The sequence below is a fragment of the Panthera pardus genome, unplaced genomic scaffold (assembly GCF_024362965.1).
Source record: "Panthera pardus isolate Hobbes unplaced genomic scaffold, ASM2436296v1 HiC_scaffold_24, whole genome shotgun sequence".
Taxonomy (NCBI): Eukaryota; Metazoa; Chordata; class Mammalia; order Carnivora; family Felidae; genus Panthera; species Panthera pardus.
Window position 1 is genome coordinate 120,357,462 of NW_026526810.1, and position 144,179 is coordinate 120,501,640.

Consider the following 144,179-nt stretch of genomic DNA (forward strand, 5'->3'; position numbering starts at 1 on the left):
TGGGACTCAAACTCACAAACTGTGAGATCATGACCTGGGCTGAAGTCGGATGCTCAACCGGCTGAGCCACCCAGGCGCCCCAGATGTCTCCTTTTCTACATTTAAATTTCATTTATCATTTTACACAAATGTGCGTGCCTAGATTGTTCTGATATTTTTGGCGGCTGGGAATTCCTAGTAGTGATAGCATCGAGTATCTCGAGCCAAATGCTGTGGATCCCGTGCATTGCCAAGTATCACTCGTAGTTTTTAGCCTTTCATGCCTACTCTGCTTTCAGGAGCAATCAACTTTAATGTGGCTGCTCACAGGACCACCTTTAAGTTTATTTACAATTTTGTATTTCATTTGTAGTGTGCATTAAATGTTACCGGAAGTACTTCTCTTTCCAAAGAAGTGATTATAACTCTTGATGCAATTTTGTAAAATAAACCTACAGGAAATACAAAGTTTGCCTTGAGTCTTAGTCAAGTTTATTTTAATTTCTCTTTAAGTGTACACCATTTGGCCTCATAAAGGAAAGAGACCATATGTTTGCCAAGATTCCTGAATCCACAACTTATGTATGTGGAAAAAATCTCTTAGGAGTCGGATGAACCCCATCATTTATTAAGCTTATATCTACCAAATGGTTATCATTTCTCTCTGAATCTTTTTTCTATCAAGTGTAAAATGAAGATACTCCATTTATCTCTCATAGAATTCTTATATTGACCAATTGTGAATGTAGATTTCAAAGCCCTATGTAAATTACCAAGAACTTTACAAACATAAAGAAAGTATGTATTAAATAATACATGCCCTAAATGTCTCTTCTTTACCAGAGCAATTTGATAGGAGACATATATATATATATAAGATATATAGTTTCTTTTTTTCTTTTTTCTTTTTTTTTTTTTTTTTAATTTACATCCAAGTTAGTTGTGCAATTATGATTTCAGGAGTAGAATCCAGTGATTCATCCACTACATATAACACCCAGTACTCATCTGAACAAGTGTCCTCCTTAATGCCCCTTGCCCATTTAGCCCATCCCCCCACTCAATACCCCTCCAGCAACCCTCAGTTTGTTCTCTGTATTGAAGAGTCTCTTATGGTTTGTCTCCCTCCCTGTTTTCATATTATTTTTGCTTCCCTTCTCTATGTTCATCTGTTTTGTATCTTAAATTCCACATATGACTGAAGTCATGTTATTTGCCTTTCTCTGACTCATTTCACTTAGCATATTACAGTCTAGTTCTATCCACCCTGTTGAAAATGGCAATATTTCGTTCTTTTAGACTGCCAACTAATAGTCCAGTGTGTGTGTGTGTGTGTGTACACACCCTACATCTTTATCCATTCATCAGCTGATGGTCACTTGGGCTCTTTCCATACTTTGGCTATTGTCGATAGCACTGCTGGAAACATTGGGCTGCCCTTCAACACAGGACACCTGTATCCCTTGGATAAACACCTAGTAGTGCAATTGCTGGGTCGCAGGGTAGTTGTATTATTAATTTTTTGAGGTACTTCCATACTGTTTTCCAAGGTTCCTCTTTCTCCTCATCCTTGCCAACATCTGTTGTTGCCTGAGTTGTTAATTTTAGCCATTCTGATAGGTGTGAGGTTGTATCTCATTGTGGTTTTGATTTGTATTTCCCTGACGATGAGTGATGTTGAACATTTTTTCATGTGTCTGCTATCCATCTGGGTGTCTTCTTTGGAAAAGCATCTGTTCATATCTTTTGCCAATTTCTTCACTTATTTGTTTTTTGGGTGTTGAGTTTGGTAAGTTTTTTATGGATTTTGGGTTCTAACCCTTTATCTGAAATGTCATTTACAAATATCTTCTCCCATTGTGTCAGGTTGCCTTTTAGTTTTGCTGACTTTTTCCTTTTCAGTGCAGAAGCTTTTTATCTTAATGAGGTCCCAATAGTTTATGTTTGCTTTTGTTTTCCTTGCCTCTGGAGACGTGTTGAGTAAGAAGTTGCTGTGGCCAAGGTCAAAGAGGTTGCTACCTGTGTTCTCCTCTAGGATTTTGATGATTTCCTGTCTTATGTTTAGGTCTTTTATCCATTTTGAGTTTATTTTTGTGTATGGTGTAAAAGAGTGGTCCAGATTCATTCTTCTGAATGTTGCTGTTCAGTTTTCCTAACACTATTTGCTGAAGAGACTGTGTTTATTCCATTGGATACTCTTTCCTGCATTGTCAAAGATTAGTTGGCCAAACATATGCGAGTCCATTTCTGGGTTATCAATTCTGTCCCATTGACCTATGTATCTGTTTTCGTGTCAGTACCACACTGTCTTGATGATGACAGCTTTGTAATACATCTTGAGGTATGGAATTGTGATGCCTCCAGCCTTGGTTTTATAAGGTAAATAGTTTATTTTCACAGTTTGGCCTCTCTCATCCAAACTTATAAGGCAAAGAGTTAAACCTACCTCTCTCTGTCTCTATTTTTTAATGCAGTGTGACTTTTGATGTTTATTTATTCTTTGAGAGAGAGAGAATGAGACTGGGGGAGGAGCAGAGAGAGGGGAATGTGGAGCTCCACCTCACAAACCATGAGATCATGAACCGTGAGATCATGACCTCAGCTGGAGTGGGATGCTTAACCTACCGAGCCACCCAGGCGCCCCAAATCTCTATATTTTTAACTTTAATGAAAACTGAGTTAGCTGCTTGGACAATCTACAGGAGCTTGTCAAATAAAAGGGAGTAGGTATCCATATAGCATATAACTCAAGGTTACAAAAACAAAGCCACTTAATAGATATTTCTTCTGCCTCAGTTTTAGCCAGATCTCTGGTCCAGAACTTGAACCCTATAATGAAGTCTGATAAGGAATATGGTTTATTGGTGACATGGATAGTAAAACTCTCAGCTTGTGAGGCATTTGTGAATCAGTAAAATAGCATATTTCAGATAATGTGCTCAAGTCAAAGAGCAAAAACACCCTTTTTAACACAACCTTGGGCAACTGTAAAATACAATCTGCAATAACAGTTAAACATAATAGTTCTTCGGGGACTTATATACGAATATATAAAAGTGAATGGGTCACCAGCGTTCCAAATGTGGTTTGCCTTTGGAAAAGCAAAGCTCCAAACTAGCTTTCTCCAAGCTTCTTCACCTTGCTGGAGAAAGGTGCGGCCCGTTCATGCAGAGGCACTGAAACACTGGTTCTGTTCTGTTTCTCAAATCAAGGCATTGCATGGTATCCCCGCAAGGGGACCCACCCTCTTGAATATTGATTAGGGGTCGCAAAGGTCTAAGTGACAGAGGGGCTTTAGTGAGAATGATGAAGTTCCGTCTTTCTGGAATGAGTTTTATAATTTACTGTCACATGTGAATTGCAGGTCCATGATTATCTCAAAAAACTGTATCTTTCCTTTATTTTTAACTGGAACAAAATTACTACACAGCTTTCATGACCTCAGTAACTGGAGGTGTATATTCCTTTAGAAAACAGCAACCATAACAACAACAGTAAGTAATCACCCGCAGATCCTAATTGTGGATTATTAATTGGGATATACAATATATCAAATTATTTTCTACCATGTTCCCTTTAACATAACTGTTGTAATCTTCTTTTTTTTTTTGTTTTTTGTTTTTTGTTTTAACGTTTATTTATTTTTGAGAGACAGGGAAAAATAGAGTGTGAGCAGGGAAAGGGCAGAGAAAGCAGGAGACAGAATCCGAAGCAGGCTCCAGGCTCTGAACTGTCAGCACAGAGCCCGACGTGGGGCTTGAACTCATGAACCGTGAGATCACCTGAGCTGAAGTCAGACTCTTACTGAACTGAGCCACCCAGGCACCCTTCTGTTGTAATCTTCTTATTCCGAGAGTAACAAAAGCAAGGACTCATACCATGGCTCCTTTCCCTTATCTGAAAGGGAAACTTCTAGTCTTTGTAAAGATGGCTAAGTGATAAAGGGAAGAAGGGGTGTCAAGTTTATTTGGCATCCACCCAGAAAATAGAGCGCTAACCTGCAAGCTGGTTGTTTCATTAAATCAATAATTATATCTGAATCGTTGCATCATTGAACTTACCACCTGGCAATATACAGTTTTCTTATTTCTCATGTAAACTTATATTCCTAGGACTGCAATCTGTGTGAACGAATGGCTCACATTAAGTCAGTAGTCAAATGACAATGTCTTAGACTCACTATGACACCAGCTGATATAAGCACCACAGCCTGCATGCCCCAGTTCTGCCTGGAGAGATGTTTCTAGGTTCCTCAGTGATGAGATATGAATCCACTCATGTTGTCTCTCTCTCTCTCTCTCTCTCTGTTGTGTGGGGGTTTGCTTGTTTTTGTTTTTTTATTGACAAGATCCCTCCCGGCCTTGTTGTCATTACAGAGCAGTTTTGACATATCATTAGGGGTTGTCACTAATTCTTTGTTCCACAAAAACAAAACTCTAATGTATCTTCCTAGGGGCCAGTGCATCAGACAAGTTCTCTTTTCTTTAGCTGAAGATTGAAACTTCTTTTTATAGAAACTCAGTATGAGTCCCCCGGACAGGGCCACCACCCCATCATTATACAAATGCTGTGTCACCGATTAACCTCAGCTGAATCATTCTGCTTTTCCAGGGTCTTCCCTCCTTTCCTCCTATTCTACCTTCACTCTGTTTTTGTCTTTTGAGATCCAACTCCTTATATTTAAACTGAGTAAGTAGCTTTGAAAAGCCAATCAAATCAACACAAATATTCTAAGCTTCCATGTCACGGCAAGGATAAGTTCTTAGGAGATAAACAAGAAATCACGTATCACTTGAGACTACTGAGAAATCGACCTTTTTAAAAGTTTCTATAGTGCATTTGTTAACAACAGCTCTTTACTGGCCTTGGATGATTTCCATTAATGAGTGTGAATCATGCCCTATTAACAGTGACCCACATGTACAATATGTTTTTCTCCAGAGAAATGTAATGTACAATTTCATAGAGGAGATTCATCACAGTGGCAATTTTCCTTATGGGGATACAGTCTGAAAAGAGACATGTGAATTTTATTTCCCCAAAACTTTATATCACTGAATGCTAAAAGACACATCACATACTACAAATTAATAATAATAATAATAATAAAAGAAGGAAAAGAAAAGAAAAGAAGAAAAGAAAAGAAAAGAAAAAATTCATCTAAGAGAATTGTATTTAGCTGTTTTTTTTTCTCTTTTCTTTTTTTTTTTTTTTTTTTTTTTAATTTGTAAACGGAAAACACTGGTGAGAATGTTACATGGAAACCCAGGTAAAGGTTTCTGGAAGGCATTTGGCTAATATTTTTAAGAGAGTATGACTTCTTGAGAGCTGTAATATCTCTAACCCTAAAAAACATCAAGATTGTTAAAAAATAATCATATGCAAAATGTACCCCACATAGACCCACTAACTATCAGAATGAGACAGGGGATTCAAACAATAAGGAAAAGTTAGGGGGGGAAACCCATATTTTCATCATATAACAAAGAGCCTCATAAACTTTCAGGAACCATGCACTAATAAACCTGTCTCCATAATTTATCAATTAGGAGTCATAAATGATAATTTTAGCAGTTTATGCAAAAGGATTAAAGTGACAATTTGCAAAGAATTAGTAAAATAGGATCTTATGGGTTCATCAATCTGTGTGTTTCCACAAGATAAGGAAATTGGGAAAAAAACAGGGATGAAAACCTTAGGGAAAATAAATATACAAGCTGGATTTAGGCATACATGAAAAATAGGACAATCTAAGTTAAGTGTTGTGATATACCTTGTGATTCTGGTTTACAGCATTTATTTTTAAGAAAGTATTTCTTTACATATCTGTATATCTCAGCTGTTGTTAACCATCATGGCAGGATCTGAGTTTCATTCATCCTTGGGTTTCTTGTTCCTGGCATTGTTCTGAATAATTAGAGATACTCCCAAGAGTTACCACACTGATTCCAAGCTACCTCCTTTTGAACAGGGGTGTCTGCTTTTTGTTACCCACTGTAACCTTAGTCTTGTTTGTAGCATGAAGAACACCATAGACATTACATAAATATTTATGGAATGCGTAAAAAAGTGAATGAATCCTGGCCTTCAGGGAAGTGGGTCATAAATGTCTGCAATAAAATAATAAGATGTGAAACATGAAGGCTCATAAAATTAATTGAGGAACTTGAGATGCATACATTACGGGCTGCTCTACAGCGAAGTAGGCACTGCCTTTAAAAAAAAAAGTAAGGAGGAAAACCACAAAGGAAAACTATCCCTTGGTGTCCACCTGGCCCCCACTTTATCACTGTCTTCTGTTATGCTGTGAACCAAGGAATGAGCGAAAGATAACTGAGTTCCTATTCTGATCATGTTCCTCTCTCTCTGTAGACATCTACACCAGAGTTACATTGTGTCTAGCATGTTTTGAGCAATCTGAGAATGACACATTTCCTTTTGAGTGAAAATAAAAAATGGTGACAGCACTAGGGTTTGGAAGTTTGGAGATGGATTCCCGCAAGCGAGGGGGAAAAAAGTAGACATCAATCTCCCTTGTGCTGAAAACAAAACAAAGTTTTTGACATGATTGGCTGAATTAACAAGTCAACAAAACCCATGAAGTACACCTCACAACACTGAATATTTCTTTTGTTCCTTGTTTTCATATTGAGTATATCATACAGCTTACATCAACTTTTAATGTCACAACTTATAAGTGCTCATCCAGTAGGCAGTCTATGGGTTGGAAATAGAGAATGTGAACCCAAATATTAATGCTCAGTTATATTATCCCCTCCCCCCTTTTCTCTTCCTGATCCATCCCATTTTTTTCTTGTCTCCATGGATCCAAGTGAAGCACATACACTTAGCAGCTGAGATAATTTTATTTATTGATCCATTGACTTTAGGCACTTGGACTAAAGCTCCATTAGTAGCTGCAAATGGGTACTCCTCTGAGCCCAGAATTCTAAAGAAAAGACACTTTAGACCAACATGTAAATTGCCTGGAGGGAGGCAAGAGACTGCTGCATCCATTATTCCCATTATTGGCCAATTTGTCAGTAACCCAGAAAGCAGAGCTGCTCCATTTCAAGTCAAAGGAGACGCAAGATCGTCCCCAAGGCGAGAGGAGAGGAGACGAATTGGAAGAAATTGATTTGTGACGCAATGCCAAATGACAATGTTACGGAGCAAAGGGAGCCCTACAGTTCTCCAAAGGTGGGAGAGGGGAGAGAGAAGAAAAAAAAGTGTTTGCTTGTCCATAAATAATGCAAATATGGAAGTCTTTTCTTTCATCGCGTGTGTGTGCGCGCGTACGTTCTTCAATCCCCCACAGTATTGCTGTAGAACTAGTCTCAATAAAAAAAAAATCAACTGAAGATTTTTGGTTCAAAGACTAAGTGAGTGTGTGAGGTGCATTTAGTTTTGATCTTTGACAACAACACCTACCAACAGAATATCAGAGAGAATGAATGAAGACATCCTGCTGAGGTAGGAACACACACACACACACACACACACACACACACACACACCAGGAATAACCCAGTTGCTGCTACATTAAAACCCAAATCTCTCCTCATTACAAAGGAGCTCGTGTCTACAAGCTAGTCCACTTGTTCACTCCCTGTTTTATCTGGCACTGGTCCCTGAACAAAAATCAATCTCCAATTCCTTTTAATGTTTAGCACTAAATCCAGAAAGCAAAACAAAACATGGGAGTTTCGCATTTATTATGGAACCTTTTTTATCTGGCTGGAGGGCAGCCTTCTAATCAAGGGAATGAATAAACAGTCATTTACTTTCAGGGAGTAGAGGAGACAGCTCAATCTTCTTGAAGGCCAAGCAAACCAAATGGGCCTCCAATTTGTAAATCAAAACATTAGCAGCTGTTAATCTAGCCTGGCAATTATTAAGATGTGAAGAAGTTTGCATTACTGTGTTATTGATGGAAGTTTTAGGTGGGAGCAAACTACTTACTTTTCTTTCTTTGCGGAAGAAAAATATCTAGCAACTGAGATTACAAGACCCTTTGGGGGGCAGACACCTAGGAAGCTTTTAAAAATGTGTGTTTTCTTGTTTCTCAAATACTAAAAAGAAAAAAAGAAACAAGTCAGCACCCAAAACAACAAAAAGATCTACAAGGTCGCCTCATCGTTTGTTCAGATATATGGCGTCGTATGAGGATGGGCAAGACGTATGGGACTGGTTGAGGATGTCCCATCCAAGCTGAATAATGTCAACATTGCATTTTACTTTCCAGGCAGATGGAAAGACACACACACACACACACACACACACCATCCTGGGTATGTCCAGAGCAAACTCTTTTCTGTGTTTTCACAGAATATGACGGCTATTTCTTTGTCAATAGCAACTGCATTTGTGTGCACTTCTTCACCTACAACTCAAATTTGCCAAAGTCGAAAGCACTCTTTGTCTCATATAGGGTAGCAAATGTGAACCTTATACTTCTTGTGGTAGAAATGCAAGGATAGAGGATGTTTGGATGCAACAAGCTGGACACCCCGCGTTTGATTGGGAGGCTCTTTCTGATGGGGCTTTTACTTATGCTGTCATTTTACAAGCCTAACTCAAAATAGTTCCACATTAATTTTTACTCCGTTACTTTTCCTCGGGATTTTTTAACTCAGTGAAACTGAGGGCAGGTGAGCGACTAGGGGTGGAATGAAGATGCCTGCTTTGTGCATCAGCTGGTAATTAAAAAAAAATCTGAGATGTAATGCTTTAGAAAGGTAGTAAAAGAATACAGAAGCAAATATTTCTACAATGTCCGTGGTAAAGACCATAAAAACAAATCTTCCACGCCAGAAGCCAGAATGAAGGAAAAATTGGTAGATTTGATAAATTGAGGAAAAAAGTATTCCAGAAACCCGGGTAAAAGAGAGACTCTGAGGATGTTTGCACTAAGGTGGCATCGATATCCTTCACAGAATGAGAGCTCCTGAACATTGTTTCTAAAAAAAAAAAAAAAAAAGAAAAGAAAAAGATGGACGTCTCTGCTCTTGTGTGTTCAGTAGAATCACTATCTATTGTCCCTACATACTGTGGGGGCCCTGCTGAAATCATGGAGCCAAACCTAATCCTACAAGGAAATCTGGCAAAGGTGAATACCATCAACGCTACAGTTTGCCACTGACCCGGGTGTAACTGCTGGAGTACAACGTCTACATGTAGCAAAAAACCAAGAGGTATGCTTTAAATATCTTACAACTTGGGGAGCCCAGGTGGCTCAGTTGGCCAAGCATCTGATTTCAGCTCAGGTCACGACCTCATGGCTCATGAGTTAGAGCCCCGCTGATGGGCTCTGTGCTGACAGCTCGGAAGCTGGAGCCTGCTTCCAATTCTGTGTCTCCCTCTTTCTCTGCCCCTCCCCTACTCATGCTCTCTCTTTGGCTTTCTCAAAAGTAAATAAACATTAAGAAAATTAAAAATAAATACATAGACAAATCAATACCTTGTAGCTTTACTTGTCAATTGTACTTCAATAAAGCTGAAATATAAAAACAATCCTGAGAGATGTATACATGATATGAAAATACGATGCGTTTTCTGTAATCCTCCTTCTCTAGCCATTTTGTCCATTTTTTCCTGTTCTCGTTTTTAGATTGTACAAAGACCACAAATTTCTCCCATAGCACACTACAAAGTTGCTTCTCTCAAAACAAATACAAACTTACAATGTATACACCAGACCCAACTTATTTTTTCTGTAGTTAGAGGAGCTCCTTTGTAGAATGGGGTAGGTGTGGAGGAGGGAGGAGCAGGCAGCAGTTAGAAACACAGGGAATAGAAGTCAGCGGCTCATGGAATGTCTTTGCTTGTGGGCTTATCAAGTCTCTGAAGAAATGCCAGGGAAAAGGGGGCGGGTCTCCACCACTTATGGGATCTTGAGTATTGTCGTGCTCTAGCATGGGCAGATCACCTTTAGTCCCTTTCCCTCTCTTTATATTTCCTTATTCTAAGAAATTTTACACGATCTTTCAAAAGGATTTAAGCATTAAAAATAACGCAAGTTTCAGGGGTCCCCGGGGGACCCCCTGGGGAGGCTCAGCTGGTTGAGTGTCCAACTCTTGATTTCGGCTCAGGTCATGATCCCCGGGTCTTGGGATTAAGCCCTGCATCTTGCTCTACGTTGAGTGTGGAGCCTGCTTAGGATTCTCTCTTGTTCTCCCCCTGCTTCCCTCCCCTGCTCACACACTCTGTGGCTAAAATTAAAAATTAAAAAAAAGAAATGACACAGGTTGCAAAAGCAAACTTATGCCTTGTTTTGTATTCCAGCAAACTTTTTTTGCTGGAATGGTTTGTATGGTTTTTTACTCAACCATACAACTTCTCTTTAAGATAAGAAAGAAGAGTTGCTTATTTGCTTAAATAGGACCATAGCAGGAGAGAAAATACAGAAAGAGAAAATGTACAAAAACAAACGAACAAACAAACAACAACAACAAAACAACCAACCAAACAAACAAACAAACAAAAAAACCGGTATCATGCAATGTACCAAAAAGTATTTGGTCACATGTATTTTTAGTTCTTATAAGTATAGCCAGATCACACTTCAAAAATGTTAGCACCGATGAGAGTTGACATTTAGCTACTTTTTTATTATGTCACCTTGTTATTTCATAAGCTCAGTAACATCAGTTCCATGAATACACAGCTGTGCATTGCCTCTCATAGTGGGTTATGATACAGGTGTGCACTGTTTTGTCTTTCCATTATGAATTAGCTGTTTGCAAAACAGTGAAATATGGAAAGTGCACCTGCAGAGTCACTCTTCCCTACTTCCGGTGCATTTTCACCATGTTTTCCCAACGCCTACCTGTTCTTCTTCCCTCCTCGGTGACGCCAGAATTTCCCAGACCCTTTTGTTTAATGAAGGAAAAGGTTATGCATGGATTTATGCTAAAATGTTAGAGGAGTTAATATTTATTTCCCTTCCGTGCATTCCTAGAAAGGATGAAGCTTAGTCAAAAGTAACTAATGTTTACTGAATGGCAGGTTTCAGGCCCAGCGGCACTTGATAACAGCATTCTGCAGTCAGTATTCTTGATCCTCCACACTGGGATCCGACCGCATATTTTTGAAGGCACTATCAATTAGAAAGGTGTCTTGAAAAATCAAGTTACTGGCAAAGGAGAAAGCTATGCCTATTTAGCGATGATTCCCAGCAAGAGTCTCTCCAAGCTGATAAGTAGTTTTGGCTTCTTGCAAGCCTTCTTACAGTCCATTAGGCAGAATTAGTGTCCCTTGAGATACAACACTCACTGATGATCACATTGTTGATACAATTAAGATCCCCACAACTGGGGGCTTTAAATACCTATTGTTGTGTTTTTTGCCATTTCCTGAAATTATTCTTTTTTTTTTTTTGATATTTTTCTAAGCATAAGGTTCACGAAAAGGTGAATGTTAATCGCAACATTTGAGAAAAATCCCTTAGCTCATTAAGTGTGATGAGTATATGAAAAAGAGGCTTAAACCACTGCTAGAAACGTTTCTTGTGACTTTCTAGTTAATTATGATAACTTCCGGAAGAGAAAAAAAGGTAACTTTGAACTTCGTGCCTTTTGTAAGTAACCTCAAGCTAGGAAATCTGCTCTTATAGATTTAAACGTACTGCATTTTCCTGACTTTCATAACTATTAAATCATAACTTTGATTTTGCATTATCTTTCTCACAGTTTACTATTAACATAACCAACAGTCTGATTAAGTTCATACCTCATCGAAGTCAATGGGGACTTTTAATGCTTAAGTACCTAAGGACTCAATTTGTGATTAATTACAATCTTTTTTAAATAAATTAAAAGAAAAAGACACGGATTCTATTTTTATATAATCTTTCTTTATTTAAAAACCAATTCACAACATATATAACCTAGTACAGCATCAACTTAATTTTCATAAATTTTATGCCAAAGAAAATGTAAGTCAAAATGCTAATTATTTTCAAAGACTGACAAATCATTCTCAACTATATTTGCATTTTAAATATCAAATGTTCTATTCATTTTACTCAATACTTTTCCTTTTAAAAGGGATAAGATATTTAATGATGTTCTTGAAATAAATTCATATGGTAAGGATGCATCTGATTAATGATTTTCAAAATAAAAATGATGAAATTAGGGGTTTTTCAACCTCATAAAGGCTTAATTTATTTATAAATTGTTTCCTATGTTCTCTAGAGAAGCTGTGCTCAATATATAGCATGAAACTAATGTCTATACAATTCCAGTTCAGCTATAATCTTTGTTTCAAATAAGTTTGGGAAGTATATGCAAGTGAGACTGAAAGCTCTTGGTAATTGATTTGATTCTACCCTGCACATCATCTGATAGTAAAGGTTACCTGCATATTCGTTTGTCCTTAGGCAGAAACTAGTTGAAAAAAATTTTACACACACACACACACACACACACACACACACACACAGAGTAAAACCTTGGTTTGTGAGCATAATTCATTCTGGAAACTCGCTTGTAATCCAAAGCACTTGTAAATCAAAGCAAATTTCAAGAACCATTGGCTCACTTGTGATTATGTGACATTCAGCATCACATACTACTGGTGTTGCAAGACATTGCTCATTTATCAAGTCAAAATTTACTAGAAATGTGTGCTCGTCTTGCAGAACACGCACAGAACAAGTTACTTGCAATCCAAACTTTTCGTATATATATATATATATATATATATGTTTTAATACATATATGTATATATATTTACACCTTGTTTTCAGCTTTTCCACAACTGTTTGTCATGGTGCAGACAGTTGCAACAAGTGCTCTACGGTCCCAGCCTTTGCACCAGCTTTGGCTGCTTGGAGGGAAAAAACAAATACAGTAACACAATGAAGGATAATGCCTTACGCATTTCAGCCTCTTGTTTTAGCTTGTGTTGGCTCGCTTCTTGCCAAGATCAACATACAGGAACTTTTAAGTTGCTGGTCAAGTGCCGACAGGGAACAAATGGTCATCCTAAGTTCCAACATGTATCGGTGTTTGTTCACATAAAAGCAAGCTTCTCCTTCTGTCTTTTTTGTGTTGGTTTTAAACCGGGGCCGAACAAAAACAAATACGCTGGAAAGTGTGGCAAAGAGGTTTCTCACACCTTCGACACAGCAGTAGGCATAGGGCAAGTGCTCTACGAACACTCACAGGTGCTGTCTTTCCATTTGATGATATACTATGGGCCTGTATCCTCATATGATATTTCTCATGCAGATATTAAATGCTCCCACAGCTAATCATTCATGATGCCTAGAAACAGTTCTTCATCCCCAAGACACATCTCTCCCTCCCTGTCTCACTCTTCGCAATCTGGCGTTTGATCTACTGACCCACTTCTCTGCGGCCATGTGTGGAACACACCTGCCTGTGGTTCTTCAGGAAGTATTTTGTTTTACCTAAAGCCAGCTCCAAGAGAACTGTCGCGGTGATCTCTTAGGCGAGATTAATTGTACGGCTTGCCAGCCTCTTGGCCAAGTTTATTGCTACTAATAAATCACAGTCGGGCCACCCACTCTCTGTGACTTCTCTCTCTTTTGATAGCGTCCAGCTACTCTCTGTCACCCTCACTGGCACGACGCTCAGGATTTAATAGGTCTTGCTCCTGCCTGTTCCGTTTTGAGGACTGCTACTAATTTCGATGTACAATTTCATGCTTGTGTAGAATTAATGGGAAGATCCCGAAGAGTTAGCCCAGGCTGTCAAATCAGTGAACTTTGAATAGCTGTTATATGAAGGAAATTAAACAATCAACAAATTAAGGGGGGGGGGAGTCATTTATTACCTGTATCTTCTTCACACATATGAGAATTTTAAAGCAGGATTATTTCATTGTGAAGATATTCTCTTATTAAAATTTCTAGTGTAGGAGCACCTGGGAGGCTCAGTCTGTAAACGTCCAACTTTGGCTCAGGTCATGATCTCACGGTTCATGAGTTCGAGCCCGCTTCAGGCTCCATGCTGACAAAGCCTGGAGCCTGCTTCAGATCCTGTGTCTCCCTCTCTCTCTGCCCCATCCTTACTCGTGCTTTCTCTCTCTCTCTCTCTCTCTTTCTCTCTTTCAAAGATAATGCACATTAAAAAATAAAATAAAATTCCTAGTTTATCTTGATATTGACAAGCAGGGTATCCTATATTTCTTGAGGTTTTCTTTTTTTAAGTATTGTTAACATTTACAAACTTTAGACTGTCACATGGTTGCTCAACTTTAGAGCTGCCGGGGTTTAGGGTTTTTGGTAAACTATACAACTCTTTTTTCCCCCACTTTTCTTTTCAACAGGTGTGTAAGCCCATGTTTCCTTACTTGTTCTCGACATATTCTTAGAGAAGTAAGTTTTGTCAACCTAAAGTTACAAATATAAAGGTAGTTTCAGATACAATGTCACATAACTCAAAATAAAGACTTCATCTTTTGAATAAGGTATTTTGATTCGCCAAGCCCCTATCCCTTTGTTTGACAAAGATGAATCAAAAGCCAAATACTTTGGTTTGACATTTATTAATCCGAACTCTTACTTGCCTCGCCAAATGCATCTTTGCTCATAAAAGCAATCTAATCCTGCTCAAGTTCAACTAGCAATAATATACTCAGGTAAGATAGCTACTCATCTCTCCTTCTCTCCCTATATCTAACCATAGAGGATTTTGATGAATCTGGTTGTCTCATTCCCCATTTCCAGTGACTGCGAGCCAATGATCCCCTAGTGCAAAATGAAACTGGACAAAACCTGCTGGCGGCTTCTGGGGAGATTTTGTACCTTTATGAGAGAGAGAGTGAGCTAGAGAGAGAGATTTAGAGACAGCGTGTACAAGCAAGTGCCAGTATGCCCTAGAAAACCAGGGGATGGGGGGCAGAAAGAGAAAGAAATGTGAGACGTAACTATCTCTACTTTCTTCTTATTCCTTCATCCTCTTGTATCTTCTTTCCTTGGCTATTGTTCTGGCAGCTTCAAAACTCTCCAGACATCTTCCAACCATGTATGGAAGCCAGGCAAATGGGGGAAGGCTGGCCTGGACATCATCTACCCAGTGAATTAGGCAATCCGAGGAAGCTACCACTCTTGCACACCTTGTAATGCAGTTTGTGTTTATCTGCTCTGTTTTCTTTTTAGTGAGACCAAAAATATCATTGTTGATGCAAAACCAAAATCTTTAGAGACCAATCCAAAATGGAGACACTCAGTGTCTGCATATTAAAGCCCTGTGTGGGAAACTTTTAAATGTTTATGAAGCAGAATGTAGGGGAGGTCCAGGGATGAGAAACTAACTTTCCTTACAACATGTGGAGCCTATTTTCCCAGAAATCTATCTCTGATACAGGATAACTATTCAAACTCCATTGGTCTAAACTACAGACCCAGTTACCACCTGTGTGTCGCCTCAGCATGTGAGTCATGCCTTGATTATGGAACTCATCACATGTTTCTGTAAAGGGAACATTTGTTTGTCTTCCTAGCTGGTCTGTAAGCTACTTGATATTTTTATAACTGAAGTAGCTTTCTTTTGGTATGCACTCAGAAAGTTTTGAATGAAGCAGGAAAGCCATAGAAATGTAAAGCCTTTTTACAGGCTTTTCCCTTCTCAATTTTAACTATGCATAAGGGACAGAAGCTAATTCACAGAATTAATTTTATATATATATATATATATACACACACACACACACACACACACACACACACATGTTATATATATATATGTATGTATATATGTATATATATAATGTACATATATAATATATATATTAATATATATATTATATATTGTATATATATAATACATATATATACATTATATATATAATATATATACATTATATATATAATATATATATACATTATATATGTATATATATAATATACATATATATGTGTATATATATATACACATATATATACATATATATGTGTATATATATATACACATATATACATATATATAATATATATGTGTATATATATACACATATATATTATATATAATGTATATAATACATATACATTATATATGTACATTACATATATGTATACATATATACATTATATATACACATATATAATGTATACATATATACATTATATATACACACTATATATACACACATTATATATATACACACATTATATCTATATATATAGATATATATACACACATTAATGTTGATGCTGAAACCCTACATTATTGTCTCAGGATTTAGTAAGCAGGGTTGGAAATCAGAATTCTTTTGATGAAACCTCACAGGTATTTCTGTTGACCAGTTTTGAGAACTTCTTAACAATGCGAAATACTGAAGCAGTAACAAATTTTACCAGAAATTCTAGATGGTTGCCACTAATATATTAACTGAAAAATAGGAGGATGGTCAACAATGAATGCCATTCTCTCTAGTGTCTCAGATGACATCTAATGCAAACAACGACACACTCAGCAACTTCGGTGGCATTACAACAAGCCTTCGGGACCCTTCTTACTCTCTTTATTATCTTGTTAGCTTTCGTATCATTTTCTCTCAGCAGGCACTTACCTCACTGTCAGCCTAATGGATTTCCAATTGGGAAAGTGCAATATTCAGCGCTACCAAAAGCAGGTCATTTCAGGGGTAGGCCTGTTGGAAGGTTTCGCTTATAATCCTTGAATCGTTGAAATAGCAATGAGAGTGACTTAAAGCCCAAGTGACAGTTATACCTTCAGTTACTAAGACTGTGTCTACTCAGGGCAAAGTGAACTGAATCTCCATCAGAAAGGAAAATAAGGGCCATTCTCAGCCAGCGAGTTCATTATCATGATATTTTTCTGTGATGCTTCTAAATTGTCTTTGTGGATGGACCTGAATTCATCAGTTCTTTATTCAGCTCTATTTCGCTGTAGTTGTTTAAGATCATTTCTAGAATAAGGGTCTCAGTGAAGATCCTCAAAATATATTCAAATGAATGGAAAGTTGTGGTTACAATACGCTATGAAAATAGCCTCTCCTGAGCAACTTAAATGAAGGTCGACCAAGAAAGGCAGCAGCCTGGCGCATGAAAAAGGACATGGTCCTTGGGATTAGATTCCTGGCTCTGCAAAGCAAGTAATTTAATTTTCCTGAGCCTCCGTTTTCTAATCTAAAAAGCAGAAGCAATATTTATCTTAGATGATCATTTTGATGACAAAGAGAAAACACCTATTACAAAGTGTTCGGTATGTGGTAAGCAAGCACACTGTACAAGTCAGCTCACTTCCTTGTAATTATTAGTATTTACTCTGTTTGCAAATGATTTGGCAGAAGTTCCTGGTGGATATATGACTGTATTACTGTATGTTGCATGGCCAGATTAACGTGGAAACCTAACTCTAAGGTGGCAAAAATAATTAGCATAGTATAAATATAGCAAAAGAATAACAACCACACTAGGTAATTTTATCTGTTCCTGAAGAATTTATCAAGAGCTCAACCATCATTCAGGGACTCTATGCATGATTTGAATTCTCATCACTTTCTGAGTTAAATCTACTTAATGAATTTATTATTCTATTTTTCTTAAAATTGTGAGTATGCTTAGTCAGAAGGGTTCTTTTTTGAACTGTGAAGCATAAAAATACCTGAAGATAGAGCTCTTGACTTCACAGTTTATGAACTAATAACAAAAGCACTAAGTAAGATTTTTATATCACTAGTAATTAAAAACAGTAATAGGGGAAATAAGGTTAGACACAGTTAAACATGATTGAAGACTTCATGGGATGTCTTCCATAATTGAGGAAATTACAAAACAAAAAGTGAATGTTATTGATAAATTAATTATGGATTAGATTCTTAGTGGGAAATAATCACCTAAGGGATACTTTGAGGATCTTGAAGGGCGAGTAGAGTTTATACAGCCATATATGATGTATGATTACATTTTAGGCAGAGAGACAAGTGTGGAGAAAAATAAATCCTGGAGTCACAAAACTCCTTGATACTTTCATTGAAACTTACAGGCAAGAACAAGGTTAGCAAGGCTGATTCAGGCTGGATCATAAGAGACCAATCAAGGAAAAGATTAATAGAAATTATATAGTGGTTTAAGGTACATTTTGACTTTTAAAGTGACAACAGGTGTATATACTGATGTGCACAAAAGGAAGGATACACAGATTAAAAGTGTCGAAATTAAAAGTGGGGGGGGGGATGTGTGAATAGCTGATGGGGATTAAGCACCCAGGGTGATGAGCACCCCGTGTTGGAGGGAAGTGTCGAATCACGAAATTATGCACCTGAAATTAATAGCACACTGTATGTTAATTAACTGGAATTTAAGTAAAAACTTTTTAGAAAGTGTATACATTGAACTGCATAAAAATTTAAAACACCAAAAGTCAACAGAGACTTGGAAAAATATTTAACACATATACTAGACACATGTCAGAATAAATAGCTTTTAGGAATCAATAGAACAATCAATTTTTAAAAAATGCTTTGGACAACAAATAACCAATGTTGTTAAAAGAAAAATTCATCAAATGAAACATAAGAATTACAAATAATCACATGAGAAATTTAAACTACAGAATAAATAAATAATGTAAATTAAAACAGTATAATTGTTTTATCTTTGAAGCTGTTAAAAATTTAATGATAGGGGCACCTGGGTGGCGCAGTCGGTTAAGCGTCCGACTTCAGCCAGGTCACGATCTCACGGTCCGTGAGTTCGAGCCCCGCGTCAGGCTCTGGGCTGATGGCTCAGAGCCTGGAGCCTGTTTCCGATTCTGTGTCTCCCTCTCTCTCTGTCCCTCCCCCGTTCATGCTCTGTCTCTCTCTGTCCCAAAAATAAATAAACGTTGAAAAAAAAAATTTAAAAAATAAAAAAAATAAATAAATAAAAAAAATTTAATGATAATATGATATATATCAATGAAAGTTCCAAGAAAAGGCAATCGGGGCACCTGGGTGGCTCAGTTCGTTGAGCACCAACTCTTGATTTTGGCTCTCAGGTCATGATCCCAGGGTTATGGAATCGAGCCCTGCATTGGGCTCCACACCGAACAAGGAGATGGCTTGAGGTTCTTTCTTCTTTCTTTTCTTTCTTTCTTTCTTTCTTTCTTTCTTTCTTTCTTTCTTTTCTTTCTTCTTTTCCTTCCTTCCTTCCTTCCTTCCTTCCTTCCTTCCTTCCTTCCCTCTTTCTCCCCCTCTCCCCCTCTCTCATTCTTTCTTTCTCTCTCTAAAATAAAAAAAATAATGGGGCATGCCTAAGTGGCTCAGTGGGTTAAGGGTCCAACTCTTGATTTTAGCTCAGGTCATGATCACACAGTTGTGAGATTGAGCCCCACATCTGGGCTCTGTGCTGACAGCCTGGAGCCTGCTTGGGATTCCTTCTCTCCCTTTCTTTCTGCTCCCCAATTCACTCTCTCTCTCTCTCTCTCTCTCTCTCTCTCGTGCTTTTGCTTCCACTCTCACTTTTTCTCTCAAAATAAATAAATACACATAAAAAAAGACAAGGCAATGTCACAATGTCACACTTATTTGGTAATCAAGATAAATTTCTCCTTTACCAAAAAAAAAGAGAAATGCTTAATATGTATTGTTTCCTTATATCGCCATAGTCTAAATAGTACTAAATGCAGGAATTTGTTTTTAGCAAATTACTACAATTGTGTCCAAGGATTTTATCCTTAGAGATGTTTGTTATACTGTTATTTAAAAAAAAAAAATTAACACTTATTTATTTTTGAGACAGAGAGAGAGCATGAACAGGGGAGGGTCAGAGAAGGAGGGAGACAACAGAATCTGAAACAGTCTCCAGGCTCTGAGCTGTCAGCACAGAGCCCGACGGGGGGCTCGAACCCACAAACCACAAGAGTATGACCTGAGCCCAAGTCAGACGCTTAACCGACTGAGCCACCCAGGCGCCCTCGTTATACTGTTATTAATGAAAACTTTGAATTATTGAAAATGCATTTGAGGCAGGGCCATCAAATACAGCAGGCACTTGAGTACAGAGAGCAGCAATCCATGTCACCGATGATACAAATAGATAGTTCTAGAATTTTTCATTGTGGTGGGTCTTATTCGAGATACTATTTACATGAATTATTATATATATACCCACACATAAAAAAAAGAACAACATTTATACATTAAAATTGATGCTGATGAAAATGTTCTTAATATGAAACTATATTAATAACATCAAATGACAAAAACAGCTTACACAACAATATATACATTCTTCAAAAATAAAGACAAATATATATAAATAAAGCACACATATACTTCCAGTACAAAAGTCTCCAAGTAGATACAGATTACTTTTTTAAAGTCATATGGATGATAGATTTATTGTTATTTTATGTTCTTCTCCATTTTCCAAATGCACGTTGTATTCATGTATGATTATTAAATTATGGAAACTAGGTAACGGACAGAATAAAATAATCAACATATTGAACATTTGTTTTCCATATTTTCACTAGCGATAATACATATTGAATTAGGACAATACCAATTGCAATAAAAGTAAGGACGTGAGTGGGAGAGAATTTTAGAAAACATTCTTTTTAGAACTTACAGGAGAATCTAGATTGGGAAATCTGCAGATACATAATTCTTACAATAGAAGATTTTGAGGTCTTTCCTAAAACTTTTAGGACATTCATTAGACTCTAAAGTTCTATAGGAAGATGTCCATTTCTAAAGGGTTTTTAAAATTTTTGTACGCTAATATGCTGCCGGGTTAGCTTGGGTGAATATGCCAGGCGTATTCACGTGTTTAGAAGCGATGAGAGTAGAATTTGTCCATTCTGTGTTGCCTGGACGGTTACTACTCCAAGTTCACTGCCTCGGTTTACGGACAACAGGGGCTCTTGTTCAACCCAAGCACAGCGCAAATTCTAATACCTTTGATGTAGTGATGTCACTGAGCTGGAGACACTCGCCGAATAAGATTTCCTCAAGGGGATCTCAATTAGTCTTCTCAGAAAGCCCTAATAAAAGTCAAAGAGAAATTCTCTAATTGTAAATTTAAATCCTCCTGACAGGCCCTTCACAGAGGAGAAGCTTGTTTCTCATGTTTGAGGATCATCACAATCTCTCCCGACCTTCAAGTTCCTGCTTCAAAATGTACAATTGTCTCTTGGAGTTATTTATATTTGGATGGACATTCTTGCAAAGTGATTACCTAAGGACCTTATTTCTCTCCAGTCCTCACCCTCAGAAACACACACATATAGTACATGTCCCAGACAGCTTGAATTTTCTTAATTATAACTTTTATGTTTCGGGGGGGGGGATATTGCAGAGCAAATGCCCCTTTTTCAAATGTTTGAAAATATTGCAATGAGGCCCCGTCTTTGATATTTCTCTTATGCAAATACAATGAGGTGTTTTTTGTTTGTTTGTTTCTTTGTTTGCTTTATGATAGTAAAGCTTGAGCTGGAGCCCAAATTCATTTTGCCACAGAGGAAGTTACCTTGATACAACAGTTGTGTCCAAGTAAACTATCAGGCAAGGCTTCCTAGAGATATAGGACAGAAACATTCAACACAATGAATTACAATGTTTCCATTGTATGGTTTACTAAATACATTTGAAACACATGCCATAAGAATCTAAAGACAGAGAGAGAGAGAGAGAGAGAGAGAGAGAGAGAGAGAGAGATGCAGTAAGTTAGTACACACATGGCAGAAGGATCGTACAAATCCTGGGGTATTTACTGTTCCGATGTCTTCTCTCTCATAGTGCTGAGGGTTCTTGGGGTCAGTGACACCAATGACACGTTCTGAGGGTTGCAAGGGTAAGTCTGCCTGATCGTATCTGTAGCTCACCAGTTAGCTGGCTGAGCAGCACTGGATCTTATGTGCTTCTTGGGGAGAGGACACGTGGCACCAGAAAGGTTGTCGCCAGTGGGAAGCTTAATTAAGACTTCCCTGATTATTGCGTGTCTCATGTGCCTTATGTATATTTAGTCTATCATAAATATTCAATGCCTGAGATACCTCGTGTATATTTAATGCCTGATGAACATTCACTGGCTTTTACATTTAGAGCCTCGTGTGTATCATCTTCAGTGTCTGGTGTATATCAGGACTCATTTTGTCTTCTCATCCCTTTCTATGTTCATGCATATGTACTACTCAACAGCCAGCCCCTCTTAGGAGTTTTATCAGACCCATCATCTGTTTCCTTTACCCTCAGGAGGAGTTTTGAATGTTCTCAATCAATACAACATTGCACGTGACAGATTAAAAATATTTGTAGCACGAAGCCAAAATATAAGACAAAGCATCTTCTTTTTCCTAAAAGTACCCTTAGAATATAAGAGAGTGATCTTATATTGTAGTTTTATAGCACAATTCTTTCTTAATTGCTTTCTTTTACTTTAAAAAAAAATAATGTTTATTTTTATTTTTGAGAGAGAGAGAGGGAGAGAGGGAGGGAAGGAGGGGCAGAGAGAGAGGGAGACAGAATTCGAAGCAGGCTCCAGGCTCTGAGCTGTCAGCACACAGCCTGATGTGGGGCTTGAACCCACAAAAGGTGAGATCATGACCTGAGCCAAAGTCGGATGCTTAACTGACTGAGCCACACAGGTGCCCTTATTGCCTGCTTTCTTTTGGACAACAGCATGTCATTTGCCAGGGGTGGGTGGGGGTGGGTGGTGAAGGCCAGAAAATATATGAAGTGTCATTAGTGTGGTAGGTTTACATGGTTCATCTGAAGAATTCATACATCTATATGTACCTGCACACACATACCTATATACATATGGAGGCAGAATTTTCGCGGCTGCTTTCATATTTAGTAACAATTCTTGTGTGAGTGACTTTAACTTCATCACACTTTTTTTTTACAAACTTTGCAAAGAATTATGGTAAAGGCTTACATCATGCAGATCACATAGATACAACTGCAGGGTGAATGGCAGAAATGTCCAAATGCCCTACAAATGATGATGTGTATGCTTGGGTATGTGTTCTCAGTAACAATGTCATACACAGTTTTACAAGGGCCATATCGCAAAAACAAACAGACAAAAAACAAAAAAATAAGTAAATGAATAAATGAATAAACTTTTAAAAGAGAGTGTGTGCTTAGAGCTACAGAAGTAATGAAGTCACACAGTGATCTTGGCACTGACGAAGATATTGATGTTCAGGATTCACATCAAGAAGTTGAAAAAATTGTTCCATGATCTGAAATAGAAAGAGGATTTAAATTATGTCAAATAATAGGTTACTTTATATATGTTACTAAAACATAGAGTGAATATTAGAAGTGCACATGCAATGATCTCATCTGTGTCCTTAAATATTTACATATTCAAGTTGATCAAAAATATTTGTGTATCCCAATAATGCAAATATGGAGGGCTTTGTAGGCAGACTCACCTTAAAATCTAATATCAGAGCTATTCTCAGTGTGATATATAATTATAGAACCCAAGAATAATATGAAAAACTGTGAAACATATTTCAAAAAGTGTCACCGCCCGTTAGCAACTGTCAATAGTTTGTGGTATTCTCTAGACATTTCTTTAAACATACTTACATTTAGGGGCGCCTAGGTGGCTCAGTCAGTTAAGCGTCCAACTTCGGCTCAGGTCATGATCTAACACCGTGAGTTTGAGCTCTCGCGTCAGGATCTGTGCTGACAGCTCAGAGCCTGGAGCCTGCTTCGGATTCTGCATCTCCTCTCTGCCCCTCCTCTGCTCGTGCTCTGTCTCTCTTCTCTCTCTCTCAAAAAAAAAAAAAAAAAAATTAATAAGTAAATAAACAATAAATTTTAAAAAATGAAAAAACACACACTTACATTTATAGAATTAGTATCAAATGTATATATACATCTATACTTATATCTGTACGTATATGTACTTATGTAGTAATTTTTTACCATCTAACACAACTAGCAATCAAGTTCATTTTGTGCCAAGACAAGGCCTGTCCCCACCATGAAAATCCTGAAAAAGTGCTTTGAATTCTGCATTAGTATCGCAAAAGAAATTGCAAAACTCCACTTCACACTTTATTTGAGCTCCTTAAAGCAGTGCTGCCTTCCTAGGTTTATTGCTGACAATATGATTTGATTAATGATTTTTCTAGACAACTATCACAGGTACTCTGGTATTATAGGCAAATGAAACATATTAAAATTTTGCTGAAAGTGGGAAACTAAGTGGCAATATTTTTATTTTGAAAATATTACGTTAAATGTCTTCAGGAGATTCCAGTAAAAAAAAAAAAAAAAGCTAGGGATAATACATGTTCTGTTTCTAATCAGTTTAGATATATTTTAAAAAGTGGCAGAATATAGCCTGCAAACTCAAGTAGTTATAATACTCTTCTGAAAATTTAAAAAAAAATTACTGGGGCGCCTGGGTGGCTCACTCGGTTAAGCGTCCGACTTCGGCTCAGGTCATGATCTCACAGTCCGTGAGTTTGAGCCCCGTGTCAGGCTCTGTGCTGACAGCTCGGAGCCTGGAGCCTGCTTCCGATTCTGTGTCTCCCTCTCTCTCTGCCACTCCCCTTCTCATGCTCTGTCTCTGTCTCAAAAATAAATAAAAACATTAAAAAAATATATCTTTACCAATTAATTTTAATGTGCACAAACTGCTTACCAAGTAATAATAATCTCTCTCTGAACACCCTTTTTTATTAGTAATTAGATCAATCTTCAAATACCATTGTTCCCTTTTCAAACTGTCAGCCTCAAGCTATACATTCACATTTGTCTCCAAAGTGTGTAAAAGGTACCTAAGATTCCCAGTTTCTTCCACACAGATAGCAGTATGTGCCAGTATATTTGGGGAAATATAGATACAACAAGCATCAATCATTCAAGAATAAATGCTATTATTTTCAAACTGACAGTGCACATGATTTGGGTATAAAATAGAAAGCATATAGTAAAAATCAATATCCTCCGTTTTCCATTCAGGAGTCCAGGATCATCAGTGTATTCCAGGTCAAAGATTACTCTCTCTGGCTTCTGGCTATGAAACAATTCTGAAAATTATTAAACCCCATACATTCTGGCTGAAGTGCCATCTCTGGGCCAAAAAGGCCCAGAGATGAAAAAAAAAAAAAAAAAGATAAAATTAGTCCTCAGATGGATGGGGCAGAGAAGGCAGAGGAATCTGTTTAAAATACCTCACTGCCATGTGACTATGCCCATATGCTGGGCACTGACACTGTTTATCAAGGATAGTCCTCAAAGATATTCAGAAGAACCCACTTTGTGGATACTAAATCAGCCTCTCAAGTCTGCAGGATTGAGTTCAAAATTGCTCAAGGACTCTGTCAAAGGTCTGCAATGGAGAATGGCATTTTCTTGTAAATATGGAACGCATAAATCATCTGTGATACTTTGTAAGGAGCTCCTCTAACAACGGTTACGGTAATTCCAAAGTGATTTTTCCAGTGACAAGTCCAGGACCCAGGAAGCAGGTTGAAACACGCAGTTTGTCTCAGGAAGTCAAGCGTGAGGCTTGCCAATTTGGTTTGATCACAGAAATGACAGCAAACATTGACTTCCAAATACAAGGACACGTGTTCATCTGTCCAACTCCCTCTAATGCCGTCCCCCACCCCTATCAAGGTGTAGAATATTCCTTTGTGAATAGAAAGTAAGAAGTGTGAATTCACACCAATTGATGATGTGAAATAATGAGTAACCCCTCCTTACCTCTATCTCTCGCTGAAAACAAATGTTCAAACCAGTAATTTGTGGACCAGGAGTAAGTGGGAACGTATGGTGAACTGAACTTATGATCAATTCAGTTCCCAAATTACATGGCCACTTGAGAATCATGAAATTTGAGACAGTGTAGAATTATGCAAAACAATGGTACCCAGATCCTATAAGTAGAGAATCACATGAGTCTCTTCATGTAGCATCTTTAAAACAGAACCCGCCCAAAGGAGGTGCTCAATCAGCATTAGCTGTTACCTTAGTGTTGTTTATGTAATGAATGTTGTTTGCATTGTTTATGTTGACTAGTCTTGTTTATGTTGAATGACCTGGCTTTTAACACTTGGAAGTGTGTAATCCAGGGAAGATGAGTTTCATTCTGCTCTCCAGTCTCTATGATCTCAACAAACTCTAAAACAAGAATCCTTGGGAAATATAATTAGGTAGAAATAATAAATCAACATACTGATGATCTGAGCCAACCCAACCTTATATGGATTATCTGTCACCGAATCCTTTCAATCTCTGCAGCAATATGGACACACGAAGTCCAAGATAGACTGGTATTGAGGCAGGGACTATGGCTACGTACGCCGTGTCTGTTCATTGCTGAGAAAACAGGCTATCTTATACACTGGTCTTTTTAAGGACATTAGCGCTGGGCTGGAGTATTACAAGTCAAGGTAACTGAAGGTCATAACTTATATCAACCCCCAAAGAGCAAAGGCCCAGGTGATTAACTGATGCTGTTACTGTTACTGTTACTGACAGCTGTTACTGCTGGCACTGTTGCTACACAGGGCAGTTACATTCTGTCTTGTTCTTAGTATTAGAAATTCATCAGACTATGACTAATAGTTACTGATTTTATAATTTTTAACTGAGCACTTTCCACAGTATTAGCTATATGTTAGTTGCTATCATGTTGGGGGAAATCTAGATAGAGCGGTTCCCCCATCAAACCACTTATAACCTTGTTGAAGAATCCATGTTTGAGAGACTGACCTGATAACTTCTTTCAGTAATGTAAATTAAAATATAATTGTCTATGGGCCAAAGAACACACATCGACTTGTGTTTTTTTAACATTTTTTGTTGGCAGAAATGTAATTATTATTTTTTTTATTTTTTTTTTATGTTTATTCACTTTTGAAAGACAGAGAGCACAAGCAGGGGTGGGACAGAGAGGGGACACAGAATCTGAAGTAGGCTCCAGGCTCTGAGCTGTCAGCACAGAGCCCAACGCGGGGCTCGAACTCACGAACTGCAAGATCATGACCTGAGCCGAAGTCGGATGCTCAACCGACTGAGCCACTTAGGCGCCCCAGAAATTTAATTCTTTAAGAATATAGTATCAAAGGTTTTTGAATTTAGGCAATTGGTAGAATGATTGAATAAAGACCCACTTTTTTTTTCAAGTACATAGAATCACTAGATGAAATATTTTTAAAATCTTAAATATATAAGCAAGCTTCAGAGAAAAGGAGACAGCTTTGGTTACAAAAATAAACAGGGCATCTCATAGTCACAGCAGTAAATGTGCAATATAGAGTACATGGGACTCAAGGGGCATCTCAATCTCAAATAGGCTCACACAGCTATTGTTGTTTGTGTATGCATTCAATTTTAAGGTGCCTCTTTCAGGTTTTATAGCTTAATTTTATTTTGAGATTATGTAAAACATTTTTACAGTTCAAAAGTCAAAATTATTTAAAAAGTTATGTTCAGGGAAGACACCTCCTCCTATAACCACCCTACTTCAACAGTCAACTACTTTCAACCATTTCACCAGTCTCTGGTTTATACTCACGCCCGTATGTACACACACATACACACACACACTTATGTGTGACCCCATATATGCATATCTTAAGGCAGTATCTGTTCCATTTTCTGGAGTGTTTTCTCATGGCTTGCTGTTGAGATTTCTCAAAGACCTGTTTAATGTCTGTGAAGAGAATCCTATTTTTTTTTTCTTGGTACATCTGTTGACATGGTAGATTATACATTTCCTAATACTGAAATATTTTTGCAAGATTAGGAAAAATATTTTGTCATTATATATTATTTTAATGTGCTGTTAGATTCTGTTTTCTAAGAAATTATTTAATATGTCACATTGATATTCATAAGTATGTTGGGTCTCTGGTTTCCTTTTTCTTTCTTTCTTTTTTTTAATTTTTCTTCTGGTTTAGACTTCAAAACAAGACTTACTTTACCTTAAATGTTAAAGTATTTAAAATGAGAATTTTCTTTCTTTTCCTATCTTCTGGAGCTATCTTAAATTATACTGGATTACCCATTTTTAGAAAGTTTGTTAAAATTGCTCTGTAAATCCATCTAGACTTGGTGCATTTTTATGGAGGTAGAATTCTGTGATAACTTTATCTCTTTCTTTAATAGACCTCTTCCCTAGAATATTATCGATTTCATGTAGACTTACAAACATATTTACATGCAATTTTATTTTACCTGAAATATCTCATTTTTTTAACTTTATTTAGTATACATTTTATATTTATATTTATTGAATTTCTTTGTGTTCTCTGTTCCTTATTCTTTCTTTTGGATATATTTTATATTTAAGAAAGTTTTAGAGCTTTTCTAGTAGTAAATTTTTAATAATATATTTTATAATGTGTTATGTCTCTGTTACCTTCCCTAGACTTCTATAATGTGGTTTTACCATTTTAAATAAACTCTCCCCCAACACCACCTATGACCTATACATCAACCAATGAGCTTCTTCTTGTATTTTCTCTTTTCTCTTTGGCCACTCTGTTTTAGCCATGTTACTTTATGTTTCTCTGTCAGAATATTTAACAATTACATGCTGCTTTCCAACCCTGTCCCCACTTTTGCTTCAATCTTATATCTACCATCAAATATATTAAATTGTCACAAAAAGTCCTCAAACATTAATGAAGAATGAAACTAAAATAAAGACAATATTGAACAAACAAAAATCAAGATTTATTCACTCATTGATGCTGAATGAATCAAGCACTAAAGAAGATTCTGAAAAAGAAGAAATGTGATAGAGAACAAAGGAGTATGATACTGAACTGGTAATGTGTGGATACATCGAAATAAGCCTCAACACTACAATAATGTGAAAATAACAACAATGACTAATTCTCCTGGGATTTAAGAGAAGATGGTGCTAAAATATTAGATAACAGTAGCATGGATAAGGGGAAAGGATAATTAGAAATAAACTATACTGGGTACCTGGGTGGCTCAGTCAGTTGAGCATCTAACTCTTGATTTCAGCTCAGGTCATGACCCTGGGGTTGTGAAATCCAGCCCCGTGTTGGGCTCCATGCTCAGCAGAGCCTACCTGGGATTCTCTCTCCCCCCTCTTTCCCTCCCCCGACTCATGGTCTCTCTCTTTTTCTAAAATAAAATTTAAAAAATTAAATGAAAACAATGTTTTAAAAGACATAAACTATACCAATTGCCTTATATTGTCTGTGAAGGTAAAAATAATGATTAATTTTAGGAAGTGATGCCTTTTGTAGTTGTAAAATACATATCTGGTCATGTGGACAACTACGATAAATCTAGACAAAAAATGTCATCCTAGAAAAAAATAAATCTGAAGGTATGTTAAGTAGGTATCTATCTAGAAATTTCTGAATTATTACAGAAAGCCCTTAGAAGGGATTATATTTACCTTATATGATTTTTAATATACTTATTGTTGATGTAACTGAAAACCCATCTTTGGTGGCTAAAAAATAATAAAAATGACTCAAAATTATGGAATCTTATATCACTGACAAAAATATTACAAATATATAATTTCATACACCCATATCAATTTTAAAAGAGGAGATGGGCTGTTTCTCATATTCATATTTTAAGAGTTCAAATTTTAGATAAATAATTTTTTAAATTATAGTTATTATTTTATAGAGTTCATACTTGAACTCAATTTGTTAAATCCATAACACATGCACCCACATAATTTAAAAACTAATCAAGATTAAAAATAGCTTTTCAAAAGTTCCATTTAATAACTGCCAAATATCTTATTGATTTGAGAGAAGAAAACTACAGGTCAGTATATTTAGTAAGGGATTCTAACATTACCCAGAGGACTACAGAAGCTTTAACATTGGAAATACAGCTGTCCTCCCCACACACTGTGTTAAAGATGGAAAACAGAATGACAGATACCTTCACTGCTTGGGTAAACACTTGTAACTTACACTTGGTTAGATTCCTGAGTCTGTCAGGGAGTAGATATGATTACTACAAAGGGGCATTTTCAGAGTAATAACACCGATATTGGAAAATGTATGTCTAGATACAGACAGAAAAGAACAAGGTATCTAAAGATCCATTTTAGGTAGAAGTTTAAACTCAGTGTTGTTATAATAGTGGGCAAAGGCCACTGAATGAAGAAATAATGTATTGTCTTTTAAAATCTGGTGAAATGTTTAAGTTACCTGATTCAAACCAAAGCACACAGAAAGTCAGAGGGAGTTTGGAAGATGGGAGGGAGGAAGGAAGAACAGAAAGAATGAAAAGAATTTATAAGAACAGTAATCACTTTATGGTTTCTATTGATGGTCTTGCAAATTCTCCCAATAAAAACATAGAATGTTAATCAACGTATTTAGAGCCACCCTATGAATATCCTGCAGAGACAGAGGCAGAAGCTCCTTAGATGGACGCTGGGGGCTCTGTGTATTCCTGGTTCCCTTTGCCCCCTTGTTTTCATGGCGCCATCTCGAAATCTAACACGGTGATTTGAGAGCCACAAGAAGAGGGCAGTTTAAGGAGACAACCTGATTTCCTGCCCATTCCACTCTTGCTGGTGATGGAAAGCAACAATGCTCTGCAGAGGCTCTAGGGAGAGGAACTACCCAAACACTAAAGCCCCTGACACCTCTGAAGGGACATGCTCCAGTAAGGATGCATTCCCAGGAAAGCAGCTAACATTGGTGATTCTCACTCTAAGTGACATTTACTTATTACATGTGTTGAGTTTTCCATGGAGAACTCAAGAAATCTCAAACGGAATGAAGGAGGTTGCTTCACTACAGTGACTTTTAGAGCCTGACAAAGAGCTATTAAACTTGCTCAGAAAATACACGAAACTGAGCCCCAAATGAGAAAGTGGTGCCTCCTGAGACATGGCCAAAATGAACATTAAAATAAGTCATCTTTACTCAGATATGGATAGTCTCTCCCTCACCCCTTTATCTTGCCTCCTTCTCACTTGGGAAAAAAAAATATGTTGATGATTGCTCCTGACTGTATTCTCCCCCAAAAGTGGGGAGACTCCATTCTATAACCTTTCTCCACTCCAAAGCCATTCATTTATCTTTTCTATGAAGTCTTTTCCTTTGGTATTCCATCTGGGCTGTTATTTAACCTTTCCTTTGTCACCCATTTGATTTCAAGAGTGATCTAGGACCCCCTCACAATTTCACACATATAGCAGTGTTTTGTTACATTGACTTTTTTTTTTAATGGTTTACATTTCATAAGACATTGCTATTACATTATTTGGGGAGTATTAGACACCACGTGAAGACTTCCACATCTATTCTCCCTATGCCTTGTGCCAGAACTAAGAGCCAACCACTGATGATGGGCCGCTATTCATTTGACAAACATTTTACAACTAAAGACAAAACAATCTTGTGCCAGATAAAGGCTGAGGGAGGTTGGGTTTTTTTTTTTTTTTTTTTTGGTTTGGTTTGTTTTCTTTTGTTTTTAATATTTATTTATTGTTGAGAGAGAAAGAGACAGAGTGTGAATGGGGGAGGCCCAGAGAGTGAGGGAGACAGAATCTAAAGCAGGCTCCAGGCTCTGAGCTGTCAGCACAGAGCTTCACAAAGGGCTGGAATTCACAAAATGTGAGATCATGACCTGAGGGGAAGTTGGATGCTTAACTGACTGAGCCATTCAGGAGCCCCTGAGTGAGGTGTTTTTAATGCAAGAATATAAACCCTTGTTCTTATGCTCTAACATAGAGATCATCTCATGGGGAGGAGACGTCCAAAACTGCAGTATAAGACAGGCTATGATAAACATATTTTGAGCCTAACTGGCTAAAAGTTTATAGGCATTTATAAAAAAGAGAAATACTTGCTTGGGTATTCAGAGTAAATATACCCCAGAAGTTGGTATATACAAGCAGGTTCAATAAGAAGGAATAGACACTTCCTATATTATTTGAACAGTGAGTGGGTAAAATGGGACAAATATTTATTGAAGCAGGCACTATGCTAGGCACATGATACACTTTCTGATAAATGTTATTATCAATCTTATGAGCTAAAGTTAGCAGAACTAACTTTACATACATGAAGACGAGGCAAAGGGGATAAAAAACATACAAACTGTGAAGTCCTAGTAACTGATGGAATCATTATTTGAAGTTAGGTCCATATTATTTATTATCTTTTCACTTCACCATATCATGGTACAGTAAAACCTTAGTTTGTGAACATAATTCATTCCAGAAACATATCTGTAACCCAAAGCACTAGTGTATCAAAGCGAATTTCAAGAACCATTGGCTCAGTTGTGATCATGTGACATTTGGCGTCACATACAACGGGTATTGCAAGACATCACTCCTTTATCAAGTTAAAATTTATTAGAAATGTTTGTTCGTCTTGCAGAATACTCACAGAACAAAGTTACTTACAATCCAAGGTTTTACTGTATTTGTTTTTTTTTCTCATCTAAACCTTTTATTTATTTATTTATTTATTTATTTATTTATTTATTTATTTATTTCAATATATGAAGTTTATTGTCAAATTGGTTTCCATACAACACCCAGTACTCATCCCAACAGGTGCCCTCCTCAATACCCATCACCCACCGTCCCCTCCCTCCCACCCCCCATCAACCCTCAGTTTGTTCTCAGTTTTTAAGAGTCTCTTATGCTTTGGCTCTCTCCCACTCTAACCTCTTTTTTTTTTTTCCCCTTCCCCTCCCCCATGGGTTTCTGTTAAGTTTCTCAGGATCCACATAAGAGTGAAACCATATGGTATCTGTCTTTCTCTGTACGGCTTATTTCACTTAGCATAACACTCTCCAGTTCCATCCATGTTGCTACAAAGGGCCATATTTCATTCTTTCTCATTGCCATGTAGTACTCCATTGTGTACATAAACCACAATTTCTTTATCCATTCATCAGTTGATGGTCATTTAGGCTCTTTCCATAATTTGGCTATTGTTGAGAGTGCTGCTATAAACATAGGGGTACAAGTGCCCCTATGCCTCAGTACTCCTGTATCCCTTGGGTAAATTCCTAGCAGTGCTATTGCTGGGTCATAGGGTAGGTCTATTTTTAATTTTTTGAGGAACCCTCACACTGTTTTCCAGAGTGGCTGCACCAGTTTGCATTCCCACCAACAGTGCAAGAAGGTTCCCGTTTCTCCACATCCTCTCCAGCATCTATTTATAGTCTCCTGATTTGTTCATTTTGGCCACTCTGACTGGCGTGAGGTGATATCTGAGTGTGGTTTTGATTTGTAGTTCCCTGATAAGGAGCAACGTTGAGCATCTTTTCATGTGCCTGTTGGCCATCCAGATGTCTTCTTTAGAGAAGTGCCTATTCATGTTTTCTGCCCATTTCTTCACTGGGTTATTTGTTTTTCAGGCGTGGAGTTTGGTGAGCTCTTTATAGATTTTGGATACTAGCCCTTTGTCCGATATGTCATTTGCAAATATCTTTTCCCATTCCGTTGGTTGCCTTTTAGTTTTGTTGGTTGTTTCCTTTGCTGTGCAGAAGCTTTTTATCTTCATAAGGTCCCAGTAGTTCATTTTTGCTTTTAATTCCCTTGTCTTTGGGGATGTGTCAAGTAAGAGATAGCTACAGGTGAGGTCAGAGAGGTCTTTTCCTGCTTTCTCCTCTAGGGTTTTGATGGTTTCCTGTCTCACATTCAGGTCCTTTATACATTTTGAGTTTATTTTTGTGAATGGTGTGAGAAAGTGGTCTAGTTTCAATCTTCTGCATGTTGCTGTCCAGTTCTCCCAGCACCATTTGTTAAAGAGACTGTCTTTTTTCCATTGGATATTCTTTCCTGCTTTGTCAAAGATTAGTTGGCCATACGTTTGTGAGTCTAGTTCTGGGGTTTCTATTCTATTCCATTGGTCTATGTGTCTGTTTTTGTGCCAATACCATGCTGTCTTGATGATTACAGCTTTGTAGTAGAGGCTAAAGTCTGGGATTGTGATGCCTCCTGCTTTGGTCTTCTTCAAAATTACTTTGGCTATTCGGGGCCTTTTGTGGTTCCATATGAATTTTAGGATTGCTTGTTCTAGTTTCGAGAAGAATGCTGGTGCAATTTTGATTGGGATTGCATTGAATGTGTAGATAGCTTTGGGTAGTATTGACATTTTGACAATATTTATTCTTCCAATCCATGAGCAGGGAATGTCTTTCCATTTCTTTAAATCTTCTTCAATTATCTTCATAAGCTTTCTATAGTTTTCAGCATACAGATCTTTTGCATCTTTGGTTAGATTTATTCCTAGGTATTTTATGCTTCTTGGTGCAATTGTGAATGGGATCAGTTTCTTTGTCTTTCTGTTGCTTCATTATTAGTGTATAAGAATGCAACTGATTTCTGTACATTGATTTTGTATCCTGCAACTTTGCTAAATTCATGGATCAGTTCTAGCAGACTTCTGGTGGAGTCTATCAGATTTTCCATGTATAATATCATGTCATCTGCAAAAAGTGAAAGCTTAACTTCAGCTTTGCCAATTTTTATGCCTTTGATTTCCTTTTGTTGTCTGATTGCTGATGCTAGAACTTCCAACACTATGTTAAACAACAGCGGTGAGAGTGGACATCCCTGTTGTGTTCCTGATCTCAGGGAAAAAGCTCTCAGTTTTTCCCCATTGAGGATGATGTTAGCTGTGGGCTTTTCATAAATGGCTTTTATGATCTTTAAGTATGTTCCTTCTATCTCGACTTTCTCGAGGGTTTTTATTAAGAAACTTTGCTGAATTTTGTCAAAGGCCTTTTCTGCATCGATTGACAGGATCATATGGTTCTTATCTATTCTTTTATTAATGTGATGTATCACATTGATTGATTTGCGAATGTTGAACCAGCCCTGCATCCCAGGAATAAAACCCACTTGATCATGGTGAATAATTCTTTTTATATGCTGTTGAATTCGATTTGCTAGTATCTTATTGAGAATTTTTGCATCCATATTCATCAAGGATATTGGCCTGTAGTTCTCTTTTTTTACTGGGTCTCTGTCTGGTTTAGGAATCAAAGTAATTCTGGCTTCATAGAATGAGTCTGGAAGTTTTCCTTCCCTTTCTATTTTTTGGAATAGCTTGAGAAGGATAGGTATTATCTCTGCTTTAAACATCTGGTAGAACTCCCCTGGGAAGCCATTTGGTCCTGGACTCTTATTTGTTGGGAGATTTTTGATGACTGATTCAATTTCTTCACTGTTTATGGGTCTGTTCAAGCTTTCTATTTTCTCCTGATTGAGTTTTGGAAGAGTGTGGGTGTTTAGGAATTTGTCCATTTCTTCCAGGTTGTCCAGTTTGTTGGCATATAATTTTTCATAGTATTCCCTGATAATTGTATCTCTGAGGGATTGGTTGTAATAATTCCATTTTCATTCATGATTTTATCTATTTGGGTCATCTCCCTTTTCTTTTTGAGAAGCCTGGCTAAGGTTTATCAATTTTGTTTATTTTTTCAAAAAACCAATTCTTGGTTTCGTTGATCTGCTCTACAGTTTTTTTAGATTCTATATTGTTTATTTCTGCTCTGATCTTTATTATTTCTCTTCTTCTGCTGGGTTTAGGCTGTCTTCGCTGTTCTGCTTCTATTTCCTTTAGGTGTGCGGTTAGATTTTGTATTTGGGATTTTTCTTGTTTCTTGAGATAGGCCTGGATTGCAATGTATTTTCCTCTCAGGACTGCCTTCGCTGCATCCCAAAGCGTTTGGATTGTTGTATTTTCATTTTCGTTTGTTTCCATATATTTTTAAATTTCTTCTCTAATTGCCTGGTTGACCCACTCATTCGTTACTAGGGTGTTCTTTAACCTCCATGCTTTTGGAGGTTTTCCAGACTTTTTCCTGTGGTTGATTTCAAGCTTCATAGCATTGTGGTCTGAAAGTATGCATGGTATGATTTCAATTCTTGTATACTTATGAAGGGCTGTTTTGTGACCCAGTATGTGATCTATCTTGGAGAATGTTCCATGTGCACTCGAGAAGAAAGTATATTCTGTTGCTTTGGGATGCAGAGTTCTAAATATATCTGTCAAGTCCATCTGATCCAATGTATCATTCAGGGCCCTTGTTTCTTTATTGACCGTGTGTCTAGATTATCTATCCATTTCTGTAAGTGGAGTGTTAAAGTCCCCTGCAATTACCACATTCTTATCAATAAGGTCGCTTATGTTTGTGAGTAATTGTTTTATATATTTGGGGGCTCCTGTATTCGGTGCATAGACATTTATAATTGTTAGCTCTTCCTGATGGCTAGACCCTGTGATTATTATATAATGCCCTTCTTCATCTCTTGTTACAGCCTTTAATTGAAAGTCTAGTTTGTCTGATATAAGTATGGCTACTCCAGCTTTCTTTTGACTTCCAGTGGCATGATAAATAGTTTTCCATCCCCCCACTCTCAATCTGAAGGTGTCCTCAGGTCTAAAATGAGTCTCTTGCAGACAGCAAATAGATGGGTCTTGTTTTTTTATCCATTCTGATACCCTATGTCTTTTGGTTGGCGCATTTAGTCCATTCACATTCAGTGTTATTATAGAAAGATACGGGTTTAGAGTCATTGTGATGTCCGTAGGTTTCATACTTGTAGCGATGTCTCTGGTACTTTGTCTCACAGGATCTGCCTTAGGATCTCTTGTAGGGCTGGCTTAGTGGTGACAAATTCCTTCAGTTTTTGTTTGTTTGGGAAGACCTTTATCTCTCCTTCTATTCTAAATGACAGACTTGCTGGATAAAGGACTCTGGGCTGCATATTTTTTCTGTTCATCACATTGAAGATCTCCTTCCATTCCTTTATGGCCTGCCAAGTTTCAGTAGAGAAATCAGTCACGAGTCTTATAGGTCTCCCTTTATATGTTAGAGCCCGTTTATCTCTAGCTGCTTTCAGAATTTTCTCTTTATCCTTGTATTTTGCCAGTTTCACTATGATATGTCGTGCAGAAGATCGATTCAAGTTACGTCTGAAGGGAGTTCTCTGTGCCTCTTGGATTTCAATGCCTTTTTCCTTCCCCAGATCTGGGAAGTTCTCAGCTATTATTTCTTCAAGTACACCTTCAGCACCTTTCCCTCTTTCTCCCTCCTCTGGAATACCAATTATGCGTAGATTATTTCTCTTCAGTGCATCACTTAGTTCTCTAATTTTCCCCTCATACTCCTGGATTTTTTTATCTCTCTTTTTCTCAGCTTCTTCTTTTTCCATAATTTTATCTTCTAGTTCACCTATTCTCTGCTCTGCCTCTTCAATCCGAGCCGTAGTTGTCTCCATTTTATTTTGCAGCTCGTTGATCGCATTTTTTAGCTCCTCCTGGCTGTTCCTTAGTCCCCTGATCTCTGTAGCAAGAGATTCTCTGCTGTCCTTTATACTGTTTTCAAGCCCAGCGATTAATTTTATGACTATTATTCTAAATTCACTTTCTGTTATATTGTTTAAATCATTTTTGATCAGTTCCTTAGCTGTTGTTATTTCCTGGATGTTTTTTTTTGAGGGGAATTCTTCCGTTTCGTCATTTTGGATAGTCCTGGAGTGGTGCGGAACTGCAGGGCACTTTCCCTGTACTGTCTTGAATAACCTGCGTTGGTAGGCGGGGCCGCAGTCAGACCTGATGTCTGTCCCCAGCCCACCACTGGGGCCACAGTCAGACTGGTGTGTGCCTTCTCTTCCCTTCTCCTAGTGGTGGGATTTACTGTGGGGTGGTGTGGCCCGTCTGGGCTACTTGCACACTGCCAGGCTTGTGGTAATGGGGGTCTAGCGTATTAGCTGGGGTGGATCGGCAAGGTGCACGGGGGCGGGAGGGGCAAGCTCAGCTTGCTTTTCCTTTGGAGATCTGCTTCAGGAGGGGCCCTGCGACACCGGGAGGGAGTCAGACCCACCAGAGGGATGGATCCGCAGAAGCACAGCGTTGGGTGGTTGCATGTTGCAAGCAATTTCCCTGGCAGGAACTGGTTTCCTTTGGGATTTGGGCTGGGGGATGGGTGAGGAAGATGGCACTGGTGAACGCCTTTGTTCTCCGCAGAGCTGAGCTCTGTCATCCGGGGCTCAACAACTCTCCCTCCCGTTGTCCTCCAGCCCTCCCGTTCTCCGAGCAGAGCTATTAGCTTATAACCTTCCAGATGTCAAGTCCTGCTTGCTGTCGGAACACACAAAGCCCCTCTGCTTTTGCCAGCCAGACTCAGGGGCTCTGCTTGGCCGGCAGGCTGCCCCTCCGCCCTGGCTCCCTCCTGCCAGTCTGTGGAGCGCGCACCGCCTCGCCGCCCTTCCTACCCTCTTCCGTGGGCCTCTCATCTGCACTTGGCTCCAGAGACTCCGTTCTGCTAGTCTTCTGGCGGTTTTCTGGGTTATTCAGGCAGGTGTAGGTGGAATCTAAGTGTTCAGCAGGACACGCGGTGAGCCCAGCGTCCTCCTACGCCGCCATCTTCCCAGGATCCCTCATCTAAGCCTTTTAAACTGAAGGGACATTGTGTCAGAAAAAGACCCAGGGTGTAAAATAAACTTCTTAAAAGGCAACAGGAGAGCAGATTGTATTTTGAAAAGACAATATAATTTTTGTTTGTTCGTTTGTTTTTTACATTCCATATTAAGAGACTTTATTGAGGGGCGCACCTGGGTGGCTCAGTCGGTTAAGTGTCTGATTTTGGCTCAGGTCATGATCTCCCAGTTTGTGAGTTCGAGCCCTGCATCGGGCTCTGTGCCGACTGCTCAGAGCCTGGAGCCTGCTTCAGATTCTGCCTCCCTCTCTCTGCCCCTCCCCCACTGATGCTCGCTCTCTCTTTCTCAAGAATAAACATTAAAATTAATATATATACATATACATATAAAGTATATATATATATGTGTGTGTGTGTGTGTGTGTATAGATAGATAGATAGATAGATAGATAGATAGATATACACACTTTATTGAGCAAGACTTCTATAACTGTCTGAATTAGGAACACTTCCCTAGATTCTTAAGGGCAAGTGCACAGCTGCTCCAGGAGAGTGAAGGATTCTGACAGCAACTCTTTTGGTCTTGTCTGTTGTTTTTTTTTTTTTTTTTCCCTGAAGTGTACATTTCCTGTTTTCACAAAAAGGCCGACATTTCCCCCTTTTATCCATTTATTTGTCATTGGTTCTATTTAAGATTAATTTGCCTTGAGAGCAAAGAAATCTTAGGTTCTGTAAGAAAGAACTCATCTACAAAAGTAGCAGGGAATTCCTATAGCTCTTTATTTTCACAAAGAAACCAGCAAAAGCAAAGCTCTTCCCACATCAGTTTCATGGAGAAATAAACAACAACAACAAAAAAATAGAAGCTATCACGTGAACTATTCAATGGAATGTTGGTAACTTGCTTTCTGTGTTTTTGTCTTAAGAATGACAAATTTAAACTAATGAAGTTCAAGTTTTCACACCTATTTTTTTAATTTGTAAAGTATCAGTAGAAAGAGAATTTTTTCTCTTGCTTCCTAGCAATGTATCAGCCCCAGAATGAATGGATTTCTGCCCAGACACAAGTGGGTCATTCAGCTGGTCAACAAGGATGCCTCTTGTGAGAGCAGATTTTTTATGAGGACAGCTGTCTAGCAGGAAGTATATTGCCATGTGGTCTTTTTGAATTTAGCAAAAGCCTGTCAAATACTCCTAGTAATGACCCACTTAATTTTATAGTCAGCACTTTTGCATAGAAGTGTATTAATAATAAATCTGACTCTGGAATTGAGGTTACTATAAGTTGGTTACAGACAAGACCAAAGTGTAAATATATATTACATAATAAATGACACCATTTATGTATTCAAGTGATATGACTTCTGGTGACCCTGCAGAAACAAGTCACCTTGACGGTAACTTCATTTCCTAGAATTGTGGAATCCCAGCCTCAAAAATGCTCCTGCTACTGCTTTGCAACCACCCCATAGAATAAATTTTTTCTGCTATTAAAGGGAGATGTATTGATACAGTAATCTTGGCTACTGTGAAACCTTAGGAAACATTATAAGAATCAGCTTTTCCTAACTTATTTAGCTCTACTCTCACTTTCTTTAAGGTGTAAGCATTGACCTTGAAAAAAATACAGAGCATTTTAATGTGGTCACTCACAATAAGCAATGACCATCTGGGGGAAAAGGCCCATCTCTTGCTTGCAGTTATGTCTAGTTCTTTGTTCGGGGAATCTAACATGATGAATTTTAGAATATGGGTATTAGCCCCTCATATTATTCTAGTGGTCCCAATATCGACAGCAAATAATAGCACAACACAGAATTGAATTGATTGGGGCTCCATGATGGTAACTGAATCTCTTATCTCGAAGGAGATAAATTTATAAACTTTAAGAAACCAGATTCTTAATTTGACGTTTATTGCCATTCACGAATTACCACTCAAGTTACTCAGCTGAGATGACGTGCCTGGGCATGGCTCCATCCCAGTAGAGTCACAGAACCACATTCACACCTTGCGACACAACAGATAATTGGCCTCAGGCCTTCATCATTGGACATTTTTAAAATTCTATTCATCGTAAAGATGAGCTTTTAACAATGCTACAGACTTGCGATAATATGTGCTCTGACTCTTGTATCTTGATGTCAGTTCTCATATTCTAAAACATGCTCACAAGGAGCCCGCACTAGTAAAAACACGTATCAGTTTGTGTTGCTTATCAGCCAAACATTGCCTATTTACAACCCCCTCTTTCTGCTATCCCCACTTTTACCTGATCAAGTCCTTGAATGCATAGAACCCTTTATTTCCTTCATTATTCCAAACAATGGTAAACCCTAATGCCTGAACAATCCTGAGGGAACTGGAAGGGAATTGTGGCTCTTAGCTATAGAAGAATCTAAGCTTTATGCCAAGGACCCATTATAAGGACATTAGTGCTTTGACCAGACACGGGTTTTGTGGACCAACTTGAGTATACTGCTCATAGGGTGACTACTCATCCTTATTTGCCTGAAATTTTGTCAGTTTTAGTACTGAAAGTACCCTGCCCTGGGAAACCTCTCAGTCTGAGGCAAACAGAGATGGTTGTTCACTCTAGTTCTGAATGTGATCTATTCAGCCAATTTCAAAGGCATTTCACTGGGCTTCTAGTGTGAACAGGATATAAAGCCATCAGATTTTGCCAGGATTGCTGGTTCCATGAAATGTCCCTTGGTTTCAGTGAGGGCCCTTTCTAGTTCAAATGGGTCTCGCTTATGTCTTCCAGAATAGGGTTAAATGGACAAGGTGTTTTGCTAACAGAAGTGTCTATTAACCAGTGAGATATGGAGATACAACTATCTGATATATCAAAGCAATATAATATTTGTTTTGGAATAAAATTATGTGATTGTAATGATGACAAATAACACTTTAAAATGTACAAAAAAAAGATTTCTACAGTAGCAATTATAACATGAAGCTTAGTATTATTTTGACATATAAATAATGAGTTGCTAATTCAGATTGCATAGTTGGATGGTTGCAACTGGCTGGTCTGATTATACTCATGGTCCTTGATACTCCACCTTTCTTGATCTCATCACATATCTTCTATCAATCAGCTTAAAAAGGTTTTGTTTAATTTTGACTATCTCTTTTTAAGTCTTTGAATGAACCACGACATGAGGGATACTCTCACTGATTTTCTATCCCCTCACGTAGCCCAGAGAACTCTAGCATTTGTCCCATTTATCTACCACATAATTTATTCTGACTCTAAGAGGGTCGCTTTTATTCTTTTATTATTTTCTTGGGTTTTGTTTTGTTTTGTTTTGTTTTGTTTGTTTTTAACCTTGGGAAGATATATTACCTTGAATTTTTCGAATAAAAACATCTATAGGCGCCCCGGTGGCTCAGTTGGTTAAGTGGCCAACTTCAGCACAGGTCATGACCTTACAGTTCAAGCCCTGCGTCGGGCTCTGTGCTGACAGCTCAGAGCCTGGGTGCTTCTTCAGATTCTGTGTCTCATTCTCTCTCTGCCCCTCCACTGCTCTCACTCTGTTGTCTCTCTCTGTCCCTCAAAACTGAATAAATGTTAAAAAAAAAAAAGAATACATAAAAGCATCTAATTGGTCTCAGTGTTTTTATTTTTTTTCCTTGTTTTATTTACAAAAATTGTTTTATGTTTATTCATTTTTGTTTTTTTTAGTATGAAATTTATTGTCAAATTGGTTTGCATACAACACCCAGTGCTCATCCCAACAGGTGCCCTCCTCAATGCCCATCACCCACTTTCCCCTCCCTCCCACCCCCCATCAACCCTCAGTTTATTCTCAGTTTTTAAGAGTCTCTCATGGTTTGCCTCCTTCCCTCTCTCTTTTTTTTCCCTTCCCCTCCCCCAAGGTCTTCTTTTAAGTTTCTCAGGATCCACATAAGAGAGAAAACATATGGTATCTGTCTTTCTCTGTAGGACTTATTTCACTTAGCATAACAATCTCCAGTTCCATCCACATTGCTACAAAAGACCATATTTCATTCTTTCTCATTGCCAAGTAGTATTCTGTTGTATATATAAACCACAACTTCTTTATCCATTCATCAGTTGATGGACATTTAGGCTCTTTTCATAATTTGGCTATTGTTGAAAGTGCTGCTATAAACATTGAAGAAGATACAAAGAAATAGAAAAACATTCCTTGCTCATGGATTGGAAGAATAAGTATTGTTAAAATGTCAATACCATCCAAAGCAATCTACACATTCAATGCAATCCCAATCAAAATTGCACCAGCATTCTTCTCGAAGCTAGAACAAGCAATCCGAAAATTTGTATGGAACCACAAAAGACCCCGAATAGCCAGAGTAATAGTGAAGAAGACCAAAGTAGCAGGCAGCACAATCCCAGACTTTAGCCTCTACTACAAAGCTGTCATCATCAAGACAGCATGGTATTGGCACAAAAACAGACACACGGACCAATGGAATAGAATAGAGACTCCAGAATTGAACCCACAGAAGTATGGCCAACTAATCTTTGACAAAGCAGGAAAGAATGTCCAATGGAAAAAAGACAGTCTCTTTAACAAATGGGCCTGGGAGAACCGGACAGCAATATGCAGAAGAATAAAACTAGACCACTTTCTTACACCATTCACAAAAATAAACACAAAATAGATGAAGGACCTGAATGTGAGACAGGAAACCATCAAAACCCTAGAGGAGAAAGCAGGAAAAAACCTCTCTGACCTCAGCTGCAGCAATTTCTTACTTGACACATCCCCAGAGGCAAGGGAATTAAAAGAAAAAATGAACTATTGGGACCTCATCAAGATAAAATGCTTCTGCACTGCAAAGGAAACAATCAACAAAACTAAAAGGCAACCGACGGAATGGGAAAAGAGATTTGTAAATGACATATTGGACAAAGGGCTAGTATCCAAAATCTATAAAGAGCTCACCAAACTCCACACCCGAAAAACAAATAACCCAGTGAAGAAATGGGCAGAAAACATAATAGATACTTCTCTAAAGAAGGTCTCAGTGTTTTTAGTGACTTGTTTTGTTTGTTTGTTTGTTTTGGTTTTGGTTTTTAAACCATGGTTTTTCCTGTTCTAACTTCTCCTTATACCCATATATAGAATTATAACTTTGAAATACGAGATGCTCAAGAAATTTTTACAAATTAATTGATCACTACTTTGCTAAAGCAATATAAATTATTAAACATAACTAAGTGATATAAAATAACAGATCGGAATAAGTTTTGTCTATTTGAGAGGTAGCATAATGTAATGCAATGAAAGGTAGGAAAAATAATTAGGAAATATAATAACAGAAAAAACAGATTCTGGTGTAAGATTATTTAGATTTAAACCATAACTCTGCTACTCACCAGTTCTATGAACTTTGGCAAAATGTTGAAACCACTGTGCCTTAATTTCTCATCTGGCAAAATAGAGTATGTTAAGGTAGCATAGTACCTACCTCCTAGAGCTTTTGAGAGTGTTAAGTTAATATATTGTAATGTTCTTAGAATAGTGTAGCATAAGCAAAACTATATGTTAGTTATTCCATTTATCATTTTGATTTAGACCTCCATTTCTCCAGGTTTGTACATACATAAGAGGGAAGATGTATGCCAAGAGTACTCATCCTCCTACATTTTAAATCTTTCGCCTATAGTTTAAGGAAATATAGTAAACAAAACTCCTTATAAGAAAACCTTCAAGGGGCACCTGGGTGGCTCAGTCAGTTAAGGGTCTGACTCTTGATTTCTGCTCAGGTCATGATCTCATGGTTTATGAGTTCAAGCCCTGCATGGGGTCCTGCACTGATAGTGCAGAGCCTACTTGGGACACACACACACTCTCTCTCTCTCTCTCTCTGTCTCTTTTCTGCCCCCCCCCCGCCCCCGCCGCATGTTCTTTCTCTCTCTCACTCAAAAATAAATAAATAAACTTAAAAATAGAAAACTTTTAAAAGGTATGTTAATATCTTAAGGATTAATTATTTAGGAACTGCTTTCCAGTTATCAGATATTAAAGTAATGTATCTTATTCTTCATGACCCAAGCATGGCTCTTTAATACCATAACAGAAGGAGAATTATAACCAATTGCCATTGGCTGAGCTCAACTTGGTAAGCAGTCATTCAAGAAAACAGACCGATCCTAAAATAAAAGTAAGTGGTCAGCAAGGGTGTGTATGTGTGTGTGTGTGTGTATGTGTGTGTGTGTTTAATATTCTTCTATTATTAAGACTGAAGCTTTGTGTATTGTGTATCGTTTGCACTTTTATTTTGTACTTGCTTGTCATACCTAAGTATACCAACAAAGTTTTAGTTTTCATTTAATTTTAATTAATCCCAGGGTTTTCATCTGCAAAACAGAGATAATGCCTACTTTACAAAACTAATGAAAGTATTGAAAGAGGTAATGAGTATGGAACAACTTGAAAAGAGACTGGCTTAGGAATGCCTGATATTGACAGCTCTCCTCCCCCTACCTCCCACTAAACGTTCAGTCCTTTTGGTTTGCTGACTCTGAAATTGACTCCAGTATTTTGAAATCCACTGGGATGTCCGGGACCTTATTAAAATTGTTCCATCTTTTGCCCTTACAAACATGAAAGTTTGGTTTCAGACAACACTCAACTTCAAATTCTTCCAGGGTTACCTTGGAAAAAAGACTTCACTCTAAACTTTACTCAAAATTTGCTTCCACTTTCTGTCTGTACCACTCTTTACTGTCCATTTTCTTTACTTTCTAATTTTTTCCTGAAAATCACACTGACTCCATCCAGATATATAAAAAAAAAAATTGGAATCTAGACGTGAGAATTGTGCAAAAGCACACCCAGCATTTGGACAGGGGTCATTCCGTTAACATTCAGTAGCATCTAAATATGGGAATCTTTAATTTTACACTGAATTAATTAAATACTAAGGTATGCATGTGCATACACACATGCATAAATTCACACTTTCTATTATGTTATCTATGCCATAAAATTAATATAAAATGCAGCTTTCATTCCTACAAGGCTCAACTTTCTACTCACACATGAATTTGTAGAAGGGAAAGCAAACACAAGAACTAATAGCTATCTAGAAATTCATCTTATAAAACTCTTAATCATAAAACAAGACATTTGTGTATTTTGGTAGACATATTAGAACTAAAGCATCTTTTTGTAAAAGAAAACAGACTGAGTGTCCCTGGGAGTTCATCTGTACTGCTAGCCATCCCTATCCACTAACAGGATTTTTGTGAAGTTAAACAGTACCTTTATACAGACACACACACTTCAAGTTAAGTGAAATATTCTGTCATCTAGAAGACAAACTGTGAATTGAGACACTTGGGCTTCGTTCAAAATTTATGTTTTGAGTGCTTGATCATTTCCAATTAGTTGAGTTAATTGTCCCACAGCAGCACTTCTGCTGGACAGCCTGGTTTCCCTCAAGTCTAACTCGAAAGATATACCCTACATAAATTTAAATCTTACGTTAAAAGACATACCCTGCTAAATGTTGTTTGTATAAACAGCATTCCAAATCCACGTTGTTCTGACCATAGTTTGGTATGTGCTAAGAACATGGTGGGAAGTTATATTGACCCTGCTCTGGTACACTGTGTTCAATTTCAATCTAGAGGCTGGGTGAAACACTATCTTTTGCCATGTGCCAACACTCACATTCAGTCAGAGTTCCGCTGCCAGGGTTCCCTGTGGGAACAAAGATAAACCAATATAGACAGAGGAGGAGGAGGAGTGGGGGTGGAAGGGGAAGAGGAGGAGGACAACGATGACGAGCGTGAGGAGGAAGAAGAAGAGGAAGAGGATGAAAGGAGAGAAGGAAGAGGGCAAAATACAACACATCAAAACGAAACAAAATGAACAAAACAGAACAGAACCTGGTGTAGTGGGTGGTGATCTTAAAAGTCCTGTGAGTGACATTTTTCATTAAAAGTAACTGTGCTTCTCCCCTTTTTGGCTTGTCCCACTCATGTTTCCTTTGAACTAGATTTCGGGGGTTACAACACCATGAAACCATTTCTCAGGGGTCATTGGAGAATCTGAGTCCTATAATTAAGAGTATTCATACTCTTAAATATATTGAGAAAGTTCACTTTCCATTTTATTCTTTATGTATTATTTAAAATCATTGAGGAGGGATAAAAGGATAAAGGACGTTTAGTTTCTGTGGAAAAAAAAAACTATTTTATTTTAGCTATAACCTTCATGGGAAAAAGAAAAAAAATGGGTAGAAGTTGCAATTATATTTTTGCATCATTGAATACCTTGCACTGTCTTCAGGAATAACTAGAAATTCTTAAAATCACTATATGTGAATGCTCTCACTCTCCACAAGACTATGAACAAACTAGAGAAGAACGAACTTCAGTTGAATATAACCATGAACAAGGCACTGAACAAAGTGTCACACACATATGAAATTCATTACTAATTAGCTCTCTATCTCTGAACTGAAAATTAAGCTATGTGTTCTCTTTATTTACTTTCAAATGTGGGATTCCAGTCATTCGATATTCATAACATAAATGATGAGCTGTGGATTTTCCAGCATGGTTTAATTCGGAGCTTAGCACCTGAGAGAACAAATCCATTACCTGATTACATCCTCAGGGTACTTATAATCTATTTGGAAAAATGATATAAGTAAAGAAAGCACAAGTAGAGAACAATTGAGTATCTGCTGGGAAATATTGGTTAAAAGGACTTTATGGATTCAGTAATGGGGGAGATCAAAGTGATATTAATAAAGTGAAAAAGAAGGAAAGAGTTGTCCTGGGAATGAGCTGAGATCTGAGCAGAGCCTGACCAAAAGCACAAGGTGATAGGTTGATCCTGTTAACTAGAGAAGCCAGCAGAGTGGTTATTTAGATAGAGCAAGCACAAATTATAAGAAATTCTTCCTCTGAGAAGACCCCCCCCCCTCCCCAAAGTAGGAAGGATATATTTGTAGAGGCTAATAAGCTACTTTCCTTTATGGTCTGCATAAGCAGATGTGGGCTAACAGATTTTTCCAAACAGAACCTAAATACAGTAACACATTGGTTTGTGAGCATAATTTGTTCCAGAAACATGCTTGTAATCCAAAGCACTTGTATATCAAAGTGAATTTCCCCACAAGAAATAATGGAAATTCAGATGATCCACTCCACAACCCCAAAATATTCATATAACAATGATTACAATACTGTAACATAATACAAAATAATAAAGAAAATACAAAATATAAAGAAAAAGAAACAGATTAACCAGCACTTACCTTTGAAAATCTTCATGGCTGGTGTGGGGGAGACGAGAGAGGAGGGTTATTGTGTAGGGAGACTTTCACTATCACTAACGAGTCACAGCAATCTTTTGGGTCAATGAAATCTTTTTCTTTCTGTGCAACTTTAACAAGGAACCTATCCAGTGACACTTGTTTTTGCCTCCTTTTGAGGATTTCACGGAAAGGTGATATTGCATTGTTGTTAAACAGATTCATCGCCCGCACTGGTAAAGTCTTATTCAGATGGTGCTTTTCTACACAACTTTGCACTATTTTCCACATGCTCCACATCTCTTTAATCTCATTTAAGTGAAGGGTTCCTCCTGCTTCTCCTCCTCCTCTGCACAGCAGATGCAAATGTAGACTTCTTATAAAATCTTGCAATTTCGGTCACTCACATACCTCATTTGTACTTCTTGATGATTTCCTTCTTAACTTCCACCATAACCATCTCCTTCTCCTTACCGCCTTTCTTTTCAACCTTTTTCTGCATTGGGGCCATTGCATAAGCTCACATGAATGGTGACTACAGTACAGTATTAATAAACTCTTGTCATATGCTATATTTAATGTGACTGGCCATAAGGCAGCAGAGGAAAGGGTCTCTATCCACAGGCAGCCTGACCTAGAATGAAGCAGAGCATTCCTAGCTTACTCTTGCATGGAAAAGCAAAGGACTGTCCGGAGGTGCTTTGAAGTGACAAAAAATACACTAGTGCCCGTTGTGGGCACCTTCCAATGTTCTGAAAAATCACTGATTTCTGCCTAACACCACAGCCTGAGACTGAGCATCTGAGCATGGCAGACGATCACCCACAAGCTCATGGAGAAAAAGAGAGAGGAACCATTCGCTCCGTTGGGATCATGTGCCATTCAGCATCAGATACTACCCGAATTGCAAGACATCACTCACTTATCAAGTTAAAATTGATTAGAAATGCTCATCTTGCAGAACACTCGCGGAACAAGTTACTCACAATCCAAGGTTTTACTATAATTAAGAGTTTTAGTGGAGAAAATAAACCTGCTTGCCAGTCCTGGAACACTAAGACAGAAAGACAGAGTGATGATAATCACATGTGCATGATCCCAGAGTCCATAACAAAATTTCACTGTTACTAAATTCTAAAAAAAAAAAAAAAAGCCTTGAGAAAGCGAATTAAGTACATGAATTAGCATGACATCCTCATACAGTCAGAATTCTAAACCAGAATCCACTGATTTAGCAGTGGATTAACAGTGACTTAACAGTGTAACAGATTTAAAAATAAACGATTGGCAAAGTTTGGTGTTTTTTCCCACTAGTACTAACAAATTAATCAGAGCACTCCTAACACTTCTCTTTGATAGGCCGCGTGTCTCATCTCTGTGGCTGAGAATCATTCCGCTGTGCTTTACTGCCACGTGTCACCTGTTTGTGCAACTCTAAAGTTCATAAGGTGACAGGAGTGAGAAGAATTTCATCACTGTGATGTTCCTTTGCCAGTCAGAGGCAGTCCGCACTCTACACACAACCACACATTTAAAGCCTTTTAGCCCTAAATAACTAAGAAAGAGATATGTGGAAAATCCAGATAAAGTTCCGTTTTCAAAGGTCAGTAGCTTCCCAGCAATACATTTTGACAGAAGCTATTTCTTCCAACCAATTAAGAAAAAAGGTTTGGGGGGGGGGTGTAATATAAAAAGAAAATCCAACACTGTGCATTAAGAGAAGAAACTGTGATTCACTGGTAAGCCGAAGGGATGGGGGGCAAAAGAATTCATTGAGTGGGATTCACAGTGCCAGCAAAATAAGCTTTGTTAGGCTCTCCCCGCAGAAGATTTATAGTCTACAAGATTCTTTTCATCTGAAGGAAGGCAGCTAAGTTTGGAGCAGAGTCTTTGAAAGCTTGCAGCTCAGGGTCACCTGGGTGCTCAGTCAGTTGAGCATCAGACTCCTGGTTATAGCTCAGGTCATGATCTCACAGTTTTGTGAGTTCAAGCCCCGCATCAGGCTCTGTGCCGTTAGCACAGAGCCTGCTCGGGATTCTCTCTCCCCCTCTCTCTGCCCCTCCCCCACTCATGCTGTCTCTCTCTCAAAAATAAACTAAAAACAAACAAACAAACAAACAAAAAAACAACACCAAGTGTAAGAAATAAAAATAAAAAGTGTAGTCCATGGACCACCAGCAACAGCATCATCTGGGAGCTTGTTTGAAATGCAGACTGCCAACACCTCTCCAGCGCCTCTGAATTTATATTCATAATACTCTCCAGATCATTTGTAAAGCTTAAACATAAGTATCCTAGAAGACTGGGAGGGTTAAGAAGTGTGATTCTAGGGCCGACGTCTAACGAGAACAGAAATCCTTAAGACAGAGAAAGAAGAGTTCTGGAAATTATGTAGAATGGGCAGGATGTCCACGAGAACATGCTGGAATGTTCCACACGGGTTCTCAGAAGCTACTTGCACTAAGTGAGAAGGAAAGGTAGGCAAGCCCAAATGGTTCACTGAGAAACCAAATAAAGCACATAATAGTTCAACCTATCAGCAACCAGACGTCCAGAAAAGATAATAATAATACCAGGGTTGGCAGCTGCAGAGAATATCTTATGTTAAAAAACGAACAAATAGGGGCGTCTTGGTGGTTCAGTCGGTTGAGCGTCTGCCTTTGGCTCAGGTCATGATCTCACAGCTCGTGAGTTCAAGCCCCGTGTGGGGTTCTGCGCTGATAGCTTGGAGCCTGGAGCCTGCTGCGGATTCTGTGTCTCCCTCTCTCTCTGCCCCTAACCCACTCGCATCCTGTCTCTGTCTCTCTCAAAAATAAATAAACATTAAAAAAATAATAAAAAAACAAACAAAAACAAACAAAAGAAAGCGAGAAGACATAAAGTGTTTTAGATAAAATTTGGGATCTTCTGTAACAGTGTTATTCAACAAATCACTTTCAGTCTGTATTACACGCTGGGCATTACGTTAGTTGTACTTGGGCAAAATTTTTGTTTGTTTTTCATTTTGGGGGGGGTTGTTTGTTTTAGGTCAAGGAAGCAATCACAATTAAAATCATGACATGAAATGCAAACAAAGGGCCTGATATCACTATCCAGGCTTCTAGGCATATGGCAAAGAGGGTTTGCAAATTCCTAGGGCTAGACATTTTTGAAAGAACAAGGCCATAAGTGGTAATTGTGTGTGTGTGTGTGGGTGTCCATATTTATGAACTTGTATTCAGTTTGACCATATCATTTGGGTCTTATCAACATATTTCTTATTATTTCCAAATCTTCAGTTCAGAAATCAACCCCAAACCCCAAGCTTTGGGAATGGCCAAGAATGGCCCAGCAGCCATATTTCTCAACTTGTCTTTGTACACATTTGATTAGACCAAGGATGGGATATTTACTCATACTGCTCCTATAGGATTCTCTCTCCCAGATATTTGACCCTGGGAATTAGAGGTAGCTACACAGGGGGCCGGAATCTGGACACTGCTGGGTGGCCATCATCCTCCATGTGCTTGGAGAAGAGACAATCCACAGAGAGCAAAGGTAAAACTGAGGGCACAGAGGAGCAGACCTTGGAGATCGTGTGGCCTTTCCAATTTTGCTTCAAATTCTTTCTTGAATTTTGGCTTTACTGCACGTCTTTAGGTTCCATAAAAAAAGCATACCTCATGACGAATTCTTCCTCTTCAGCTATTTCCATTAATTCCTTAAATTAATTTTCACCAGCTTTGGTTGTACTTGCACCAAAAAGACTCTTAACCAAAATGCCCAGTGGCTATGCTGACATAACTTAAAATTAAGACAGCCGGATCACTGGTAGAAAAGTCACCAGTTAGGAAAAACTGCTACCTACACCCAGCAATGTTCAAGCAGCATTTTTCTTTGAAAATTTATGTTATTGACTTTGACTGAATAGATCACGTTGTAAAATCTTACAACCAGCGTTAGCACTCGGTAGTGCCTTTATGACTACAATTTAACTCATTTGCAATTGGTCAAGAACAATGAAACTAAGCTCCTTGAATAAATGCTATTCTTGGCTTGTGAAGTCCAATGTTTCAGAAACAGAGTGTGGAACAATCTGTGGGACTTGTAAAAAGTTCAGACTCTCAAGCCTCATTTTTTTTTCATATTGATTAAAAATCAGGACATTTCTATTTTTTTTTTTTTTTAATTTTTTTTTTTCAACGTTTTTTATTTATTTTTGGGACAGAGAGAGACAGAGCATGAACGGGGGAGGGGCAGAGAGAGAGGGAGACACAGAATCGGAAACAGGCTCCAGGCTCCGAGCCATCAGCCCAGAGCCCGACGCGGGGCTCGAACTCACGGACTGCGAGATCGTGACCTGGCCGAAGTCAGACGCTCAACCGACTGCGCCACCCAGGCGCCCCAGGACATTTCTATTTTTAACATATCCCTTGGATGATTCGCATTCAGACGATCCAGAGAATTCACTTCTACAAACATATTTTAGGTTGTGGTTCTTAATTCAGAATTGCTCATAACAACAATCTGAGAAGCTTTTTGAAAATATGTATCACCTCAGACTTACCAAATCAGAATCTTGGCTCACATGTATTTGCACAGGATCCCCGGGTGATACTGAGGCACACTTGTAGGTAAGAGTGGCAAATTTGGGGCACTCAACAGTGAATGATTCATCTGTGCAGTGGAGATGGCCTCCTTCCTTCCATTTAGATCTGCTCTGAGGCACCAAGAGTATTTTCTTTCAATGGCCACGTCCAATGTTTAAAGTTGTTCAAGTTCAAGCTACTCAGACTAGAGCTACATTGAATTAATTTAAAATCAACATTTAAAATACTGCCCTTCCTTTATCCTCAGATCTGAAGTACATTTTTCTAATTGGGAAGCTGGCCTACCACTGTAATTTAAATGCTAAGTAACTGGAAATAGAATTGACTTTATATAGACTCGGTTTATTTACTTCACTTTTGTAGTTACCAATCTTCTAAGGAAGGCCAACAATCTAGACTTCTCCAAAGTAAAAAAGAAAAAAAAAAATGAAATTTCTTCTGTCCTACTTCCTGCCACCTCTGTTTTTGAACTTCTTATCTCTGAAGATGCGAGGTCCTTTACATCAGACACCAACATTTGAGCAGGAAATCAGAGTGCATGCCACTTTTGAACTGAATAATTTAGGCTTTTAAAAGTTTTCCTGTGGAACATCAATGTGAATTTTAGGGAGTATAAAAAACAAGCACATTTCTGCAAATATGTAAAGTATATTACCACTTGGTACAGAAATGGATATGCCTTTTGGGGCTTTCTATTGCCACTCAACGCATTGGTTTTTGTTTGTTTGTTTGTTTGTTTTGTTTTGTTTTTCATGAGATGAGTTCTCAACATTTATCTAGGAGTGACCTTTGAGGGAATTCCTGCTACAGAACTAAAAGTATCAGGGCCTGAGGATACATACACACTCGCATGTATGATGTGTGAATGCTAGATGTACATGCAGGCCTCTAAATTTGTGGTTTTATTCCATAATTTTTTATTAGGACAAAAATCAAACAAACAGATGAACAAATGAAACTAGAAATACTTTGGCTATCTATGAAGAGAGAAGTGATTTGAATATTCTAATACATTCAGTTCATAAAAGAACATGTAGCTTTTAAAAAGAAAGACATGTTCACGGTCATCGACCTAAGAAGGCTCAATCTGTGATATTAAGTATAAAAAGTAGGCTACAGAGGAATGCATGTAGTAAGCTTGGTAACCAAAATAACATCAAAACAGACACCTGTTTATAAGTCTGGATGTGTTCGCATACACACAGGAGATGTGAGCAAAGATACACACATTTCAATGCTACTTGAAGGAGTGGAACTGGAAGGGAGTGATCGGTCTATATGCATAGGGTACTTCTCTAGGGTTCGATTGTTGCACGGGAGTACTTTATTTTGTACTTTCAAAACATGTGACACAGGGAAAAAAAATAACATTGTAGACCAAGAGAGCAAAATGGGAAAGGAAGATGAAAAAACATTCCTGATGAAAATAAATAAAAATGGCTAGCAAGAATAAAAGATTCTGCAGGGCCGATAATTAAGATTGCAAATTCAAGCAATTAAATTCTATTTTTTGCCTCTTAAATTGGAACACATTAAAGAAAAGATCATTCTCAAAGCTGATTAAAGCACTGTGTGAAGAGCACTTTTACACAAGGCTAGTCTGTAATTTTGAACAATCTTTCTGGAAATCAGCTAGAAACAGGTATCAAGCACATAAAGATGTTACTAGCTTTAACTCAGTGGATCCCCTTTTAGGGAATTATATTAAGTAAACAAGATCAAGCTTGCATGATCAGGGCAATCAGATCAGGGCAAGCATGTAAAATGGTAAATATAGTAAAATGGTCTTTACTATAGTTTCCTTATCACACCATCCATGGCATGAAAAACATCCATAAATGTTTTCTTCTCTCTTTCTCTCTCTCTCTCTCTCTGTCTCCATCTTCCTCACCACTAGAGCTTCTAAAATTCCTTCCTCTCTCTTATCCACATGATCCCCTGGCAGCTCTTCTGGCCCATCTTTCCTGAGGCCAAGGGACAGACCATCCCAGCCGAAAGTCCCCTGGAGAGCCAGCCTTTGTTGTCTGACCCTTTTTTCTGCAGAGAATCAACTCCGGCAGGAGTTTTCTGTCGAGTAAAAGGACTAGCCCTCCACTGGAGAGAAGAATTCAAAATGTAAATATGTGAACAGTGGTCAAGAGCTCTATTGACAAAAGTTTTTAATTTTTCTATTTTTTCTATATTTTACCAATTTTCTAAAATGATTGTGTGTTAACTGTATAACCTACATAAAACTGGCTTCATTGTTAAATATTTGCAATCCCCTTCAGAGGCCTGCTGCTTCCTGTAACTTGTAAAAAGTACTTATTATAAGATTAATTATTTGTAATTGGCACTCACAACTTAGCTCTTACAGATAGACTGAGATAATTGGAGTGAAGCCTCAGAAAGACTTGCTAAGATAAAAATGTTATGATTTAAATAGTTGCATAGGCAGTTTCTCCAGGCTGCTCATAAAACTGTGGTCCCTCATTCTTTTTGGATCAAGTACCCCCTGAAGAATGGGACTAATGGTAAGATCCTCTCTCCCTAGAAATTAAATATTTGCCCTCTGTATTGGTTTCCTGGGGCTGTATGACAAAGGAGCACAAACAGAGTGACTTTAAACAGCATACATGTATGGTCTCAGGGTTCTGGAGGCCGGAAGTCTGAAATCAAGATGTCAGCAGGACCAAGCTCCCTCTGAAACCTGTAGGGCAATCCTGCTTTGCCTCTTCCTTTGCAGTGCGCTGGCAATCGTAGGGCATCCTGGTCTTGAAGCCGCATCATCTTCCGTCACCCATGACCATATGGCATTCTCCTCGGGTCTTCGCATGATCTACCTCTGTATATGTCTCCCTGTGTCCACACTTCTTCTTTTCGTAAAAACAGGGTCCTACTGAATCAGAGCCCACCCTAATATCCCCATTTGAAACTGACTGCCTCTTTTACGAACCTGCCAAGAACAAGCTCACATTCTGAGGTACTATCGGGTAGGAGGGCTTCTATATCTTTTTTTGCGGGGACACAATTCACTTGTAATCTCTACCCAACGCATTGTATCATCCAGCCCCAGGGCACAGACACAGGGCTCCAGCATCTTGTCCCTGGATGGCAGCTTAAGAATCTAGTTCTGAAGACTGTCGGAACTCTATTATCCCTCACTCCGTTAGATAATGAGGTTTCCAAACACAAATCCGATGAATGCAAAGGACAGAAAAACATTTCCATCAAGAATAGTAGGAAGCTATAAGTGTTTTCTGAACAATTTGCTTCCACCTCAATGTCAGAAGTAGAACAATTGAGACTTTCAGAAAGCATTGCTGATACATACTGACTTCTTCCCTAATGTACACATAGGTTAAAATGCATCTCAAAAGAAATTATAAATGGGTATGATGCTGACTTCCCATTGGGATACTAATGCTTCTGAAGTTTACCTGCCTGAAGGAATAAAGACTAGTTAAAACCTCTGAGAAATAGAAGGGATTTTATTTGTATTTTTACATTATTATCAGAATTTAATTATATATATGATGTTCTCAGCACTTAATGTAGTATTTTTTACTTAATAGCATACAAAAATTGCTGTCCTTGCTCAGACCTGACATTTTAAATTGCAACTAGCAATCTATTTCAGTAGTTAATCTGAAATCTGACACCAGAGGCATTGGGTTTCTTTCTCTTTTTTTTCTTTTTTTTTAGTTTATTTATTTGTATTGAGAGAGACAGCATGAGTGGGGTAGGGGGAGGGAGAGAGGGAGACTGAGAACCCCAAGCAGGCTCTGCACTGTCAGTGCGGAGCCTGATGAAGGGTTCGAACTCACAAAACCGTGAGATCGTGACCAGAGCCAAAACCAAGAGTAGGACGCTTAACCGAGCCACCCAGGTGCCCTGGCATTGGTTTTTTAGCTACTGTTCAATGATCGTCACATCATCTGTTATCTCTCCTTGTTTTCGACTTTCTGATTTACAAAACGGGGAAAATAACAGCTGCCTCATGGGACTGATATATTTGGCCTAAGAATTACTGTCTTCAAACCCTAGCTCCAAAGCTTACAAGCTGTACTCCCCAGATATTTATCCAATGTGTATTTCAATTTCTCCATCCACAAACAACAACAAACACAAACACAAAACACAAAGACTCATACACACACATAAAACAAGAATGACAATATTATTTCGTGGAGATACTTGTTATGCAAATTAAATGGAGTAGATCACATGGAAGGGAACCCATATGTAACTTACTGTGTCAGGATTCTCCAGAGAAAGAGATCTAATAGGATGTGAATATGTATAAGAGGATATTTATTATACAGAACCAGCTTAAGCAATTGTGGAAGCTTGTGAGTGCAAATCTCCAGGCCTTTGGGAACAGGCTTGATAACCAGACTCTCCGGCCATACTTGTTGGCTAAGCTGTTCCTTTTCATGGTACTTTCCTGTTGCCTCACCCTCCATCACATGGCATATGCCAGCAACCTGTGGCTTCTCTCCTCGTTCCAGGGCTACAAGGCCCCTTTTCTCGTTCTCTGAATTCTCAGAGCAATAAAAAGTGTCCCAAACTTTCATCTCCTCCCACGCCCGGGATGTCTGGGGTTGGAATTGTACCATGGGGCGACACAAAGGCAGCCAGCACCTGTGAGTTTGGTGATGCTTACACTGACCCTGTGAGATCAGCTCGAGGTAAGTCTGGGTCTTGAGCAGGACTGTCCGATCATTGTCACCCATACCTGGAACGCGTGGCAGGTGTCACAGTCAGCAACATCTCCCTCTTCAGTGGGCAGGGGCTTGGGAGCCTGTGTGTGCCCCACATCTGCCCCTGTTGTATTGTGTGAACCCACAAGCATATTCAACTTTTAAACTCATACATACAAAAAAATCACCAAAAAAGTGTGGGCCGGCAGGCTGGAGACCCAGGAGAGCTGATGTTGCTGAGGAAGTTCAAAGGCAGTCTGCAGGCAATCCGCTCTTACTTGGGGAGGCCCACCTTTTGGCTGCATTCAAAAAGACGCGCCACATTATGGAGGGCATCGTGCTTACTCAAAATTCCCTGATTTTAAAGAATTTTTATTAACATTTATTTATTTTCGAGAGATAGAGGGCAAGTCGGGAGGGGCAGAGATGGGGAAGACCAGAATCCAGGCTCTGAGCTGTCAGCACAGAGCCCGACACGGGGCTCAAACCCACGAACCGTGAGAACATGACCTGAGCTGAAGTCGTATGCTTAACTGACTGAGCCATGCAGGCGCCCTGAAAATTCACCGATTTTAAATGTTACTGTCGTCCAAACCACCCTCCGTGTTGACATATAACATTAACTGTCACATGTACTAAATAAATATTGGACTTTCAAGTCACTGTTTTCTAAGTAGGTTAATTTTCTTGCCATGGCCAAAAGGGGAGGGTGTCAGAGTGCTATCAGAATTTTATTAGAAAAGTCAGGAGGAAAGCAAAGGCTGGGTGTAGAGAACAAAGATAAGACGCAGGACACCAAGATTGGAATTAAAACAAAACAAAACACAAAGGAGTGCCTGGATTTGGGATTTTAGAACGGGAAGAGAAGCAGAAGACAGGAAAGTTTGCTTACCAGGAAGAATCTGATAGGCACATTTACAGACACCGGAGAAGGTGACACTTACATCTATTGTTTGGCTTTGTATCCCCTTAACGCTCAGAGACTGAGTTTGTTTTCACCAGTACTTTAATACCAGTTTCACTGTGGGACATTCGCAGGAGAAGGTCTCTCAGTAAGCCAGTAAAGAAACAGCACACTCCACACCAATGATCACGCTGTTGTTCCAGGCAAGGGGAGAGGAAAGGAATAGTGTCCAAATTTACTTGAGGTGTACCTTTATCAAAGCTGGAGCTGAGGGGGTACCTGGGTGGCTCAGTCAGTTGAGCACTCGACTTCGGGTCAGGTCATGATGTCGCAGTAGGTGGCTTTGAGCCCAGTGTCGGGCTCTGTGCTGACAGCTCAGAGCCTGGAGTCTGCTGCAGAGTCTGTGTCTCCCCCTCTCTCTCTCTCTGCCCCTCCCCTGCTCACGCTCACTCTCTCTCTCTCAAAAATAAATAAGCATTAAATTTTTTTTTTTAAAAAGCTGGAGCTCAGGAGAGATGGCTTAGTTAAGCAAGAGCTGACATCCAACTGGCAGAGCAAAGTAAAAGCCCCTGGTAGCTAGAGCACGTTGCTAAGCAACAATGGTGCCAGGTGATGACAGGCATGATGTTCTCATTCCTGAGGATGCTGAAGGGTTTGCACCACTGCCAGTAATAGTCTCCTTTACCTTGGCAGGAGCTAAGGCCCTGAGGTCTTCGGAAAGCTATTCACGTCAGTAAAGGGTAGCCGTGCCCAGACCAAACAATCTCTAAGGGTCCTCAGAAATTCTCAATATTTATAGCCTACATATCCCCTCATCACAGTCTTTTCTTCATATGTGTTTACTGAGACGCTCCAGTGGGGGCCCTCAGCAGCTGAACTACTGAGGTGCTTATCAATGACAACACAGGAGATGACTATAGCCCAACACGGTTGACCTCAGTCTTAATCAAAACGCCTTGACTCTTAATTTTGGTTTTATTATATTTATATGATATCATTATATTTACAACGATTTTATTTTTGTCATGAACAAGTGGATCTGAAATTGTATCAAGGCAATATACAACACTGTAGCAAGGCACTGCCATGGAGGCTAAGTTATTGGCTAGTCGCCATTTCTGTCCTCCTTGGATCCCGTATGTGGTAAGACTCCTGGTCAAAGCCAATATGGACCTTTTAAGATTAGGGTAACATGGGCAATGTCACGGAATCAGAGAACAATGGAGGAAGTTCTTGGGTTAATGCAGCTGTTTTGTCACCAAACCGTAGCTTCACTCATCAACTGTAAGTAACCAGCTAACGTAGTTACGAGAAAAGAAAAGAAAAAAACAAACTAGTCTCAAATCGCGCATCCTACCATTTGGACCGAATTTGACACAGTGCTGTGCAATTAGCAGACATTGTTGACTGTGGATGGAGTGCGGAACTGACGATTTGATACTAGAGCTGACGGTGGCGGCAGGGACGTTTTCCAAAGAACTTCAGTAGCACAGGCCCATTGCCTGAACTTTTCTCAATTCTGCAATTTGCATAAAGTAGGCACCAGTGTAGCCAATCAAAAATCTTTTGAATCCTGGAGGTGAACCTCTCATAGTCTTTTAATTAGCAGGTCTTTGCACAGCCCTTTCCATGAACACATTTTCAAACTTCCCCCTTCATCAAAACGGTGTTGTAAATTAATGGTTGGCAATTTTCCCTCATGTCTCAAATTAAAATACGTATCAGAAAGAATCTGTACTGGGATGGCTAGCTAGAATTTGTAGCAAACTGTCCTGCCAACATTTTGAAACACTTACCACTGGGAGTGTTTTCAGGCTGTGAAGATTTTTATGGGTGTGGCAACAAAAATATAATAGCCCTACTCACTTAAAGTTAGGATAAAGTACGTTATTTGGAGCTTGTTTCTAGCTAAGAACACTATTCTTCGGGGAGTTATGTGGATGCTTGAGTGAGTATATGTGTGCATGTGTTATGTACATATTGATGCTGACTTTTCAGAAAATATTATAATTATAATAACCACTCATTGAACTTCTAACATGTGATATGCTTATATTTCATGGAACATATGTATAAGCCAAACTGCAAGCTGCTTTTAAAATGCGTGTTCTCTTTGAGATGCCTGGGTGGCTCAGTCAGTTAAGTGTTTGACTCCTGATTTTGGCTCAGGTCCTGATCTCACGGTTCGTGAGTTCAAGCAGTCAGCACTGTCAGCACGGAGCCTGCTTGGGATGCTCTCCCTTCCTCTCTCTCTGCCTGTCTCTCCCTCTCTCTCTTTGTCTCTCTAAATAAATAGATAGATAGATAGATAAATAAATAAATAAATAAATAAATAAATAAATGTTAACTTTTTTTTTAATGTGTGCTCTCTTTAAATTTAATACTCATTCGACATCCATAAGGTACACTTTTTACTGATTATGAATGAGGAAGCTGAATCCCCAAACAGTAACTTTTCCAGGATCTTCTAGGATCTATCCAGTGCCGGGGCCCGTGTTCATTCCACTAGATCAGGGGTAGGACAAATTCAGGCCTAATTTGCCTTGCTGCCTGTTTTTGTAAACGATATTTTATTGGAGCACAGCCGTGTTTATTCATTTACATATGGTCTCTGACCGCTTTCACACTCTAACTGTAGAGTCTGAGAGTCACAACATAGATCATGTGGCTGATAAAGCCTGAAATATTTACTACCTGGCCCTGCACAGAAAATTTTGCTAGCTCCTGCATTCGACTATTCTGTCTGCTTCATGTTTGGGCTATTTTCCACAAATAAGGATATGACTAGACTTTTCCTTTAAGATAATTAGGAGGAACCAAAAGTAAATAAGTAAGGTACAAGCATTTGTTCCTATTATAGTTGCTCAAACACCTGATAAGCAAGGTTTATCCCTCCCCACTTCTTTGGATTTTTAGTTGTAAATCAAATAAAACAACTTTGAGGAGTTTAAGTCAAAAGAAGTTTTAGAGCAGGTAATAGCTCCTGAATCAAAGGAGAAACTGGAGAAAAAAGCTTCAAAGGGACCAAACATGGTGAGCCTTGCCGAAGCCCTGAACACAGGCACCTGTGTTTGGACCCTGCCCTTAGGCCACCATCCCTGAGTGAGTACCCAGCACAGCACCCAGATGCACAGTGCTGCTGCTCTCCACCCTCCACGCAGCAGGAGAAAAGTTCTCTACCGAAGCCTCCAGATTCGAGGCCCAGGCCGACCATCTGGGTGTTTGTACTTAGACAACATGACACTTCGATGACCAAAAGTGCAGGGAAGGAGTATGTCCATCACTGCCATCTGCATCAGTGTCTACAGGGAGGGACATAGCACGCCATACAATGTCTCCTCAAATCAGAAGGATGTCTAAATGCTGAGCTGGGAATTCTGTAAAGGTGCATCGTATCAACCTTTGATTCCTCATCTCTTTCTTAGTCATCTACTAACTAAAATACAAATACTCCCACCATTTACTCTTCAGCCTATAGGCACAAATAATGAAAACTAAATATCATACCCAACTGTTTTTTTAATATTTATTTTTGTAATTTGTTTATATTTATTTATTTTGAGAGAGAGAGAGAGAGAGAGAACGCGCACGCATGTGCACGAGTGGGAGAAGGGCAGAGAGAGAAGGAGACACAGAATCCGAAGCAGGTTCCAGGCTCTGAGCTGTCAGCACAGAGCCCGACGCGGGGCTCGAACTCACGAACTGCAAGATCATGACCCAAGCTGAAGTCTGACGCTTAACTGACTGAGCCACCCAGGTGCCCCTACTATTGATTTATTTTGAGAGAGAGAGAGAGAGAGAGAGAGAGAACACCTATGTGTGTGTGAATCAGGGGAGGGACAGAGAGGAGACAGAATTCCAAGCGATGCAGAGCCTCGTCAACACAGAGCCTGACACAGGGCTCAATTTCACGAACCGTGAGATCATGAACCTGAGTCGAAATCAAGAGTCAGACTTAACTGACTGAACCACCCTGGTGCCCCTCATCCCCATTTTTTGATAGTCGTGGGGGTAGAATCTCAGTACTCCACACCCCCACCAATTCCAGATTCCTTGCCTGTCGTGGTAATTGGAGATATTCCCAAGAGTATCACAGTATATTCATGAACAAGCACAGTACTTTTTCCGGGCAAGCGGTTACAAATTTGCTTTAGCTCCCTTTTGCGCTGATGTACCATAATCCCTTAGTATCACCTTCTGTCACTAGGTTGCTCCAGGACATGCTCCCGTCACTTTATTCCTTTTGCCAGAACCACCTGTAAGTGATCACTTGGCACTCCTGTGGCCACCATCCTCATGGCTGGCATCTGCTACCGTGAGGCCATGTGCCATCAACTCTGAGAAAGCGGCCACCTGTCTTGCTAGACTCCCAGCTTTACCCATATAGCGCCCTCTGGCTGTGGCTGAGGGATATTTTGCCCCCACCTAATCTCCCTTGACTCCATTTAATTGGAGACGGATTTGTGGCCACTGCTTACCCTCCCTCCCCTAAGTCCCTTTAAATAAGTAGAGAAACAATGTTCTTCCTCTGTAGACTTTTAAATAGCACATTTCTAGGGGCGCCTGGGTGGCTCAGTCAGTAAGCGTTCGGCTTGGGTCATGATCTCGCGGTTCGTGAGTTCGAGCCCCGCATCAGGCTTTGTGCTGACAGCTCAGAGCCTGGAGCCTGTTTCGGATTCTGTGTCTCCCTCTCTCTCTGCTCCTCCCCCACTCACACTCTCTCTCTCTCTCTCTCTCTAAAATAAATAAACATTAAAAAAAATTAAATAGCACATTTCTAAATATTGAGGTTAAAACTCTTAGTTTGCATAGACAACTTACTTTTTCTCCATGTATCTTGTACATTATATTCAGTGGCTAAATTGAGTTCGCTTCAGGCAACAGTGAGAACATAATACTTAGAAGCATTATCCTACTCTGATCCTCAAGCTCTGTGGTTGACTCCAACTTGTATTGGATTCTTTTTCTTAAAGAGAATTCTTTTCAGAATTTCCTATCTTGAAATTTCCCCCTTATCAGTTAAGCTTCAAGTCCTGGGGAGTGTGTGAATATGCATAAAACCCAGTCATTTGCACTCTTCAAATTCCTTTCCCGGAGGCTCCTTTGCCTCTAATATAAATTACTTAATTCAAATACACACCTGGTATGGAGAAAACTCTGAATCACATAGCAAACCTCTGTTCCCCCAATCAGGAAATTATTTTCAAACTCTCATATTTGTATTTCACTTCACTGAAGCGTGAATTCTTTCCATTGAGATTGAAACTTTAAACATAAACAGAGGATTCGTAATTTTTTTCACATCTTTTATCTCTCCTTTTCACTTATTCAGAAATAAAGATATAAAGATTGCAAATAGCTAATTCTTAGAGAGACTTTATGCCAGGAATTATTTTAAATAGTCTGCATAAATTATCATTTTTGCCCTCACCACACCCTATAAGCTTATGAGCTAAATACTATTATCACCATCCCCATTTTACAGATGGAAAAGTAAAGGCATATAGAGTGTTTGGGTGACCCCATAAGAAACAGGTATATATTCCATCTCTGGCCCTGGTTCCTGACAATTGCTTTCACCTTCTGGCACTCAGCTCCTGAAACCTAGGTATGTCTCAAGTGATAATGCTTTTTGTATGCTAATGAGGTGACTAGTGAGGTGACTTTTGTCCATCTGGAGGTCCCTGAGTTGTATCCTTTTATAATAAATAGTTAATCTAGTAAGTAAATCGTTTCCCTGAGTTTGGTGAACTATTTTGAGTTCTATGAGCCATTCTAGAAAATTATAGAAGCCAAGGAGAGGGTTGTGGGAACTTCCAATTTGTGTCCAAGAGGATCCGTGACTTGTCATTGGCTTCTGAGGCTGAGAGTAAGGGGTTGAAGAAAACTAAATAATTACTTGGTATGGGAAAAATCCCCATACATTTAGTAAGTACTGAGAGCAGAGTATGCAGATACTGTGCCGAGTGTGACAAATAAGGGAGGTGATTCATTTTCAGAAATACCAAATAAAAGCTATGCTGTCTAGTGAACAGCAGGTTTACCTGTCGGAAATATGTACGAACCTCCCCCACGATGGTGTCCCAGACCCTCGACACTAAACTTCCTGGCTCTTCTTCCCCTCCTCCGTTTTGCGGGCTTAGTTTGCAGGCTTTGCAATGAGCATGTGCGGAAGAACAAAGGGAGGAGGGGCTGAGAGTCTCTGCCTCACCTTAGGGAAGATACACTTTTTCCAATCAGACTCTTTTTTGCCTTAGGTGGGCATAGGTGCCTCTGGATAAGGCTGCAATCTCTGTAGGTATTCCGCCAATGAGGAACCAGGGGAGGGACCTGCCTGCTGGGAAATAAATTGCTTGCTGTAACTGCCCCAGATGTGCCTGTCCATCAGACCCTAACTCTTGCAAGGACGTTGATTAAAGCCTCGCCTCGCTGTGCTCTGAATCTCAGTGTCCCTCCTTCGATGGGTCAGTGGGCTCCTTCCTCACAAGGGAAAAACGACGTGAGAGTTTTTCTTTTGGTATGGCCGTATTCAGAGACACCCTCTTAGTATGTAACAGAAATCAAACCCATGTGGTTGGACTTTGGAGTTTGTCCTTCTAAACACTGTGTTTTCTATCTTTAATAATAAGTATTTTTCAAAAAAAAAAAGGTAAAAATTGGCTTTCAATTACTTGGCTTAGCTCTCTAGTAGTTATTTGTTTTTCTACAGTGTTAGTGATGAGGATGCCATTTTTTCATATAATAAATTTCATTTTTTCAGTATCTAATCAGTATAAGATATTTCATAGTACTTGATAAATCCTTTGATTTATATTATTATTTTTGTACACTTATATTTGCAGGGTTATTTGTTTCTTCATTATGTATAAACAGATATATTATGAAATAAATTTCAGCTCAACCAAATCTCATTGCATACCTTACTAACTATTAAATTCTCAAGGTTCAGCACAATTCCTGGAACATTGTTTTGTGCCCAATAAATATTTGGTGAATAAATATATTAATTCATTCATTTGCATCAGGCACTGTTCCATATGCTAACGTCAAAAAGGTAAAATGAAATGTTCTTCTTGACCATATGACATAAACATATACAAAGATAATAATGCGATGCAGTAAATGCTAAGGTGGGTAAATCCAGAATACTAGTGAACATGGAAAATTGATTCATATTTATGCTTCCATGACATTTATAGAGGCAGAGATTTAAAAGCCATATCACAGGGCTTTAGTTTTTGTATGTGCACATACATATTCCTTTTTTCTTTCATGTTTCAAGATGACCCTGGTAATGGTAACACTGTAATGTCGAGAGTAACTAGGGAGAGGTCGCTTGGTGCTGATATGCTTTACAAATTGAAACATAAGCGGTCAGTGTGTTGTCTGTTTAATATCTGTAGCCAAAGTCTTGGGTTCTTTTGATCTTTGTAGCAATGACTAATTATCCTTTAATAGCCAAAGAAAGCTCTATTCCAAAGGGAATGTTTTACATCTATTTCTGCTTAGTTCACACTTCAGGTTTATCTCTCCCTGCCATCGATACTTGGCTGCCTGACTGAATGTGGGGTATTTTCTCCAGCCCACCCTGGCTTCAGTTAAAGGCATATCCTTGTTCCTCTCTTGGCCAAGAAACCCTCTGATACACTACATTTGGTTAGTGTATCCCATCAGTCAAGATACGTTCTGTTAATCCCTTTCCGATGGGGATAATTTACCAAGTACTTAGTGCATGTTGTGGGAAATAAAAGAGAAAAGAAGTCTTGTTCCTTATTCTCAGATATTCGAAATATGGCTAAAAAGACAAAATTCCTATGCAGGAAAGAACTGAAAAACAATACAAGTAAGGAATAAGAGGTAAAATGTGTGTAACCGGCAATGAGTGTTATAAGGAAATCTTTTCATTGTGTCATAATCAAACTGTTGAAAATAAAGACAAAGGCGAGAACCTTGAAAACAACCAGAGAAAAAAGACATTACCTAAGGGGACAATGATTTGAATGCCTGTGGATTTCTCCTCGGAAGCCATGAATCAGTGAGATTATCAAGTGCTGAAATAAAATAAAAGAACTGTCAACCTAGAATCCAATATTCCACACAAATACCCTCCAGAAACAAAAGGGAAGAAAAGGAAACTAAGATAATTCATTGCCAAGAGATCCGCTCTAAAAGCACTGCTACAGGACGTTCTTCAAAAGAAGGGTGGTGATTCCAGAATGAAAATTGAAACCTCAGAAATGAAAGAAGGAGCAAAAGAAATGGTAAATATCTGGTTAAATCTAATAGACTATTCTTCTTCCTTTGAGTTTCATAGAGTATATTTAATAGTTGAAAGCAAAAATTAAAACATTCATTCATGGAGTTTTTAATGTACATTTAATGTACATTGTAATAGATAAGACAAGTATGCCATAAACAGGAGACGGTAAAAGGGCCAATGCCGTGGTAAGGGTTTTACGTCCCACTTGGAATAATAAAGTATTGACTCTAAGTAGAACATGGAAAGCACATTTTTTAATGTTATAATCTTTAGAGCAACCACAAACATAACTATTCAATGAGATGCAGTAAAAATGTACTAGAAGATTAAAACGAAATGAAAAAAAAAAAAGAAACCTTCCAAGGCATGAAAATAAAAAACATAGAGTACAGACAGAAAACAAATAATAAAATGGTATACCTAAGTCCAAAATATCAAAAGTCACATTAAGTGTAATTCTAATTTTTTTATATTAATGTTTATTTATTTTTGACAGAGAGAGAGAGAGAGACAGAGCACGAGCGGGGGAGGGGCAGAGAGAGAGAGAGGGAGACGCAGAATCTGAAGCAGGCTCCACGCTCTGAGTTGTCAGCACAGTGCCCAACAAGGGGCTCGAACTCACAGACCACAAGATCATGACTTGAGTCAAAGCCGGACGCTCAACCGACTGAGCCACCCAGGCTCCCCTAATGTTTATTTATCAGAGAGAGGAGAGAGCGAGAGCGCACGCTTGTGTGAGAGAGGAGAGAGAGAGAGAGAAAGAGAGCACAAGTGGTGGTGGGGTGGAGAGGAAGGTAGAGTATCCAAACAGTTTCCCTCCTGTCATCAAAGAGCCTGACTCAGGGCTACATCCCACATGGTGAGATACGACCTGAGCCTAAATCAAGAGCCACATGCGTAAGCTAACCAGCCATCCAGGTGCCCCAAAACTGTTTTGAATTTTAATTCTGATAATGATTATAAAACCTATTCATGTATTAAAATTCAAAGAATCATACACCAGAAAAGTCAATTGCACTGTATGATAAATCAAAAGTAATAAAATAAAATGTTCTCAAGTCCATGAATTCTCCCACCCATACATAGACATTATATGCCCATATGCTATTTTTATTTTTATCTCCTGATACTGGAACAAGGTATTTTTCTACACAGATTTTTTTTCTACCTGATGAATGTTAAAGTCAGAATAAGGGTTATCTTTTGGGGGAAAGGGGAAGGTTTTACAACAGAATTCTTAAAAGTCGTGGGCTTCTAGTAACGTTTAATATCCTGATCATTGTGGTATTTATATGGGTGGGTACCTTTTCTCTAAATTCACCAAATTATCAATGCTGTCTACAATGTGCATTCAAAAAAAAATTTGAAATTAAAAGTGTAAAACAAACAAGGTGAAATGAGAGTTGAAAAAACAAAACAAGGGGTGCCTGGGTGGCTCAGTCGGTTGAGCATCTGGCTTCAGCTCAGGTCATGATCTCATAGCTCGTGAGTTCGAGCCCCGTGTCAGGCTTTGTGCTGACAGCTAGGAGCCTGGAGCCTGCTTCAGATTCTGTGCCTCCCTCTCTCTCTCTGCCCCAACCCACTCGCATTCTGTCTCTGTCTCTCTCAAAAATAAATAAACATTAAAAAAAAAAGAAACAAAACAAAACAAAACACCTCAATAATCTCTTATACAGCATTTAAAACCCATTCAAGGTGTTAAATCCCCAAACTCCCAGAGAACTGTCACTGCTGCCTTAATGAGCCCACAGCAGTGTGACTACATCCAAATTGCAAAACTTGACGTATTTTATTAAAATCATTCATGCATGCGTGTGTGTGTGTGTGTGTGTGTGTGTGTGTGTGTCTGCGTGTACCCATTCGTGTACTCTAACTGTCCTGACTAGAAATATGGTGCTTAATCTTCCAATTCTGAGTACTCTGCAAGCACATGGCTGCAGTCCTATATTGAATGAAGGGCAAATAAGGAAGTACGTAGAACTACCATGTCTCGTAATGATCCACACAGTTCCTGGTTTCTTTCTCCTGGTGTCTTACCACCATCCTTTCCTAGCTTCAATGTAGCAGAGGCTGCATTATCGAAACAAGTCCTGTTTTCCCTTTGATTCTTTGCTTCACTGCCAATACCACCAGTATACCTATTGATGCCATGATACCTGTCGCAGACAGGAGAGATATATGCACAGAGATGCACTGTAGCAGAGGTGTCTCATGAGATCCTAGAAATGATAGTATTCGGAGAAACATAATGTTCCAGTGTATCGAAATTGTACAGACAAGGCCACAGGACTATCCCTAACTTGTCACATATCCATGGTGTCTTGGAATTGATTTTCTTTAGGTATGGACCCTGAGTAAAAGGATTGGTTATATCTAATCTTATCTGGAAGGTGAAATTAATGTGAATTTTAAAAAGCCCACCCCAGTTCTTTGGTGGCTTTACTATAGTTGCTGTTCTTGGTGACAATGAAATATTCTATGAAAAAAATCCTGGCATGCATGTAACTTGCCAATCCCTCATTGACTTATGGCCATGCTTAATCTCTGTAATAGTTATTGAATTTATTTTGTGATTTTAGGATGAATGATCATATTGGCCATAATTTTAGTTGATATAGAGAGTGTTCATTTTTCTACTTATCTGACCTCGTAAAAATTATTACTTAGGATTGATCTCCATTAAAAAGTGGAGGAAAAGAAATGTACTTGAAAGCTCTTGGGGTCAAAACAAGAAGAAAAGATTTGATTCATATCATCTCTACTTATTTCCATCAAAATTAGTGTCCCTTGACCTTTGGTTTTAGGCCTCTGCATATTAGTCTCTCATCGGATAAACTTCTTTTTCCCCTTCTTAGTCTGCGTAATTAAAGAGAGATCAAAGTGACAAACTTTTTCAAGTGAATATTAGATTCCCCTTCTACCTGAACAATCAGGTTAAAAAGTTTAAACCTCCAAAGAATATGAGTTGAGATACTTCAACAGATTTGAAGAGTCAAAAATGGTAAATTTACAACAGAAGCTGGACTCATCTTAGCTCTCAAGCCCTGAATTAATCTTACAAGTTATATAAAATTCTATGCAATTGCCTAATTCCATGTAGAGAGCAAGGACATTCTTCAAGATTGAGTCACCTGCTTTTTTATGTTTAAACAGAAGGAAATCAATGCTTGGTACTAAGCTGGTTAATATGTATAGTGGATTTTTTTTAATGAGTACTTAAAAGGAATAATAATAATTAGAATAATAATACTAAGCTTTTAGAAAATGCTTTTTATCTTCAAAGCATTTCACAAAAGTGTATGGAGTTAATCTCTGCACCCTAAAAGCAACTTGCCAAAATATTTTGTTTTAGGACAGATGCCTTTCAGAAGGGTTTCACTCATCTTTACATTTCCATATGTAAAAAAAGGGGGGGTTGCTGAAAATAAAATCTATCAAAGCCTTTCTTTTCAATGCAAATTATTAGCTTCTTTTTATTCTTTCTAGAGGGAAGAAATGTTCAGATGAAACTTACTATAAGCCCAATTCAGTTGCATTTGTGTTATAAAGGTCATTTTATGTAGGACTGTGAGGTTCAGCTGTTCTCTGTCTCCACTCAGGTCCAAACAAATGGAAATAGGCTTAATGTCAAAGGGCTAAATAAATATCTTCTCAGATACTTACTGCTGTACAAGAATTAAATTCACTCAAAAATCCTTACTAAAAGTAGTAATTTAGTGGAGACTGAGCTAGCTGGGCCTTATTATTTTGATGGAGTTAAATCCTTCTTTCTGTTTCTGGACGAGCATTTGAAGATATACCCAAACCTGACCGTACAGAACACACAAGTGTTAAATGGAAGGATCAGAGTGAGGGCAGGCTGCAGCAAACTCTGGGGACATGGCAGGGGTCCCCAGCACCTCTCTTCTCTGTCTCATTTCTCTGGATTTAATTAGACTCCAGTTAATGACTTCCAAGCTATACAGTGATAAAAGATGCCTGCCTAGCACTCCATTTTTTTTTGTTTCTTTCCTCATTTTTATTTAAACAAATATGTTAGCAATCATATTAATTGTTGAAAAAATAAAGTTAGAAAGGTGAATAAGAAGGAAATAAAAGTAAAATTTCCCTCATCCCTATTAGAGATAATATTACTAAATTCTTCTGGACCTTTCCAATTGATATCTTTTTTAACAAAAACAGGTTCTCAGTATACTTGTATAATTAAAAAAAATGTTTAAACCTTGTATATATCTTTATAACTCTTCATGACAATATGAATATATACACCATTGTTCTAATTGTTATATGTCATTCTATTTCTTTTAAATTTTATTTATTTACTTTGAGAGAGAGAGAACACACTCGAGTGGGGGAGGGGCAGAGAGAGAGAGAGAGAGAGAGAGAGAGAGAGAGAGAGTCCTGAGCAGGCTTCACACTGCCAGTAGAGATCCCCATGTGGAGCTCGAACTCACCAACCGTGAGACCATGACCTGAGTGGAAACCATGAGTGGGACCCTTAACCGAGCCACCTAGGCACCCCTGTCATTTTATTTCTTAATGTTATTTACTAAATATACTGATCCTCAAATTTACCAAATGATAAAAATAAGGATTGCTTAAGAACACACTGTCACATTAGAATGTGACATTAGAATCTCCAGGAAAGTGTCTTAAGAATATTTTTGGCAAGCTCTCCTGGTTATTTGGGAAACACTGATTTAAGCCATATTTTGTATACTTCATTTAATTCTCATTAAAAAATAACTCTCCAGTATTATATCCATTCATCATGTTCTAGCTTGATTGTTTTCTGAGTTTAATTCGAAGAGGTAGAATAACTTACTCACATGATATGCACATTTGAAATCTTTTAGCATACATTGCCAAAGTATTCTGAGTCAAGCTATAAGCTCTATTAATTTATATTTTTACAATACCGGTTGTCAGGAGCAAAGGTGTTGTGCAAAATGTTTGTATATGCTCCCCTTTGGTGGCATTGTGCTTCTGGAGCAGATGATGAGCAATTCATGTTCAAATCAGTTAAAGTTTTAACCTCTGTAACTAATTAACTAACTAACCAACTAACTAAAAACAACAGCAACAACAAAAGATACATAGATAGATAGATACATAGATAGATACATAGATAGATACATAGATACATTAATGAATTCTAAAGCAAGTTCAACTCATTTTGTAGAAAGCATCAAATATGTAATTTAGAAAAGAATTTCTTGTTCACTCCCTCCCTTTTCCAAATATTAATTATCTAGATATCAACTATGGAATTTTGAAAGTAGAATTTCGACAGCTCTTCTAAATCAAATATTCTTTAAGTTTGGTTATTCATTAAACCACATGGGGTAATTATTAAAAAAAAAAACAAACCAGATTTCCAAGACCACTTGAATCAGTGAAAAATGTTTCTGGAAATCTGCATTTTTCTAAACCTTGTTAGATATATCTCATGCAAGAGTCAGGCTGGACAACTTCTGTTCTGGCCCACATTCCCAATTTTGTAGAGAAGAAAAGCAGCCTGGGATGATTCATTGTTTCGCCCATGGTAGATGTAAGTAAATGACAAAACTAATTAGAAGCCAGATCCCTGGGATGCCTGGGTGGCTCAGTCAGTTGAGCATCTGACTTCAGCTCAGGTCATGATCTCTGGGTTCTTGGGTTCAGACCCCGCTCAGTGGGCTCAGTGCTGATGGCTAAGAGCCTGGAGCCTGCTTCTGATTCTGTGTCTCCCTCTGTTTCTGTCACTCTCCCCCTCACACTCTGTCTCTTTCTCTGAAAAATAAAATAAAAACATTAAAAAAAAAAAGAAAGAAAAGAAAAAAAGCCAGAACCCTGTGTTTGGATACAGTGTACTTTCTGGTATTTCACTGTTTTATGATGGGGTCTATGCATTTATCAAAAAAAAAAAAAAAAAAAAAAAAAAAAAAAAAAAAAAAAAGGGGGGGGGGGGCATTTTTATTAAAATAAAAGCTAAAAATAAAAGCTATTCTACTAATTCAATTATACTCAGACATATAAAATCTGATAAAGTAGATAATGTTGCTTTAATAATCAATAAAATAGCACTTAATGCTTTTAGTTTTATAATAAGTATGGCTTTCCTATCAATAGAAAATAAAGAGAAATATTTCAGAACTTTACCCAAATATAATGTGTTTCACATAACTGCCCACTTCTCTTTCCAAAGAGCCCCTACTTAAAATCTGTGCTTTCAATTCTTCAACATGTATCAGGAAGGAAGCCTCATTTCTGTACTAATGGTCTTTAAGAAAGCTTTTCTTTTGTAGTTATTCAACTTCCTTTTACCCTGAGCATATGCACTAAGCCTGGAGGAAGCCAAGAAGATATAGGAAGGAGGAATAGGATGGGCTTTTCAAGAGCATTGGACACATGAAACATCCATTGCTAAGCCTAAAATCCTTAAAGCTTTCTCTATTTTTATTACCAAGTAAGTTTATTCCAAATCCATGGTCACTATGTTTTTCTTATTCTTCCTTATCTTCTTCATACGTTAAAAAGCATGTGATTCTAGACTGAGTTATGTTATTGGGTTAGATTGCTTCCTAAACAAATATGTATAATTTTTGCTCCAAGAAAGGATCTACAGTCACATGTAATATGTATAAGCAATTTGACCTGCTCACTTGGAATTACTCAGGTGAAACCCTCTTTTCTATGATATATATATATATATATCATATATATATATATGATATATATATAATATATATTAGATAACACTAATGATGTTATATATAACATATATATGTTAGTGTTGCAGAATTTAGAGGCATTTCAATTCTGTGCCAATATTTCCATTACTTTTATCTTTTTCAAAAGTTTACCACCCTGAATAGGAATTTCTCATGGTTGGTATCACCTAACTATTGTGCTCCTTCTAAGTGATATAAATGATGAGGCAGAGTATTTTTTTTAAATTTTTTCCACTGTAAAATACTTCCTTGATGGTTCATTTTGGAAAAACAAGTTTCTTACATAAATTTGCCAACAACAGAGTTGTTGAAGATATGAAGTGTTTTAATGCATTCAAGGTTAAAATTTTAAAAGCATCATTTCATTGGATTGCATGTGCTTGTGTGTGTGTGTGTGTGTGTGTGTGTGTGCATACAGAAAGTGTCATGAGAAGAAATAATTTACTGAAGGAACTGGGCTTTATATACATTCTTACATGTAGAGTGTACCTCTGACAAATAGATATGTGCATATGTGCCCATAATAATTGTTGCAGGTGTATGTTGCATCCAGTTAGATGTTGCTCAAGCTTCTTAATATATTAAGTATGGAGTCTTCCCTTTGACCCATCACATTCAAATTTACTTCTTGCATTCTAAGTTTCTATAACAGAATCAATATTGTTCACCATCCTCTCCCAATACATGGAGGGTCATCAAGTCCTGAGGATTTTAATTCCTATGGCTAGATTTTCACCTAATTGTATTCCATGGAACATAAGTTTTGTTGGATGTTAATAAGTGTTACTTAAAAAGGTGGGGGGAAGGGGCACCTAGGTGGTTCAGCCGGTTAAGCGTCCAGCTTCAGCTCAGGTCATGATCCTGTGGTCCGTGGATTCGAGCCCTGCGTCAGCTCTGTGCTGACAGCTCAAGAGCCTGGAGCCTACTTCGGATTCTGTGTCTCCCTCTCTCTCTGCCCCTCCCCGACTCATGGTCTGTCTCTGTCTCTCTCAAAGATAAATAAACATTAAAAAATTTTTAAAAATAATAAATAAATAAAAATAAATAAATTAATTAAAAGGTGGGGGGAAGAAGGGGAGGAGGTGGAGAAAGGAAAAAGAAAGCATTCTTGGGTAATTGCATTTGGAGAACATCATATTAAGCAAATTAAATATACTTCTTAATTCAGGTTTTGATGGAAACTTGACAGAATTAAAATGCAGTATAGTCACCATTTTTAAACTACATTCATCAGCAGTGCCTGGGTGGCTCATTTGGTTAAGCGTCTGACTCTGGATTTCAGCTTAGGTCATGATATCAGGGGCATGGGATCAGGCCCCATGTCAGGTTCTGTACTGAGTAAGGGGCCTGCTTAAGATTTTCTCTCTCCCCTTCTCCCTCTGCCCCTCCCCAGCTTTCAGACATGCTCTCTTTCTCAAAACAAACAAACAAATAAACAAACAAAAACACACAAAAAAACTGGCTTCATCAAAGAACTGTTTCACTGAACATTTTGGGAAACCTGTTGAGTCCATTCCCATTTAAGTCTCTCTCCACCATTCCTGGAGTCTTGACCACCCTTTACTTGGTTTCTGCTGCGAACGCTCAACTCTCATCCTTAGCCTTATGCACATAATGCTCCAAGCCTATACCTCCCAGGCCTCACTCTCATTCCAAACTTCCAACTGCTGTCACAGTGAACTTTCTACACTGAATCTGCACCTCAAATCTCTCCAAGGCAAAGTCCGGATGCCTTAATGTAAAAGCAAAGTCCTTCATGGCGTCACATCGTTGCCTCTGTTCTGGGTACAGAAATGCCCTGTGCTTTTTCCTTCTCCCACATAACTGCACACATTACCCTGTCGTTTCTCGATCCTATGCCTGGCTAGCTGATGCTCTCCTTTATGAATTGCCATGGGAGTCCTTTCACAGAGCCATCCCCTCCGAACTGCTCCCTGACCTCCCAAGTCTGATGTGGGCATGCTTTCTCCACCTCAACATCATACCACACCCTGACTCACCCAGACCTCTGGGCACCTGAGTGAATTTTAATTGCTGACTTACTCGTTTTTTCCCCACCCAGGAGCTTGACATTCACCTTTATGTCTGCAAAGTGGCTCACATTAATGTTCAAAAATGATTAGTTGGTGAATTAATTTTCATACCATCTAACAATATCAACCTTAGCATCAGGATGGATCCATCAGGATTCTAGTGTCGATGAACACCGTGGGGGCAGGCAATATGGTCAAGTGACATAAAACTCAGGAGCCAAACTGCCAGTTGTCACAGCTCTGTCACTTACTAAGTGTGTGGCTTTGGGCACAGGACGTGATTTCTTTTTACTTCATTTTCATTTATTTTATTTTATTTTTTGAATATTTTTAGATATTTTATTGTTTATTTTTGAGAGAGAGGGTGAGCAAGCCCAAGCTTATTTAAGTTTTTAATGGAAAAAAAAATAGAACAAAACCTGCTGCGTACCCTTTGTTTCTGATTCCTGATCCCATCATACTTCCCACTCTCTTGAAATCAGATGAAAAGGTTGGAGTTCTGACAACCTTCTTGGACTATGGAGTAAACATGGGAATGCAAGCCACACATGACAAAGCAACAAGAAAGAAGCCTGGGTCTCTGATTTCACTGACACAGCAACAGTGCTGTATTTTATCAACAGAAAGAAAAGCCTATTTTGTTTAGGCACGGTTCTTTGAAGATGTTTTTATAATTTGCATTTGGACGTAATTCTACATAATACAAACAACAATTTAGGTAATATATATATATATATATATATATATATATATATATATATATGATGACACAGATGAGCAGAGAATATAGAGGCTTGAAAGAAAGAAAAAGACTGCCATTCCTTATGCTTAGTTATCACCCTGCATATTTGATATGATCATTAATTTTTAAGGTTCTATAATAGGGGAAGTAAAGAATATAAATATTTTTCCATCACCCACTAGGTGTTATAGCTGTAGAATATTCTTTATAGTCTTTCATTTTGAGTAGCAAATGCAGCTTCCCTTCCCCAAATGCTCAACAAATTTTAATTCTAAAGTCAAACTGCCTTTTTATGGTAATGTAGCAAGTGTAACCGATCTCCATTATTGTGTGTCATAGAGTTTTTCTCCAGAATTTGTCTTATATTCTAGAATCATAAAATTTTTGAGGTGACAAAGACATATCTTTCATTGTCTGTAGAATGAAAAAAAAATTTGGTTTACATGATCTAAAAATGGTTAAGTAATAAACATTGGAAAAAAATTCAGATCACTTAACTCCAAGTTATTTTTACATTTTGTCTCATTGTTGTAGAGAATATTAGAGTCTGAAGAGGATGTAGAAGTGACTACACAACTTGAAAATAATGTTTGTTATATTTATGCAGCTTCAGTGATCTCTAGTTGACTTATGTAGACTGACTTGTTTCCCTGGTTTACCCTCTTAAGAGGATTCAGTTTCTCCATATCCATTACAACATTCATCATCGGTTTGATGTTGTTAACAAACTGCAATGTACTTGAAAAGTCCAAATTGCTAAGATTTCTGAATCCCAGGCATGTGATGTCTAAGACAATGATGCCCTTAGTTATGGTTCTCCCTAATTTATCTGCTTATTTCCATTCTTGCCCCTGTAGTCTAACAGAGTAGCCATAGGAATGCTATTCAAACTGGATTGCATCAAGTTATTTCTCTTCTAAAAATTCCCAGTGGACTCCCAATTTCAAAGTTAAACTTAAAGTCTGCCCTAGGCTTTTAAGATCCTACATGATCAGTCCCCCTCCATCACCGACCAGTCAGCCTTTGTCTCCTACTGTCTTCCCTCAGTCATACAGCTCTAGGCTTATTGACCTTCTCTCCCTTCTCTGTACCCAGAGGGTATGACCCCCAAGGACTCTTCCATCAGCCTGGACAGCTCTCCCTCAGGCATCCAGGTGAATCACCCCTTTACTTCCTTTTTTTTTTTTTTTTTTTTTTTTGCTGTAATGCCAACTTCTCAATTAAACAACCACTCTGTTTAAAAAAAGAAATTAACATTTATTTACTGTTGAGAGACCAAGACAGAGCAAGAGTAGGGGAGGGACAGAGAGAGGGAGACACAGAATCCAAAGCAGGCTCCAGGGTCTGAGCTGTCAGCACAGAGCCCGACGTGGGGTTCGAAACCATGAACATTGAGATCATGACTAGCCAAAGTCGGATGCTTAACCGACTGAGCCACCCAGGTGCCCCCAACCACTCTGTTTAAAATGTAATCCCCAGTGTCTGTAATTTTCCATTATTCACCTCTGTTTCCTCCATAATATTTTTAGCCATAAAAATGTACAATTAATTCTTAGTGTTATGGTGTATCCCTGCCTACTAGAAAGTAATGTCCATGAGAACACAGATGTGAATCTGTTTATTTCCCAGTGTGCCCATAGTTAGAATAGGAAGTGCTCAAAGTAAACTTTTTGCTTACATAAATTCATCCCAAGTCTTAGACTCCTGGGCAGAACCTGGTCTTCGTGAGGAAAGTATTGGAAAGAAGTCTGAACGCATTTTGTATTGAAATTCTTGGAACAGAGCTTTCTAATTTTAGCAATTATCTCTTTGTGCTTTCAAGTAAATTAAAAGAAACATGAAATTGGGAGCATTCTGCAATGAAACGAAGGGAGATGCGACAGCATTGGTTGACTTATTTCCATCATTTCTCTCTCTTCTCTAGAGTGTGTTTCATCTACATTCTAAACTTCTCTTGAAACCATGTGCTCTCAATTATTTCCTCTCAATCCCCAGGTCAATGCTCTTGGTCAAGCTGTTCTTAGCTCTACTGTGTTGTGTCACTGTGTCACCTCACAGCACCTTTCTCCTCATGGAGCCATGACTACCCTTTCTTATTAGGACCACTGGCAGTTTCATCAAGCCAGTTAGGGGCCCACATGGGGTCCGTTTTGCTCACCATGGAAATCCTCTTGACAGGCACATTTCTTCACCCAGAATCAATGACAGATAAATACCAATTAAATACACAAAACTTTTACTTAAACCTTTTCTGTAGTTTCCCATCTGCTCCCTTGACTTAAATTTCTCCCCTGTTTCTTCCACCCAACATTCTGCAGAAGCAGTATTTTTTATAAAAAATAAAATGTGTTCAATTCTCTTTCTTCCTTACAACCATTTATTACCTACAGGAAGAATCCAAATCCCTTCAATGTCTCCACAATATGACCCCAGACTCCTTTATTGCTTTCTCTCTAGTGATTCATTCTACATCTCTTACATTTTGGGTATAGACCAAACATTTCTTTAAAAATGTCTACCTCTTCATAACAAAATGCCATTGTATATACTGCTTCTGCCTGGAAGGTGGTCTATTCATTTCATAACCACCTTGGTTTTGCAAGTCTTTGGAGTTGACTGATATCGTTAGTATAATAAAAAGCCCACCCATTGTCCTTCTACTTGCTCATGACCCCATCCTGTGATATTTATAATATACACTTTATTTTATAAGCTTCACTGGTTATAGGTTATATAAGCTTCACTGGTTATATTTTATAACCTTCACTTTCACTAGTGGGTTGAACAGGACTTGACCAGGAAGAGGAAGTTGCCGAATGGTGCCCTGCCCTACCCTCCAGGTTCTAGTTCTGAGTTCCTACAGTGAAGGGAGATCAGCATTAAATTTGGTTGCATTATTCCTGAGAATATTTGTGAGCCACGTGGGATATGCATGGCCTTGGATCCTCTGTGCCAGAGAGATAGGCAACGGGGGATTAGACCAACATCCTCAGCTGAAAACTAGTCAGAGCTTGTTATAACAGTAGATGTCTCAGCACAGTCCAGCTGTGAGTATTCACCAAATGACCTAACAGATGGAGAGTGGGCAAAGGTGGGAAGGAAGATAAGAACAGGACACACGCTTCACGATGACCTTGGCTAAGGTAATAGTGCAAAGGGACATGTAAAACATGTCTCTGGGGACCACCCAAAATGACCTTCTTACAAGCTGAAAGAGGTGAGTATTCGGTAACTTGGTAAAAATGCAAGATAAAAACATATTTTATCATTATAGGAGAGTGAGGCCAGGGCATTTAGAAAATAAAGATGTTCAGCTTAAGTGCCATGACTTCGCCAAAGCCTTTACTGAAAACTTTATCTCTGCCATCCTGCCCTTTTGAAAAACTTTTCATATGCCACTAGTTTAATCCTAGACTCTAGACACACTAGCCTCCTAGCTGTTCTCAGATAAGATATCTTTGTACCTCAGGGCCTTTGTACTTGCTGTCCCTTCTGCCTTAAACTTCCTTTCCCTCAAAGGCTATGTCACTAGCTCCCTCATTTCCATTAGGTATTCGCTTAAAAGGACTTACATAAGTCTTTCCCTAGCTACCTAAAATTTCTGTACTCTCAGCATCACATATCTTCTTTCCATGCTTTGTTCTTATCCTCCGAGGCACAATTATATCTATTGTTATTATATATTAATAATTATATTACTTATATTATAATTATATGCATCCATTATATATTATATACACACACGTATATATGTATGTGTGTATATGTATATTTACTTATCTTGATTTCTGTCCGTTTCGCCCATTAGAATTTAAGCTCCCTGTATTTGTCCTCACTGCTGCATCCTCATTGGCTAGAAGAGTGTGTGGCCCCTAAAAAAATACTCAACAAGTGTTCATACAATGAAGGGATGATCTGGCTATATGTCTGTTTCCTCCACTGAGCAATGAGCTCCGTTCAGCTCGAAGTGATGAGATGATGGCTTACTTACTTTTCCACCCCTCCACCAATCACAATCATCATGTGCCACACACGATGACTCATGTTTGCTACTTATTTCCTTATGCCAATAAAATCTATGTGTGGGACCCCTCCACTTCATTCACCTTGCAGACTTTTTCTGTCATGACAGTCTGTACAATTGTAAGCGTCTTTTTGCGATGCTTCATTGAATTCTCAAAGCCGTAGGTGTGAGGGAGAGATTGTTGTTCTCATTTCACAGCCAGGGAGATTAAGACACATGAGAAATAAGACCCATATTTAAGTCAGTGACATGGTCAGGATTAGAATCCAAAATGTACTTGGGGCAGGATCCCCTGAGTCATACTCGTTCCAATGAATTACCCTCAGATAAGTATTTTGGAGGAGAAATAAATCCTTTTGTTTTCATCAGGGAATCTATTTGTTGACATCTGTCTTTTTCAAAGACAGAAGGAGTGTGTGAGTATTTTTTTTTTCCTCTTGAAGCAGAAGAGAAAATAATTCACATAGCTAAAAATCTTTAAAAATTAAGTACATTTAAGGGGGCAGTCAACCCCTGGAGGTCATTTTCTTCATTCAAATCACCGTAAGTTACATAAAAAAAAAAAAAAGCAAACATTATGGATATACTCAATTCAAGAACTTTGGGGTACATTTCAATAATTTCATAACAAGGAAACATGTGGAAATAAGAAATGTAAGTCTATGAAAAGGACCTAAAAATTTAGCACCCATTTAAGGACATCTTGTTATGTGGGAGTCTGCTTAGAAGTACTTTTTAAGTAAATGTTTGTGAATAAACATTCAAATTCCTGTATGAATGTAGTTTAGCTACAAGGCAAAAATATTTCTTCTAAGCACTTCCATTGCAGACTGGTAAGTGGAAGAAACAGGGGAAATTGAAGGCAGGGGAACAGTTACGAGAACACTGCAATGGTTTGGGTAAATCTTTACTTCATTCAATCAATATGTATTCATCATCCACCTTGCCAACAGGGATGTCCTGGTAAGCGAGCAAGGCAGACCCAGGCTGGGCCATTAGAGGGCTTGGTGAAACTGACCAGTGGTCTAAGATACGATGGATGCCTATGGCTCCGGAAAGACATAGGTGCTACGACTTTATTATGTGGCATGACCTAACGTCCTGTAAATGCTTCAACCAAAAGCAGTGGTCTGAGGATTTAGAGGAAAAATGTGGGGAATAAGCTTAGAAATTCCCTAGGCTTGCACCGATGTGTTAACAAGGCATAAAGAATTACAAAGCCATGGGACGCTAACACCCAAGTTTGGGTAAATAAGATTAGGTGAATACAGATAGAGAAGAGGGCTAAGGCCCCCAGAATAGAGTAGGGGGGGCAAAGGCCCCCATTCAAAAGGTATATGAGGTAAGCAAGATTAGGTATTCAAGGTGAAAACACCCCCGATTTAGTACCATAGCAGAAAGCTGCTTTCACAGGAAGGAAGGACCAAATTAGGTAAACAGGTAAATAGGGCTATAGACCCCTGAACTGCAGGTGAAGCTGCCCAGAGCAGATCTGATTAACAAAAGAAAGGTGCCTTGTTAACCCTGAGGTTACTTGCTCTGTCTTATCCCCTAGGCTGGCTAAGATAAATAGAGGTGGTGCCTCCCTCCCATCTCTCCGCTGTAAACAACCTTCCACCCTGGCCGCCAGTGCCAGGATTTTGTTTTACATGAACCCAAACCCCTAACCCTGAATATCTTCAAGACCCCCTTTCCCTCACCCCCATGACTTAATGTTCACAGTTGCATTGTCTCTTTGTGCACGTCCATCATCATGTTTGTAAGCCTTCTGATCCTAATAAAAACTGGACAAGGACCCTTATTTGGGGCTCTTGTCTTTTCCTGGGCATTAGCCATCTTTTGCATTTAATCCTGCATCCCACTTTCTGGCTAGACAAGAAAGAACTTTAGACCCAGAGTCTACGACAGAAAAATAAATCCAACAAATATTTAGAATGTAAAATCAACATAACTTCTAGAGAGAGAAGAGGAGGTCAGGGTTTGTAGGAGTGTGAGAGAGAAATGTAGAAAGAAGACTATTACTCCTTAACATTATGAAGAAGATTCTACAAAACCTTGCCCCTACTGCCTTCCATTATTCTTCTCTCTCACTTATTCTTCAACATTACATTCCTAGCTTCCATGGAACTTCACATGTACATGGTTTTGCTCATGTTCTTCCTGGAACTGCACCCCTATTTCTGCAAGTGTCTACATCTTATCAACACTCAAAGGTTCATATGTGTTATGACCCCCTTCAGGAAACTTCCGTGGCTCAGTATTCAGGTTCATCCTATTCCCTGATGCTCCCATAGCACTTTGTTTACACCTAGATGAAAATCCTTAGATTATAATTTTGACAGCTTCCTATGGACCAGAGTAGGTGCAATTTGTTTGAACTCTACTTTGCATTTTAATACAAATACTTTGTATTTTTATATTATTAAAGGCTGTTTGGTTTTGCTTTCTTTTTTCATCCTTTCTGGTGATTAGAGAAAATATATTTCTATAACAGTTTTCTCTTCTCTTTTTTTTTTAAAGATTTATTTATTTATTTTGAGAGAGAAAGGATGAGTGGGGGAGGGGCAGAGAGAGGGACAGAAAGAATCCCGAGCAGGTCTGCATGTCAGTGCTGAATTCGAATACCTATTTGAATACCTAATCTTGCTTACCTGATGTGGTCTCAGTCTCACAAACCATGAACTCATGACCTGAGCCAAAATCAAGAGTTGGACACTTAGCCGACTGAGCCACCCAGGCACCCCAACACTGCTTTCTCTCCTTTGTAGTTTGTTGGTGTTTGGTTGGCTTGCTTTGGTTCTTTCGTTTTGTGTTGCCCCCCTTCTCTTTCCTCTGACAAGCTTTTTAAGAACTTATTGAGCAGTCTCTGCTCGTTGAGACCAGTGATAAATAGTTGTGACTCTTTGTTAGCTGAATACTTATTCCAAAAGAATCTAGTAGCTTCTGTTGCTACTTTGGGAGTGTGTCCTGTTAATGACTTACCTCGAGACCTAGGTCACAAACTTTCACAGTTGAGACATCATGTATTTTGCTTTCTCTCTGGTAGGCAATCTAGCTGGATAGGGCTAGAGATAGAGATGTTGGAGTTGAAATGTGGTATTTTGTACTCTCACTTCCTTTCCCTGTGCTTTCACAACCTTTCATGGACTCTTCCTACCCTACTGAATCTGTCTCCTTTGTGAAAATGAATATGAGAAGATACTTCATGGCAAATCCATTCACATGTTCCTACAGTTTCTTTTTTTTTTTTTTTTTTTTTTAATTTATTTTTGGGACAGAGAGAGACAGAGCATGAACGGGGGAGGGGCAGAGAGAGAGGGAGACACAGAATCGGAAACAGGCTCCAGGCTCCGAGCCATCGGCCCAGAGCCTGACGCGGGGCTCGAACTCACAGACCGTGAGATCGTGACCTGGCTGAAGTCGGACGCTTAACCGACTGCGCCACCCAGGCGCCCCATTCCTACAGTTTCTACTGTACTAGAATCCTTAAACTCTGCATTGGGGTGGTCACAAGGATGGTTAGGACTTGATCCCTGACGTCAAGTAGGAGTAAATGACACAAAGTTGGTGCCTTTTAAATGTTTATTCAGTAACTGAACAGCAAGTAATTTTACTTGATCAAAAGAGCTAAGAGTGGAAAGTCTGCAAGTAAAAAGCTAAATAATGTATAATTCATAGTTGAATATGACAATTTATGTGCACATGACTTAAAACCAAGCCCTAATGGATTAGTATTTTCTTTTTTTTTTAATGTTTGTTTGTTTGTTTATCTGTTTGTTTGTTTTTGGAGAGACTGAGAGAGAGAGAGTGGAGGAGGAGGGCAGAGACAGAGGAAAAAAAAAGAGAAAATCCCAAGTAGGCTCTGCACTGTCGGCACAGAGCCTGACTCAGGCTTGAACTCACAAACCATGAGATCATGACCTGAGTAAAAATCAAGAGTTGGACGCTTAACCGACTGAGTCACCAAGGTACTCCTGTATTAGTATTTTTCTTTCTAGACATATATTTTCTGACATATTTTAACTTTCTTTATTGAAATAAAATATTTAGGAGATCTTTCCTATGTGTCATGTCTTTATATGAAACACAAACGGACACTTTAAAGCCATAAAACAATAAAATTGACACTCAGACACATACACATATACACAAAGAAAAGAAAAATACTTCCAAATTATGCTTTCCCTATTTCTTAATTCTGAGCCTTTGGCAATTTATTTAATCTCTATAAACCTTTTCTACATCTATAAGATGGAGATAATTACACAAAGCCTGCTGTAAATGTTAAATGAGCAGTGTATTTAAAGTATCCAGATGAATTCCTTCATAGGTAGTAGATGATTGCTAAAGAAAAGTACTGTTTTTAATTGTATTAACACTATCATCTTCTAGGAGTAAATATTAAATTGATATCACCTGCAAATTTGTTTTAAATCTTTTCAAAATTAAGTTATTGAATCAATGACCATAGAAGTTTTAAGTTTATTTATTTATTTTGAGAGAAAGAGAGCTGGGGAGGAGGAGAGAGGAGGAGAGAGAGAATCCCAAGCAGGCTCCACACTGTCAGCACAGAGCCCAATGCAGGGCTTCAACCCATGAACCATGAGATCACAGCCTGAGCTAAAGTCAGACACTTTACCGACTGAGCCACCCAGGTGCCCCCATTCCTGCTTTTCTTAATCCAAATATATGCTCTACTTGCAGTAGAACTTTTTGAAAATGATATCCATTACTTGTTGAATTTCTGTGAGAGACAGTTGAAAGAATCCTTTTGTATCTCATCTGAAGTTAAAGGGGCTGAAGAATAAAGTGATATTTCATAGTGCCAAGCCTGCTGGGAGCACAAGGTATCAGTTGAGTTAAACAAGCAAAATACCACAGTACATTTGAAGAAAGCAAGTATAAGAACACACTGTTCTTTACCCCTTATGTTACAGATGTGGTTGAGTATGCTGATGCCCTTGGTACAAGGCTCCAATTCTCCTGCAGCCTTATCTGAGATATAGAATATGTTTACTCTTGGGCGCCTGGGTGACTCAGTTGGTTAAGCATCTGATTCTTGATTTTGGGTCAGGTTAAGATCCATCTCACTGTCCATGAGTTTGAGGCCTGCTTAAGGCTCAGCGCTGATAGCTCAGAGCCTGCTTGGGATGCTCTCTCTCCCTCTTTCTCTGCCCCTCCCCCACTCGTGTATGTGCTCTCTCTCTCTTTCTCTCTCTCTATCAAAATAAATAAACTTTAAAAAAAAATATATGGTTACTTTCCTCAGGGCAATGGTAAATAGGGAATTCATTCTAATCCTGCAAATATTACTCATTACCCAGATAATTACCAATAATACCTAAAGGGAACCTGAGATTTATACATTTTGAAAAGGTTTTACATTTCAAATTAATTACTTTTTGAATACGGAATACATAGGTAGAGAATAATTGCCATTCACAGATAACATAAAATTAAAAAACAAAAAACAAATATTCTTACACTGGATTTAGAAAAAGGATAGAAAACCCAACTACACCATACTACACACTAATATACTCTAAATATGCAGAAATGTTGAAAATTAAAGGACAGAAAATGTGTTCACTACCATTTAAATATTAACTAAAAGGAATCCATATAGCCATATCAATATCAGAGCAAGTAGGCTCTAAAAGCAAGGTAATGCTATAGAAAGGCATTTCATACTGATTAAAGGGTCAATCTACCTATCTGAATGCATCTAACAACAAGAGTTTCAAAAAACATAATGTATGAATTGACGGAACTAAAGGAAATCAGCAAGAATAAAGAAGATATGAATAATCTGATTAACATACTTTACCTAAGTCTATTTTGCTTTAATTTTTTTAACGTTTCTTTATTTTTGAGAGAGAGAGAGAGAGAGAGAGAGAGAGGCAGAGTGCAAACAGGGGAGGGGCAGAGAGAGAAAAAGACACAGGATATGAAGCAGGCTCTGGGCTCTGAGCTGTCAGCACAGAGCCTGATGTGGGGCTTGAACCCACACACTGTGAGATCATAACCTGAGCTTAAGTCGGACACTTAACCAACTGAGCCACCCAGGTACCCCAAGACTATTTTGCTTTAAATTGACAGATTACACATTATTTCAAATGTCCCTAAAACTATACTAATATTGACCAAATAATCAGCCATAAGACAAGTCTCAAGAAATTTCAAATAATTAAAAATAATTTAGAATATCTTCTCTGGCCACAAAGGAATGAAACTAGAGTTCAATAACACGAGATACATAGAAATTATCCACGTATTTTGAAATTACACAACATATGTCTACATAATCATTTGAAGAAAAATCAATTAGCAAATATTAAAGTGAATAACTATGAAAATGAAACATATCAACACTTGTAGTATACAAGTAATTCTGTGATTACCAAGAAATGTGTAACCTTAAAAGCATATTGAAAAAGAAGAAAACATATAAATTCATGATCTAAGGATCCATCTTAAGAAGTGAGAAAGAGCAGGGGCGCCTGGGTGGCTCAGTCTGTTGAGCATCCGACTTCAGCTCAGCTCATGATCTCACAGTCTGTGAGTTTGAGCCCCGCGTCAGGGTCTGTGCTGACAGCTCAGAGCCTGGAGCCTACTTCGGATTCTATGTCCCGCCCCCGCCTCTCTCTCTCTCTCTCTCTCTCTCTCTCTCTCTCTCTCTCTCTCTCTCTCTCTGCCTCTCCCCTGCTCATGCTCTGTCTCTCTCTGTCTCAAAAATAAATTTAAAAAAATTAAAAAAAAAAGAAGTGAGAAAGAGAGCAGCACATTAAACCCAGAGAAAGAAGGCAGATGTATGAACTTCCTAAGGCTGAGTAACAAATTACCACAAATGAGGTGATTTAAAACAACAGAAACTTATTCTCTCACAGTTCAAGAAGCCAGAAGTCCAAAATCAAATATTGGCAGGATTGGTTCCTTCTTGGGGCTCAGAGAGAAATCTGTTTCAAATTCCCTCTCCTAGCTCCTGGTGGTTACAAGCAATCCTTGGTGTTCTTTGCCTTCCAGCTACATAATTCCAATGTCTGCCTCTGTTGTCATGGTTGTCTTCTATGGGGTCTGTCTCTGGGTCTCTTCTCTTCTCATTCGGACACCTATCATATTGGATTAAGGGCCACCTTACTTTAGTATGACATCATCTTAACTTGTATCTTAACGACATCTGCAAAGACCCTACATCGATTTTTTTTAATGTTTATTTATTTTTGAGAGAGAGGGAAACAGAGTGTGAGTAGGGGAGCGGCAGAGAGAGAGGGAAACACAGAGTCTGAAGCAGCCTCCAACTCTGAGCTGTTAGCACAGAGCCCGACGTGGGGCTGTAGCTCCCCAACCATGAGATCATGAGCTAAGCTGAAGTTGGCCACTTAACCGACTGAGCCACCCAGCTATCCCACTCTATATCTAAATAAAGCACATTCACTAGCACCAGGGATTAGGACCTAAACATATCATTAATGGGACACAATGCAACCCAACACACAGGGAACTTTTAAAAAGCAGAACTTAAAAGAATGTAAAAAAACAAAAAAAACAAAAAAAAAAATGATAGAAAATTATCAAAGTCAAAAGATGGTTTGTGAAAAGAATAACAAAAGATTAATAGGCTTCTTAGATCTCTAACAAGGCAGATAAGGAAATACACACACACACTCACATATTTTAATTAAAGCTGGAAGCACCTCTCTTTTTTCTTACTAAGTCCTTCCCTTCATTACATATATCCTAATATATAATATATATATATATATATATATATATATATATATATATATATATATATATATAGAACAAAAGTGAAACAACTGTGGGGTAGTTGAAAGAATGCTGGTTTAGAAAGCACAAGATAAAGGAGTCAAGTCTCAGAACTATGATTTATAAACTATGTGAACACAGGATAATTTGCAAAATTCTAGATGTCTCTTTTTCCTAATCTATGAAATATGAGGAGAGCAGCACAATCACCTGCTCATGTATTGGTTTTAATGGGAAGTATAAATAAAAATATCATATATATTTAAATGGTAGCAAATCAAAGTTCTAACATTATTACAGAATATATACTATGCATTTACCAATTGTCTCCCCTCGATTATTTAGATATTGTGTAAGTTAACACGTACTATGATTCTAAAACTTTCTTCTTAAAAACTATTGGTACTTAAATCACTCATTTTTAATCTTGGTCCTAGAATTTGTGTCAAAATTTGTGTCATCATATTTGTATTTTCCTTTTTACCTCTATTTGCTCTTTACCCACCTCAATTTAGTGTGTAAAGCAAGATAACATCAAAATGGCATTTTAATTTAAAAAGTCATTTCATGTGAGACATCCTTAAAGAAAGAGAGGAAAACCAATGTGCCAAACACAGGGCTGAGTTTACTGTTGGCACAGTATCTGAATCTGCTTCTCCAAACGACAGTTTTAGTTTCACAAAGTAAATATTTCAAGAACACATTTGGGAAAAGAGGTGTTTTCCATTGAGATTTAGAAAAATAAACAAAGGCATAATTCTTTACCCTGACTGCCCTGCCGTATATGGTTAAGAAAAGTCCTCAACCAAGAATGTGAAAACATTGTTCCCAAGTGTGGCTGCAAATAAAGTGGCAAGAGAAAGAGGTACAGAAACCACAGCAGGAAGGGGTTCATATTGCAGAAAACAAGTTCTGGTCTCATCCGGTGCCACTGTTCGAGTATTACGTGGCCATATACGAAGCCACTGTGCTTCCATTTTCTGGTTCGGCATGAATAGCAGTAAATTGTGGGTGACAAGTATGTGGTTAGAGGATTCCTCCTGTGGGCCACTCACCCTCTCTTCCTCTTCCTGCACGGGCGACACTGTCTTGTGCGGTTTCTTACATAAACCACATGTCCTTTCCCATAGCCCAGTAGAGAACAGGGAGACTCCATCAGAAATCCTGGTGGCCTTTCTACTGTCAGTGATCTGCAGAGGATTCCTCCAAGGCAGGTTAGAGGAATAAAAAAAGAAACACAGCACCTCAAGCTGGATCATGATATTTATCCAGGGAAAATCTTTGGCATGGTCCCCAAAGGCCATGATAAATAAGATCTCAGAGTCCACATAATTACCTTTGCTTCCATAGATACTAATCTTACTACTGACTATCAAACTACCCAGGCTTTTCAGATATTTATCCAGGGTTACTTACTTATGTCCTCTTTCTTTAGGTTGAATAAAATAATGTTATTTTTTAGTCTCAAATATATTAAATGCTAGTTGAATGATATATTTTTACTTATTATAAGATATTGATGAGTTTACATTATATTACCATATTTTCAATTGTCACAACTCAACCATTGATAAAGCTTACCTAATTTAAAAGATGAAATTTCAGCTTTCATTTTTGCCTAAATTTTTTTGGATTTTCTTTGTTTTCTAAAGGACATCTCTTCCTTTTGGGCATTTAAGGTTTCCTTATTTGCAGATCATTTATCTTTTTTTTCAATACGTCTTACTAGGGTACCTAAATGAAACTGACAAAAAGCTGCATGAGTATCGCGTAAATAAATGAACCTTAATATTTTCTAATTTCATTAAGATCCAATCTCATAAAAAGTGAAATTGGAAAATATTTTTTGTCATATAAATATTAAACCTCTGTTTCTCAAATATTTCTGATGCCTACCCTTAATCAAAAGGAAATAAAAATATACACATCCCATGCTCTAAATTCTGCAACAAGGAAAGCATTTATTTCAAATGTTAGGCTTTATTGTTAAAGTGTACTCACAAATTTGTAAAAGTTACTTAGCTAAAAGTATACTGGTAAATGTAGACCTTAAAGAAAAAATATTTCATTTTATATATCAAGAACTGTATGTGGCTAAAGATAAAATAGTCTACAAAAATATCAGAAAATGAATAAAAATAAAGTTCCTTAAAAATGAGCATGCCAGATATTCAATTATTGTAGTAATTGTCCTGTTCAGATTTTCTATTTCTTCTTGATTCAGTTTCAGAAGATGTAATCTGTTTCTTCTAGGTCATTCAATTTGTTGGCCTATTTGTCAGAGTATTCTCTTTGTATTGCTGTGGTTTCAGTTGTTACTTCTCCTTTTTTTTGTTTCTGATTTTATTTATTTGGGTTGACCCTTACAACTGTCAAAATGGCCAAAATCTATAAGACAAGCTATGACAAGGGTTGGTGAAGATGTGGAGATAAAGGAACCCTCATGCACTATTTGTAATAATGTAAATTGGTCCAGCCACTGTGGAAAACAGTATGGAGGTTCTCTAAAAAATTAAAATAGAAATACCATATAATCTAAAAATTTTACCACTGAGTTTTCACCCAAAGACAGTGAAAATGCTCATTTTAATAGATATATGACCCCTATGTGTATTGCAGCATTATTTACAATAGCCAAGATATGGAAGCAACCTAAGCATCCATTGAGAGACAAATGGGTAAAGGAAAATGTGAGATTATACATATATATATATATATATGTATATATGTATATGTATATATATGTATATATATGTATATGTATATATATATGTATATACATATGTTATACCTATATATGTATATACATATATATGTATATATGAGTATATATATATATATATATATATATATATATATATACACACTGTTACACAATAATATAAAAGGATAGGATCTTGCCATTTCAGGCAACATGGATGAACCTAGAGGGTATTAGGCTGAGTGAAATAAGCGAGACTGAAAAGGACAAATACCATATGATTTCACTCATATGTGAAATCTAAAAAACAGAACAAATGAATAAAGAAACAAACAGTAGAACCAGACCTATAATTACAGAGAACTGACAGCTACCAAACGGAAGGGGGCTGGAGGAATGGGCAAAACGGGTGAAGACAGTGGGAGATACAGGCTTCCAGTTAGGGAATAAATAAGCCTCAGAAATAAAAGGCATGACATAGGGAATACAGTCAATGGGATTGTATTAACGTTGTATGGTGACCGAGGATAACTACCCATGTGGTGAGCATAGCACAACATATAAAGAAGTTGAATCACTATGTTGTGCACTTGAAACTAATGGGACACTGTGTGTCAACTATACTTAAATAAAACAAATATTTTAATAAAAAGAAAAGAGAAGTCAGAAATGATGGGCCATTATACTCAAAATCAAAGGAACTGATAACAAATGGAATTCAAAACACACAACGACATGTTGCTATTATTAAATCCAAATGTGGCTGTAATCTGAATTTTATTGATTTTTTCACTTTTGTTTATATTTAATTTGTACTTTTGTTTCATAGGTTTGTAAGAACACAAGAAATTTCTGTCTGGTTTTACATTTCTACGTATTTAAATCATTTAATAAAACTAAAGAAAGCAAAAACTGTGCATCTGTAATTTTCCTTTAACCAAATACATACCTTACTTGTGTTTGAAAAACACCTTGCTACAATTTTAACCAACTTGATGAGTCATGAATAAGAGTTATATACTTGTGTCTTCTATTGTTATTAATTTCCCTATAGTCTTCACTTTCTTTCTTTTTTTTTTTTGTTTTTGCTTTAAAACTAAATCATAGCCTGTTGATGCTATATTTGACTCATAAAGGCTTATAGCAGTGATATTTTCACTGTGGATTATACATTAGAAGAGTAGAAAAATGAGCTCTTTTTTTGTTTGCTCGGTTTTTAATGCTTTCTGCCTTGATTTCTACTTTGTATGGAACCATTACTCTCACTGTTCCTCGCAGACTTTGCATGCTTTTGCCTAATATAACCTGTACCATTCATTTTCTTTTATGACATTTTGTTAGGTGTATTTTATTTTTTTTTGTAAGAAGCATATAGTTTATTTTTGGTTTTCAATCCAGAGACTGTATATTATTAGGGGATACCAGCCCTTATCCATTTCTGTCATGAGAGATATGTTTGCCCTTCCCTCCATCACCTTGCTTTATGAATTGTGTCATTTATACCTTTTGCTGTCTTTGTTTCTACAACTGATGTATGTATTATATTCTCTTTGATGCTAAATTCTCAGTTGACTCAGAAAGAATCCAATCCAAATTCAACTTTCTAAATAAGAATAGAAAACTTAAGCCTCCAAAGCAAGTTTCTGACCCTCCTTTTCCCTCCCACCTCTCTGTGTGAATGAACCATTCATCAAACTAAGTTTATAGGTGCGGATTATGGGGGATTCCATATATTTCTGAGGCTTTGAGGTGTCTGCGGAATTGTCTTCATTATGTACTGTTGACAGGCTTCTCCCCTGGGCAGACTGGAACAAATGTGGCATGTATCTGAGAGTCCTACCAGATTAATGGAGGCTACGACTGTACCTCCATTTGCTGTCAACTGTCCTTCAAGACAGCTTCCCAACTTGCTGACACAAGGCCCCCCCCCCCCCCCCCTTGGAAGAAGGCGCAACTAATGGGCAAACTGCTCCCGATGCCTTTGGGAAGAGGGTAGCGTTGTGTCTTGTTTGCATCAGGAAAGGACTGCTGATAAAGGGAGGCAGCCTCACACACGTCCTTAGTGGAAATGCAGTTCGCTAGCACATTTCCTGTTAGCCTTTAGAATTACAGCACCATAAGTTCATCACAACTCCCACACAGTCAATAATATAACAATTCCCACCATGTGATCTATAGGATTTCTGAAAACAATACCCTTGGAAAAATTACCACATCAAACAAAAACCCATCAGGGAAGAATCTCACAATCCACTGAAAGGGATTTAAGGGAATTAAACTAAGAAATAATGAGAACAAGGATGTCTTACTTACACAAAGCTAATGAGAGGAAAAGAGGAAAACATTACATCCGTAAGAATTTACTTAAGATTTTGGGAAACATTCTTATATTTAGAATCGATATGGGTACTCAAGGGACAGATATGCAAATCATATTGGTGTCAAAAATTAGAATTTATTGATATGTGTGGCTAACTCCAGGTGCCTAAATAACATCACCAGGAGTCAGTGTCTTTTCATCTCTAACTTCAAATGTTAACTTAATTTCCAGGTAGTGTCACTACATGCTGATTTTACCAAACTTCAGGCATTCAACCTATCAGCTTCAAGTCCACAGGAAAGAGAGTTTCTATTAACTAACAGACTTAAGAAAAATAAAGGTTAAGTATTGACTTTCGCTGAATTAATCTGGGAGCTCTGTTCTTCCCAAGAGATAGAAGTTTGGGGAGAGAGGAGAACGATATTGGAGAGAATGAACCCCCGTGAGCAATCATTGTACTCTCGATAGAAGAAGACATAAGCAAAAAACCCTTCTTGTCTTTGCTATTAAAGCCTGTGCCTCGAGACCTTGTGTATTATATTACTAATATTATTTGTCATTGTATTTATATCACCTTATAAAGACTTATCAGGAGCATTTTCAATGTAATCTGTATTTCTATTTTTTATCACTTATCTCAGTATGTAGCCAATTCAAATGTCCAACAACAGTCTTTGTATTTACAATTTTACCACTCTTGTGTTATTATGTGTAGTCTTCACTTAGCAATCTAGAGAAGAGATTCAACATTTCAAAATGGATTTTGGAGATGATACGTTCTCTGAAGTCTGTTATCATTGTGCAAATATTTCTGTTATAGTTCCATGGAATGTAAACCAAACTCAGCACAATATTTGTGCAGCAAGTGTATCTTTTTTAAACTATGCTACTTCCCAACTCTGTGGAGGAGGAACCTAAGGGGATATTTGACTCTTTCACCTTGGCTTACATGATTGGAACGGGGGACTACTAGCTATCAACTCACCAGTGACCAATCACATTTTCTCTCTAAGACTTGAATAAGACAAAGGACATGGGAACCTATCGGGGTTAGTTGCCATTAAAGGTCATATAAAAGCAGGGTCCAGTGACAGAACCATAGCAAAGTGAAGTCACATTCACTCCAGAGTTTTTAAAAAACAAAAATTATTACTATGAAATGGAAACCGGTACAGAAAAATAAGAAAAAAGGCTGTTACGAGTCCAGGAGATTTAGACACCATTATAACTTATTTCTGGATATACTTCAAGTTTGGAAATGTACAGCCTCATTAATTTTTCATGAGATTTTTGTGTTGACTCTTATAGTCCACACAGATACTTGACTACAACAATGGGTCATTCCTCCTCCTCCTCCCCCCACCCCCTCCCCCCCCACTTACATAGCATGGGCTTTTCCCATTGTCTTCTGGTATCCAAGATCGCAGTCAAGGCTATGATCAGTCTGGTCATATTAGGTAAGTTATTAGAATCTTTATCTACCTGAATTCTCATGCAAAATTTTCTTTGGTCTATTAAATCATATACATTTTCCAAAGTGGGTCATGGCTAAGTTGCTTTTCAGTATGTTAGGCTGCAACATAGTGCAGTTTTAAAATTTCCTTCTCTGTTATTTCATTTTTGCAGTTACCTTAGCTATATGCTTGACTATTATCTCTAAGCCATGTGTTCTGATTTCTCTTTCCTGTGCACATATAATTACTAATCTAGAAGTACCTTTCTTTACACCATAGCTATAATTTTAAGGTACTTTTATCTGCATTCTAGGAAATTGTCTCATGATTATACATTGTGATTTTAATTACTATAGTGTCAAATTTGCTCTTTAAAACTGTCAATGCAGTTTTAAATTCTCTTATCATAATATTAACTCCATATAAGAACTAAAATGTATTTTAGAAATAAAATGCTGTGCTCTGGAGAGCAACTTGGATAACGCCGCTATCAGAAAGTTAGAGAGAAGAACATGATACTTACACCATGCTAATGATGAATGGAATGTGTCCATTGGTACATTAATCAGAGGCATCTATAAATTACCTCAAATGTCTAACATGTTTCTTTTCAGCCTTTATCATACTTTCTAAACACACCATCTATATATTTGACGCTCCAAACTAAGAAGACCTTAACACATAAGGCAAAGGCAATGTTCGGTTACAATAACTTTACCTAAGAATGTAGCTTGAGTTGTTAATGGTGGTGTTCTCAACACATCACATCATATTCCAGAGTACCATGACTGTATGCAAAATAAGTAATCATATTCATTTACTTTATCCGTGATTCATACATCCATGCAGAAAACATGCATGTATCAACATGCTGTATATATGATACTTAACTGATTCTAGAGTAAACGGATGTGTAGAAAAAGAAAAAAATGTGAAATAATATAAACCAATAATCGGTCATGACCCTCAGTGAGTTCATAGTTTACTGGCAGAGAATGACAAAACTAGTTATAACACCGTCTTTTAAATGGTAAATTGGCAGGCAATAGGGCTACAGAGTGAGAAAGATACATTAACAAAGTGACGTTATCTTCTAAGACTGTGAGTGGTTTACCTTGTGGTGCTTCTGCGGTCATGACTTTCACCATTATTAATCTCTTTAATTATTCAGCGAGTAGTAGATATACTTTAATTATGTGTAAATGCTTGCATCATCTCCAAGGTATGATGAAAGGGAGTTTTTGAAATTCTTGACTAGAAAATGTCTAGGGAGTTATGTTACTTCTGGTCTACGGCACAGAAAAGAATCTGGGATATATAAAATCTACACCATTCTATCTAATTCCGAAAGGAGAGATTGCACTCTTGCTGTGAACTGAACATGAGCCAAGCCTCCTCACTGCCAGGCTCACCCTCTGATTTTCCAGCTCTGACAAGGACCGATCAACACCTCCACTTTTCCTTCCTTCTTGGCTAATTTATATCCAAAGAGACACTTGTGCACAAATGAGAGAATAATATAAACTGTGCTTTCTTAAATTGCTGGTACCTGTTTGAGCAACCTTCTCTTTTCATTTCAACGTAATGTACATGGGTAAGGATTTTATGTGTGTAAACATGTTAAGGAGTGGAAAGAAATAGAAAACCTACAGCAGAAAGCATTCTGCTAGCTCCATTAGAGAACTAAGGACACAAATTCATAAAAGAAAGAGTATCATGTAATAGAAGAAAATATACTCTGAATCCTGACATATATATAATGTGTGTATATATAAATATGAATATGAATACAAATATAAATATAAATATACACACATATTTTTATTTGGAAAATTACTATACCTTTTTCCTCCTGTACAGTTAACATTTATGTATGGCATTTGGTGATTTTTAATTCTTTTTTTAGGTTTCCTAGGAGAACAATGTATTTTTTTTTATTTTTTTAAGTTTATTTGAGAGAGAGAGAGAAAGCACACAAGCAGGAGAAGAAGAGAGAGTGAAGGAGAGAGATAATCTCAGGCAAGCTTGCACTATCAATGCGGAGCCTGACTCAGGGCTCAAACTCAGAAACTGTGAGATCATGACCTGAGACAAAATCAAGAGTCAGATGCTTAGTCATTGAGCCACCCATGTGCCCCAAGAGACCAAGTTTTATTTATTTATTTATGTATTTATTTCTTTATTTCTTTAATGTTTTTATTTATTTTTGAAGGAGAGAGAGAGAGAGAGAGAGCATGAGCGGGGGAGGAGCAGAGAGAGAGAGGGAGACACAGAATTCGAAGCAGGCTCCAGGATTTAAGCTGTCAGCATAGAGCCCGATGCGGGGCTCGAACTCCTGAACTGTGAGATCATGACCTGAGCCAAAGTCAGATGCTTGACCAACTGAGCCACCCAGGCACCCTTAGACCATATATTATTCAAAAGCATGTGCTATATGTGGAAGTGGATACAATGATACAAATAAATTTAGATTCAAATTCTGACTTCCATTTATAAATTGGATGACCTAAGAGAAACTCAATAACCAAATGTTTTAAATAAAGATTCTTATAGTTGTCTCACAATAAAAATTATTTGAAATATTTTAAGTACCTAACAATATATCTGGTAGATGAGATAATTAATAATGTTTTTGATCAAACAGAAAAACACACACATACACACCAAGTCCAGATTTCCCTTTTTATTCCAAAAGAAGTTCCTTTCCTAATTGACTTTTAATGCTATGAGAATCCACTCATTAAGATAACTACAATCTGATGCTTGCTCTTCTGCTTTGGGGTCTTATTAAAATTCTGATTTCCCAATTAATATACAGGGTATATATTCAAATGATATGGAACCTTTGAGGTAAAGATGATACTTCCAATGCAAACAAGATAATCAGATCCCATCATGGAATCCTTGATTCCTGGTTTAAACCAAAAGGGTGTTTTCTCTCTATTTAAGTGCTGAAGATTTGAAGACACACCCTTATACCAAAGTTAGATGAAGAGGACTGATAGAGGAAAGGACAGGGAAGTAGGGAAGCAGGAAGAGAGGTAGCCAGATGTGGAAATTAAATTTCTCATCAACACAATTGGAAATCTAAAGGTATGATTTCAAAGGGGAGTATCAAAATAAAACTACTAAAGTGGTGCCAGACCAGGGTTTGAATATTCTACAATAAAATTTTGATTAACTTTCTCAAAAAAAAATACAATATTGGGTAAGCAATACCTTCCTCAAATCTCTTTTTGTCTCAGCCTTTGTGGCTAAAAAATGTTATACATACAAATATGTATTTATAGGCATATACATATATACACATACGCTTCTGCTTTAATATTTTTTTAAAATTTTTAAATGTTTTTATTTATTTTTGAGACAGAGAGAGACAGAGCATGAGAAGGGGAGGGGCAGAGAGAGAGGGAGACACAGAGTCTGAAGCAGCCTCCAGGCTCTGAGCTGTCAGCACAGAGCCCCACCCGGGGCTTGAACTCACGGACTGTGAGATCATGACCTGAGCTGAAGTTGGACGCTTAACTGACTGAGCTACCCAGGCGCCCGTGCTTTAATATTTTTAATGTTTATTTATTTATTTTGAGAGAGAGAAAGTGAGCAGGGGAGGGGCAGAGAGAGAGAGAGAGAGAGAGAGAGAGAGAGGGAGAGAAAGAATCTCAAGCAGTCTCCATCAGTGCAGAGCCCGACATGGGGCTCGATCCCACGAACCATGACATCATGCATGACCTGATCTAAAATCAAGAATCGGCCGCTTAACCCACTGAGGCACCCAGGCACCCCTCTGCTTTAATATTTTTTAAATGATTTTTAAATGTTTTTATTTATTTTTTGAGAGAGAGAGAGAGAGAGAGAGAGAGAGCGTGAGCAGCGGAGGGGCAGAGAGAGAGGGAGAGAGAGGGAGAGAAAGAATCTCAAGCAGGCTCCATCAGTGCAGAGCCCGACATGGGGCTCCAACCCATAAACCATGACATGATGCATGACCTGATCAAGAATCGGCCGCTTAACCCACTGAGGCACCCAGGCACCCCTCTGCTTTAATATTTTTTAAAGAATTTTTAAGTGTTTTTATTTATTTTTTGAGAGTGAGAGAGAGCGAGAGAGAGAGAGAGAGAGAGAAAGTGTGAAGCGTGAGCAGGGGAGGGGCAGAGAGAGAAGGAGACACAGAATCTGAAGCAGGCTCCAGGCTCCCAGTTGCTGGCACAGAGCCCGATGTGGGCCTCGAACTCCTGAACCACAAGATCCCGACCTGAGCTGAAGTCAGAAGCTCAAACAGCTGAGCCACCCAGGCGCCCCTGCTTTAATATTTGTTAAACAAAGGCTAAAAACTTGAGATTTCTATCATGATAAAATCTCATCATTCCGAAAAGCAGTTTCCATTGCGCTATATAGATACCGACATGTAAGTCTAGGAGTTAGGATTGATTATATGGCGATTCCCTAAAATCCTGTCATTTCCTCCTGGCCCACCCAAATGTCGGAGATTATGCTTGTTTTCTTAGAACGTGAGTCCTCCTCAAGAAAGTAAAAATTATGAACAAAGTAAATAAAATCCAGATGAGTAAGAGTTCATTAGTACTTTATAATTTTAAGATTACAGTTATTTTGGATTAAAGCAAGGGGAAACATCTACTATGGGACACCAGGGAGCACCAGACACAGAGCACTAAACCAAGGAATGGTATGTGGAGTCAGGTGGGAGATTTTGTCAGCCAGTTGCTACAAACGCACTTTCGGATTCCCAGCGTTTACCAAATGTGCCTCTTCCTTTTTCCACAAACTCATGGTTTTCACACCAGCTGAATACCATCTCACCTTCTCAACTGATAAACCAACTGATAACCAAAATGAGAACCACAGGTCACGAGGCTGCTTGGAATACACACCGAACACCTGCACAGAAATATGCAAAACTCCAGGCTGACAGAGACTCATAGGCTCATGTCTTTATCAAAGTTGAGTGAAAAAAAACCCCAAAAAACCCCAAAACCAAAACCAGAAAATAAAAAAACAAAAAATAAAAAACAACAAAACCCCACACAATCGTACAGTGGATGGGAATCCTACTGAAACTCACGGAAGCATGCTTCTCTTCGGAACTTTTAGCTCTATGGTTTCTTTCCTGCACCGCTCTCCTAAAATTCCCTTGATCTTTCTAAACCATTTACAAAATAGTCCTTATTTAGATCTTCAGACTTGTCATGTCAGGGATTGTCTTCAGGACACGTGAGTATGAAGAGAAGTGTGGCGTGTGCACGTGCATACGCACGCACGTGCATGTGAGTTCAGTAAGGACGGAGAAGGAAAGTCTGGTAAATGAGAAGCCTACTCTATTTACAGTGAAATGCCTCTATCTTCTGGGTTTAGGTAGGAATATTTTAGCATTCATTTGCTATGTGCGTCTCGCGGTAACAGGTCCTCCAGCATTGACATAAATCATATGGAACAGAACAAATCTACAAGAGATTTCAATACTGAAATGCTGCGATCCAACCTCACAGATACACAGTAAACCCTATTTTAAACTATTTGACCTACGAGGAACGTCCAACAGCTGATATACTAGTAGTTTCTGGTAACACATCAATGGATTAATAAGTGTCTAATATAAGCCAGACCACGGGACTTGGGTAACTGTGCTCGTGGGAAACACACTCCTTGTCGTTGACTGCTCCATCTCGGTCCTACACTAATGTCACTTGTAAATAACATATGCAATATCTGGGCATCAGAAAAGAAATACAGATGAAGTACTTTTAATCTGAGTACCTTTATAAGCCTCTCTCCCTTCCCAGGGTCTGTACTTAGCTGAGGGGAAAGATCAAGATATGTGGTGACGAATTTCCATTGACTGGTAGAATTTGAGAGGTGGTATAGTCAGGGTAGGAGCTTTGGTATCAGAGAGAACTCGGGTCGAATTTTTCTCTGCCACTCACCAGTTGTGAGATTTTGCTTAATTTTGCTCGCGTGGTTGTTAATTAGGATTCTGTGAAATAACTTCGTATAGTATTTCTTTACCTGCATGATCTAAGTAGACAGTAGAGAGTAGATAGTAGATCTATGTAGATAGTAGAACGAGGCTGAAATGTATTGAACTAAAAAGGTAAAAATCCAACAAACAATCTTCTTTCCTCCACTCCTTTCTTATATTTATAAGAAAGTGCAAATTCTATTGGGCAAATTGAAAAGGTGTGATGTCTAAGTAGGGCAATTGAAACTTTTGATGCAAAAGAGCTAAAAGAAAAAGGAAGTATCAGGATCATTTCCACTCTGCATCTAATCAATGGGTAATTCGCTTTTTTTCATGGAAACACACACACGTACACACACACAACAAAGAATGATTTCTTTCTAAAGCACATATAAATTTTTTGCAAATTGATGGTCTCTGTGGAAGTTTTTACATTTTACAAATGTTCTTCATTTTATTACTGTAGAAACCACAAGAGGAATTCTAAAGAAGGAAGCAAGGATTGGGTAGACACGCAGACACTCTCAGATCTTGCAGTAATATACCAAGTGCTATTTTAATACATCAGAGCTTTAGCCACATGAGAAGATTTCTGAATGCCAAATGGCTAAGTGAAAAAAGGAATAAATATGAGCTAGCAGACTTTTAAGACAATATAGGATAAAATTCCTTACCTTTTTCTGGTAAAGTTTATACATGTATAAGGAGTTTATTATTTTATGAAATTAAACAAAATTAAAAATTTTTTAATGTTTATTAATTTTGAGAGAGGGGGCGTGTGGGGACTCGCATGGGTGAGTCAGTTAAGCGTCTGACTCTTGGTTTTGGCTCAGGTCATGATCTCATGGTTCATGAGTTCGAGCCCCTCTGTGCTGCAAGCACAGAGCCCGCTTGGAATTTCTCTTGCCACCCTCTCTGCCCCTTCCGGGCTTGCTCTCTTTCTCTCTCTCTCAAAATAAATGAATAAATAAAAATTAAAAAAAAATTGAGAGAGAGAGCATGAGCAGGAGAGGGGCAGAGAGAAAGAAGGACAAAGGATCTGAAGCAGGCTCCATGCAGACAGCAGAGAGACCGATGTGGGGCTTGAACTCAGGAGCCATGAGATCATGACCTGAGCCAAAGTCTGACACTTAACCAACTGAGTCACCCAGAGGCCCCAAAATTAAACAAAATTTTAAAAGCTGAAATAAAAACTGCTTTCTTGCACAGGGCTCACCAGTTTTTACTGAAAGATGTATGAAATCATGCTTAGCACCTGGGTTGCTACCTTACATATACTGTCTAGGATAGAATCTTCTCTGCAGAGTATGTAAAAAGAAAAGAGCTTTATAAACAACCTTAAACAGTGGGGTTGTGAGATCGCTTACCCACAGCAGTCTAGTTGAGGATGTTCTGATATTGTAGAAAGTTTGCTCCAAATATCTGTGCTTTAGTTTCATTATGGCGCAATCAAGGCATCATTTGAGCCAGACAGAGATGACTTGACTTTCAGAGCTTCTGTAAACTGCCCAGTCAAGTCAGGCATCTTCAGAGTGCATAGATTTCTCAAACTCCAAGGTGGAGGTTGTACAACCCCCTCTGGCAGGTACTTGTAATCTGTATATATAATATTAAACACATAATTGTGGTAGCATAGCAGTGGTTCTATATAACCTATTCATGTTAATATTTGAAGCCTCGCTAAAAAAAACAAATAAATAAATAAGTAGGAAAAAAAGCTATACTCAGTGCATGACTATTTGGAATACTTTGGCCTCATTTCTGGAAAGTATGTACAAGACCATCACCACCCACAAAAACATCTGATGGTCATTCCCATTCTCTTTGGTAAATGATTTTGACCATTGACTGCAGTCTATCTGCTCAAACTTGCAGAAATTGTATTATTTTAAGTTGAAAATATGTTGCATGGTATAATAATTCTTCTGTCCATTGGTGTTTCCCTCAGTACCCATAAGAATTCCAAGAACACAAAAGGCCTTCAAAAAGTATTGTAAAATTCATTTGCTCTTATTTTTTTTTAAATCTTTCTTAATACAGACTCTAAAAGCAAACCGAGTTGGGTTCCATTCCAAGATCTGACATTAGCTCAGGCAAACTAAACTTCACTAAGACTCTATTGCCTTGTCAGTAAGCCAGTAATAATGTAATGTAACAACCTCATCTCCTAGGACCTGCAAATCAGTAAATTAAAGGATATGAAACATCCCCATAGTACTTGGGAAACAGTAAATCATCAGTAAGTACTAACTATTTTTATTGTACCTTTTTAACATGGCATCACCCATCAAATATGTGTTATAGCATATAGCAGATACAGGCCGATATTTGTTTTTCTTGAAATAAAAAATAAAAACAGACGAAAGTAAATGTTATCTTTAATATGAAAATTTGAAAGCATACTTCCTAGTATTCTTGTGAAAACTGGTCTGTCTGAGAGTATTTTCAACTATTCAAGGTGTTGGGACAGGTAAGTCTTTTAGCGAACACAAGCCAATACTTCTACAGAAAAATATCAGTATGTCTCTATCCTCTTTACTTAATCATAACAAAAGAAGAATGTGGAAATTTCAAATCTGTACATTTAACACCACGATGACACATACCCTGTTAACGTTTCCTCCAAGAAGCAGTGACAATTTCTCAAGGAATTTTTTTAAGGAGTCTAGAAATGGCCTCAGAATCTTTCCAGCACATTCCTGAGAGCCCACACAAAAGACAGAACCTATTTGCTATCAGTGTCTGGCCTTATTTCTCCAACATTCAATCTAGGGCAGGTGATTTTTTCCTGTAATTTAGTTTGCTCAGAATTAAGCAGGAAGGATATTTTAACTCTCAGCTAGAATTTACGCGAGCTTTCTGAAACAAACTAACGTTTGTTAAAATAATTGTAAATCTTCAATCTGATCTCAAGTTTTCTCTTATCGGCTTTGCTGTATTTTTTATCAGCATCAGCAGGCCAGTGTAAAAATGAAAATACCTGTCTCGATTTTTCGATTTTCAAATGTTTGTTTGCTGCCTTTTTGCATTCTATTCTTTACTCTTAGATGATCAATCACAATGACAAGCAGAGACTTTGTCATCACCCTGGAGTATCTTATGCAATCAATTAAGCAAGAACATGAATGAATAGCTTTGTGTACAACAATATGTGTGTTTTCTCTTTAAAGCCAACGTGAATCATCTGATTGTTCATATAATATGATTGTGTATTTTAAGGAAATAATTCACTTCCTGTTGCTTAAATTTTCCCATCCATTTTGAAAGCTGGTAATAGAAATGATAATGACTAACTTGTTTTTCTTTAAATTGAAGTTAAAATGATGGCACTTGCAATGTGCAACTGGTTTTGAAAAATGAGCAATTTTTGTTAGTTTATTTCCGAACTGATAAAGTAGACACAAAGAACACGTTAGTCCCTCTCCAGTGTTCAGGCAGTTGGTCTGATTTTCAAATTTCTGAGGCCCAAGTTAGACCACCACATTTAAATTGGCCATGCTTATGGAAGAGATCTTGTCACTACACCAAGCATGCCCTTTCTCTATTTGTTTTTCCTGTGCAAATTGACTTGTAAAGGGATGTTCACAAAGTTGGAACTGCATTGTTAATTTGTACCTTGTCTGTAATGTCATTTTTGCTCTCTATTAAATCACCTGGAATTTGAATTTGCTTCCAACTTGTAAAAGATCGCAAAATCCACCCTAATTCTCCAAACAAATATGGTTCTCCCCAAAGCGGTATCATCTTAATGTATATAGTTTAACCCAACTAGTCCTTATATTTAAGACTCTAAAGTATTATGTGTGAAAACCTTCAAATCCAGGCTTCTATAGATTTTTATTTTATCTTGTGTCATATATGTCTATATTCTAAGTCTCTATGCCTTGCCCCTTTCCCCTGCATTTTTATGTAAATACATTGTGAGCCTAATGTGTTTATAACTATTAAATGCCATGTGTTGGTCTTCTGTGCTATAATAAAGTACATCCGTGCCTTCCGAATTTCTCTGGCAACTATCTCTATGTTCACTGTCCTCCAATCAGCATCTGCAAATGTAACCACTTAAATCTGATCCCACTGTCTGAATCAGTTACTCAGATAAAAGGCAGCCAAGATCTAAGCCCTGCTCCATGTGGGACCCTCTTAAAACCTCCCCCCAGAGTGGACATGGTTTCTCTTACCAGGAGTGTCTGTTTTTTGTTTCTTCCACTCATTCTTTATCTGCTCCCATGTCTCCTCCTGGATTCCTGCAAGCTCTGTCTTAAGCAGGAACCAATTATGCAGAATTTAACCAAAGGCTTTCTGAAATTCAAACAGTCATAACATATGTACTGTCATTCTCAACACTGCTGGTACCACTTCAGATTGGAAAGGATGTTAAATAGGCAGATACGTTTTCTAAAACTAAATTTATCACTTCTATTTTATTCCCTGGTGATTAAAAAAATCACGATTTAGTCAACTTATTTTTTTTTAAATCTTTAGCTATTAAATGCATATAGTTATGCTGCATCATCCTTAAAAAAATCTGGTTTTCAGCAACTGAGTTCGATTGATTAATTTTCTTTGAATTACCTTTAAGCCAGGGACTATTCGATTGTGTCTATCTTTTGTCAAAGTAAAATGGGGATAGCAGTATGCAAGTAAAATACAAAATTTTAAAGCCCTGATACAGGTTTATGTGTTTACAGAAATATATGGGTTTTACACGTGGCTTCCCTTAGAAATAAGCCCGAGAGGTGTGTTAATATGTGTTCCTCCAAGCTGCATTTTATGAAGCTTGTTCTGCTCAAGTACCTTGGTATTCTACTGTTGATGAAAACATGGGTACAGTTTACTTCATTCTTAAATTAGTTAGGAAGCTTTTGTTTGCTATCATGATGGCCTAATTTTCTTAGTTTGAGTTAGAGCCAGAAGCCTACGTGGCAAATGAGCTTAAGTATTCATTGAGTATTAAGTGTTCACAAGTTTCCTCTTGACATACGCTTTACAAACTTGGTAGACAATGTCCTGTATACTTTTATTCTCACAGAGTCTTTTCAGGCAAGTGTTAATAGTTCTATGTTTTCAGATCAGAAAACTGAAATTTACGAAACTTAGAAATCTACAAAACATTCCATAGCCAAACTCTTCAAGCTCACATTCAAACACCAGAATCTGAATCTGAACTATATTCTTAGTGACTGAATAGATGCTGCTCCAGACAAAAACAAATGACCCCAAAACAGAAATCTCATTCATGTACCCCAGATCAAGAACCCCCTTTTCTAAATTAAAGAGAAAGCTGAAGGCAGTGTTGGAATATTTTGGGGGTTGGCCACCACTTTTTACTGGGGAGGGGAAATACATGGGAAAAGACAGAAACTCTTAGGATTTATCATTGTTTTTGTCTGCACAAGTTTTTCTTAGGCCAGATTGTAAATATTTTGGGGTTTGTGGAGAATGATATGGTTTCTATTGCAGTCTAACTATGTGATTACACTGTTGTAGGTAAAAGCAGCCGTAGACAAGAGTAAATGAGAGCATGGCCATGACCTGTGGTGGCCCCCATTGCTAACCACTAGGATAGATCACACAACGTACTGTATTTTATAGGAACCTGGGTTTTGTAATGAGGATGTAGGAGGAGGCACAGAAGAAAGTCATGAATTTAAGCTCATTCTACTCTGGTACAGTCCCTCAATAATTATTCATTAAAATGCTTTACCAAGAAAAAAAGTTTCTCAAAAGAGCTCTGTTATTATCAGTAGACAACAGGCCACGAAACCTAGCTTTTTACACTGATATTGAAAATAGGTGTCAGTTACTGGCTAATTGAGAGGAAAAGAGGATGGTAAGTTTGCTGAATATACAGCTTCTCATGTACTAAGAGTATAACATTTGGTGTGGGCAGTTGGTAGTGACAAGTTCTGGAAGAAATTAGTCACACAGTTGCAAGGCTCATTATTAGATTTTTGGAAGAAGGCTAACATGAATGTGATGTTCAAGGAAAGGATTCCACATGAAGATGTGAAAAGTTTAGTGGAAATATTAGAAATTAGATTGTAAAATGTTTCAAATCAGGGCTTTAAAATGGCCAAAATGCAGCCAGGAAAAAAAAAAAATGACCTAAGAGCTTGGACATAAAACAGTAAGTTAAGAATAGTAACAATTAACAAAAAGTATCTGAACATCAAAAAGTTGTTATAGAAATAACATACATTTTTAGTAATTCAGTTCAAATGAAGCTCTTTAGAAAGAATGCATGCATTTGGTTTTTTCCAGCTCAATATATAGGTCAAGAATGAAGTACTTGAAAGTGAGAGAAGAGGACCGATAGGATTATGTTGCATGAAATTTACACATTAAAAAAAAAAAAACCAAAAACCTGTTCATGTGATCAAATCATTACAAAACAGCAGTCTCTTGCTTTATCACGTCTCTCCATTTCCGTGGTGTCTTTTTCTCTTCACCCAATCAGACCTCCAATGCAACTACGTGTTGGTGAAATGGTTACGAACACCTTTATAAACTTCTCATTAGAGTAAATTAGCCACTGCCAAAATTATGAATATATCCAGGGCAGCTTCTCTATTATATGGAAACATAAAGCCGTAAGGGGACAGTATTTCTGATGCCTGTCTCATCTGACATTTATATACATAAAATCATTCAGAATTATTATTTTTGGTGGGGGCTTGGATTTATGACAACATACAGATGTTTCCATTTCACCTAGAGAAAAAAAAATCTGCTATATAGTATCGAAGATAGAACTTAATTGAACCCATCAGATGATGATAAAGAAACAATGCTGCACTTCAGATGACTTAACTGCAGCTTTGTCCCCGGCCCTCTAGCCCAGCACCCTGTGGATTTCTTCCATGGCCTTTCCCCTCTTTGAAGTCAGTGGGAGCTCTGAGCTTAGAAAAGTCACCCAGAGTACAGAGGGGCATAAGGACAAGGTTGTTTGACTTTCTGCCCTCACAAGGATCATGGGGTGGAGGAATTAGTAAGCAGAAAGGAAAAAAAAAATTCTAACCTTGGTCCAAATGCAAAGCAAGCATTTTTCTTTCTCTTTCTTTTTTTGAAGTTCAATATTGTTTCCTTTCCTTATTTTTTTATTTTTTTATTTTGTGTTTTTACCTTTGCCCTTCCTGTTTCCAACAGGGGTTGGAAGTACTTAAAACTCTTCAGAAAGTATGCTCTGTTGATATTTCTAACAGGGACTGGAGCAGAAAGTATGACTTATGAACCTCTGCCGCTTTGATGCACTATCACTAAAGCTGGGAGCCCAATGGATGAATGTATCAGGCTTGCATTAGCTCTCACGGGACTGCCAAGATCCAGGAGTCCTTGATGGCAATTTCAAAAGATGAATAACCAAGCAGACTCCTCCAGTGTGCATTAGCGCTAATAATTAGTAGAGGGCATTTACCAATGCTTTTCTTAAAGGAGAGATATTTAATGTTCTCACTTATTGTGTATGAGTTTCAAAAGTATCATTTATTAAAACATTTGAATCCTTAAAAAACATATTTTATAAACGCTTACCATAATGGCCCTTCATTACATTTTAATAAGCTGTTAGTATTTATTAAACATATAATTGCTATCTTAGTTAAATGAAAGTTAACGCCAATTGCAGACAATTAATTTAATATATTATTACTTTGGCTAGTTAATATCAACCTCTCCCATGCTTTCCAATAGATGGATAAAAAATCTAATTACTCTATATGAAAATTTTCTGGGTAGTTTACTTTTGTTGCATTATTGGATTTACTTTCTCTTTTACTCTTGACTTTCCCGAGCCTACATCATTTCACCTGGTAACTTTTCAATCACATAAGACCGCAACATTTTCCTTGGCTCTACAGTCTTGCCTGATGTATTGTGAACTGATAGATGGGTTTTGACAGAGAACAACTGAATTTATTTTAATTCAGTAGATGTTAATTGAACACCGTTCACATGTAAGAAACTATGCTAAACATTACTGGGGAAAGAGAAAGAGGCCTCAGGGTGACCAAATGTTCTGGTTTGCCCAGAACTGAAGGGCGCCTGGGCAACAGATTTTTAGTGCTTAAACTCAGAAAGTCCCAGGCAAATGAGGATCGGGGTTTTACCCTAACTGATGTCCTGTTCTTGGAAGCTTCCCTCAAGGACATGAGGACAGAAGATAAAGAACATATGTTATCGTATCAACTGTTATACGGTGTCCTGGCAATATAAATACATACAGATTATTTATGAATAAGTGACCAGAAAAATGCTGCTACAGAAGTTGTGTCAATATTGATAACAATTATCATCATTTTGGCCATATCTTGGTTTAATGCAGAAACCCAGAGAACATACAACAATGATTGTATGCTTATGAGAATTCTGAAATGCTGAATAATTTAAAAAGCTACACTAGGTTGTCCTTAACTGTATGTTTGTAGTGCTAGAAAATTATAAACTTTGAGATAACTTGAGTTACATCTTCACAGTCTAGCACTTTATGTTGTTCAGAGCATTTCCTTATGCAATCCTGCTGGTCCTGCTGTGCACACTGCATATGAATCAGTTTATCCAACAACAACTCCATAAGGTATTTCCATCTTACAGATAGAAGTACTGAGGCTTTGGAAGGTTACGTAGCTAGTCCAAGGTCAAAAGCGTAAATCACAGCCACGATTTGAATATGAGCAGTCTACTTCAAAGCTTAAGTTCTTCACCATAATTATTACTTGTCTGCCTGCAGCAGCTCTTGATTTTGGCATCAGAGCAATTATTAGTCAACTTAAATGGAACCTAATAATCAAAAGGGTTATCTTACAGCTAACACAGCAAGCTAGTTCTAAGCTTGAACTAGCTTTCCTAACTTTTAGCCTAACTTTTTCCCATTACACCATAGTATCTCTGAAAAAAAAAATTTACTTTTTCTCAGACCTAGCATAATGTCAGCCCATATAAAAGTATTTCACTTATTCATTCATTCACTAAATTATAGACAAAATGATATTGGGGAAATCAAAGGAATGGTATAAATGATCACGTTCTTGGCATTTATCATCTAGCAAGGAGAAGTATCTTTTATTTTGTATTCCTTTATTATGTTTTAAAAGCTATGGTGTTCTTCTATGGATGTAAGCTACATTTGAACAAGGCTAAATAAATAAATACACAAACAAACAAACAAACAAATAAATAAATATTGGTTTATACTCTGGTTGAAGCAAGGGAGCTATCTCTGCAACCCCAGATACCTGCTGTCCCATCCCCCTTTATCTTCCAGGAGAAGAGGTGATCTAGAGTTCTGGTCAGCATGGCTTAGGAACCATTTTTATAAATTCTAGGGCTATGGCATCTGTGGCCACATTTGAGTGACATAATGGTGGTCTCGCAGATATGGTGGGATTTGATTTAGGTCTTAAAACGTAGGTAGCATAGCACCGATTCTACACAAGGAAACCATTTTAATGTGTGGAGACGGCCAGCAAGATAAGTCATTTAACAAAATCAGGGCATCTGCACTGAGAAGTATGACAGAAAAGATGGTGTGAGATTATAAAAGTCTTGAGTGTGTTATCAGGCTTTATAAATAATCTTGTAAGAGAAGACGATAGCTAAAAACAGGTGGATCAAAGGGAAGAAGCTAATTAGTCCTCCAAAAAGGCTTCACACACATGAAAAATCTTTCCATAAATAGTTTAAAATATTGGGGAAGTCTATTTAAGTAAGTTTGTAAATGAAAAAAAAACACTAAGTTCTCTTATAAAGGGATTGTCATCATTTGCTATTGTTACTAATAGATATTAAAAAGAAAACAGAACAATCCCCCCCCCCCCAAGTTTTAGGACATGTAATTTTAATAAACGTAATAATGAATATTTGAATCAAAATATTTGTGAACAGAAAATCATCCCTGAGGACATCAAAACTCACACTGACATTAGATTAAAGACACTCAATGAAAACCAAGGGGAGGTTGAGTTTTTAATAGGTACCGTGTGCTTTCTCAAGTGTCTTACTCTTCAAGCCACTAGGAACTATGAGGGGATTCGGGGTGAATATTGTTACATGGAAGAAGTTTCGCATGGCTTAATGGACCACTTCACCCCCTGCATAACAAATGCCATTATCTGTCTTTCATAATTCTCATGCCACCTCTAAAGCCAAAGTGATCAAGATATTTCACAATGTAATTAACAAGTGGATGACGATTCCAGTCTTAATTTCATTTGATTGAAAAGTTATAGCACTCATGATTGAAAGTAAGTATGGGCCATGTAGTTCACGCTACATTAGCATTCAGTCCCCGTTGAGGCATGGGGTGGCAGTGAGGGACCAGTGTCTGTAGCTTATATTGCAATCATCCATTACTCCTCATGCCTGCCAGGAAAGTAGTTCCATTATACTACGAATGATTGAATGATCTCCTACCATTTTGCACATGGTTGATAAAGAAGATATTTTGGGCTAATTTTATTAAATAGTTACGTAACCCACATAGCCTGATAATATAATTTGGCAATCAGATTTGAAAGCCATTTTGTTTCCTAAATAGTTTGGATCCCTCTGCAGGCAAACAAATCCCACACACTTTCAGCCACTACAGAGGTAAAAGTACTCATTTGTGAGGACCACATCAAGGCAGTGGTTGGGGGTTTTCTTCAAAATGAAACATTTGCAGCTAGTTGACATTGCAGAAGGTTGGGTTGAGCAAACTGTATCAAGAGGGAAGTGTCTGCTGACAGTTTGACAAAAGTACATGTTGCTTTTCCTTTACCAGAGGGGAGGTTAGGTGTTACACCACCACTCCCAATGAGACCTTAGGGTATTGTGTAGCAATCCGTTCACAGCCTTCCCAGTGATGAATGAGGTCTTAGCAGATGCCTTGCAGAGGGGGCTAGAGAAGAATAGATTCCTCACATGTCTGCCCTTTTCCCCTCAGATTGGGCCAGGCAGATGATTCGAGAAAGAATGGCCTGGGCAGTTTAATGAAACCCATCTGCTTTTGCCATTAATAGAAAAGTTCTTCAGGAGCTTTTGTAAAGCAAAGTGATTTAGTTTTTTAAAAAATCATATATATATATATATATATATATATATATATATATATATATATATATATATATCACATATATGTGACACATGCACACACACATAGCAAAATATTTACTTACTTATTCCGGATAAAACTTCCTTTGCCTATATTCCCACATGGATGGGTAGATTGCTGTATCTACATTCAACATGGGTCCCTAATGCAGTTTTGCCATCAATAGATAGTTGTATTGAATGGAGACAGAGCAAACAGAACCAATGTGAATCCAAACCATTCTAACCTGTTAGTGTCGCTAAAATTTTATAGTGAAAGAATTTATTGAAAATACCTGAATGAACTGACTGCATGAAGTTTTGAAATCAGACCGATTGCTGCCTTTCTTGCTTTTATTGTCTTCAGGACTGGTTCTCACACAGGACCTCACTGAGGCAGCTGAATGCAAAAAAGAAGGGGCAAAATTGTTATTTCAACTTATTCACTTAAAAAGTCATAGATGATGTTTGCAAGAGATTTTATTCCATACACACTAGCTTAGATATTCTTTCATTCCAAACGATACATTAGTGTTTGAGTCAGGTTTATATCAAAATTTAGTTAAAATCCCTTCATACATGTACAGTATTTAGTATACTGCAAACTGTGTGTGTGTGTGTGTGTGTGTGTGTATATATGTGTATATATATATATATATATATATATATATATATATATATATATAGTACATAAGTATCTGCTAAAGAAAGAATAAAACAATCAGAGAAATAAATATCAGTGAAATAAAAAAAAGCAAAAAGCATTCAATTTGTTGCATATTTTCATAATGAAACTCTAGAGTTTCTGATGTTATGACATTTTTTAAACAGTTAACAACAATGCACGATTGCTGCCAGGTAACTATTATTATTTAGAAATATGATGGACTAATATACTGTAAATGAATTCAAATGTGGGGGACTAGGCTTTCATTTTATTATATTTATTTTTATTGAACATATTCTTCATATAATGAAAGTGTTTCATGAGAAATGTGTAGTTCTTTCAATATTAGGGCAAACATTTTTCATATCTTTATAAAGAGTAGCTAGGAGGCTACCCTAGTGGTTAAAGTGGTTATTTAGAAACATTATTTTTTTTAATTTTTTTAATGTTCATTTATTTTTGAGAGAGACAGAGAGACAGAGCACAAGCAGAGGAGGGGCAGAGAGAGAGAGGGAGACACAGAATCTGAAGCAGGCTCCAGGCTCTGAGCTGGCAGCACAGAACCCAATGTGGGTTCAAACTTGTGAACCTAGATCATGACTTGAGCCAAAGTTGGACATTTAACCAATTGAGCCACCCAGGCGCCCCTATTTTATTTTTTTTAAGTTTGTTTATTTGAGAGAAACAGAGAGAGTGCATTGTGTGTGGGGGGTGGGGAGAGAGAGAGAGGGGGCTGTCATCACAGAGCCCGATGTGGGGCTCCATCCCAGGAACCATGAGATCATGACCTGAGGCGAAATGAAGAGTCAGACAGACGTTTAACCGACTGAGCCACCCAGGTGCCCCACAGGCATTATTTTAAGCTATTAAATGTTATGCTTATTCTTTTTTTAGGAAGAAACAACTCATAACATCAGTTTTAGAACATTAACACACATCTACTTTAATGCACATAATATATAACCTGTTTAGAAACAGATTATTCATTGAGAACTTCCATGCTAAGTCAGGTTGAGTAGGAATAAGCTATAAAAACTTTAGGGACCTTAATGTTTATAACAAACATTCTTAAACTTTAGAATGCACAGAATCTCCTGGAGGGCTTTGTAAAACACTGCTGGGCTCCACTCCCAGAGTTTTTGATCTGGGATGGTGCCAATCTCACGCCTCTTTTACAAGTTCCAGTTCCTGCTAATGCTGCACATCCAGGGGCTACCCCTGGGAACTACAGGTTTGTACTATCAACTTCACTATTGAATGTAAATCCACCACCATGACTAAGAGACCAAGTACGTGAAATGATGAGGTAAGTTCACCACAAAGAAAGAAGAATGTCTTTCCTTCTGTTTGAAGAAATGGCAATTATTTTTGTTTCTCTACCTTCCTTTTGCTTGCCTAGAAAAACCGAACAGGCACCAGAAAATTGGAGAAGGAAACATGAGTAGGCCATTTCTCTTTATTATAGTAGTTGGACACTGTGTTTAGAAGTTTCTAAATCTCACACAGACTTGAGTCACGAGGCACCCTTCTTTTCCTTTTCTGTAACTTACTGAGGTGATATGGTAATTATACATCATTAATTTTATTTTATCTTTGATCATTTTTGTTTGTGTGCATGTCATCATTCCATAACAGAACAAGCTTCGTATGATCGTGATATAACTTCTTGCAGAGGCTCTACCTTCTTTACTCATCCAAACACTATTTGTGTAGACTTGCTGGAATATTCCCAGCTTTCCGAACTATGTCTATTATAAATTCATACAGACCTGAAGGATGGTGGCTCTCCCTCTTCATAACAGGAGTTTTCTGGAACAGCCCACAATAGACTTTATCCTGTTGACCTAGATGCTATTACCGCTCCATTTCTTGGAACATCAACACAAGGCATCATGTTTGGATAACAAGAGTGTGCTTCATGCCTGGTCCACAAACCAATTTAAGCCTTTTTCTCCAAATGAAAATAAGAACTACCCCTTGCTTTGTGTTTGCTCTCAAACTGCATCCAGACTTAATCCCATTGACAATAGGGTGATTTTTCTGGAACCCTAGGTTTCTAGCCTGGTTCTCACAACAACATAGATATCCACCAGGAGGCAAATGAATGCAAGAAGGTAATGGGAACCTCTTCAATATCATGCATCTTTTTTACACAATCTTTTTTTTTTTTTTAATATCATCTCTTTTCCATATCCACCTTCCTTCTATTTGGCAACAGGCTTATGTCCATGCACTTGCTAGTAGCTAATAGGCAGTCTGGAAATGTCCCTTAATGTCTCAGGGACTTACTACCCTTCAGTGGGTGGATCTGAGTGCACTCACATGCTTTTCAGCTTTAAAATGGGAAGAGTCTCTGTGGCCAAGTTAAAGCAATTACAATCACAATAGGAGTTTAAAAAATAACTTGGTTTCAGGTCAGAGTTCTTTGTCTTTCTTCAGCACTCAGCATAATTAGATGCCTAAAAACCATAATACATCCAAATTTCAATACACAAGTAATGCATAGTAAAAAAAACAGCCTATAAAGAAATTCATTTAGTTTTAATTTATCGAATGTCTTACTGCCTTTAAAATATTTTATAAGCCAGTTTGATGACATCAAAATACTCTAAGTTTGCCACTGGCCTTACACATTTTGCCCCTGACCAGAAAACAAAATGATACTTTGGAGTTTTCTTTTGTTCTGGTTTTGGTTTGTTTTGCTTGTTTTGTTTTGTTTTTTCATAAGAAAAGTGATTGTCAGCAAGAATATCCCCAAATTTCCTCTCTCAAAATCCATTTAAAATGATTCTGGCAAATGGCCATTTCACAAATATGTGTCTTATTGTGATAGCTGTCTGTACATTTTCTCCATATGTCCTGTTCCTGCTTTGGTCTTTTGATGGAAGGACAAGAGAAGTCTCAGCAGCCACTGTCACTTAATGGAAGTGAACACTGTTTTGAGAGACCCAAAATTTTCATCATCGAATCTACTTAGGGAGGCTGCACAGAGTCATTCTTCCCCAAATCGCCTACTGATTTTCATTGCAAATACTGCCAGCCTCGTTCATGGCCACAGGATTTAGTTACGCACTTGACTGAAAACCATGTCAATGCAAATTCAGGGGATAAACCAGCATGCAAATCCCCAAGGCTTCAGCAAGTTATAATTCAGCCACAGCATTAGCAAAACAAGATAGCAATTATGCAAGGAATCAGCTGAAAGGTTATTTTTAATTTAAAATTTTTGCATCTTTACAGCTGGGAAAAATGAAACCCTGCCTATTCTTTCTTGTAAAACCCACCCGGTAAAAGCCAAAAGCCATATGGTACATCATCACAGCCGTGTTCCAAGATGAGGTGCACACATACACATGTACATACAGCCACACAAACTGCTCCAAGAAAAGAGACTTCTGATAAGGTTAAATTGTCATATTTTCTTCTGGTGTCCTTGACTAAGCTTCCAGAGATCAAAACATAATTGGCATCCAATAAAAGGTATATATTTGAAAGTAACCAGCCAGCCCTGGGCATTTTTTTCACCCTCATTTCTGACCTCTTATCTCTGGGCTCAGAGTCTCTCCTCAATCCCACTTCTGGGGGCTGAAGCTGATGTAATCAGGGCTGAGATGGACGAGACTCCACATTTCATCACAATGTGAGGAGCTAATTTGTGACCGGTGGAGCTATTTAATGTGTCTAGTTTGGGTCTAGAGAAGTAAAAGCCTTCCGGTAGTGTACTATCTCTAAGAAGGCAACCACCACCTATTTGCCACACCCTGTGGTACCCGTGTGTCGGGGCAGGCCGTGCATGTTCCGCTGCAAGATCCTCTGGAGCCCAGAAAGACAGGCACGGTTTCGGAAGGGAGATGTGGAATCGTGTGACCAAATGTAGTGACGACTGTGCTTTAGGAAAGCAAATAGCATGCTTGAGAATTACAGGTCGGCCTGGTCTGGGTTGAAATGCAGGGTCCCCTCCTGGCTGCTGGGTGACCTGGACAGAGACTGAGCTTCCTGGACCTCAGATGGTCATTCATAAGCGTCTCACTCCTTGCTTCTCGAAGTGTGACTAGCAGCACGGACAGCCCCAAACCAGTGAATCAAAACTCACCTTACAACAAAATTCCCAGGTGACTGTGTGTGCAAATTTGACAATCATTAGTCTACCATTCAATAAGTATGTCCTCCATAAATGGTAACTTTATTTATGTACTGAGTACTTAGCTCCCTGACACTGTGGGAGGCTCAGTGGGTATAACAGAAAACTGATTTAAACATTGGCCTTTGCTCTCATAGTAGGAGAAACAGACTCGAATCCTGCAATGAGTGCCATGAAGGCACTATAGCAGGCCTTACGATCACAAGGAAATGTATTTGGGCCGGGGTGTCACAGAAACCATATGGTTACGCTTGAAGTTTGTCCTTTGCTTTGTTCAGAGAGACCCTCTGTCATGTCTTCTTTCTCAGAACATTTTAGTTTTAACATCTTGTATGTTGAGCAATCTTGTACTTGTGAACACGTTAGGTTCCCTTGAGATTATACTTTTTCTTTCTTCGCCATGGCATCCAGTTGTAGATTTCCAAATAACGATGTGTCCTGCATTAACTCAGCAGATGTAAATATCTCACTTTTTTCCTCATTGGGGTTGCCTCAAAAAGGATATTTAGCCTGGTAGGGGACATGTATCTCTTCACTGTTGAAGGCAGTAAATGGAGCGTCTGCTGCAGCTCAGAGGGTTCTGAAAGGTCAAGCTCCTTCCCTGGATGTGTTATATTATAGTAATTACTTTCCCTTGGTTTCTTCTCCTTTAAGTACTATGCTCAAGCCCCACCGAGTCCTGACCTACCCATCTAAGACTGCTGGTTCTTGAGTCACCATATTAGGAGTAATAGCACAGCCACACAAAATAACAATAGCTAGAGACCCAGAGGGACCAAACCTCCAAAATAAGAGAGAAAAACAGGAAGAATCTCAAACTCATTCCCATCCACTGACTCTTGATACTTGCATGCTAAGCTAATCAGCATTAGAACAATGGCAGGCACTTAAGAATTCTAATTACCATACTACAGAATATGCTTTCCAGAAATATTTTAACACTGTCATTAACTAATATTTATAGAGCATCGTATCTCACTGACGCTTGTTCATCTTGTTTGGCAAATTACTTTTGAATGCAAATCTGACCGTATCATTCTCATTCCCCAATGCTTAATATGCTTCAATGGCTCCCTGGTAACAGTAGGCACAAGGTGCAGTTCCCTGTAAGCCCTTTATCTACACACCCCTTTCACTTTGGATCCTACCCACCTACCGTATCAAAGACTTAGAGATCTCCAGATCTGCCTTATTACTCCACGCATCTGAGCCTCTTATCGTACTCATTCCTCAGTCTGAAATGTGCTTATTATTCCATTCTCTTGGAAGAGGATTTTTTTGTTTGTTTTCTTTCTTAGCTTTTTTCATTCAGTACTTACTCCCATTTCCTTGGTGAGGCCTCTCTGAGCAGAACTAAGCAATTTGAAATTTCCAATTATGACTTCAATTACTCTTTTATTGTACTGTTTTTTATTTTTATGTTTAGAGAGAGAGAGAGCAAGTAGGGGAGAGGCAGAAAGAGAGAGAGAGAGAGAGTAAAAATCTTCAGCAGGCTCCACACTTAGCACAGAACCTGATGCAGGTATGATCCCACGTCCCTGGGATCATGATCTGGGCTGAAATCAAGAGTTGGATGCTCAAATGACTGAGCCACCCAGGCGCTCCTGAACTGTGGTTTTATGTTTACACAAATATTTCTGAGTTTGCATCTCTTTTCACATTATTTTGTAATCTCAAGAGCAGAGATTCTGCCTTTTGAATTGTGTATAACCAGGGTTAATACAGTATCTGAAGCCCAGCGTGCTCTTGGGAAAAATGTATGTTGAACATCAGGCAGGACAAATTGTGTACATTTTCATAAATGAATGAATGAATGCAGAGGGGTCGTAAACTAGTTCCATCCATAATTGAAAGCAGAGCAAACCTGAATGCCATATCCCTGCACATTGCTTGTTTTGTAATCAATGCTGAAATATTTTCAAAATCAACAAAGAGAATATATGGAAAAAGACAGACAGCTCTACCCCTTGTTTCCTGAGTACTGAAATTGTATAACTTGCTTACAATAACCCCACAAGTGTATGTAGGTACTTTTCAAACTTTTCACGTCAAATGTCATATTTGAACAATATTTTATATTAGTACGACAACTTCCATGGTTCCCAGAGCAATTTGTAAATGGTATCTTATCAATTCTACTGAAGTAGACAGGCTGAAAACATTATACTTATGCTCCAGATGAAAGAGGCCAGAGAAGAATATGTGTGGGCATGTGTGTGTATACGTGTGTGTCTGAGTCTGAGGGGTGTGTGTGTGTGTGTGTGTGTGTGTGTGTGTGTGTGTGTGAAAATCAGCCTCACTAGCCTAACTCCTCCTTAGTATGTCTCTCTCGACTCATTAGGAGTCTAAATAAAGATCACCACTGACAAGATGACAGGACAGTGATCTGGAGCGATCATTTAAATGACTCTCCCTCCAGGTTTCCCACACTGTTCATTCTGTGTAATGCCAGAGACTAGTCAACAACAAAATTTCTCTCTCTCTCTCTCTCTCTCTCTCTCTCTCTCTCTCCCTTTCAATCTCTGTGTCAATCTCTCTCGCTTCCTCTTTCTCTATCTTAATAATGGCTTCCCACACTACTCCCTATCTCAAACTGGGAAACAATTAAAAAGTATGAATCATTGCTTCTTCTCCTCAGAGAGTTCATAATCAGATGATATGCCAAAATTTGTTCCCTGTTTTGATTGGTACTTGTTTATACGTTATAATAAATACACAGTCCAAACCCTATGGCAGAAATGCAAGAATGAATATGGCCCAGACTATTTGAGGAAGGCTTAAATTTACTTCCATGCTCCTATGATGCTTTATACACTACTTGATTTTAGATGTAATTGCATATCCTTATATTTTTAACATTTATACATTTATCAAATTTAGTACCATTTGTAGTAGATTGAAAAATGTGCCCCCCCCTCCAATCTACCTACTGATCTCTCTAACTTGTGAATGTTATAAGGCAAAAGGAGAAGGGAAAGGGAGGGAAGGAAGGGAAGGAAGGGAAGGAAGGGGAGGGAGGAGATTCAGGGAAGGGAGGGAAGGGAAGGGAAGGGAAGGGAAGGGAAAGGAAGGGAAGGAAGGAAGGACGGAAGGAAGGAAGGAAGGAACGAACGAACGAAGGAACGAAGGAAAGGAAGAGTCTTTGCAGATGTGATTAAGTTAAAGACCTTGAGAAGATTATCCTAGATTATCCAGGTGAACTCTAACTGTAATCATACCTAATCTTATAAAAGGAAGGCCGGAGAAGATTTGAAACAGATATGAAGGAGTAGATGATGTGTAGACAGAGCAGATATTTAAAGATGATGATCTAGATGACTGGAATGATGTAGTCACAAACCAAGAAATGATGGGAACTATCAGAAGCTGGAAGAGGCCAGAAAGGATTCTCTCCCAGAGTCTCCAGAGTAAACACATCCACACTGACATTTTTACTTCACCCCATTCTTGAGGGTTCCATCCTCACAACTTAATTACCTCACAAGGTCCCCATCTTCAAATACCATCACCTTAGGGGTTAGATTTCAGCATAGGAATTTTGAGGGGACACAAACATTCAGTACGTAAGAACTGCATTTCAAATAAAACTCCAACTTCTTACGTTGTCTCATGACGCCTATATTTCTGATTTCATCCCCCACCACTTTCTGCTTTGCTCATTACATTCTCACACACTGGTTTTATTTTGGATTTTCTAACAAATCAAGCTCACTCTTACCTTAGAGTCTTAACAATGAATGGGCTTTGCATTTTCTGACCGTAATGTTACTTCCTCCTTTCCATTTAGTAATTTACTATCATCACTTGAATCTGAAATCTTAGGAAGTTAACTGGTCCCTCTCTGCTACAACAGCCAATAATAATTCTTTGTGCAATACTTGATACGTTTCTTTGCATATTGTCTACCTCCCTTCACTAAAATGCAAGCTTCATGAGAACCAAAAGAGCCTGTCTGTTTTCCTTATCTATCTTCAGGGTCTAAATCAGGGATTAGCATATAATGGTTTCTCAATAAATAGCTGTTAAAATAATAGAATGCAAAAACGAGATAGTCCATTAAAGATGCCCAATTAATGAATAACCCATACATCTCAATATAAAATTATTCCTAGGTCATCAATCTTATTGCAACAGGGACCCAACAAAAGATATTTAGACAGGCTCTCTCAGCCTCAGTTTACACCAGATCTGTGACCATACTTCAGGAAGTGCTGTCCCCTCCTACCTGCATGTCTACAGTTGCAGGTTCCATTTGGGTCTCTCTATGTCATTTCCATGTGTGTGGTCCATTCTCCAGTGCTCGGCAATCCTCACGGCACTGCTTGTGAACTTCTTGCCAATGATGCCACCTGAGGATGCTCTCATAGCTCCTCTTCCATGGCCACTCCCTGCTTTAGCTGACCACTTTCACAAACCCTGGTGGCACTACCACCATGGCGTCCCTGTGTTTCTCTTTTCTAAAGATACTGCTCTAACATAGGCTCCGTAACTGCTCCATTTTGTCTTTGCTCTGTCGTTTTGTTAATATCCACTCCAGGAAGTCCCTGCTCCTATCAACAGTGTGCACCATATGTCCCCGTCTCTTTGAAACCATGCTAAGAGGGCCTGCTCCCTAGTTTGTCGATTCACAAAAGGATCAAAGCTAATTACCGATCCAATGTCTGTTTGAACCTCTCTTCTTCCTCATTCTCCTTCTACTGCAGTTTGAATGGAAAACGTGAACATTTGCAAATTTGGCCTAATACTTATTGAAGCCTTTCATAGGAAGTTTTTTAAACAAAAATATTATTGTCTACATAGTCTTTATTCCCATTTTGTCTACTTACTAAGTCCAATTTCTTTAGATGTAAATGAAACCTATGAGAAAAGACAAACAGAAATGCTCAATCAATGGAAGATCTCATCATCATCATTAGTGTTATTATAAAATACAACAGGATAAAACTTAAATTTTATCCTTACTTTTATTTATTTAATTTATTTACTTTTGCAAATGTTCTGCAAATACTGGGAGTTTTCAATGGTCAAAAATCTTTTTCATTTTCTCTTTAGGGCTCCACGGCAATGAGTTGAAAACAGACTCTTCTTTTCAGTCAAGAGATGATCCTTGTACATGATGTCAAACATCAGATTTAATTTAATTACTGGATCAATATACCTTCTGAAGCTATGCATACGAAGTCTCGTGTGCAGTTCAAGATTTAGTTTGCACTTACAGAAGAGGAGGAGAAAGAAAAAAAAGCAGTATCCAGCATGTGATAGCAATTTTCCTTTGATCGTGTCAAAAGTAAGATATGTGTAAAAGATGGGCTCAGCAGTTCATGCAGCACATTCTCTTTCTTTGATTCGTGAATATGGTCTATGTTTTCTGTTCTCAATATTATAAAACTGAAATATATTATCTGCTTTAATAAAATCTTAGTTCTCCACAAACAACACAGTATCAACAGTACTGCTGATTACTTCTGATTAACAAATAAACTTTCATAACACCCTCCATTGGGTAAATTGTAATGTTTCAGGCCAATACTTGAAATCTCCAAAATCTAAATAGGAGGGTACTCAGCTTTCATATATCTAAAGATTGGTCTTAGAAAAACTATATTAAAATTATGAAAAATGCAGATTTATTTCAAAATTGGAGACAAAATAAACCCAAGGGAGCTGAAGTTGGCAATTAGCAACAGGAAATACCTAAATCTTCAAAATACAATGAGTTTTAAAATCACAATATATGGAATTTCTATTTAAATCAATTTCAAAGAATATTAGGGAAGTTTCCAAAGAATTTCCTATCTGTTTGTTTCAGGAATCAGCAATCAGCCAGTAAGACAGTTTTTAAGGGCTAAAGCTAACTCTTCTAACCTCCATCTGGGAAGACCTTAGCTCTTTGCCTTTACCAGCTGTGTCCCTGTCATTTTCTTCTGTAGGAGGGCATCATGGCTTTCTACAGATTCTCCAGGGCATAACACTGACCATAATGCAACAAAATTCTTGAAGTCGAACTGTGACTTATTCTGCCCGCTCTGCTCCCCATAGCTCTCCAGTGTCTTCCAGAAACCTATACATCAAGAGAGGAAGAACCTGTAATTTTAACAACTGTGCTATTTTATTTTCAACCAAACACACTTTCTGTTTTTCAAGAATGAGGAATGAAAATAGTTCATATTGGTTTCAAGAAGAGAATCGATGTGCTTAGCTATGAAGCAGAGGTGTGCCCTCCATACTGTCTCAGATGAGGGCGCTCTGGAATGCTCATCTTCACCAGCAGCCACTGGAACACCCACATCACATTGCTGGGTATCCAGGTTTCCGCTCTGGTCTCACACTTGAAAGACATAGGTTGAAAGGCACTGGAGGGAGGGTTTTGCAGAGTAGCTAGCTGGGTAACTGGGCAATTAACAGGCATGCTGCTGGCTGGAACAGGTATGCAATTCCCACCCAAAGGAAGATTGGATAGAGATGCCACAAACAGGAAAAGTGTCATTTTCAAGACAAACAGGCAAATAGGTGGCAGGTATTCTGGGCATTCAAACATTGCTCCGTTTTCTTTACAGTGTTTCTTAGATCAACTCAATCCCAGATGCCTAGGCTTTAGCACACACACCTGGGCAATTCTGCCAGCTGAAACCCCTACTCTTGCTTACCCAATCTCATTTTGAATCTCATACATTCAATGTATGTCCCACATCCCCTTTCTTTCTCTCTACTGAACTATTTAGTAGTAGTAGTATTCCTATCACAATATGCATAAATAGCATCCCGGGAAGAGGCTATTCACTCATAACAACAACACAAAACCAAAGGGAGCCAAAAGCAATGCCAATTTTGTTTTGCTTTCCACAAGAAAAATGGGGAATGAGATTTTAGAAACAACTTGAGAAGAGAGATGTTCACATTTCATTCTGGGAAAAATTGCCTCCCTCACAAAGAATAAACAGAGAACGCCTAATGTAGGTAAAGGAGAAAGCAAGCAAATTAACAAAAGCTGACTCTAAAACACAACTGAACAAAACTGTGAGTTTTCCTATCCTATTGTATCTGTCTGAACAACTTCAAACCTGAGTAGTTTCAAAAAAAGAACTTTTATGTTTATTTATTTTTGAGAGAGAGAGAAACAGAGCATGAGTGGGGGGGGGGGGTCAGAGAGAGAGGGAGACACATAATCTGAAGCAGGATACAGGCTCCAAGCTGAAATGTCAGCACAACCTGACGCAGGGCTCGAACCCACAGACCATGAGATCATGACCTGAGCTGAAGTCGGATGCTTAATTGACTGAGCCACTCAGGTGCCCCCAAACCTGAGTAGTTTAAAAAAAATCATTCAGGGGCGCCTGGGTGGCGCAGTCGGTTAAGCGTCCGACTTCAGCCAGGTCACGATCTCGCGGTCCGTGAGTTCGAGCCCCGCGTCAGGCTCTGGGCTGATGGCTCGGAGCCTGGAGCCTGTTTCCGATTCTGTGTCTCCCTCTCTCTCTGCCCCTCCCCCTCTTCATGCTCTGTCTCTCTCTGTCCCAAAAATAAAAAAAAAAATAAAAAAAAAAAAAACGTTGAAAAAAAAAATCATTCAAATTGAGCTCTAATGAAATTATACATTTCAGCAGCTAAGGATACTCATGAGGATCCTCGCCTTGTCATCCAAAAACATTCTGAGCCTAATTCATCAACAATTTGAAGGCTTTCATCCTCTTGGTTCGATTAACCTATCATACAAATTGTCATTTATTTATTTTTTAATTTCTTAGCACTGAAAAAAGTTTCAAACATATTCTTTTTACAATTCTTCGCATGAAAAGTGTTCACAAGGTTTTATTTGATAATCCCCAAATGGATTCGTTTTGTCATCAAATGCTAAAGGTAAATATAAATAATGCATAGGCAAAACAAAATGTGACTGAATGTAAAATCAGTTAATAAGGGTCAATGATGATCAATCCCCCTGCATTATGCCATGTCAATATTTTCTCAACTATGTACACGATTCCCAAAATAACAGCCTTAAAACTTTGAAATGTTGGGGCCCTAAATTTCATATTTAATGAGACCGCTAACAAGATAAAATCACGTAGAGTTAAAATAAATATATTCTGGAGAGGCAAAGAACAGAATCTTAGTCTTTGCAAGACTGTAAAGAACTTCTCTATGAAGTAAGAGCCTTGGACTAGGTGATTTCCGTGTTTCCTTCCAGCTCCTGGGACCTATGATGATCAGTAGGCATTTTTATTTCATGTTTCTTCTTGCAAACTAGGGAGCTGTACTTAAATGTGGGGTGGGCTAGTTTCCCAGCTCAATTTACTCATCTGCAAAAAGGATATCAAATCTGTACTGCCTCACCTCAATGAGTTTCTGTGACAGTATAGTGACATACTGTATGGACTTTGCAAATCATGATGGTAGTTCTACTATCCGTACGTAACACAAACCGCCACAAGGAAGTAGAATTTAGGCGTTACAGTGTGTGACCTTGAGAGTCTGCCTCAGTTTGAATTTTAATCTCCTAACACTATTTAGTCTGGCCCCTACCTGGGGAACAGGGATGCAGGCACCCACCTCAAGAGATTCGTATGAGAATTGTACAAGAACATACGGGTCCAGTTACCATCATAAGGCCTTAAAAATGAGAAGTACTCAATAAACGTAAGTGGTTATTTTGTGTACATGGTTGGGTTTGTAAGGCATGCATCTAGACAGTGTTCATGAAACAAAAGAATAAGAGAAAAGAAGAGAAGGTCTAAGTGTACTACTTTCTAAGTGTGTCCACTTCCCAGAGATTGTTCTATCTAACAAAAGGGGAGACAGAAGTAAACAAAAGGTAAAAGTGTTTCAATTCTAGGAGTATCAGATATACAGTAAAGGTCATAAATGGGCATAATTTGGAGCCTCATAGTCACAAACGAGGGCTTTTCTGTCTTACTTCTCTAGCTTCCTGGTTCCTTTACCATCAGGACTTTTGCCAGTAGTGTGCTGGGGCCAGCTGATGAAGCTGGTATGTATTAGCTCAGTAGTTATTAAATGTTCAGGACTTTAATGAGCTGGTTGAAAACCTGTGGTTGCTTAAAATCTGCCAAGATGGGAGTATTTACATCAAGGAAATCGACAAACACCACAAATCACAACTTTTTTCCTTATTTTATTTTTGGCCCCAGAATTCTTGTTGTTAAACATTTACCAGCATACTACTGCTTTTACTCTGAGAACAACCCATTGATCTTGAAGAGTTAGCCCATATATTGTTCTCAAAGGAGGGAAATCAGTTATCTCAAAAAAAAAAACCACCAAAAACAAACAAAAAAACAAACAGAAAACATGAAACAAATGCTTATGGTGAGCCAGACATTGTGCTCTTTTCTTTTCACTTTTTTAATGTTTATTTATTTTGAGAGAGAGAGCACGTGTGTGTGTGTGTGTGTGTGTGTGTGTGTGGAGCAGAGAGAAAGGGAGAGAGAATTCCAAGCAGTCTCCACACTCAGCACACAGAACCTGATGCAGGGCTCGATCTCCCCACCGTGAGATCATGACCTGACGGGAAACCAAGAGTCAGACATTTAACCGACTGAGCCACCAGGCACCCTTGTGCTCTGTTAAACTGGCAGGCAAAATAGCTTACAGGCTATTGATCAGACTAAACATACTGGATGTGACTTGAACAAAAAAAAAAAAAAAAAGATTCAGATGAAATCAATAGAGTAAAAAAAATGCAGAAGAGTGGGTGGCCCAATCAGGGAGGACATCTCAAAAGAATTATTATGCTGAACTAGCATCAGACACAAAAGTAAACTCACCTCCTGAGATGCATCAGTGCCAGCCTCCATGACTCCCTTGACATTTCCAGCCTGAAAAAGACTGGTATCGTACTTCAGATATTGTGATCTCCACTTTGTCATAAAAAATGACAATGTTTTCAATAGATTTCATAAATCACTACTAAATATCTTTTGGTTTCTTTATATGTAGTTACTCTGAACTGAATGATTCATTGTAGCTAGAGGAATAGGCCCATTGTGAAATCTCTTCATAGAGACAAAGAGAAAATGTGCTGGCAGCACTCTTTTGTCTCACAATATGAAAACTTACAAAAATTTATTTGCTTTTAACACTAAAAGATATTCCAATTACAGCTGTCATCTGACAATACTAAATATTTTAAAATCAAGCAATTGAGACACATACTACTTCCCTTAAGAAATATTAGTTAATATATTTAAATTCCTGCAATGTGTCCTTTGAATCACAGAAACTGCAGGTCAAACATTTATGTGATCGCACATTATGACGTTTCTACAGCCGAAACAATGGCTTACGTTGGGCCTCAGTCTGCTGACGTGGAAGAAAAGCTTCATAAGGAATCAGGTTAAAACCCCAAGTTTTGGCATCTCCTGGCCAGACCACCTTAAGTTAGTTACTAAAATCCGTTGGCCTCAGTTTCCGAACTCGTTAATTTATGCAAACATTTATAAAAAGAGAGAATTGGACAAAGCCAGTGTTTTTGATCTGTAACTATTTATCACTGGAGTAAGAGAGATGAGTTGACATGGTACATGGATAAGCATTGAGTCACACAAAAAAATTGGGTCACCAAATGATAATAGATTTCCTCAATATTTTGATTATTACTTACAAAATGTCTCAGCTGGACAGTATACATTCAAAAAGAGAAAATACTTTTCAGGTTCAGAGCATTCTTACAGAAGAGTACTTAAATATGTTTGAATAGGTGCGCCTGGGTGGCTCAGTCAGTGAGCATCCAACTTCCTTTGGCTCAGGTCATGATCTTGCAGTTCGTGAGTTCAAGCTCTGCATAGGGCTCTGTGATGACAGCTCAGAGTCTGGAGCCTGTTTCGGATTCCATGTCTCTCTCTCTCTGCCCCCCACCCCCTCCTTGCTTCGCTCATGCTCTGTCTCTGTCTTTCTCTCAAAACCAAATAAATATTTAAAAATTAAAAAAAATAAATGTTGGAATAATATTGTCTTTTATTTATTGAAATTCTTATTTTTTAAATGTTTATTTATTGTTGAGAGAGACAGAGAGAGAGAGAGAGAGAGCACACAGGGAGGGGCAGAGAGAATCCCAAGCATGCTCCTCACTGTCAGCACAGAATGGGATGTGGGGTTTGATCCCAGGAACAGAACTGTGAGATCATGACCTGAGTTGAAATCAAAAGTCTTGTGCTTAACTGACGGGGCCACCCAGGAGCCCCTTACTGAAATTATTTTTATGGTTTCCATTATTTTCTAGATTATCTGTCATCATTTAATAAACTTTCTGAGAGTACATTTTATGGCCCTCTGTTTCCTGCTGCCTGGTAACAAAATCGTGGCAGAGTGGGTCTTCACTTCTTTCCTGGGCTCAATGTCATGTTTCTTAAAAGCTAAATAGACGACATCATGCCTGGATTCATTTACTGATGCATTTATTCAGTTTTTGTATTGTGGTAAAAAAGTATATAACATAAAAATATGTTATCCTAACCATTTAAAAAGAAATTTTAATGTTATTTATTTATTTATTTATTTATTTATTTATTTATTTAATTTTGAGACAGAGACAGAGCACGAGCAGGGGAGGGGCAGAGAGAGGGAGACACAGAAACCGAAACAGGCTCCAGGCTCCGAGCTGCCAGCACAGAGCCTGACGCAGGGCTCGAACTCACAAACCACGAGATCATGACCTGAGCCGAAGTCGGACGCTTAACCGCCTGAACCACCCAGGCGCCCCATCCTAACCATTTTTAAATGTACAATTCAGGGGCATTGAGTACATTTAAATTGTTGTACAACCTTTACCATCACCCACATCCAACTTTTTTCATCTTCCCAAACTGAAACTCCATGCTTATTAAACAGTAACCGCCCCCCCCCCCCATTTTTCCTTTCTCCCAGCCCTTACCAACCATCATTCTATTTTCTATCTGTATGAATTTAACTACCCTAGCTAACACATGTAGGTGGAATTGTACAATCTTGTGATTGGCTTAACTTATAACATCTTCATGATTCATCCATGTTGTAACATGTCAGAATTTCCTTCCTTTCAAAGGCTATATACCACATTTTGTTTATTCATCTAATGATGGACGCTTGGATTACTTCCATCTTTTGGGTATTACGAACAATGCTGCTATGAATGTAGGTATACAAATATCTAAGTTCTTGCTTTCAATTTTTTGGGGGTATATATTCATTACTATACACTAGGTCATAGAGTAATTCTATGTTTGATTTTTTAAGGAACCACCATATTGTTTCCATTTTGCATTCTTTAACTTTCATACACTGCACTATTCAACGTTCCCACGAGAATTGCACAAAGATCTCAATTTCTCCACAGCCTCTCCAACACTTATTTTCTGTAATTTTTTTTTAATAATAGCAATCTTAATGGGTGTGAAGTGGTATCTCATCTTTTTAAATTTTATTTATTTATTCTCAGAGAGAGAGACCAAAGGAGGTGCAGTGAGAGAGAGTGAATCCCAAACAGGCTCCTCACTGTTAGCGAAGAGCCTGACAAGGGGCCTGAACCCATGAACCGTGAGATCATGACCTGAGCTGAAATCAAAAGTTGGACACTGCGCCAACTGACCCATCCAGGCACCTCCCATCCTGGCTTTTATTTGCATTTTCCTAACAATTAGTGATGTTGAGCATCTTATCGTGTGCTTATTAGCCATTTGCCTATTTTATTTAGAGAAACACCTATTTTAGTCCATTAGCCCATTTCTTTATCAGCTTATTTGCATTTTGTTGTTGAGTTTATTTCCCCCCCCAAAACTATGATCTACCTTCTAATAACAGAGAAACAAAAATAAAAATACTGAAATGTAAATGGTATTGCTACATTTAAAATGAAGAACCATGTGACCACCAAACCTTGAAGCAACTAGGTTTTTTTGCAGGGAGTAACAGACGTTTTATTAAGGAGTCATCATATGTTCTGTGTCTTACTGACCAGGAATTGACCTGTCTACCAATAGCACAAGGTCATTTCATAGACATTAAGAGGTAAATGGCTACATGACTCCAGGGAATTACAATAATATCATTACTGTGAAAATGGAAAATGATCGTTTTAGTCACACTATCTTCTTTGAAATGGACTCAATAAACAATTTTTAATTTTTTCCCAAATTATAAAATATAAGCCATATACAACTGGGAATATTGTCAAGAATAATGTTAAGAATTTTTAGATGTTTCCCTCCCCTTCAAGTGGGAAAAACATGTAGAGAGGGCCCCAATCTCCATTCTCAAAATATTGACAAATTCTCTTAGAATAGATTAAGACTGGTGTACTCTCCCACCAAACTAGTTTTCCCCAAACTATGTTTCTAAATACTAACATTCCACAAATGGTGAAGAGGTGTTACATGAGAAAAAATTCTGTGGTTTAGTCCAGTATAGGGGACGCTGGGTTAAACCAAGCGACACACATTCCTTTCCTATAAACATTCTCAGATCTTAATAAAATTATGTGCATTATAAATCTCTGGAGAGAGAAAACAGTATGAAAATGGTCCTTAAACTTTTTTTTCTGGTTAGAACAATGTCATTAATTTGACTACATCTCTGCTTCATTTTTGCTTGACATCTAGTAGGTCTTCAATCAACATTATTCGAATAAATGAATAAGATCTGGGTAGGAATAAAGGCAGAAGAAGTGCTTAGGCAAGAAAACAGCACATATTAGAAAAATTCCTATTTTTGTAGCTTAACACCTGGAACAAGAAAAAGCACATTTTGTTTATAATAGAAACACACCTTTACCAATATTATTTTTAGTTGAGAGTAGGAGCTGAGATGAATAGATTTTCTAGGGTCTAGATCATTGCCTCAATTATTTGCTATCCTTTAGCAACAATGGCATCATGGATCGAGGGGAGGAAATTCTTTTTTGGTGTCAGTAGCAATTAGTTTACTCCACTGGAATATGACATATGATTACCCTTATTTTAGGACAAATATACAAACATTATAAATGAATAATGAAATGAACTTCTCAGCCCTTTAAATTATCCAGGCATCAAATTTGATTCTGTGACCTTCTAATGCAAGAAATTTGAAGAGGTAAGCTAAATTCGATCTGAAACAATCTTTCTTTCTGTTTGCTGTACACTTAATGGCCTTTAATTTCATCTAAAGTTATCTTGTTCTCATGATCTGGAAAACATCTGCATAGGGAATGCTGGAGGCTTTTCACTACATCTGGTGAACTCTTGAGAAAAGATTGAACAATTCTGGAAGAGTCCTTCACTGCTACAAACATTGCAGTAGACCTGTCACTCTGGAAACATTCTCACTACCCGTACACACGGGGCACTTGCTTCTATCAATATCAAGCCACTCTCTCATTCACACTGTCTAATGCTCCCTTTTGCCCTCAAATAAGGTTCAGACTTCCTTAAATGGCTAATGAGCCACTTCATCATTATCGCATAGAATCGTCTCTCTGTATTCCCTACTCACTACTATGTCCCAACTAAGCTGAATTTCTTTCTATGTCCTGAGTAAACTAGTTTTAATCTCATCTCCATATCTCTGTAAATGTTGTTTCCTCTGTCTGGAACACCCCCTTTCCAACACCCTTCTTCTTTCTTATCCTTCAGGTCTGTTGAGAATTGGCTTCCACCAGAGACTCCATATCGACCCCCCCTTTAATAGGTAAGGACACCCTCTTATGAATTTCAAAAGCACTTTGTTCTTCTTCCATTATACCATTTATCACACTGCATTCCAAACTGCCTGGGTACTCTTCTATTCCCTCCATTAGAATAAAAGGAAGATTAGCACTGGCAATTTTTTTTCCTTTTTTACCTTTTTACCTGTAAGATTTAAGGCAATACCTGCTGGGTAGCAACTGCACAAAAGTATTTGTTGAAAAAATGAATAAAGCCATGTAGCTATGTATTTCTTTAATAAATAAGTGTCTGTATGTGTACTGGCTGAAAGTAGTACACACAATGAGGGGTCTCTAAACTCATGGAACTTACATCAAGGAAGGAAGAGACAAAAAAACATGTTCGCAAATAAATGTGTAATATTATGATAGCTGTTTATAAATGCTTGTAAGGAAAAAAAAAAGTTCTATAAGGGGATAAATTGTGGTTGGGAGGTGGGTAAGGTACACTTTTAGATAGAGTAGAGCTACTGGAAAATACACCAGGAGAAGAAGCAGAATATATTTTTGGAAAACAAGCAAAAACAAAATTAAAAAAGAGACAAATTTCAATCAAGAGAAGCCATGCATTTGTTGAATAGAACAAAGGGAGTCTGATATTGAAGATGAGTAGATAGGTCATGGGGCTTATTGAAATGGCTTAATTTCAAGGGAATAACAACATGCTATCTGATCACCAAAAATGCATTTTTTTTCTTCATCTGGGACACACCGTTAGACTGAATTTTAGCTTCTCTCGTTGACAGGGTTAGCCGTGCTACTGGATCTTTTTCAAGGAATATAAACAGGGGTGAGTGTGTCTTCCGATCTCTCTGTGTCTGGTGGCTGGATGTACAACATAATGAGGTGGGGTAGTGGATCGTGGAACCACCATGTAGAATGGACCTGAGTTTGCAATTCACTGGGGAGTCAAGCCTTGCCTCTCGCTCGAGAGCATGCACCCGAGATTGATATATGAGCAAGGAATAATTTCTAAGTTAGGTATTTTAGAATTTAGAACAGTGTAGTACAAAGATTATTATTATACACTTCAAAGTAATCTTTTTATTTTCAACTATATTCATTTTACATTTTCTCATTCAGATGTCACAAAAAAACTTTGCTTTTATTAAAGAACCTGAGATGACCAGGCTCTGTCTGTAAATACAGTTGCAAAAGTCGTGTTTTATTTCTATGTCTCAGGGGCTATTGGTCACCCAGAAGGAAAGGTAAGAAGTACTTAGAATGTATTGCCATAGTTTTAGATATACATACAGGGTAGGCATTGATAAGAGACTTTTGAGGAAATATTGAAATTCTATAATCATTTCATATTAATTCAAGGATGACCAAGATCCTACTATAGAAAGTTAAATATGTGAGAGACCTTAACTTCCACATTTTGCAATCTATTAGGAATGTCTACCACCCCCCACTGATAAGCACAGGCTAATCATTTCATAGATGCCTGGAGAACTCCCTCATTTGAACAGCTTCTGTTAAACTCATCTGGCTCCAAAGAGTACTGCCCTAGTTATTTAAACAATTCCCCAGTGAACTAATAAAATACACGGTTTTATATGAGTGTGCTCTAAAGAGAATTTGAGTACTAACTGTTGTCCAGTTTATGTTCTATATCGTTCTAAGCACATGAATGTGTAGTTGAATTTGAAAGGCTATGCATTGACTTCCTTTATAGATTAAAGAGCTTACTTACATCTACTTTGCGTGATTTGGAGGTGGTGAAATTGTGAGCCTTGCAGAGATTAAAAGCAATCAGAGATGAGATGCCTGGGTGGCTCAGTTGGTTGGGCATCCGACTTTGGCTCAGGTCATGATTTCAAGGTTTGTGAGTTTGGGCCCCACATCGGGCTCACTGCTGTCATCGCAGAGCCTGCTTTGGATCCTCTGTTCCCCTCTCTCTGACTCTTCCCCGCTCTCTCTCTCAAAAATAAATAAAACATTTACAAAAATACTCGAATAGTACCAAGGAGGAAGGTAGAATTAGAAGGTCCAGGATATTGTTTGGCCTGGACAACTCAGTTCTGCTACTTTTTTCCCAAGGCTAGAAAAAAATCCAGATAAACTTCACATTATTGGTATGAAAAATAGCAATGGCTTGTAAGTAGCAAAAAGGCATTAACACTTGGATTTGGACATCTTATCAATTACAGCTGGGGAGAGGAAAGTTGGCAAATCAGTGGAGAGGCCACATTCTTGGCTCTCATTACAGCAACAAAAAAACTAAATAAGAAAATTAATTAAAAGTGTGATTTTAGTTTATCTGTATTTGTAAGTTGGATGTGTGATTTTTCCGTTCTCGATTCCTGACATAATCTTTACCATAGAAATACCATGGAGCGTGTTGTATTGGCATCTGCCAATGCACACAGTTCAGAATAGAACAAAAAAGTGGTCTTATCGTTTGCTTGTTTTGTTTTAGAATATGTCCTAAAGGTTTTAATCATTCTTCTGGTTACTTAAGGAGCACCCGAAACTCAGTTGTTTTTATAATTACCAAACAAGGTCATAAAAATTGTATCAAAATTATATCATATAAAAAACATCCAAGGGGATGGAAAATTTTCCTTATAATCAAGCTAAAGATACTGACTACAAATATCATACCATCTACTTGCATAAACAACATAATATTTTAATCAATATGAGTCTCTAACATCAGGGAGAGAATTTTTTCACTTACTTAACATAGTATTAGGGGCATAATCCTCATAATAAGATAATATTGTGTATCAAGAGAATATAAAAGCTCACCGTGTTATTCCTGTGCAATCAAGATCAGTTCACTTTTTATTATTCTACCTGAGGCACAGCTATAATTACCAATGCCATACTATCTTCTCATTTAATAATTGAGGCAGCTGTTATATTTACAAAGATGCCAGGGAAGATACAAAAATTCTTGTATTAGTTTTGACTTCCTTATTAGTTTTGACAAGTATTCTGTTGCTGTAAGAATGCCACCATCACATTAGATAAGATTGGATGAAAAAATCATTTCCATTTGAATGATGCGATCTTTGTGTTCTTTCTTTATTAAAAACACACAATACACTTGAAATGCACAATTGTATTCGGATGGTTATTCATGGAATACAAGACTCTTTACTTAAAAAAAAAAAACAAAAAACTCAGCCCCTATTTTTACATCTCAATGTGCTGAAATGCACTCGGATTGAACACATCTGTTAGAAGAGTTAGATAGGGACCTTGCAGTATTCTTCCCTTGTCTAAACCAGCTCACTGGCACTTAAAACAGAACTAAATAAGCCTGCTTGATTTTCTTTTGTCTTCAGAGGAGGATAACTTCTGATTACCCCTTTGGGAAACAGGCAAATTTGTTCTGTCTGCAGCTAGGAAGTGAGGGCTACAAACCATTCAGAAACTGTAATTCAGGTTCACGCTGCAAATACAGAATGTTTGAAAAACGGAAATCTAAACACTTTGGTCACTAAATCTGAGAGAAGTCCATTAGGAAACAATAGTTAGAAATAGGAATGGTGATACCGTATTTCCATATTTGCATCAATGAGATTTCAAAGTAGGTGCGGAAATGGAAAGAATGAGGAAGAAGAGAAATATAGACAGGTCCGACGTGGATGAAAATGAACAAGAACCAAAGGGAGCAAGTAAGAATAAGATGACCTCCTCTGGGTGGAGAGAGTTATACACGGTTGCCTATCCCCGTCCACACTGCAATCATTATCAGTGGAATACACAGAACTCTTTGACTTCTAATTCCTAAATTTAATGAGGAATATTCCTGAGTTCTGAATGTCACAGAGGCAGGAGAAAAAAAAAAGTGTTGAATAAAGCCGCATTTTTGAGGTATGGGAGCAAAATCCTCAATTCTATTTTAGGTTCTCTCCTATACTAACTTCTGGGTAAAAAAACTACCTGCTTCAAAGAGAAGATAAGAAACACTGATTAGTAATTTAAAATTCAAAGGCAATAAAACTAACAATAGACCAGTGGAAATCTCAAGCTGGCGTTGCTGATACTTTTAAACCAAATGAGCTTACTTTCTACTAATTCCTTTACTACACTTGTCTTATGATACATTCCTGTACTTATTTAATATTTTTATATTAGTTTTATGCCAGTATTCCTTACACAAGGTTGTCTTTATTGGAATCATTGTTTGTTTTACTTCATTATACCACCTCAAGTAAAAAGCTTTTGCTAATGAATGGCTTCACGTTAATCACATTATTATGAGGCTCATATTTAAAAAAATTTTTAATGTTTATTTTTGAGACAGAGAGAGACAGAGCATGACCAGGGGAGGGACAGAGAGAGAGAGAGAGAGAGAGAGGGAGACACAGAATCCGAAGCAGGCTCCAGGCTCCGAGCTGTCAGCACAGGGCCCGAAGCGGGGCTCGAACTCACAAACTGCAAGATCGTGATCTGAGCAGAAGTCCGATGCTCAACCGACTGAGCCACCCGGGCGCCCCAAGGCTCATATTTAAAACATTAATTGACATTAATAAAACATTAATGTGGCTGTAGATTATTCACAGGTAAGAATCCAATTCTTATAATTATCTCTGTATGGTATATTGCCTGAGCCTTGTGTCTTGATGGACAACTGGTCCATAAAGCAACAGCATTAGCATTTCTTGGCAGCTTGTGAGAAATACAGAACCTCTGGTCACACTCCAAACTCAATAAATCAGAATCTGTATTTGAATAAGATCTTCCCTGGAACCCATGCTAATTTGAATTGAGAAGCACTACCTTAATCCAAACAATTTTGTGTATAACTTGCCTTATAGGTGTATATGGACTAGAAGAACAGCGATTTACAGTGTGACGGTGATGGCAATGACAGTGGTACTCTGGTGGTAATGTTGGTAATGGGGGTGGTCTTGGTGGGAGTGGTAAAAGTGGTGGTTGGTATCAGCCTACTTTCAGGTCCCGCTATGGGAGGAACGATCATTTCTGTACAAAAAGATCATTGGAAAAATAATAAATAAACATCAGAAGTCCTATGGGGAGAATTTCATGCATTCGAGAAGAAAACGCTGATAACTCATTGAAAGACAGATGTGATTCCCAAAGTTCATGCCGGAAAAGGCCTACTGAGGGTGGACCTAGGTGATGGGCAGATAATTCAGGGGCCAGACCTGAACTGGGTGCAATAAATTCTGCTGCAGTATTGTCAGGGAGCCTCCGCACACGATGCTCGGTGGCTCTTCTAGGTAAATTTCAACCAAATAGTTGATATACGTTTGAAGCATGGGTACACAATTAGGTCTCCTAGAACACCAAATTATTAACTCACATATTGTGTCCTTAATATCTCAGTTCAGCCTAAAATACTGTGAATGTTCAGACATAAAAAGTTTTCAGATTTTTTCTTCCTTTATAAAGCAACTCCTGAGTGTTCTTAAGGGCTGGGTAAAGTAAGACCTTGGTTTCTGGATAAGTTTTCATGAGCAATCAGCTCATTCGTTTTATCTTTTTAGGCCTGTGGCATGTTCTATGATGGCATACTAACTCACTAGGTTTAAGGCCTGGGGACCTGTAAAGAAAATGCAGTCTGCATTTATTGCTTTGTTATAATCTCCCTCTGCAGTGCATAATGCTTCTACTGTACAAACTATGTGCTGGGAATCAAATTTCATCAGAGGCTGCTTGAAGTGCACTGTCCAGGCGTGCTAAATAAGTGTGACACTCCCTGGCTTAAGTTAGTGTCTGTTCGCTATCAACACGGAGCCATCAAGTGCTGAGGGGTCACTCGGAGACCCTAAAGCAGCATAATGAAGTTGTCATTGTAGCTATACTGTCAAGAAACCTCCCTGCTCATAATTTACAAAGAATATGGTAACAGATGTCCACAGTCAGTCTGTAACCTAGGTCCTCCTGAACTTCCGTGTAGACTGGTGTCATGTCTGGATGACAAGAGCTGCATCTTGGTTTAGCACTTCATTCCTTTTTTTTTTTTAATGCTTATTTTTGAGAGACAGAGAGCGAGCGAGAGAGCATGTGCGCATGCAAGTTGGGGAGAGGCAGAGAGAGAGGCAGACAAAGGAATAGAAGCCAGCTCTGCGCTGGCAGCAGAGAGCCCAATGCAAGGCTTGAACCCACGTACCTTGAGATCATGACCTGAGGGAAAGTCTGACACTTAACCAACTGAACCACCCTACAGCATAGCCTCTTCAAAAGTTCAAAGAGACAGATTAGAATATCATTTTTTAATTGTCAAATGCAAAGAAAAAAACCCCTGAAAATGAGGGAGAATGACTGTTTATCTTCTAAAACCATGATAACAATTTCAGGGGGTTAATATTCACAGGACATGTCCAGGGCAGGAAAATGAACTAAGTCTCTAGAGTTCCACTGTCAATTCATCAGGATAAATAAGAGTCTGCAATCCAGCATGTTCCAGATGAGCAGCAGGCCCTGGGCTGCTTCTGCCATATTTCATTAGCAAACTTTCTGATCACAGAGTGATACCTAAGGAAGAACATGTATGACACACAATGCCACAAGGACCAAAACAGGTGGTCAGAAAGAAACACACACACACACACACACACACACACACACACACACACACACACACAAAACAAACAAACAAACAAACAAAAAACCCCTCAGTCACAGTTTTCTGACTCCTTTAGTTTATAGGAAAGGTAAAGCTAGAGTATAAAATAGTATTTTATAATGAGTTAATAATAAAAGATTTGACTTTTTATTTATTTGTTTTTAGGTGCCAATGATTGAACCGTTCTAGTTAGAGAATTTTTATTGTTGTTTCTTTCATTCCATGATGACTTATTAAGTGGTTCATAAAATAGGTGTACTTACATTATGCATTTTGGGGGAGGCAACAATGAAAGGAATATCATGATATTTTAATCTTTCCAGTAGTAGAAGGGATTTTGTTTTGACAGTTTGCTCTGGGATATGCATGCATCAGACTTGGATCACAAAGCTTTCATGACGCTGCAGAAAATTTCAGTTATATATCTTGCTATCAATAGGTAAACCTTTAGCATCCTACTTATTTCCATTGAGCCCAAGTTTTTTGCGTGTTCAAAATAGAAAATAATTACAACCATATTATAATTTTATAGACACTTACTGTGAGAAATAAATTAGCTATGTTATGTGAAAAATCATATTTTAAGTGTAAAATGTTCAGTTGAATTATACAAGTATAGAGCCATGCTAGTTATTTCAGAGAAAGAAATTTCCCAGTAGGAAAGTAGAGCAGTAAATGGAAACCAGTTGTGTTCACATATGTGAGATGACCAAGAGAATGATGGAAGAACATTTAGAAACGGACATTTGTGCCGTATTACTGAGATCCTTGAATACAAATATCTAATGGCTTTTGAATTGTGTTAAAAATAAATAGGCTAGTGATTATTATCAAAGTAGACTTTATTAACTGGGTTTTCAAATGGCTGTGAACTGATGTAGGGAAGAATGCACAGAATTAGAACAGAAAAGGTATGTAGAACAGATATTGTAAAGAAGACAGCATTGACAGTGCAGGGTCTTAATGAAGAAGGATATCAAAAGAGGGAAAATTAGTTTTTGCCTTAACAGGTGTACCTGACAAAAATAGATAAGTAGGAGGTAGAGAGCTCCTGGGTGGCTCAGTTGGTTAAGCATCTGACTCTTGGTTTCGGCTCAGGTAAGGATCTCACGGTCTGTGAGTTCTAGCTCCTCGTCAAGCCCTATACTTGAGGAGCTTGCTTGGGATTCTCTCTCTCTCTCTCTCTCTCTCTCTCTCTCTCACCCTCCCCCACTCATGCCCTTGCACACACGTGCTCTCTCTTTCAGACTGAATAAACTTCTAAAAAGGTTTAAAAAACAGGAAAGTAGGGAAAACAGTTGGTATAGATGAGATTATCGTTTCTAACCTCAAATTTTCCAGAGTGTAAGTTTTTTTAATGGTTTTAGTTGTTTTCTGCTGATAAGGATCCCAGTGAATTCCTGAAACAGAAGTTCTAAGATATACACACACACAAAAGACAATTAAATTTTAACAACTGGAAACATTTGGTTGAAAAGGATTGTTAACAATATAATAAAGTACTTCAGTTTTTCTCATTCTCTGTGTGGTCCTCTGTACTGAAAATATTTGATGGTTCTAAGAGACCACCCAGAGTTTCAACTCTTACTTTCCTAACTGCTTCCATAATAATCTTTACTGTTTTTTTCCTTTTTCTTCTTTCTTTAAATCTGGATTCCTTATGTACCTGAAACATTTTCATAAATTGGGACTCATTGAATAATATGGCAGAGGTGTAGATAATAGAGCTAATTCTACCAGAGCCAAACTACATGTATTGCATAAATGATCATAAAGCAATCCATGCAGTATCATCTATAGATGGGTTGCATCAAATTTATTGTACCTCTTACATAAAAACTTGTAAGTAGTTTAAAGTAATTATAAAAACCAATGGTGAGGTCAACTTAACTACACATGATAAAGATCCATTGGTCATTTCAGCATTAAATTAATTAAAGCTAATACATCTTATCTTTCCAGACTCAAAATAAAAATATTTGGCAATTTGGGGTGGCAAGATCTCTAACATACTGTTCTAGATCGACACATTGTCCAATCCTGGTGAGTTGGTTATCAATAAAAATATCACTAAGGTACAAGATTTTCTTCATATAAAACGTCCACTTAGTCCATTTGTGTTATTTTCATAGGTGCTTTAAGACTCCAGTATAAAAATATTTAATTTGTTTCAATTTGTCACATAAATCAGCAAATGAAACTTTTGCCATGGCTAAGGATTGTGTTTGTGTCCTTAGTTATAAATTCCTTTCTTTGATAGGTAAAATCCTTTCTATGACTCACGGAAACTCAGGGCTTAGTAATATACACTTGTCAGGATTACTGTGAATCTAGGTAGAAGCAACCAATAACTTTCTATTTTAATTATTTTACTAAATATCTGATTTTTGAGTGTAGAACTATACTGTTTTAGGAAAAGACCAACATTTAAATCTGAATTTCAGACTCTTAACTTATTTATGTGTTGCCATTTATTTCCATGTGATGACAAGAACATGATTTCCCTGTTAATAAAGTGATTTGAGAGCCTTGAAAATTTGTCTCTTCTGTATGTGTTATTCCAAGTTCTTGTCAGCACAGAGTTAAGCATTTCCTAAGTACCAAATGTTGCTCTTGAACACCCTAATCAACATATGCAAATTCCAATTTAGAAAACCTCATATTTTTATGAACTGAAATACTTTTTTTTTAATTAAGTGAAAATTAAATCATCCCAGACTCTTAACTCAACCAATGTGATTTTAGTCTTAGGGAAAATGTAATACAAACACTAATGTTTTTAAGGAGATTTTACATTTTCAAAGAAAGATCAAGTCCATGTAGTTACTATTAAATTGGTGGGAGAGGGTGAACATGTAAGACCACATCTCATCAATCAGGAAGATCTAGAATCTGTGTTTATTACAGTAGTGCTAAAATTGACAGAAGTTCCATTCAGGATAGAAATCTCAGGATAGAGATTAAAGAAATTTCTAAATTGTTCCTTGTTTATAATTGGTACTGTTTTCAAGAAAATAATAAGTAGAAACAAGAGCAGAAAAATCTTTCTGTATCCTAAACCTCATCTCATATAAAAATAGCTCTCTATACCTTATTCGGAGAAGGGGTGAAGATAGGTCATAAAGGAGCCCATATTGCAACATGAATTCACTATGAAGGAATTAGAATTTCTAGCCCAGGTTCCATTTGTCCTGATCCTTCCCTGCAGGCTACTATTCCCACAACTGTCAAAGGGAAGCAGAGGTGGGAGACTGAAAAGGTAGGGAAATTGGCAAATGGCACGATACTCTACATGGAAAACACAGAAAACTCCACCAAAAACTTGCTAGAACTAATACATGAATTCAGCAAAGTTGCAGGATGTAAATCAACATGCAGAAGCCTGTGGCATTACTATACACCAATAACAAAGCAGCAAAAAAGAAATCAAGAATTGATCCCATTTGCAATTGCACCAAAAACAATAAAATACTTATGAATAAACTTAACTAAAGAGGTGAAAGGTCTATGCTCTGAAAACTACAGAACACTTATGAAAGAAATTAAAGAGGACACAAATGGAAAAGCATTCCATGCTCACAGATTGGAAGAACAAACGTTGTTAAAATATCTATAGTACCCAAAGCAGTCTACACATTTAATGCAATCCCTATCAAAATACCACCAGCATTTTCCACAGAGCTAGAACAAACAAGTCTAAAATTTGTATGGAACCACAAAAGATGCCGAATAGCCAAATCCTGAAAAAGAAGAACAAAACTGGAGGCATCACAATTCCGGATTTCAAGCTATATTACAAAACTGTAGTATTCAAGACAGTATGGTACTGGCACAAAACAGACACATAGATCAATGGAACAGAATGGAAAACCCAGAAATGGACCAACAGCTACATCATCAACTAATCTTCAACAAAACAGGAAAGAATATCCCATGGGAAAAAAAAAGACAGTCTCTTCAAAAAATGGTGTTGGGAAAACTGGATGGCGACATGCAGAAGGATGAAACTGGACCATTTTTTTGCACCATACACAAAAATAAATTCAAATGTATGAAAGAACTGAATGTGAGAGAGGAAACCATCAAAATTCCAGAGGGGAACACAGGCAGAGATTTCTGTGACCTCAGACTGAGCAGCTTCTGACTGGACATGTCACTGAAGGCAAGGGAAACAGAAGCAAACATGAACTACTGGGACTTTATCAAGATTAAAAGCTTATGCACAGTGAAGGAAACAATCAACAAAACTAAAAGGCAGCCTATGGAATAGAAGACGATATTTGCAAGTGACATATGTGATGAATGGTTAGTATCTAAAATATACAAAGAATTACCAAACTTAACACCCAAAAAACAAATAACCCAGGTAAGAAATAGGCAGAAAACATGGATAGACACTTTTCAAAAGAAGACAACCATGTGTCTAATGGACGCATGAAAAGATGCTCAACATCTCTCAACATCAGGGAAATACAAATCAAAACCACAATGAGATACCACCTCACACCTGTCAGAATGGCTAAAATTAACGACACAAGTAACAACTGGTAATGGCAAGGATGTGGAGAAAGGAGAACCCTCTTGCACTGTTGGCGGGAATGCAAATTAGTGCAGCCACTCTGGAGAACAGTAGAGAAGTTCTCAAAAAACTAAAAATAGAACTACCTTACAATCCAGCAATTGCACTATTAGGTATTTATTTACCCAAAGGATACAAAAATACAGATTCAAGTGTTTATAGCAGCATTATCAACAATAGCCAAGTTAAGGAGAGAGCCTAAATGTCCAACTACTGATGAATGGATAAATAAATGATCTCTCTTTCTCACACACACACACACACACACACACACACACACACACACACACACTATAATACTATTCAACTATCAAAAATAATGAAATCTTGCCATTTGCCATGACATGGATGGATCTAGAGTGTATTATGCTAAATGAAATAGATCAGTCAGAGAAAGGCAAATACCATATGATTTAAGTCATTTGTGGAAGAAAAAAAAAACAGATGAATATATGGGAAGGGGGAAAGAGAAGGAAACAAACCACAAGACACTCTTAACAACAGAGAACAAGCTATGGATTGACAGAGGGAGGTGTATGGGGGATGGACTAGACAGGTGATGGATCACTTGTGACGAGGACTGGTTGTTGTGTGTGCATGAACCACTGAATTCTACTCCTGAAACTGATATTGCACTGTATGTTAACTAAGTAAAATTTAAATTTAAAAAAGGGGAAGAAAAGAAATATACATATCAGAAAGAAAAGAAAAGGTAGTGGAGGGAAGTGAGTGAAGTGGACGAGACAGCAGAGCATCTGTCCCTTTTCTGGTCTCCTCAGATAGCACCTCTGAGAGCAGCAACATCTCCTCCAAGGTTCTAGTTCCTGGTGGGAAGGCGAGGGTGTAGCCTCAACTTCCAATACTGGTTACTTTTTCTCTTTCCCCTGTTCCTCCAGAGGAGGGATGGTAGTAACTTCCTTGCTGTTACCTCATCACCCTCTATTGACTTGTAGGCTCTTCTGTCACCTGGTTAACTGATACCCTGTATTCCATCCTGATTTACATATTCAAGTATTTCTCTTTCTTGCTAGACTTTGATCCTCCCTTTTTTCAGAGGTCTAGTTTTTGATATCATTTGTGTATTTTCTAACATGCTTTCCCTCACACAGATTGGACTTCTGGGACATTTCTAATGGTAGCTAATCAACACTAAAGTGTTTCATATCAATGGATATGAAAATCTTGGTGCTTGATATTGTGTTTAAGAATTCATGTTATTTTTATGACTTATTTACTTGAGATACTGGAGTTTATAAGATACATTTTTTTCTTTTAGGAAAGTTTTGCATAAGCAGAAAATTAGAATGTATTCAGTACTTTTCACTTTTCAGAAAGGTGCCTGAGAGGCTTTATCTTAAAGTCGTGTACGGGCTTCAGTCAGGAACTTTGGGAATTCTGGCACATACAAGATTTACCAAGTCTTACAGACATTCAGAACACACCAACACTTGAAAAAATTATACCTTTTAGAGACGATTAAAGAAGTGCAGAGGGAAGATATACAAAAATACTATCACTTTGTATGTTGGTGTGTGCATCCATTTGTTTACATTTATATTAATTATAATATTGTAAACCATGATCATCTAACATTTACCAGGACTGGTCAAATTTTCTGTCCAATAGTTCAAAGGAACTGGGGGAGCTGATTTCAAATATGAATAAAGTCAATATGATACAGACAAAAGTACTGAAATATAAGATTTAACTCCTTAATGCAAACCTGCCCAAATGTGTTTGACATAAGTAAGTTTCATCAACCTAACAGTTTTGCTACTAATGACCCTGAAAGATGGAAATCAGTTTGAAAATGAAATTTGTGGGAACAAAATATCAAAACACCCTATCCTGTTCAAAAACATAGATTTTTCCTCTTTAAATTATTGTTCATTTTAGCATTCTAATCACTAAACCTTCTATTTCATTATGGTCCAATATTGAATGTGCAATACAATAATTTTTTTAGCAAATATACTATGAGACTTATAATGGCAAAACTATTCTTTTCAAAAATAGGATATTCATGCTCTTAGTATACCACCTGGCAATGAGTAGGTACTTAAGAAATGTTTGTAAAGTTAAACATTCCTACTTAGTTAATGGATACATCAGAATCATTCCACTATTTTTATATTACTATAAATAAATTGTATTTATATAGTGTGATAGTTAAAAAAAACATTTTTAAAGTTTGTTTATTTAGAGAGAGCTCATAAGTGTGTGTGCACAAGCAGGGGAGGGGCAGAGAAAGAAGGAGAGAGGGAGAATCCCAAGCAGGCTCCAACACTGTCAGCATGAGGCACCCCTATATAGTGTGATATTTTAAATGAGGTTGTGCAGTATAGTCTGAACATTTCATCATTATTTAGGATGTTGATGTTTGATACAATGCATTCTAAGTTCTGAAAACTACATGAATGGGCTTTGAATTCAATCTACTAAGAGAGAGTCATCCTCTAATCTACCTAATATTGTTTACCTCTATTTTAGAGTAGACTCAGTTAAGTACAGTTAGTTAAAAATTGTTATGTGAAAGTCAAATGTACCATTTGGGCTGCAATTAGAGTAAAATGCAGAAAATTTTTCATCCACAATTTGAGGCCTCAGGAATGTCAAACATTAAGATCCAACATGAGTTCACAAATGAAGATCACCAAACCAAAAAGCCTATCAATTGCCATAAGTGAGATCAGAAACTGAAAGTCAATTTTAAATATTGAAGTGACCAGACACAGACTATAACATAATTATAAATGCAATGTTTAAC

General features: G+C 38.0%; 1 long non-coding RNA gene across 1 annotated transcript; it reads right to left on the reverse strand.

Moving 5' to 3' along the window:
* Positions 1-21,508: 21,508 nt before the first annotated feature.
* Positions 21,509-104,090, reverse strand: LOC109274607 (uncharacterized). The gene is made up of 4 exons (XR_002083738.2): positions 103,922-104,090; positions 101,108-101,336; positions 23,503-23,689; positions 21,509-23,147 (listed from the first exon to the last, which is right to left on the reverse strand). It is a non-coding gene; the product is annotated as an uncharacterized LOC109274607 (long non-coding RNA).
* Between the last annotated feature and the right edge of the window lie 40,089 nt (positions 104,091-144,179).